This window comes from Acomys russatus, chromosome 26 (genome assembly GCF_903995435.1).
Source record: "Acomys russatus chromosome 26, mAcoRus1.1, whole genome shotgun sequence".
Taxonomy (NCBI): domain Eukaryota; kingdom Metazoa; phylum Chordata; class Mammalia; order Rodentia; family Muridae; genus Acomys; species Acomys russatus.
In genome coordinates, this window is record NC_067162.1 from 13,048,038 (window position 1) to 13,192,216 (window position 144,179).

At 46.9% G+C, this 144,179-nt stretch overlaps 1 protein-coding gene across 1 annotated transcript; it reads right to left on the bottom strand.

Moving 5' to 3' along the window:
- Nucleotides 1-40,684: 40,684 nt before the first annotated feature.
- Nucleotides 40,685-81,908, bottom strand: N4bp1 (NEDD4 binding protein 1). Its single transcript, XM_051169318.1, has 7 exons — nucleotides 81,696-81,908; nucleotides 58,035-59,719; nucleotides 48,759-48,889; nucleotides 46,952-47,048; nucleotides 43,867-43,974; nucleotides 42,206-42,313; nucleotides 40,685-41,052 (listed from the first exon to the last, which is right to left on the bottom strand). Exons 1-7 carry the CDS (start codon nucleotides 81,891-81,893, stop codon nucleotides 40,695-40,697), a joined length of 2,685 nt encoding a protein of 894 aa, XP_051025275.1. The 5' UTR covers nucleotides 81,894-81,908; the 3' UTR covers nucleotides 40,685-40,694.
- Between the last annotated feature and the right edge of the window lie 62,271 nt (nucleotides 81,909-144,179).

A 144,179-nucleotide genomic window follows, 5' to 3' on the forward strand; every position in this document is an offset into this window, starting at 1 on the left:
GTGGCTATGGGGAGAATGTGCCATTGGTTCCTCCCTCATTCCCCTCCCCCTCTGGCATGTAACCCAGGCTGACCTTGAGCTTGTTAGGAAGCTGAGGCTGACCTTGAACTCCTGAGTCTCTTGTTTCCACATCCCATGGCAGGTTTCTCTCCCTCATTCCTGCAAAGCTCTCCTTCCCTGGACTTCCAGGACACTGCCTCCCCAGAGTTTGCCCCCTTCTCCTACTCTTCCTGCTCAGTCTACTTTGCTCCGATACCTCCAGGTTCCCCAATTCCTAAGCCACGGTACATCCCAAGCCTTGGTCTTTCAGATGAGTGTTCTTCACCTGCACTCCATTAGAAATCACAATCAGATTCATAACTTTAAATAGCAACTGATTTTGTCACTTGCCCGCAGAGTCTGTCTCTAACACAGAGCAGCCCTTGACTCCCAGGCATGTAAATCAGAGTTCCTGACCTACAGCCTGACACTGGTGTTTACCACACACTTCAGAGGGATGCCCTTGATCTCATCCTCGGTTTCCCTTCTCAGTCAGCCTTTCCTAAGCCAGAGGAGTCACCGCTGATGCAGTGCTAGGCTGTACTGTGCCTCCTCTTCTTCCTCCTCCTCCTCCTTCCCCCACTTAAAAAAGAAAGAAACAGCTGGCTGCTGGTGGTGGCAGCAGTGGCAACAGTGGCAGCAGCTCACACCTTTAATCTCAGCACTTGGTAGGCAGACACAGGCAGATCTCTGAGTTCGAGGCTAACCCGGTCTGCAGAGTGAGTTCCAGGACAGCCAAGGCTACACAGAGAAACCCTGTGTCAAAAATACAAAACAGCCGAGCGTGGTGGCACACACCTTTAATCCTAGCACTTGGGAGACATAGGCAGGTGGATCACTGTGAGTTTGAGGCCAGCCTGACTCAAAGGGAGTCTAGGACAGCCAAACCCTGTCTCAAAAAAAAAAAAAAAAAAAAAAAAAAAAAAAAAAAAAAGGCAAAAAAAAAAACCCAACCAACATTCCAACACTCATTTATATTAGTAAATATTATTAGTATGTGTGTGTATGCCTGTCATATGTCCACATGCCAAGATGTCCATATGAAAGTCAAAGGGACAACTTTCTCACTCCTGCCTATGCTCAAGTCTCTAGACTCGGATGACTAGCACTTTCACCCTGAGAACCATCTCCTCAGGCCTAATCCATGCTCTTCTAAGTATTTGATGACAGCAATTTATTAAAAACTCATGACAACTCTATCATCACCATCACTGAGGTATAAAGAGGTTAAAAGTCAACACACACAGTAGATGACCCATCACTGCTTCCTGATCAGCGAGCGCACGAGTGAAGGGTTGCACGGCCTCACCTTTGCAACGATTACAACCTAGACCTTCTTGGCTGAGCTGCTCCCCAGCCGAGGCACTGGCCACATGGACTCACAGTACCTAGGAGGCAGAGGTAAGCATCAATTCAAAGTGGCCCATGACACATGAGCAGCTGGGGGACATCGTTCCTTCTCACATTTGTCCCATTTATGGGCCTCTAAGAGGAGCCTCATGGTGCCCAGGATGTTAATTATTTTTCCTTTGCTGTGTTGAGGTGAAACTTCGGGGGGTGGGGGTCGGGGACATGCCAGGCAAAGGTTTTCCCACTGAGCTCCATCCAGCTCCGCCTTGGAAGTTACTTCAACTGTAGTAGGGCTGTGTCTGCCCCACTTTGCCATCAGAATGCCCTTTTTCTTTTTACTGACATCTGCCATTTCTTCTTAAGTACTTGAGACAAACTAACCGATTGTCTCTTTAAGCCTAAACAGAAGAGCCTTTTAGTAACGTTGTTTCTTAGTTGAGGAAACTAAGAGACTTTTCAGTGGCCTACTTTATGGGATTGACTCTATGCCGACGTGGTCACTGACATGGGGAAAGAAGCTGTGTGTGGAGACCCAAGGCCACAGGAATGGAGGAGTGAGCCTGCACAGTCCCTGCTGGCCAACACACCTGCTGAGCTAGGATGCTGCTAGCTCCCATGTGCACATCCCAGGTCCTATCTGTGCTTGTGTTCTGAGCAAATGGGATTCCCAGCATGAATGGGCAGCCAGGATTGCCTTGTTGGTACTCTTGGATTGCTTGACTCCTGGGGGCTGGGGAGGGGGTTGCTTTGAAACATCTGGGGACAGAGAGATGGTGGGATTCCCAGACTGCAGATAGGCGAACTGTAAGCAGCACTTCCCCTGGTGAGGCCACACTGCCCCCTTTAGCTTCTTACTACAGTCTGCCTGCTGCCTTCAGTCAGTGTGGTGTCAGCTGTCACCAGACTGGCTGCTCAACGGGCAGCTGTCACTTTATCACCACAGCACGTTCCAGTCTGGATGGTAACCAGCCACTAAAACGCTGTCGTCTTTCAAATACCCAGTCGTTGGACGTATAGATGGAATTAAAGCCTTTTATGTTTTGCTGGCAACGCCTGTGATTCTGATGACTGGAAAGGTGCCAGCCCCAGCCCCTCCTTCCTGTTTTCCCTTTGTATGTGGCTCCCTTTCCCAAGCACCCATCGAAGCTGCCAGTTCAGTGGCAAGTGCTAATAACCTAGAGCAGCATCAACGCTGATGACATTTTTTAACCCCCTGGACAGTTTTACTACTGACTGTTTTTTGTTTTTTGTTTTTGTTTTTTAAAACAGGTAACAGGCAGGGAGGAAAGGGAATGGCAGGTCTCAGTGCCACACACCAGGCCCAGGAGCTGATTGTGACAAATGGAAATTTATTTGTTTCAGAATTGAAAATAAGCTGGTCAAAGGAAATCACATGTGAGCTTTCCCAGTAGCTAACAGGAAGAAACAACTCAACTGCCTACAGAGGAGGGAGCGGATAAGTGAACCGAGGTGCATCCACCATGCAGTGGAGGATACCTCAGCCACAAAGAGAAGTAGCATACTGACACTTGCTATCTCAAAGGCTAAACCAAAGGGGCATTTATGTGAAATGTCATCAACAGGAAAATCTAAGCAGACAAAAAGCCAAGGGATGGGCACTAGCTCCTTCCTGTGTGAGGCTTGCTTTTGATGAGGTTGCTTTAGATCTCCGTAAGTTCGAGGCCAGCCTGGTCTACAAAGCAAGGCCAGGACAGCCAAGGCTTCACAGAGAAACCCTGCTTCAAACAAACAAACAAACAATCAACCAGTCAGTCCTTGAGTTGGGGCCACAGACCCTAAAGCCTGAACAACACGATTAGTGTGGCCTCTGGACAGAGGTGTCACGAAAAGTTCCACATTCTAAAAAGGAAAGAAAAACAACCGACAGCTGTTCAAGAGAGACAGAGAGCAAAGGAAACACTCTGAATCTGTGGAAACGTGATCTTATTTGGCAGCAGGGCTGGTTGGCTGATACACAGACAGGTCCTCTGTCGCCTGTGCTCAGTTAGCTCTGAGAAGCCCACCATGGTCACTTAAACCATCACAGAGCTTCAGAGGGATGCGGACATGGAATTGACGTTGGGACAGATGTTCTGTGACACAGGTCATGGTGTGTTCCCATCACACTGCATCCATGGGTTCATGTTATCTTACTTTCCAGCTATAGGAAGCTTGAACAGAATTTCACTTAACTTTTTTTTTTTTTTTTAAACTGAGTGGAGTGGCAGAGGCAGGAGGATTGCCAGTTTGAGGTCAGCCTGGGCTCTGGAATGAGACGCTGTCTCACCCCTCTCTTCCACCCAAGTCCTTCATGATCGGCTGTTGAGCAGCCAATAATGACAAGTATCCATTGCCACTAAATGTGCTTAAAAGTGCAGAATGGAAGCGATAGAAACAATGTTACTGAGTGGACACACACCTTCATGTCTGTGCTACCACTGACACGGCAAAGCGTATGAAGCACTGTACATTTGACAAATGAAAAGCAAAGATTTTTCTATTTAAGTTAGAAGCAGCTTGCTCCAGGGGTGGGGAATAGAAGCTCCCATTAAGAATTAAAAAAAAAAAAAAAAGAATATCCCCAAACGGATGCAAACATCTAACTGTGCTGGTTGACTTAACAAAAGAGGCATAGAATGATAGTTAGTCTTAGAAATCTACTTTATATCCCTAATTTGATTTAGTTAGACTCCTCGGATATTCTACCCTGCCCCATCTAGTTGGAGTGACAAGCCTCCTAGTTCCCAGGGAGCTTTGTCTAGTTTTGGTTCCTATTACTTCCTCTCTGATTCTTTCATACCATATAGAAATGGGTCCTGTGTGAACAAAATGGCTGAAGGCCAGTGGTGAAGTGGGGGTATGGTTTGAAGATCCATGAAAAAATTATAAAAGAAAAAGAATAGAGCTGGGCGTGGTGGTGCACGCCTTTAATCCCAGCACTCGGGAGGCAGAGGCAGGTGGATCGCTGTGAGTTCGACTCCAGCCTGGTCTACAAAGCAAGTCCAGGATAGTCAAGGCTACACAGAGAGACCCTGTCTCGAAAAAAACAAACAAACAAAAATATTCTCTGCCTCTACAGTGAACCTTTCTGTTATCGGACTATGAATGCTAGTTGTTGAAGTTCCACGTTTAGAATGTGTAGTTAGGGCTAGAACTCAGTTGCACAGCACTTTACTACCATGCACAGGGCCCTGAATTTGATGCCCAGCACCACATAAAACAGGACATGGTGGTTTATGCCAGAAATCCTCGCACTTGGGAGGCAGAGGCAGGAGGATTAGAAGTTCAAGGTCATCCTCTTGCAGTGACTTGAGGCTAGCTCTGGATTCACAGGACCTTGTTTTGAAAATACCCCTCCCACCTCCAGAAAAAAAGAGAAAGAACCAAGCCTATCCCCAAGACACTAAGTAAATACATTAAAAAAAAAAAAAAAAAAAAAAAAAAAAAAAAAAGAACCCAGGGGCCGAGTCAATGGCTCAGTGGATGAGTGTGAGGACCTGAGTATGGAACCCCAGAACCCTCATACACTCAGATACGTTTGCACACATGTGTGACCTCATCACTTTACAGCAAAAACAGGAAGGAGGTGAAGACAACAGAACCCTGAAGGTCATTAGCCCGCTAACCTTGCTTACTCAGAGAAAAGCAAGAGACCCTGTCTGTGTGTGCATGTCCACCCCTCCATATGTGTGTGTGTGTACATATATACACACACACACACATATATGCATACACACATCACATGCACACACATATATAAATATACACATATATGCATATACACATGTCCACACATATGCATATACACACATGCTCGTGTACACACACAAATACATATATACACAAGCACACATACATATATACACACATATGTACACATATGCATGTCCACACAAGTGCACAAATACATATATACACATGCACACATGTATACATACATAGATACATATGCAGGTACACACAAATTTTAAAGATCTACCCAATTGTCAGATCACCCTTGACTGAGGGCCGCCATGTACAGATGCCATGTACAAGTCAGAACACTGAAAATCTCCCTAGAAGACACAGCCAGGCATGAGGCTTTGTGGTCTGAGTCCATGGTGTCAATCCCCTATTTCATATGTGTTTCTTGGCTTTCCTTGTAGCTACGGGTGGTCATTCAAGTTAAACAAGACTGAAATGGGGTTTTGCTGGGGCTGCAGTTGGCTCTGTTTCTTAACAATTAAACTTTATTATACAACCCAACTAGTTTACACAAGAGGGGAAAAAGGTTAAAGGGAAACAAGAGTGAATCTTCCGGTATCCGTTCCACAGAACGGGTCTCTAGGTGTCTCTGGCCTGTGTGCTGGTCCTGCCTGTTCGCTGATCCTTTTCCCCATCCACGTTCGCTCCAGCCTGGTCTGAACCTGCTGCTCCTCCTGTTCTCTCGCCTGCCTGTCTCTCATGTGCAAAGGCCAGTCTCCTCTTCAGGACCAGTATCCTCCCCCCCATCGAGGGTTGATTAGAAACACAATAGTCCAGGTGGAGTCACCCCCACCCCCATCCGCTTCCTGAGTTCCAGGCCCAGGATGGCTCCACCCAGTCTATCTCAAGGTTAATCTCAGGGAGTATCCGTGGGGGTGTCCAAGGGCAAAGCCTGCCAAGGCTGCTTTCACCTGTGACAAAGCTGACAATCCTTCCCACAGGGTTTTGCTGGGGGTTGGTGGGAGGAAGTCTGAAAAACTTATATTTTTTTTAAAAAGTTTTGAAGATTTGTTTATTTTATTTTATGTGATGAGTGTTTTGTCTGTATTGTCTATGTTCCACGAGAGTGCCTGGTACCCTCAGAGGTCAGAAGCTAGCATCAGATCCCATGGAGCTGGAGTTACAGGCAGTTATGAACTATTACGTGATGGAATCTGGATCCTTGGCAAGAGCAGCCAGTGGTCTTACCCAGACTCATGTCAAGGCCCCAGTTTACAAAGTGATGTGCATCCTGGTTCTTTGCCATTTCCTTCTTCCTCTTGAGTGCGCTGAAGGGGTGACTGGCGCTGCCTCAGCTTTTTTATAATAGAAAGAAGAGACCCAAGGCTGGAGAGATAGCTCAGAGGTTAAGAGCACTGGCTGTTCTTCCAAAGGTCTTGAGTTCAATTCCCAACAAGCACGTGGTGGCTCACAACCATCTATAATGAGATCTGGTGCCCTCTTCTGGTCTGCTGGCTCACATGCAGGCACAATACTGCATAAATAATTAAATCTTTTCCCCCCTTTGGTTTTTCAAGACAGGGTCTCTTTGTGTAGCCTTGGCTGCCCTGGATTCACTTTGTAGGCTAGGCTGGCTTCGAACTCACAGAGATCCACCTGCCTCTGCCTCCTAAGTGCGGGGATTAAAGGTGTGCACCACCACACCTGGCCCTAAATAAATAAATCTTAAGAAAGAAAGAAAGAAAGAAAGAAAGAAAGAAAGAAAGAATCTATGCACATAAAAACTAATCCAGTAAGTATGGCAGAAGAAAGAGAGAAAGCCTGGGTCCTTCTTGGCAATTTTTGACAGCTGAACTAACAATAAAAGGATATATTAAGTGACAAAAATAGGTCCCGTATAATCCTCTGTGGTTAGGCTGCTGTAATCTGAGAACAGTAGCAATCACAACTGCTAAAGTCACAAGCATAACAGAAGAGGAAGTTAAAATAGGTCCTATATCCAGGGCTGTGTGCTGGTTAGTGGTGTCAGCCTGTTACAACCCCACACGTTGCCCAGCAGGAGGAACCTCACTTGAGGAACTCCCTCCATCAGATTGCCAGAAGGACGTGGCTACTGCCTCATGCCCTCTGAGTTCCTCAGAAGACTGGTCCTTCCTCTTCCTATGACCTCACTTCTGCTTCCTGCTTCAGGACTCTTCACTCGGCAGGCAGCTGTGGCTAGTTCAGGGGTCTGGTACTGAACCCACAGAATGCTTGCCGGCAGCACCAGGCTTTCCATTGGAAAGGCATACAGCCTCCCAGTGCAGGTGCTGTGGCTGAGACTTGGGAGGGTCGCGGTCCCACATCTGACACTAGCCTTCAGAATGAGGGGACGAGAAGCGAGCATCGTGCGCGAGCAGCTGCCGGTAGACAGGCGCATCTGTTTGTCTGCCAGCATCTGCAACAAGCAGTTTCCCTTTTCCCACAATTGAAAGCAACAGTCTTAGAACTGAAGTTCGAGTCAAGCGCTCATCCCTGCCTTGGTTGCGGTGGCCAGCGGAGGGCTGCAGTAGGCCAGGCTTTTCACCTGCCTGAAGTTCAGGGACCGACTGTGGGGCAGGGAGCTCGGGGTTGTCTTGGTCCAAAGACGGTGTAAACTGGGTCTAGAATCCCACCTACTTCGGAGACTAGGAGAGGAAGGTCACAAGTTCAAGGGTCACATGTGAAGTTTAGCGACACCTTTTCTCAAGGTAGAAAGTAAAGAGGCTGAGACAGAAGACCACGTGCCAGCCGGGCGTGGTGGCGCACGCCTTTAATCCCAGCACTCGGGAGGCGGAGGCAGGCGGATCTCTGAGCTCGAGGCCAGCCTGGTCTACAAAGTGAGTCCAGGACAGCCAGAAGGCCAGAGCTGTTACACAGAGAAACCCTGTCTCGAAGATAAGAGAGGAGGCGGAGAAAGGGGACAAAAAGGAGGAGGAAGAGGAGGAGGAGGAGGAGGAGGAGGAGGAGGCCACACGCCAGTAGGTGGAAAAAGGAATTGCAATTGAGAAAATGCCGCCATCAGATTGGCTTGTAGACTGATTAATAATTGATGTGGGAGGGTCCAGCTCACTGTTGGTGGTGCTACTCCTGGGCAGGTGGTCCAGGGTTCTATAAGAAAGCCAACTGAGCAAGCCATGAGGATCAAACCATGAGGATAGAGTTCCTCCGCCATCTCGGCTTCAGTTCTTGCCTCCAGGTTCTATACTAGAAACTATGGGCCAAATAAATCCTTTCCTCCCCAGTTTCCTTTCTTTCTTTCGTTTTTCTCTTTCTTTCTTTTTCCCAAGACAGAATTTCTCTGTGTAACAGCCTTCTGGCTGTCCTACACTCCCTCTGTAGACCAGGCTAGGCTCAAACTCAACAGCGATCTGCCTGCCTCTGCCTCCCTGAGTGCTGGGATTAAAGACATGCGCATCACTATGCCCAGCATCCTCTCCAGTTTCTTGTTGGCGCGCGCGCGCACACACACACACACACACACACACACACACACACACATTTTATTCCAAGCCTCACGTTGGGTGCCACTTGTTGACATTTTTTTTTTAACCTAATTTTTGTTTGGTTTGCTCCCCCCCCCCCCCCCCCCATGGTTTCTCTGGGTAACCCTGGCTGTCCTGGAACTTGTTCTGTAGACCAGACTGGTCTCAAACTCACAGAGATCCACCTGCCTCTCGAGGGATGGGATTAAAGGTGTGTGCCACCACCACCCGGCTTTTATTAGGTTCTTATATCTACCACTCTTCTCCACCCCAATCCCTTCCAACACCCCACCACTAGGTAGGAGAGACAGAAGGTTAGAGGGGAAGGGGGCGTAGGTCTCTTTAGACTACTTCCTGCTGATTAGGGTTGTTGGGTTTCCTGGGGAAAGTCCAGTCTTCGCAGTCAGGCTATCTCCAACTTCTTGTCTTTTTTTCTCTCAACCACTCGACAAAACAGCAGCAGGAGCCAGTAGGAGGAACAGCTATGCCTCTTCTTTGGAGCACCCTGGTCCCTGTCTGGGCTCTGGCATTTATTCCTTCCCCCAGAGTGCCCAGAATTGAACTATCTGTAGCTGGCAAAGACCACGCCCCTGCTAGTGCACAAAACAATTATAGTTAATGGCTGTGGACAAAGCGAAGCTACCCCATATCCCACACCTGGGACTGAAACAAAAACATATTCACATAACATAACTGGGATTTTAAAGAAACCAAAACTCTCATTACTATTTCTTTTGGTCCTGATGTTTTAACACAAACTATAGAAAACTAAGACAGCTGACGAGGAGCAAGGGGTGCTCCCGTTTGCACTATTGATGCCTCACTTTGGGGGTGTAAGAGTGTTTTCTTTTTAAAAATATTTTATTTATTTATTATTATTATACCATGTTCTCCCTCCATGTACACCTGTACACCAGAAGAGGACATCAGATCACATTACAGATGGTTGTGAGCCACCATGTGGTTGCTGGGAATTGAACTCCAGACATTTGGAAGAGCAGGGGGAGCTCCTAATCTCTGAGCCATCTCTCCAGCCCTGTAAGAGTGTTTTCAAGAGCACATCTAGGGAGCAGGATGGCTCAGTAGTTTAGTGCACTTATTGGCTGCTCTTCCAGAAGACCCAGGTTTGATTTCCAGTACCCACAAGGCAGCTCAAAAGCACCTGAAACTCCAGTGTTGGGAATCTGACATCTTCTTGCCTCTATGGGTACCAGGCATACTTGCAGGAAAAAAACCACCCATACAAAATTTACACACACACACACACACACACACACACACACACACACACACACACACACACGAGTTCAGCTCAGACCTGTCCCATACACCTTCTGTACAGCACACATGTTTTAGCTTGCTGCCCACAGTCGGCTGGGCCCTCCCACGTCAACCATTAATGGTGAATACATGCCACAGACGTGTCTACCAGGCAGTCTGGTGGAGGAAATTTCTCACTTGAGGTTCCCTCTTCCCAGGTGGCTCTGGTTTGTATCAAACTGACAGTTAACTAGCACAGCCCCCGACCCCCACCTCCACACAAGCCACACTTAATTCCTCTCCTATCCTGCATGACTAGGAGTATTTTGGTGACAAGATAGCTCCTCTGGAGAAAGGAGCATCTCATGGATCAGGGTTGTTGTCTCAGGAGGATTTCCCCCAGCCGTTTGGTCAGAGTTTTCTGGGAAACTCTCTCACTGTGTAGTCTGGTCTTACTACCTCGCTCTCTGACCATGGCACTCTCGCCACCTCCTCAGGGCAGGCGGTGGGAAATCATCTCACTGCATTCCTTTCAGGGGCACAAAACTCCAAATCTCAACTCTGACTTCTAGCCTATAAGTGGAGATCAGGGCCCTCTCCAGTTAAGCATCCCACCCATCGGGACCCTGGAAAACTGCATCCTCCATCACAATTGGCCCGGTGGGAAGAGAGTTGGCTTTCAGAAATACAGGCCACTTCCTGTGACCCTCCCACCTTACTGCTGTCTTCTCATTGTCCTTCCTGGGCAGGGTGGTCCTGCAGTCAGCAGAGTGGCTGCTCCAATGAGGCCTGGTGATGCTGAGAGGTGGAGTCAGGTGCCTCAACACCTCCTTCTCTCTAGCACAAGTATTCCAAATGCTCAGCAACTTCGAGAACATTACAGGACACAAGTGTACATTTACATAGCACTTTGCTTCATGGAGTTATCAAATGCACTGTTTAAGAGCCATTTCAGGCTATGCATTTCAGGCGTGCGTGAAACATAAATTGATTCCATGTTTACACTTGAACCCTCCTTCAGGATACCTCATCATGTGTGTGCAGAATATTCCACCTATAAAACGGAAAACTTTTCTGGTCCTAAGAACTGAATAACGGACCCTCAGCCAAGCATCCTTCTTCCTTTCCCTCTGTGATATTTGTGACCAGCACACTGACTTAAGCAAATAGGATCAGCGAAGAAATGTCTCTTGAACACCTTCTATATGCCAAAGAATCCTGCTCTCAATTTTTCATCTAGATTTGGGGACAAGAGATAAAGGGAGGATGGACTTATTCTCACAGTCCTTCCTGGCCCTCCCAGCCCAGCTCCATATTACACCCAAGATGGCTTTCCAATGGGCCATAGCCTTAGCTTATTCAAAGGCCTTCAATGGCTCCCCTCTTACTCAGGCCACAGTCCAAACACTTTGCACGAGCTAGCTGCTCCTCCTGATCACGTTGACCCTTGAGAGTGTAGCTCCATCTGCGGAGCCCCCTGCCCAAATGTGGCCTGAGGTGCTCTGACTTCTCATTTTTCCCTATATGTGGGGACAGTGACGGCAAGAACGGAATCTCATAGGTGCTCCAGGGAGCCAGCCAGTCAGATTCCTTTTGGTTTATACAAAGGCATAAAAGGGTGTTGGTGGGTGATCCAGGGTGGTGGGTGAAGGAGGTCTTTTGTCCCAATCTGCAGCTCATGTCAGAGGCAGGCAGGAGAAAGCAGGTGGCACAGATAGGGCTAAGAGTTTATTAGCATCAGACACCCAGACACCAGTAAGGAATACCACTATCTCTTAATCCATGCACAGTGTGCTAGCATAAAAACAGAAGGAGAGAGAGAGATACAGAACGAGTAAGATACACTAAGAGAATAGCTATTTGGAAGAGAAAGAGAGAGAGAGAGAGGGAGGGAGGGGAATGGGGAGAAAGAATGGGAGAGGAAGAGAGAGAAAGGGAGGGGGAGGGAGGAAAAGAGAGAGGCACAGAGAGAAAGACAGACAGAGAAAGCACTGCTGTGCTCAGGGATGAGACAATGACAACATGGTTTGAGACAAGACAGGCCAAATGGGCTCCGTGAATTCGGCCTTGTTGCTGAACGGGAGATGGGGGGCGGGGCGCTTAGGAAGCTGAACAGAGCAGGGTTCTATAGGGGTGTAGGCAGCCTCACTTCCTGCCCTGATCTGCAGCCTTGGGATCCTCCCGACGCGGAGAAGAGCTCGTCGGACCTCATGTCTTCTCTGCAGTGACAGACTTTATCCCTGGATAACTCTACCCCCTTACATTGCTTTGTCAGGCATTTGATGACAGCAACAAGGAGAGACACTGACCCAGTGGACCTGTGTGGGGTCGGCAGATTCAGGACTTACGGGACCCCAGGTTTCTGCCCCGCAGAAACCGTTCCACAAGGTGGTGCCCAAGGTACCCTGCATCTACCTGATTGCCATGGCTTGCCAGGTGTGTTTCTTTCTGAGCTTTGTGGCTATTTCCTATTTCCTTTTCCCACCTCCCTCATCATCTGCCTCCTTCCTCTCTTTTATTTTATACTTTTTAATGATTCCTTTTTATTTATTTTTATGTGCATTGGTGTTTTACTTGCATGTAGCTCTGTGTGACAGTGCCAGATCCCCTGGAACTAGAGTTATAGACAGTTGTGAGCTGCGATGTGGGTGCTGGGAATTGAACCAGGGTCCTCTGGAAGAGCAGCCAGTGCTCTTAGCCACTGAGCTATCTTTATTTTTAATCATGTCTTTATGCACATGTGCAGCTGTATCCGCAGGAGCGGGACTTGTAAGTGGTGCTGGGTTATGAGAGCTTGGGGAACATTTAGGTGTGAGGGAACTGGGGACTGGACTCAAGTCCTCCCTGAGAACACACTCCTCACCACGGAGCCATCTCTCCAGCTTCCCCTGTCCCCTTCCTTTTCTTTTTGGGATTAAAGGCGAATGCCACCATGCCTGATTGTATCAGGATGCAGAAGCCAAGCTGAGCATAGGCAAACAAGCAAAGCTAGCTAGAAGCATGCACTCATGTCTCGTTGCTCTCAACTGTGGATGAGATGTAACCAGCTGCTCCAATCCCCTGCTGCCGTGACTTCTCACCACGGCAGATTATAACCAGGAGCTGGAAGCTGAAACAAATGCTTTCTCCATCGACGTTGCTTTTCGTTAGGATATATCATGTGTTTATCATAGCAACAGAAATGAAACTGAAATAGTGCCTCAGTGGGACAAGGATGGCTCTACTGGTAACTAGCTCGACCAGATAGCACTCACAGACAGGTCAGTGTGAGCAGAGCTTTCCCCCAGCCCCGAGGCCCTCTGCCACAGTCCACTGACTTCCTGCCGGGCTGGCTGTGTCCTACCAGAGAGCTCAGCAGGAATGTGGAGACCAAATGGTACCGACACTATTTTTTATTACCGATTTTAACAGGTTTTTTTGTTTTTTGTTTTTTTTTTTTTTTAACCTCTGCCTTCCTTCCACCAACCGCCCAACACTAGGTAGGAGAAAAAGATGGTTAGAAGGAGAAGGGGGCAGAGTTCTTTTTAGCTACTTCAGGCTGCTTAAAGGTTCTCTGGTTCTTTGGGGCAATACCCATCTCAGATGTAAAGATATCCTGGATCGGTCCAGGAAACCAATAGTTTTCTTCCTCTTTCAACCATCTCCTCAAAGCATCCTCTTCTCTCTGGGCTCTGGTATTTATATCTCCCCCCCCCCCCCCCCCCCCCAGAAAAAACAATAAAATAAAATAAACATGCAGAAAAGATGGGAGATTTGGACACAAAGACTTTTTTAGAGGGAGGATGCTGTAAGGCTGGTGGTGAGGACACAGGCATGAGAGACGATGGATGGCTCAGGAGAGTGACCTAGAGCAGATCCTTGCCTCACTGCCCAGGGACACCCTGAGGACTCTAGCCTCCACTGCCAAGGCCGTGGCTGGGGCCGGGGATAAAGCAGTAACAAGAGAATGGATGAGAGTCACTGCATTGATGGGGCTTGCACCTTTGGCGGGGGCAGATAATGCTACACAGTGGTGAGACCTATGACAGGAGCAAGAGGTACCCCGGCTCATGTCACCTCTGTCCCTGTCACTCCTCCTCTCTCCTGTTCCTCAGCCACCTACCGACCTTTCCCAACCTGACTTCCACAGCCTCTGTCTCAAAAGTGTTCTCAGAGGCTGGGCCTGCCATCTTTTCTCCTTCTTGACTTTTCTGTTACTTCTTTTGTCTTCTTTCTCCCCTTTTCCTTGGAAAGACTTCAAACTTAGAGCCAACTTACACTAATGAGGCAATGAGTGAGTCCATATCTCTCATCTGAAGTCACCAGCCATCAGCTTGTGGCCGTTTTCTGTGCCTCGTTGTGTCTGCACTTTGATGGGCATTGTTTGTGGAGCCAGTGGGGAGTAAGTCAAAGCCCCTGTGAGTCGTCACTCTTGGTTTCAGCTGTGTTTCCTAAAGGCAGGGTATTCTATTATTACATAGCTACAATTTCAATGTCAACAAAAGAAACCATATACTGACACACTACTCTTTTTTTTGACACACTACTCTTATAGAAAATACATTTTACATTTAAATATCACAGTTTCCCTTGTAGTGTCTCCCCCCCCCCCACTCCTCTTTTTTGACCCAGGAGCCGGCTTAAGACTATATACTGCCACAAGTCAGAATGCCCTGCTTCCTCCAGAGGATGTCATTCAGTGAGACCCTGTCCCTGTTTCAATCACCAACTGGTCCGAGGTTGTTCTTGGTCCCTCCAGCCTTATTTTGGCACCTTCTGACCTTTTTCTCCTCCTCATGTTGGCATCTCTCCAGGAAAGGAAAGAGCCTCTGGTGTACCCTTTCCTAGAGCCACGTCTGTCACAGGGTGTGTGTGTGTGTGTGTGTGTGTGTGTGTGTGTGTGTGTGTGTGTGTTTAGAAGGTTTGCCTGCAATCATCCAGTCACAGATCTCAACTGTGGCTCCTCTTCGGTGTTGCAAGCTGCCCTGAGTGGATAGGACAACGAGCTTTGCAGGTATCCAGGAGGATCTTCCTGGGTGCTGTTAGAATGCTTGGCTCAAAGTACCTCTGGGTGGATGGGGGAGTGTGTATGGTACCCAGCAGGGTTCATAAAGCAGGAGAAGCTGGGGTGCCTCTCTCCCCCAGCTCTATTCAGTCTGACCCTCTCAAGCTTGACGGAGACCAGGCCTTAGATGAAAATCACATTTAATAACACAAGGAGTCAGGCTGTCTGGGCTGCTGTACATACCTATAATGCCAGCACTCTGCCTGAGAGCCCACCTATCATCTTGTCCATCCATCCCACAAACCTGACAATCATAAGTTGTCCAGCTAACAACACCTGCCTGCCCGCTCCCTGCCCCCCCCCCCCCCCCCACCCCCCAGGGCTTGCTACACCAGAAGTGGCCCCAAACCTCTGCTGGGTTTCAGTATCTGAGGCTTCTGTCCACCCACAGTAGGAAGGACAGACTGCCTGTGGAGCACTGTTGACATCAGAGTCCTGGGTAACATCTGGGTCCCATTTAGCAGCAGAATATTGAAAGCCAGGGCTGCATGCAGCAGGAGGGGCAGGGCCACCGTTCCCTTTCCAGGGTGATAGAGTTGCCTGGGCCTCTGGAGGCCCACCCAGTGTCCACAGGCATTCTGAGGGAAGCGGGTGGGGGGAGGCGCGGGCGGCGGGGGGCGGGGGGGGGGAGCTTTTGCTGGCAGCCCAGTACTGAGTGAGTTCCCTGAAGAGTCATTGCTGCCTGCCTCTGTTTTTCAAAACAGCAAAGTGAGTGCTATGCTGACACGTTGGCAGAGAGCTAGGGGGCGCTCTTGCCCGCACCAGCTTGGGGTTGAGTGTGAAAGGCCGCAGAGGCACAAGCTTCACCACGTGGACACCAGTCCACTCCATGTCACTCTCTGCACTGGGTTCCTTCTCATCACGCTTGGATATCTGGTTCCCAGGGCAGCCAGAGCAGCCAGTTCAAGCTTCGCTACTCAGAGTGGGCAGGGGTCCAGCAAAGACCACGCAGCCACGCAGGCCTCCACCTAGCGCACTGCACTATGAATGGGCTAGTAATGCTGCCTTCACTGGGTGCGGACTTACGCCAGATCCAAGCAGCCATTTGAAATCCCCATTAAGTTATCTGCAAAATAACAGGTGCTAAAGCTAGGCAGATGGCTCAGGAGGTTAGGCCCTTTGCTATATAAGCATATGAGGACCTGAGTTTGAGTCCCCAGAACCCATGTGACAAGCCAGGTGTGGCTGCACGGGACTGAAACCATAGTGTTGTGGGATAAAGTCAGGTGGACCCCATCTCAGGGGTATAAGACAGAGAGGCAGAAAGAAGATAACTGACATCTCTTCCAGTTTCCATACGTGCGTACCGATGTGCATGCACCCCTTCACATCCGCACACATGTGCACGCGCGCGTGCACACACACACATTCACACACATAAATGGAAAAAAACAAAAACAAAAAACACTTCAAGGCTGGATTAAGCCATATGCTGAACCTAAGGAACCAACCTAGGCTATCCCGGCATCGAATGACAGGGTTCCTACATACAGTCCTGATATTGAAATCCCACCAATGTGTCCCCTAGGCTATGCTTTCAACAAGAAAGGATGGGGCAGGGCTCACCCACTGCTCAGTACATGCAGGACGCATCATCGGCAGGAAAATATCTAGTGTCCATTCACCCAGCATTACCAGCTTTGGGGAAATCTGCCTTTCAGGTCAGAGTCCAACTGAAGCATGAATCACCCTGTGCATCTCTGTCCTCAGACTCTAGAACGGCCCCTCCTCTCGGCTGGATTTGGGCCAGCAGGATCCCCACGGTCTCCAGGGAAAACGTCTGCACCTAGCACCCACACGAGCAGCTTGCACGGACAAGCAAATGGCTAGAAAGAGCATGTTGACTTTTGTTGCATAGGGATGTGTGGAAAGACACCAAAAAGCAGCCTTTGTCTGGGAAGTGGAGCCTGGTGACTGAAGCTAAGCAAGGCGCACGGGGCAGTAACTGCCTGCTGCTGATGCGGTACCTGCCAGGCTCACCCAGCAGGGGTGCTGGTGTGGTGACCACAGGCTCATGCACAAGGAATCAGAAGAGCAGGGGTGGACTAGCCCTCCAGGACCAGGCGGGCCACCCTTCTGTCTGCTGTTGGGGCAAATTGGGGCCTGAACACACTGTCAGTTATGGACACATGACAAGATAATTTCCAGAGCCACATAACCCCGGGGATTCCAGTGCACACTCTTCATTTCCAGGATGCAGAGGTCAGGTCTTTGAGCTCCTGTAAGGTCAGGGGGCATGTGAGTGACTTCTCCAGGCAGACATCCTCAAAGAGGTGTTGTCTGTGAGCAAGCACGTATTGATATGACTGTGCTCAACAGCTAGCTAAAAGGTATGACCAGCACAAAGAACCAAGTCCAGAAAGATGGGGGGAATCTAGAACCTTCTAGCACAGCACACAAAGGAGGCTAACCTGTGAGGGGCATGGGGTGAGGTGTTCTGTCTTTGATAGCCTGCACAATAAACCCTGTGACTCAGAGATACGGTCTTCTTGCGATCTCTCTGGTCTAAGCAGGAGCCTCACCAGGATACCTTTGCTGGAAAGTAGGGCAATGGGTAGGGTGTGGATGGCAAGGCTATAATATGGTAGCCTTAAATGGTCCCGGGTAGGAAAAGCCACAGCAGGAATCTATCATGGGTGTCCTTGACAAACAGATTGAATTTGGTTTAGAAAAGGCAAGAAATATGGAATAGAAGTGATAAGAAATGCAGGAACCATCTACTGTGCCTTGGAGGAGTCTGGACTTGAAAGACGCTTTTACAAACATCCTTCAACAAATCACACAGGTTTTTGGGGGCACGGGGAGGGGTGGAAACAGGCACGTAAGTTCATGCCACCTCCATCACATCCAGCTCTTCTGGGAACCTACCTCTTGCCAGTAGATGATCTCAGTCCTCTCTTATCTGTTCTCAGGTCATGTGGGATGTGTTGGTCAGGGTTCTATGTTAGAAAAAAAAAAATATCTAGTTGGCTTATATGGCATAGTCTGGGTAACCAAACAATGGCTGTCTCACCCTGAAAAGGCCAAGAATCACTCAGTGTAAAAGATGAGATGTCTCAGCAGTGACAGTCTGGTCCTGAAGGATTCTTGGAGAGCCGCTGGGACTTTGGAAGCCTGAGAAGGTTGGTTTTAATGTCAATGAAAAAACACTGCAGCAGCAGGATAGATGAATTTGCCAGAAAGACAAGCAGGCAAATAGCAGCTTCCTTCTTCCATGTCCTTTTATATAGGCTGCCACCGAAGGTGTAGGCCAGATTTGAGGTCTTTCAACCTCAAGTGTGCCCAGATGCTGGGGTTTTAGTTGATTCCAGATGCGGTCTAGCTGACAAGCAAGATTGGCCACCACAAGCCTACCCTTTGTCCACTTGGCAGTCATATCTCCTTATGCCTAGTTTCCAAATGTAAAACAATAACCAGGTACTTGCTATGCCTAACATGGCATAACTATGCCACATATAGCTGCAAAAGCAATTATTTCTTAGACTAGGTCACAATGTATCTTGCAGGACATTCTTTTAGTGCCCAATAGCTTAAGTATAATAACAACTGATACTATCTATAACTGATTCTACAAGATAAAGAGATGAAAGAAAGAAAGCAAATAAGCAAACAAACATATTCTTAACACAATATAACAAAATACTCATGTCACTTTTAATTCTCATTTCTGCAACTGGTCACATGGGCCTTGGCCGGTAAAACTACCTTCTTCTGCTCCCCATCCTGTATTTCTTCCATCCTAAACAAGTATTTAGGCAGGTCTTAGTTCTTTCCCTGAAGGAGTGACTCATCCCTTCACTCCTGAATGGTCTGTACCCTTTGCCGTTCTACCTGGATGAGCTTGTTCTGGTTTCCCCTTGACTTTAGTCACAGGACATGGGAGCACCGAGAGACGCCCTAAAGGATCTCCTGCACATCAGACATAATCGTCCTTAGCTCTGTTGTAAAGAAGCAACCCAACTTCCCCTTAGTATTATGGATCAATGATCCCTTCCAACACTGCCATTCCTTTCTTAGCCTTTTGGCTTCAGGGCATCAGAAACCCTAAGTGATGACTGGGGAGAGGGGGAATCTGAGCCTCTAGCTCAATGGAATGTTTGTGTGTCTTCTGGCATGAGCAATCCCTCACCTGGTAACAAAACTTCTAGGCTAGCAGGAACAAGAAGCAAAACTCTTCCTGGAAGCAATTTTTTTCCTGGTGGGTAACTAGGAGTGATAGTGAGTAGAATTCTTCCCTTACCACCCTCAATTCCTGGATTCCCGGATCCTGGCTGTGGGAGAAACCATATCATAGTTGACGTTGACTCAAAGCATTCAAAGCATATCCTGCCTTCTGAAGAATCCTGTTTCAGCCCTTCTAGGCTATGGCCATCTAATTAGTGCTGAACCTCTGTCTTTTGTGGGGGGTGTTTTGAGACAGGGTTTCTCTGTGTAGCCTTGGCTGTCCTGGACTCACTTTGTAGACCAGGCTGGCCTCGAACTCACATTGATCCTCCTGCCTCTGCCTCCCGAGTGTGCGCCACCCCATGGGGTCTGCTGGATCATACGGTCCAAAGGGAAGAGCAGCTTGCCGGGCAGCATGGACCTGCTGAAGCAAGCGCCTTCTTTTGTTACAGGTCCCACTCAAAGCTAGCAGCTTTCTGAGTCATCTGCTATTTGAATTGGAGCAACACACCCACACGAGGAATGTGCTGTCTCCAGAATCCAAATAAGCCCAGTAAACACTGAGCTTCTTCCTTGGTGGTGGAGCTCCAGGTGCAGTACCTTACCCTTTGTCTTAGAGGGAATATCTCTGAAAGCCCCACAGCACAGGAGTCCTAGAATTATGCTGAGGTAGAAGCCCTTGAACTTTGGTGGGATTTTGTTGCTGTTAATTTATAAGTGTGGCCTAGTTAATGTTTATTGTTAGCCTTATAATTAATATGGTGGTATTTTCTAACCTGCTGTTGATCAATAAAAACACAGACACCTGTTATATTTTAAAATAGCCTTGGTTCCCCTGGGACAAGGCAGATATTAATCCCCTAAACTACCTCCCATATCTCCCTGTCAAAATCCCATGCCATCTGCTTCTAATAACTTCTATTAAGCTAATTTCCATGCATAATCCCACATACTTGCTAATGTTCTTCATCTGGGCCAAACCTCCATCCACGCCGGCCATGCGCTTCTTCCTCCACCTAACCCATGGTGGCCTCCTTCCTTCTCCTCTTCCTCCCTCTTCTCCTTCCCAAGATCCTCTTCTGCTCTCTGACTGTTTCTTTTCCCTGGAACCTCTCTATCCCATTTGCCCTGCCCGGGTATGTTGGATTTTTATTGGTCAAACAGGAATAAGTTTTTAGGCAGACCAGAAATTCCACCGAAGTTGCTGCTGGAACCTGGAAGAGCAGCTGGAATCTGGAGCCCGGAAGCGTTTTCTGGAGTGGTCAGTCACTCTAGGTGTATATCAAAGTGGAGCTATGAACAGCCAAATAATACCAAAAAGCCTCAGCCCCCTGTTTCGGGCATATATATATGCCCTCCTCTCAGAGTCTGTACTAAAATGTGTTTCAGTTGGCAAAAACCAAGCCCCCACACGAGGTGGTTCATCATCTAGTGGATAAACATCACCTGATCTCTCACAAGTCTGTTCCCCATCTCACACTTGGAATCAAAACAAAAACATGTTTACATCCACTACAGCTGGCTTTGACATCTAAAAGCAAATTGGTACTTTCTGGATCTCTGGTACTGAGAAAAAGGCATCTGCTAGATTAATAACTGGATATCACGTACTAGGGATGTGTTAATCTGCTTGTCAGGACACCACTTCTGGTACAGCATGAGACTGCACCAATTAGGAGGCTTAAAAGAAGATGCGGTCACTGAGCGGTGGTGACACACACCTGTAATCCCAGTCCCAGCACTTGGGAGGCAGAGGCAGGTGGATCACTGTGAGTTTGAGGCCAGCCTGGTCTACAATGTGGAGTCCAGGACAGCCAAGCCTACACAGAGAAACTCTGTTTCAGGGGGGAAAAAATCCTAGCACTCTGGAGGCAGAAGCAGGTGGATCTCTGAGTTCAAGGCCAGCCTGGTCTACAGAGTGAGTTCCAGGACAGCCAGGGCTACACAGAGAAACCCTGTTTCAAAAAACAGTAACAACAACAACATTCCTACCACACATTTCCATCCTTTTCTAGCCAGCTCTCTCTTTCTTATGACCTAATAACTACTGATGACCTTAAAGTTACGTTGTAAATCAGCCACTCATTAGGTGAGAGCTTGAGTTTGGCTTTTAGGCCACCTGAGCTCCGTGGTTACTGGAGAGCTTCTCTTCCAGGACACACTGAGAAACCTTTAGAGTGTTTCCGTGCTCCTGGAGCTGGCTGATTTTTATCCCGAACTAATCATGTTCCTTTGTCACTTTAGCCAGAGACACTAGAAGCAGCCTTGACAGCACAGTTATTGTCCTTATTTTTCTACAGACGATCAGCAACTTTGCGTATGAAGTCATTAAGTTACCTGGTCCTCACATGAGGTGAATCAAGAGTAGCTAATATGTTTCCATTACATGGCTCTTTAAGTAGTTCGCATCAGAGACTTTCAGGGTTCTCTGTTCTGTCAGGAGAGAAGTTTTAGTAACTGTAGTTCACTGAGTTGGACAGCCGGCTCCAGCTATCACCAAGAGAAAGTCATCCATGCTGGGCAGCACTTGGAAGGCAGAGGCAGAGGCGAGTGGATCTCTGAAAGTTCAAGGCTAGCCTGGTCTACAAAGCCAGGTCGAGGACAGCCAGGTCTGCACAGAGAAACTCTGTATTAAAAAAAAAAAAAAAAGAAAGAAAAAGAAAGAATAAAAGTGTGAAAAAGAAATCATCAGTGCTCCCTTGAGGGAAAAAGTTTTTTTAAAAAAGAAAAAACTCACGTGTGGTGCTGCATGCCTATAATCCTAGCACTCTGGGAGGCAGAGGCAGGTAGATCTCTGTGAGTTTGAGGCCAACCTGGTCTACAAAGTGAGCCTGGGACAGCCAAGGCTACACAGAGAAACCCTGCCTTAAAAAAACAAAAACACCCAAAATAAATAAATAAGTAAAATAAAAAGACATTCATATTACGCCCCTGTTTCTCTAGAGCCAATCCTGGCACCGATGTCAGTATTAGATGGTTCTCTGTTGCTGTGTTAAAATGCCACGACCAGCGGCTGGAGAGATGGCTCAGTGTTAAGAGCACCGACTGCTCTTCCAGAGGACATGGGTTCAATTCCCAGCACCCACATGGCAGCTCACAACTGCCTGTAACTCCAAGATCTGACACCCTCACACAGACATACTGCCATGACAAAGGTGACTTACAGAAGGGTTTATTTTTGGTTTATAGTTGTGGAGGGAAAGCCCATCATGACGGGGACGCAGGCAGCAGGTGCAGGAATCTGTGACATCACATTTCCACTGCACATAGGAAGCAGCAAACAAACTGGAAGTGGGGCAGAGTTACAAACTTTTAAATATTTTTAAATGTATTTGATGCTATGTGTGTGAGTGTTTCGTCTGCATGTATGCATGTGTACTATGTGTGTGCCTTGTCAGAAGAGGGTGTCAGATCCCTCTGGAACTGGAGTTATGGATGGTTGTGAGTCACTGCGTGGGTGGTGGGAATTGCACCTGTGTCTTTAGCAACAGTGCTGTTACCATCTCCCCACCACAAGCTACAAATTCTCAAAGCCTGCCTCCAGTGATGTACATCTTCCAACAACTCTCTATGCCCTAAAAGTCCCATAGCCTCCCCAAGAAGAAGCCTCAACTGTGTACCAAGTGTTCACAAATTCACCAGCTAATGAGAGGTCATTCAGATCACCACTTGGGGGTCCTCAGGCCCAGGAGGAACTCATTCATCTGGCTTCCTCTGTGACCTTCCTTAAGCTCGAGGGAGAAATGTGTGGCTGATCCATTCCCCAGGCAGAAGTCCTCAGAGACCTGCCTCCCCTGACTGACCCATTCTCCATATAGCCCACATGCAATGTCTTAGAACATCTGTTTGGCTGGTTGGAACCACTGTCTGGTGAAAAAGTAGGTAGGTGATGGGTCTTGTGTGTCCGACTAGCCCTCCCTCTGCCTTAAAAAAAAAAAAAAAAAAAAAAAAAAGATTTAGGGGCTGGAGAGATGGCTCAAAGGTTAAGAGCACTGACTGTTTTCCAAAGGTCCTGAATTCAATTCCCAGCAACCACATGGTGGCTCACAACCATCTATAATGAGATCTGATGCCCTCTTCTGGCCTGCAGGTGTACATGTAGGCACAACACTGTATGCGTAATAAATACATCTTTAAAAAAATTTAAAAAACGATTTATTTTTACTGTGTGTGTGTGTGTGTGTGTGTGTGTGTGTTCGCTCCTAGGCCAACATACACAGCTGCCCAAGTGTCCAGAAGAAGAACCTCTGAAGCTAGAATTACAGATGGTTGTGAGCTTCCTAACATGGGTTTTGAGAACTGAATTCATGTCTTCTGAAAGAACAGCAAGTGCTCTTAACTGACACGCTGTCTCCCTAACCCGTCTCTGTCTTTTCTGCTTCCGCTTCAGCAGAACTGGAGATGGCAGTGATAAGACCCTGCGAGGCAGAGATGGAAGGTAGAAAGCTGGCTTCAGGTCGTCGTGGACCACGCTTATCTGCATCTGAGACGTAGGACAAACAGTCACAACCAGGAAGGAAGCCCTACCACCCCTCCTGAGCATCTCACCAGGGAAGACAGGAAACAAATCAAGACTTAAGGGAACACTCTGATGCCTGTCATTGCACTTTGCTGTGTGTGGGGACAAGGAACTGGGTTCTTATCTAGGTGACAGTCACTGTGGTGGGGTCACTCCCCACACATCCACAACACTCCAGCTGGGAAGAAGAGACAGAAGACCACCAGTCTCAGTTAGGGTTTCCATTGCTGTGATGAGACACCACGACCAAGGCAACTCTCATGAAAGAAAACACTGAATTGGGGCTGGCTCACAGTTTCAGAGGTTCAGTCCGTTATCATCATGGAGGGAAGCATGGCGCCATCCAGGCAGACATGGGTGATGGAGGAGCTGAGAGTTCGACATATTGATCTACAGGCACTAAAAGAACTCAAAGCTCCGCCCCCACAGTGACACACTTCTTCCAACAAGACCACACCCCCTCCAATAAGTTGTTATGGGAGTTTTGGTTTCTCAGTTATGGTATGCAAACATGTCTTTGTTTTAATCCTAGGTGTGGGATATGGGATCTTCCACAGCATCAGACTATTCGTCTCATGGTGCTCTGAGAAGGGTGTGGTCTTTGCCAGATGCAGTTAGTTTAATTCTGAGGACTCTTTTTTTTTTTTTTTTTTTTTTTGGTTTTTCGAGACAAGGTTTCTCTCTGTTAACCTTGGCTGTCCTGGACTTGCTTTGTAGACCATGCTGGCCTCAAACTCACAGCAATCCATTTGCTTCTGCCTCCTGAGTGCTGGGATTAAAGGCATGCACCATCACCGCCCGGCTAATTCTGAGGACTCTTAAGAGGGTATAAATTCCAGATCCCAGAGAGAGACAGGGAGGGGGTGGGCAGGGGTGGCTTTGAGAAAGAAGAATGCTGGTGCTTCCCCAGTTGCTCCTGGCTACTGTTGATATAAGTGTGATGAGAAGAGGTTGGAGATTTCCTGAAACAAAGATTGGTACTGGCCCCAAGGAGCTACATCCCTAAACTGCAGGAAGTACCCAAGGAGACCTTTACCCCGTCTCCCCACTAGCCTTCTTTTTTCCTACCTGGTGTTGGGGTGTTGGAAGGGATTGGGGTAGAGAAGTGAGAAAGAGGCATAAGAAACCAAAATAAAAGATAGATTCAAAAAGTAAGCCTACAATAAGACCATACCTCCTAATAGGGCCTCTCTCTCTGGGCAAGGCATCCAAACATATGAGTCTATGGGGGCCGAACCTATTCAAACCACCACACCACCTAAAGACTAAATCCATCTCTTGTCTCTAAGTGTTCCAATAGCTAGACAATATGGTGACTCCAATGGACCAGATCTCTGTAAAAACCACCATCATTTTGTCCTTTGAGATGATCTCTAAACAAGTTGAAAGTTTGCTCAGCATTCCAGGCCAGCTTCTTCTCTGTGTTTTAGTCTTAACCATATCAAATGCTGCTATGGCTTCAGGCAAGCTATTCTGAAGTTGAATGTTCTGTTGAGTTTGGCTGTATTTAGTTATTTAGGAGCAGTTATTGGCTGGGCGGTGATGGCACATGCCTTTAATCCCAGCACTCAGGAGGCAGAAGCAAATGGATTGCTATGTAGCCCAAGCTGGTCTTCAACTTGTGGTTCTCCTGACTCAGCCAGCCAAGTGTAGGGATTTAGGTATGTACCACCATACTGACTATTTTTTTATTATTATTATGTAAACTTTATTTTATTTTTAAAAGATTTATTTACAGTGCTTTGCCTGCATATACACCTGCTGGCCAGCAGAGGGCATCAGATCACATTACAGATGGTTGTGCGCCAACCATGTGGTTGCTGAGAATTGAACTCAGGACCTCTGGAAGAGAAGTCAGTGCTCTTAACCTCTGAGCCATCTTTCCAGGCCCATACTATTTTTAATAAACTGGATTTTAATTGTGATGCTGAGGTTGCAGACATATGGTTTTTGTCTACACTGATTAATAAGCTCAACGGGCTGGGTGTGTGTGCTTTGTGAAACATGTGTGAGGCTCTGGGCTCTATCCTTATCACTACAAAAGGAAGAGAGAAAAGAAGGAAGGAAGGAAAGAGGGAAGGAGGGAGGGAGGGAAGGAAACAAGAGTTAATTTAATTACAAAATACTCTTTCTTGGTACCTGGCCCACTCAAGCTCCTAACAGCTCAGTCAAGGGAGCAAATGGGCTTTCAGACAACCCCAGAACCTTGCCTTCAAATCCCTGTTGAGTCCTACATATAACAGAATCAGGTCAGTCCCACTGTGCTCTGCCTGTGTTTCTGGCCCATAGAACCCATAACAGCTAATGGTAGGGTCTGGGGATGGCTCAGTGTTAAGAGGACCTGGGTTCAATTCCCAGCACCCACATGGCTGATCACAACCATCTGTAACTCCAGTTCCAGGGGATTTCATGCCCTCTCTGCCCTCCAAGGCCAAGGTACACATGCAGTGCACAGAAAGCAGAACCCACACACACATGAAATAAAGATAAATAAATAAATACATACTTTTTTTTTTTTTTTTTTTTAAAGAAAAGAGCTAATAGTGATTTTGTTGCTTGCTACCTTTGGGGAAGTGTTTATTACATAGCACTGGGTACCCGGGTTGTCACCTTCTTCTGCCTCGATTGTGTGCCCACAGCGTCCTCTTTCTCCTCAGCCCTTATCATCACACATACTGGTTTTTCTGAGAGATGGACACTGGCTGGAGGACAGAAGAATGCTCTGTCCCCTACACATAGCTCCAGGCTATGGTCGTGTATTCAATTCATGCCTCCTCCCCCAGGAAGCCTTCCAGGATGATGCTTCTCCTGTCTCTGGTTACCCTTTATCACTTGTCACAGCTGGACGCAGGCAGTATTAGTGTCTGCTACTACCAGGCCCACCAATATTAGGTCAGTAGACAGGGTGACATTCTCAGGTCACTTCAAATGAATATAAGTTGGCAGGAATTCATGGGAAATACGCTCTCCCAACACCACACTGTGTCCTTTGAAACAGTTTTGCAATGCCCTCCCCATCTGTCCTCAGAGGTCCCCCTCAACACCCAGGTCACCCCTGGATGACTGAGCTGGCTACTTTGGCCTAATGTCTTGTTTGCATCTTCTCCCATCTCATGTGCTAGTTTTCCTCATCCTTATTTTCGAGTTTGATGAAAATGTTGACACGCACATAGGGCTCCAGAACAAAATACACTGAGATCTCCATGAGGCCAGAAGAGGGGAATCAGGTCACCCAGAGCTGAACTTATAGGCAGATGTGGGCTGGGGGCTGAACTCAGGTCCTCTGGAAGAGTACCAGTGCTCTCAGCTGCTGAGCCATCTCTCAGCGATCCAGAGGGCTCTCTTGCTGTTTCTGAACCGTCTCATGTTCCAACTTTGAAGGAGTCTTGTCCCCAGCCCACTGTGCCCCTTGCACCGAACTTGGTGGGCAAAGCATATCTTTAAAAGACCCTAGGGAGAACAGATCTGACCGTACAGGCGAACATTCAGTGGCGGGTGGGGGTGGGGTGGGACCGGGAGGGGGTTGTGTCTGATGCAGGCTCTTTGTCTGTGCAACTCCCTTTTTCCTCAGGTGCCCAACACCCTTCACTCACCCCAACTGCAGTCTTAGTAGTCCCCTTTACAACTTCCTGTTGTAATAAATAAAGCTTGCTTAATATTTATTATTAAAAGTCTCTATTGCAGCAGTCATTATTAACTGGCTACCATATCAATAAAAGACACAGGCACCTGTTGTATTTAAATAAGCCTCATAAAAATAAATAAATAAATAAATAAATAAGCCTTGTGTCACCTGGGGCTGGGCAGGTATTCCCCCTAATCTACTTTGTTACCTCTCAGCCCCCATCCCATGCCACCTGCTCTGGGCTTCTTCCCTCCCATATAAACACTTGCTCACGCTTTCCATCTGGGCCGCTCCTCTCCACGCCATTCTCAGGGTTCACGCCTCCTGGCCCACGTGACTCTTTACGTATCCCAAGGCGGCTCCCCTTCTCTCCTCTCTACCTGTCTCTTCATATCTGCCCTCTCCCCCCCCTCGATTCTTCTGTTTTGTCCTCTGAGCCCACCTACCACTTCTGCCCTGCTTTTGCCACACCTACCACTTCTGCCCTGCTCCGGTGTGCAGGCCTTCAGGCCTTTTATTTAGCCAATCAGGGATAACCCTGGAGGCAAGCTTACACAGCAACATTTGGGGTATGTGATTCTGCTCGTAAGAGACAGCAAACAGACCTGGGGAACAAAATCATTAACAATCGAATATGAAGCCTCAGACCATGCTGTCACAACTGCCTCCATACAGACTGTTCAATGCAGGCCACCATTTCGTCGGCTTCCTTAAAAGGACCATCTCTTGGTCCTGATCCCTCTCACTGCACCCCCATCCTTCCCTCCCTCCATCTCTCTCTTTCTTTCTCTCTCTAGTCCACTTAGAGGCCCATGGGCCCCGCTTATCAGCGATGACCACAAGCTGGGCTGCCTGTTTCCCTGGTGTTCTCAGAAGCCTCCCATGCCCCTCTCCTACCCCAGTACTCGCATTTACAATAAACTCCAATTTTTCTCAGATGGGCTCCTAGCTCCCTTAGTCTTGGTAGCCTGTGGAAACTTCTGGTGGGAGGCATGCAGTTAGCACAGTGTCACTAGCCTGTGACCCTCAGCTCCTGGGGCAGCACAGACAGAGAGGAATCCTATGTAGTCCAGGGTGCCTCTCATGGCCTTGGCATGTCGTGGGGCAAGGGGTTCCCGCAGGTATTGCCACTGGTGGGAAAGCAAACTGCGGATAGGAATGAAAACTCAGACAGTGGCATTTTTGCAAGCACTCGCTCAACACACCTCCAGGGACTAACCCTGTGATTTGTTTTCTAAACTTGTGACCTATGGCCTTTACGGTAAAAATGAATTCTATTGGCTGCTAAACAGAGCTCAAGGCTAGGGCCCAGAGAGAGATCTGTGACAGGCATAAGGATGGATTCTATCAGTGGAGGATACAGAGTGCACGGGGCATCTTTCTAGGGATGTGTTCTTGTCACTGCAGGGTTAGGGCCTAAAGGATGTTCAGGGTATTGGGGGACTCAGGAAGGCAGCTCCGAGAGTAGCAGACAGATCACTTTTCACTCTGGCATCCCAGGTGACAAGGCATCCGTCCATTCCTTCTGTTGAAGAAACCAGGCCCACGTGATCAACAGTCCTACTTTCTCCAGTGCTTTACTCTAAGCTGCTCCTCTCACACTCCACCACTGAGCTACACGATCAGGAAGTGGCTGGTGACTGGCCATGCACAAAGGTGGAAAGTGGCCAGATCAGGGCTGCACTGAAGTGGGGCCTGGACATGCCAAGGTGGGCCAGCCACTGTCTTAGTTAAGGTTTCCATTGCTGTGAAGAGACACCATGACCAAGGCAACTCTTATAAAGGCAAACATTGAACTGGGCCTGACTCACAATTTCAGAGGTTTTAGCCCATTATCATCACAGAGGGACGCATGGCAGCGTGCAGGCAGACGTGGTGCTGGAGGAGCCCAGAGTTCTGCATCTCGATCTACAGGCAGCAGAAGACTGTGTCACAGTGGGCGGAGTTTGAGCATACGTAGTCCCAAAGCCCCGCCCCCACAGTGACACCCTTCCTCTAACAAAGCCACACCTCCTCCAATAAGGCCACGCCTCCTAACAGTGCCTATGGCCAAGCATTCAAATCTATGGGGGCCTATGCAAACCTATTCAAACCACCACAGCCACCTAGAAAGGCGCCAGGTTTGGACTAGAATGAACATGTGAGGATTCAGCAGCTGGGAAGCAGGGGACCAGAAGGGACTGGTGCTAGGGCTGCTGCCTGCCACACAATACCACTTGAGGCTACGTCATGATGTGGCTGAGCTCCACTGCGACACTGGTGTTTTCCTTTCTCTCTCACCTTGGTGCCTATCTTGGTCTCCACCTGTTCAGCTAGGTCTGAACTTAAGAGGTCTTGTCTTTTGTAAATTTTACGTTAGGCACCTGAGCCATCCTGATCACTTTCTGACCTATCTCCTCCAAGGCAGGGTGGACGTTCATATTTTGTTTGGCCTAAGGATTGTACTAGTTTTCTGTGCCACATTGTGAATGACCACACTCGTACTCGCTTGATAAACACATACTTGTCAGCTTAGTTCTTGGGGGCCGGGAGTTTGAGTGGCTGCAGAGCCTCTCCCAGGCCACCACCAGCGTGTGACCAGATGGTGTTCACCTCTGAGGCTTGCCAGCTGTGGTGGTTTGAATAGGTTCGCCCCCATAGACTCATGTTTGAATGCTTGGCCATAAAGAGTGGCACCATTAGGAGGTATGGCCTTGTTAGAGGAAGTCTGTAGGGGCGGAATATGAGGTCTTTTTTTTTTTAAGATTTATTTATTTGTAGCTGGAGAGAAGGCTAAGTCTGCTCTTCCAGAGGTCTTAAGTTCAAGTCCCAGTAACCACAAGGCGGCTCACAACCATCTATAATGTGATCTGATGCCCTCTTCTGGCCTGCAGGTGTACATGCAGATAAAGCACTCATAAATAAAATCTTTTTAAAAAAAAAAGATTTTATTTATTTATTATTATTATTATTATTATGTATACAGTGTTCTGTTTGCATGTACACCTGCACACCAGAAGAGAGCACCAGATCTCATTATAGATGCTCATGACTCACCATGTGGTTGCTGGGAATTGAACTCAGGACCTTTGGAAGAACAGGCAGTGCTCTTAACCTCTGAGCCATCTCTCCAGCCTGGGATATGAGGTCTTATAGGCCTAGTATCACAGCCTCCTGCTGCCTGCAGATTAAACTCCTTCTCCATGGGAGTTTTTATCTTCCATATCTTCCTGCACGTTGCCGTGCTCCCCGCCATGATGATAGTGGACCAAACCTCTGAAACTTTAAGCCAGCCCCAATTAAATGTTTTCCTTTAGAAGAGTCACTGGCATGGTGTCTTGTCACAGCAATAGAACCCTAGCTAAGACACCCACAAAGAATCCACTTCCCAGTTCATCTGAGTTGCTGGCAGAAGTCATTTGCCTGCGGTTGTAAGAGCAAGGGCCCAGCTCGCCGCAGGCTAGGCTCTGCTCCTCCAGGCACCTGGCAGATCCTTGCTTCATGAGCTTCCCAAAGACACCTGCTTCTCTCCCGCCAGCAAGGGGAGTCTGCGGCAACTGCTTTGGGCATGATGTAATATGCCCTTAGGCGTGATATCCCTGCCACAGGACCCACTCACACCCAAGGTGTGAACCATCAGGCAAAGGTCACCATCCATTTAAATCTCCTGCCACGGGGACACATCACATGCTGATAAGACTATCTTTTCCCCTCTGACCAAGCTGAGTGCTTCATAAAAAACCTACTAATAAGACAAATGTGCACCCGTTTCCACTCTACCAGTCTGCATGTCTGTCTGTTAGCCAAGAACAAGGAGGGAGTGTGAGTCCTCCTTGGCTGTTTCTTTTTCTGGGGGGTGGTTGGGGTTTAAGACAGGGACTCAGGTTGGAGAGATGGCTCAGAGGTTAAGAGCACTGGCTGCTCTTCCAGAGGTCCTGAGTTTGACTCCCAGCAACCACATGGTGGCTCACAACCATCTATAATGACATCTGGTGCCTCCTTCTGGCAGGTGGGCAGACATGCAAGCAAGAGCACTGTATACATAATAAATAAATAAATAAATAAATAAATAAATAAATAAATAAATAAATCTTTAGCCAGTGCAGTGGCACATGCCTTTAATCCCAGCACTTGGGAGGCAGAGGCAGGTGGATTGCTGTGAATTCAAGGCCAGCCTGGTCTACAAAGTGAGTCCAGGACAGCCAAGGCTACACAGAGAAACCCTGTCTCGAAAAAACAAAAAGCAAAAAAACAACAACAAAAAAGACAGGGACTCAGTTGGGCGCAGTGGCGCACACCTGTAATCTCAGCACTCGGGAGGCAGAGGCAGGTGGATCGATGTGAGTTCGAGGCCAGCCTGGACCACAAAGCAAGTCCAGGACAGAAAAACTCTGTCTCAAAAACCAACCAAACAACCAAACTACCAACCAAACAAAAATACAAGGGCTCACCTTGTAGCCCAGGCTGGGCCTGAACTCACAATGATCCTCCTGCTTCTGCCTCCATTGTGTGTGACCTAGAGTTTGTTTAACCCTTTACCAACCTGCTGGGAGGAACATGTATTCTTTCTCTTAGCTGCTTTTCACTGAGAAACAACAGAATGGCAGGGTCAAGGGCAGATGTGGATGAACTGTTTTGTGCAGACTCCTGGCTTTACTCCCGCTTTTGGCCACCTCTCTTCTGTGCAAGAAGAGATTCCTCCAATCAGGCAGGGCAGAGAGTAAGCAGTTTTCAGAGATTGGCCTCTCCCCCCACATCCTGGGTTGCGATTCTTGCCCAGGGTTGGGGGCTCGTTCTCGGAGGTTCTGTGAGGCCCTGGCAGGGTAGGGCTTACCACTGGGCTCTGACATCTGGTTGGGCATCAGGAGAATAAACAGCGGCCCACTTCCTGGTGCCGGGCTTGGCTCTGTGGAGATCTGAGTACTCCTTAGAAATCTGTTCTGCCTTCAGCCGGGTTGAGATGGTGTCTGCTCCAGCAACCAGCAAACAAGTGTCTCACAGACACCTCTTGTATCCAGCAGCTGCTTGCTGCCATCAGAAAGCAGGGAGGTGCTGGCCAAAGCTACTGCCCAAGGACAGGCCTTGCACACTGCTCTCGGCATGTGCCCCTGTGCCCGTCCTGAGTGCTGCCAAAATCCACAGCTGACGCAAAGGGCAGTGACCTTGCCCTGGGGGCCCACAGCCACCCAGTCCAGCAACAGGGTGGACACTCCCCATTATGTGTCACATTATGAGGCACCAGCGCCCACAGAAGGTTAGAATGACCCACAGGAATCCGTAGCCAAGCTGGGGCCCAGGACTGAGGTGTCCTTGGTCAAAGAAGAGATGGCCTTTGGACTACAGGCAGGCACTTCTGTTGCTGGTGACCTAGTCACTCTTCAGCAAGCAGCAGGCGCCTCTGTCTCTGCAAGCAGGAAGTCCTACTCTGCACAGATGGTGGCCATTAGGCTTTGGGAGGACAGAGGAAGAGCAAGCTTGCTGGCTGGGGCCTGGAGAGGGTGCTATGAAGGAGCCTGAAATGTGTGTAGGCTTGCTGGACACAATTTTTTGTTTTGTTTTGTTTTGTTTTTCGGAGACAAGATTTCTCTTGGCTGTCCTAGAACTCACTCTGTAGATCAGGCTGGCCTCCAACTCAGAGATCTGCCTGTGTCTGCCTCCCGAGTGCTGGGATTAAAGGTGTGCGCCACCACTATCTGGCTGTACATAAATCTTTAAGGTTCCAAGTTAAATATATAAAACCTTGTATGCGTGTGTGTGTGTGTGTGTGTGTGTGTGTGTGTGTGTGTGTAGTGTTGGGGCTTGATCCCACATTTAAATCCTTATACAAGATAGTCTACCAAATGGCACATGGCTGTAAATTCTTACACGGTACCCTTTTTCTTGGGAAGCTGTGGTGTTGCCTTTCAGGAGCTCCCAACAGGGTTGGCTGGCAGTCAAGTATACTCTGCCCAATTCTTTTCCTTTTTTTTTTTTTTTTTTGGTCCTGGTCATCCCTGTGCAGAACTTTGTTATGTTGTTTTTTGAGACAAGGTTTCTCCGTGTAGCCCTGAATGTCCTGGAACTCGCTTTGTAGACCAGGCTGGCCTTGAACTTCACCTACCTCTGCCTCACAAGTGCTAGGATTAAAGGTGCACCACCATCTCCTGGCTTCAGAAAAGACTTTTAAAAGCCTGTTAGTGGTCCAGGCAATGGGTATCACGGCAGAAGTGAGGACCGAGAAGCAGAGGGGACTTTGGCGGTGACAAGGCCTTTTCTTCTGGGGGTCACTGATGTAGAATTTTTTATTTTTTATTTCTTAACAATTTGGCAAGCTGTGAGCTTACGAGCTGTATTCTTTCCTATATATTAATTATGTCTTCACAGAATTTACCAAAGAGAAAGGAACCTGTCCACATTGGTATTTGGGCTTTAGGGGGATAAACCAACAGTGTCTTTTTCCCTTCTCTTTTTTCTCTTTCACCTCTTCTTCCTCTCCTCTTCTTCTTTCCCCTCCCTCCCCCTCCTTCTCCTCCCTTTTCCTCTTCCTCCTCCTCCTCTTTCTACTCTTGTAAAGCAGGCTGACCAGGTGTACCGACGAGAAACCCAGCGCTCTGAGGGGCTCTGAGTCGACTAGGGGCCTCTTTAACAGAGGCCACATACTATGTTATGATTAGCAGTCATTTTTGTCCCTAAAAAAACAAAACCAAAGCCAGATGTGGTGGTGCACACCTTTAATCCCAGCACTCGGGGGGCAGAGGCAGGTGGAGCACCGCTGTGAGTTCTAGGCCAGCCTGGTCTACAAAGTGAGTCTAGGACAGCCAAGGTTATACAGAGAAACCCTATCTCGAAAAACGAAACGAAATGAAATGAAACCAAATCAAAACAAAACAAAAAACCCTTCTCTCTCTCTCTCTCTCCCTAGTGCCTTGATAGGCAGGGCTCTGGGAGGTACAAGGAGCTAGTTTTTAAACTCTATTTTATTTGAGGTATTTACTGCTTCTCCCTCCCTTCTCTACCTCAATCCCTTCTGACACCCCAACACTAGGTATGAGAGAAAGAAAGTCAGTGGAGAAGAGGGGGTGTAGACCTCTTTATTTCTCCTGACTGTTTAGGGTCGACTGAAGTCTCTCTCTCTGTCTCTGTCTCCCCCTCCCCTTTCTCTCTCTCTCTCAGCACAGTCCTTCAAACGTTCCTTGAAGCTTTCTCTCCTCATCTGTCTCCTCCAAGTGGCCACCTTTCTCTCTCTCTCTCTCTCTCTCTCTCTCTCTCTCTCTCTCAGCTCTCCTACTTATACCCCCTCAGAGTCCTCGGAATTAAATTAACTGCACCTGGCAAAGGCCACGCCCCACACGAGGCACTTATCAGCAGTTGGACAAACTAAAGCCCAAACTAAAAATCCCACACTTGGGATTAAAATAAAAGCATATTTACATAACATAGCTGAGTTTACAAAGAAACACAAACTTCCATTTCACTCCACTGTCCACCTAGAAGGGGCTCTGACCGGTTCTGGTCTCAGAAGTCCTGAATGCTCTAAAGGAAAGGCAACCACTATCTCCTGAGAAGACAGAACAAATATGGGGGAATAAAATTGCTTTGCCTCCCCTGATTGCTGGTGGTTGTAGCATGCACAGCCAGTCGGGTCTCCATGCACTATGAGCAAAGGCTGGGCAAGGTAACAGACTAGCATGGTGAAAAGATCTGACTGTTCCTTTCCCTTCTTTTTCTTTCTTCAGAAATGTCCTAGATGTGACTTAGCACTGACTTCTAGGATGTGAGGACACAGGCGTGGTGACAGGGATCAGGAAGGGCAGTCATGGCGGCCAGCCAAAGCAGGTACTGAAGGCTTGACACACAATCCTGACTGTAGTGTCCTCTCTCCACCCCCCCCCCCCACCTTCTTTCTGTCTTTTGAAGCAAGAGTCTCACATTACAGCCCAGCCTGGCCTCAGACTTGTAGCAATCCCCCTGCCTCAGCCACCCACGTTCCAGGATCTCAGGTATGCATAGCCATCACATCTCCCAGCAACACTCCAGTAGGGCAGACAGTGGTGTTCAGCTCTGAGGGCATGCTGGCATCTGTGGAGGCTGGCAGGATGCATGCCATCAAACCTTCCAGAGAGACTTGAGAGACTGAGGAACTTTCCCAAGGTCACACAGCGCTAGAGACCAGGGTCCCTACACTCACCCTAGGACCCATACTAACTGCCTCCTTCCTTTCCTCCAGCACTGTCTCTGTGGTTTTCGTTGGGTAGGAGGACTCAGGGAACAGGAAGAACAGAAGTATCCAGCGGGGAGGTGGTATTGGAGCTGTTTCCTGTGGGTGTCCGGCCCTTTCCAGAGGGCTCGAGTGACCTGGTAAAGCCTCTGTGGATGGGGAAGCCCTGAGCACACAGCCTTGTTTTCAGCTCCTGTGGGCCACTCAGGAAGACCCTTCTTTCTTTCTGCTGCCTGTTCAGGTGGTTGCACTCGAGCCTGCTCCAGGAGCCCAGACAGGTGGCCGGCCAGCACAGAACTCATTCTCCGTTGGGTCTATCCTCAGACCGTGTGGCTGAGCAGGGCTAGCTGGATACCTGGAGGGAGATGGCAAGCAACATCCTAGGGGCTGCAGTCTGCCAAGTAGAGTTCTAGGATTTGCAGCAAAACCCAGCAAGCAGGAGGCAGGAGTGACAGTTCCAGCCCTTGGCCACATAGGTAGCACTGGCTGTGGGACTTTGGGCTCAGCTGTTTCCCAAGAAGTCACTCATGGCCCTGACAGCACCATGTTGTCTAGAGAGCGGGAATCTGAACAGCTTTTAGTTCTTTGTTGTTGTTTTTGTTTTTTCAGACAGGGTTTCTCTGTGTTACCCTGGACTCACTTTGTAGACCAGGGTGGCCTCGAACTCACAGAGATCAACCTCTGCCTCCCGAGTGCTGGGATTAAAGGCGTGTACCAACACCACCCGGCCAAGCTTTTAGTTCTTAAAACCTGCAAATTATGGTGGCTCTCATCTGAAAACTTAGCACTCAAGAGGCTGAGGCAGGAGGATTACTATGAATTCAAGGCCAGCCTGGACTATAGAATGAGACTATCTAAAAACCAACCAACCAACTAACCAACCAACCAAGCAACCAAAACTCCATAAAACAAAACAAACATAAAAAAAACCAACCCCTGCTGTGCATAGAGGCACTCACCTGTAATCCCAGTGCTTGGGAGGCTGAGGCAGAGACAAGAGGACCATGTGTTTGGGGTCAGCCTGTGCTACAAAACCAGTTCCAGTTCAGACTAAGCTATTTAGCAAAACTTTGACAAAACCAAACCAAACCAATGAAACAATATGCTCCCGGTCTCCTCCCATAGCAATAGCGCTGGGCATATCCCGCTGCACAGGACACTGGAGGAAGCTTCCTTCCATGAGAAGATGGAAGCGGGGGGGGGGGGGGGCGTTCTCCAGATGCGGGACACACAGAAGGGCATGTTGACACACTCCCAACATGCTGCTTGCACAAGTTTTGATGTCTCCTGTGCTTTGCTATGGACAAGGTGCTTCACTCACAATAGACACCTGGTTTCAAGGGATTAATTCCACCAGGGGACACGTAGGAGACTCCTGGGCCTGGTGACATCTGAGAAAGTGCTTCCTTGACAAAGGGAGTTTAGAACTCAGGGCTGAGTCTCTGGCTCCTGCTTCTTCCCCATGGCGGAAAATGGCGTCAATGGTTGTGGGTGAATCACCCCGAGGCGGGGAAAAATCCCAGAGGAAGACTGTCCAGAGTGTCCTAAGCCAACTCTGAGCTCTAGATGGTTCATTCCATCTGGTCAGGATTCCAGGACTGTGCAACTTTGCCCAGGATGGCATATTGCTGAAACCCCCTAGGAACAGGTGACCTAGAGAATCAGGCAAGCAACCTACCCCTAAACCCAATGGAGGGTGTGTGTATGTGTCCTATCTCTGAGACACGATCACCAAAGACCCTCCAAGGACCTGCTGTCAAACCGGCAGTCAAGAAAGCACCATCCTCCAGTCCACTTGAACAGACATTTATTGAGCACCTACCAAGTGCAAGGCACTGTTAGGTGCCACAAGAGATACAGAGCGACCACATGGTCCCTGCCCGCGAGGAGCTCACAGTCTAGAGGGAGGCAACACAGTACACACAGTTGGCTGCAGCTACACCTGCCAGAAGCGAGACACCAAGTGCTGTGTGTGGGCTCACAGGATAGCATGGGGCAGCTTCTGCTCAGAGCACAGAGAGGACTCAGGCCTGCGCCTTTGAGAAAGCAGGCTGTAGGGCAGAAGGGTGTTTCTAGGAGAGGAATAAGTGTGAACAGGGCCCACGGGGAAGCTAGATCTGGGTGGCTGGAGCAAGCATCACAGCAAGGAATGGAGAGTGGACAGTTGCGTGTGGCCACCGGGGCAACCTCAGCTGTGGGCACTAGGCTCAGAGGATAGGGATCTGATGCTCTGCTCGCAGCTGTAGAAGATCACAAGAGGAAGAGGATGACACAAAATGGTCCTCTAGAAGGTGAACCTGGAGCCCTGCGGAGTCTGGAAGAGGGAAGAGCTATAGAGAAGCCTAGTGCTGAGAAGCCAATGAGGGACGCGTGTCATGGGCGGTAGCAGGCCAAGGACCAAGGAGGGTATCAAGGACATCTCAGAGTTGGGTGAGAGAAGATGACAGGATACAGGCTGAGGTTCTGGGAGCCAAGATCCCACAGGGCTAGTGATGGGATTGGTGTCACATAGTGGAGGGTGGAGTTAGGAGGATGGTGACTCCAAAGCAAGTGTAGTTCCAGACCACCTACTGCAGCCACTCCGGGTGCATAGGAGTGACAAACCTCCAGGCTTTCCTCTAGAGCACTGAGTCCACACCTCGGGGTGGTGCCTGACAGCCTGCATCTTAGCAGGGCTGCCCTTTCCCGCTGTGAGTCCTAAGGGTGGCCCAGTTTTGAGAGATACCTGTTGAGAAACTGTACTAAGGGTCTGCCTTCAAGAAGAAAGAAATTAAGACCCTCCAGAAGGAAAGTGGAGAAACTAAGCCCAACAGCCTCACTGTCTGTAGTAATGACGGCCAGTGAACAACGGAAGGGCAGACAGTGATTTCCCAGGCTGCTCCCATGTGGTGGGCAGAAGCCAAGTTTGCAAACTGGGGAGGGAAAAAGCAGGAGTTAGAGTAAAGCTTTTGCAACACCAATGCAGGGGGGTTTAACCTGAGGGATCAGAGGTACTGAGAGAGTAACAACGCAGGAGAACAGTGCAATTGATGGACCCAGCTGAGATGGCTCAGAATGCCCAGGAAGGGGCAGCATTTGGAAGAGGTGTGGGAGGCAGGCTAGGATCTGGGTGAGCCTGATGCAGAGGGCACAGGGGCTGCAGCAGTTGCCCCTACCAGGGGTAGGACTAGGTACTTGGCACTGACAAGATGGGGTGGAGTATTCTTTCATACCTTACATGTTCACAAGTCGATATAAGCACAGCTCCATCCTGACTCACAGTAAGTCCTAGTAACACAGCTAAGCCTGCCAACCGCACTGGACCAGGATAGCTATTGCAAAATGCACGCACGCACGCACGCACACCTTGTCCAAGGACTAGAAGTGTCAGCCTCAGCTGTGCTTACCACCTCACCACAAATGTCAGGATTCACAGGAGGCAGAGGCACTTCACACAGGGAAGAATTCCAAGACACTCCCAAGTTGGCTGAGGAGGCACTGAGGATGAAGACCGAGCATCTACAAGCACCTAGCAGCAACAGAGCTTGGGATGAGGCAGGGAAGCAAGCTGTGAGCTTTCTTCAGTGGCTGGATGACTAGGCTTCAAATGCTACACCTAAACATGATAGATCTCACAAAGAATCTAGAAACATATTTCACATTATATTCTACAAAGTAACTAGTGCCTCTCGGTTTCCTTCCCTTCTATATGGACCTAAGGGGAAATGGGCAGGTATGTCTCAGAAACAACACAAAGAACCCAGAGGCGCACACAACTCTAAGGTCAGGCTGCCTGTAGAGCCTTAGAAAGCCTGAGCTCCCCCCTGTCAGCATCAGGAGGAAGTGACAGTGGAGCATCCTGGCTCTACTGGTTCCCAGCAATGATGGACTAGGACTGAGTGGACCAGGAAGCCCTGGAGACAGCTCCACCTTGGCACATTTGTTGTGCTCCAAAGTAGGGGCACAAGGCGGGGGGCTGTGGCGGGTCAACTCCTGGGGCTGGCCAAGAGTCTTTGCTCTCTACTAGCACAGCCTGCAAGTTTGAAAGACCCTAGTCACAGATGACAAACAGCTCCCAACAGGCCCCATCGCAACAAATGAAGGAAAGAAAACATGACTGAAGCACAGCGGTGGCCACCCAGAAGGCTCTGTTCTCCTCTCCAGAGGGATGTAGGAATCAAACGAAACCAAGACACACGCACAGTGGCAACGCTCTGTGATCCACGCAGTCCCCGCCTCACCGATGACAAAGCAGCACCAAGTCCTTGGTTACTATTTGTGGGACCAGGAGAAACACACAATCCACAGGGCAGTGAAGTTGACCATGAGGGCCCAGAGACAGCACAGATGAAAAACGCAAAGCCCTTTGAAGGCCCAGGTGGGAGTCAGGATGCTAAGAATGACCAGGAAGTGTTTCACGGACACAAAATTCAAGCCACACTGAGAGGAGACAATACCAAGATAACTAATTCTGAAAGACTCAGGAAGAGCTGCTAAGAGACTTCTAAAAAGGCAAAAGAAGGGAAATACAAGGGCTTTGGACCCCTTCAAAAACCACTAATGCTATTTATTGGCTTGGGTCATCCTTGAGAGTAAAAACTTTTTGGCAAAGCTGTACAAACTCCACATGGGGTCTTCTCCACACCACATGCTTCAATCCTGCTGTGGATCAGGTTGGGAACATGGTGGCCCCGGCTGGTGAGTGCACTGAGGAGCTAGGCCAGTCAGGAAATATGCTGGGACTCAGTTCCCTTCTCTGTCCAGCGGAGGGGAAGGAGGGTGGGGCCATCTAGTGGTTCTGCTTCTCCACTCTTCACAGTGGCCTGCTAAGAAGACCCCATAAGCGCAGAGCAGGCCAGTTCCAGGGAGGAGGGGAGAGGAGCACACACCATGTTAGTGGACAGGACAGATCACCTCAAGAAAATAGACTTTAAGAGGTCTTGCTTTCCTTAAGGAAGCAATTCTTTTTTTTTTTTTTTTTTTAATTTTTTAAATTTTATTTAGAAAGGCTAACCATATTCATTTGTCAATTTTTCTTCAGCTTTAAGGAAAATAGTTTAAAAAACATAAAATTGTAAATACACTCAAGAGTAACTGCTATTAAACAGTTCTGAACAGGCAGAAAATGTACTTTCCTTTTACAGAAAATGTTAAATCTGTAATAGCAGCATAATTTATATATAGAAAAAAGCTGGCTTTGAAAACCCAGATTTTTTTATACACAAAACATCTCCCTCCTTTTTCCTATACAACACAGCAATGTTCACTCTGGGAAGGCTTCGTCATGTTACGGCCCTTCCCACAGTTGGCGGCTCTCTGGTGCCCCACTGTCAGCAGCGTTCAGCCCGCCTTCAGTCCAGCACGAGGGCAGAGAGGGCATTCAGGTCTTTCATGTACGGGTGCGCTCCTAGGATCTGGTCGATCTTCAGCTGCTGCTCAGAGTCAGGGAAGATCTTTAGCAGCGCCTCCCTCAGCTCGCTGGTCTCTGCAGAAGACCTCTGTGCCGGCACGGGAAGGTTCTGCTGCATACTGGGCAGGATGGCCACGGGGCTGAAGTGGGGCTGCTGCGGAAGCCAAGGGCTTGAAGAGGCTCCCTGGATGCGGGATGGAGGCTGGTGGCTGGGGTTGGCTGCCTGAGTGCTGGGGCTCCGGAAGCCAGGGTCAAACGTGCCCACACGTGGCAGAACATTGAGAAGTGGCTGCAGGTCTCTGTGGATGAGTGAGCAGTGGTGAGAGGGGCAGCAAGAAACCCTTTTAAAGCACTTCTGGCTAACACTGACGGCCCATGGTTTCTGAAAGAAGGGCCTAGGTGGCAAAGAATCCCCCGCTAGCTTGCCCTGGGCCTTGGCTCAGTATGGGGCCCACACATCGCCTTAACACAGGCTTGAGGCCTAAAATGCTTTGAGGATTTCCACTATAAGATGTGGGGTAGAGGGGTGAGGTGAATGAGTGCACAGCAGGCTCAGAGGGACATGGTCACAAGATCAGGAAGCTGAAAATGCTGGTCTCCATTACAGAAGATACTTGTTTAAAAATCAATGCACCTCGGTCTAACCTTTGAGTTCAAAATGATGGTATCCAAAGGCACAAATGACAGATTAGCACCCTTGAAGGCTGGGAGAGAGTGTATCTTCTCCTTTTAGGTACACAGACCAACCCTATGCAAAAATCTGCCAGGAGGTCCACAGAAATACAGCTTATTTGGGTTTTAAAACATTGGAAAGGTCTGCTACTGGTTAGCACAAAGGAAGCTGTGGTCAACAAGGTCACCTGAGAATTCTGAACAAAGAAATAACCCCTACTTGTCAGTCAGTGTCAGACAAATACACAAGGCAGGCTTTTCCATTCAGTGGTGGTAAGCAGTGATTTCTGAACAGGACATGAGTTCACGTCAGCACTGCACACTGAAAACAGTAACTCCAGAAAGCGCACGGAAAGGCATCCCTCACCATGAACCAGGCAGCACTGGCTGGCAAGTTATTACCAGCTTGAAAATCTGCTGCTCTGAGACCCTCAAGAATGTTTGTTCTCTTAGGATTAAAATGAGGGGAGCCCCCCACAGGGCAGGCCTGGACCCCCAGGGTTCAGGAGGCAGAAGCAGAAGCATCAGGGTTTGAGTTCAGCCTGCCAACATAGAGCAACAGTCTAAGGCAGGCCGGCAGGCAAAAGAAAACACTGAAGATTATTAGCCTTGGGATAATTGTTTGATTGGCTTCCACATCGCAACATATCACTAGTCTAACTAAGGCTTTAAAAAAAAAAATTAAATGTCATTTCCAGTTCTCAAGGACAATATCTGCTCTGAAGCACAACATTTGGTTGAAACAATAAGCCTTGACATACAAGGGAATACAAAAAGTACCTAAGAAAGGCCTCCTTTCGAAGAAATTCTTCTAGCCGAGGTCCGTTTCTTCCCAGAGGGTCATCAGGAACCATGAATATGTCCCCCACGAACGTGTACTGAAGCAGTCTACAACACAGAAGGTCACAGTGCTGACAACAGTACCCTTCATTGCTGCAGGAAACGGGGCACGTCTGGGACAGTGGTCAGTATAAGCCTTCTGACTGCCAACGACCCAAAGGGGAAGCAACTCCACATTCAAGTGAAACCATTTTCATTTCTGTGTGGACACAGTCACACAAGGAGCTTTTCTCAGCTGGTCACGCATCTCAGCAAGAGGCCAGCCAGGTATTTTCTGCCAGAGGAGCATCGCCATCAGACATTCTCCTTGGGACTTAGCAGTGTGCCACAGAGATTTAATTTCAAAATGAAACTGGAAACAAACGTGCTCAGAGGTGAAGTTCTAAAAGGATTCTTTTGTAAAAAGAAGACAAGCATTCCTCATCACGCACAGGTCGGAACCAGGGCCTGCTCAGCAGGCAAGCCTTGCCTGGCATACCCGAGGCCATGGATTCTAGCACCTAACAAAAATAAAAAGAATAGAATACGGGCTGGGTGTCTGGTACTTGTTCTTGACCCTAGCACTCCAAAGCAGAGGCAGGTGAGGTGGAGCCCACCAGAGCTACATAGTGAGATCCTGTCTCAAAGATATGAAAATAAAAGTCCTACTGTCTGTGTCTGTTGTCCACATTTTAGTTTCTGAGTTGCTTATTTGAAGTCTGAAAGCAGTGGGCTGGTTTGAGACTCATTGCAATTCAAGCCTCCTTGTGTATAGACTAGTGTCTAACACATACCAGCGTCCAAGGAGTTTAATAGCTCACCAACTGTGTCTAGCAGGTCAGAGACCAACTCTCCTCTACCCATCACCAAGAACCTTTTAGCAACACAGAGATCAAAATACATAGTAATTCATTTTCCAAGAGTCTGCGGCCAAGCTTTCTCTTTCTTTTCAAAGCTTAAAGTTACATGGCTCCCATGTTTGTGTGCATGCATGACACTGCAGACTGCTGGAGGTTAGAGAGCAACCCTGATACTTTCCCCTCGTGTGGTTCCAGGGACTGACCTTAGGTCCTCAGGCTTGGCACTTCCCATCAGCCCAAGCCAAGCTTCCTAAACAATCTTGCCATGGTCAGATCTACGCATGGGCACGCCTGCCTTATCCCTGGAAGCACAGCACAGCGCCCACAGCACAGCGCTCACAGCACAGCACAGCGCTCGCCCACAACACAGCGCTCACTCACAGCACAGCGCCCCTGCTTCTTGTGGGAAGGGGTTGCTCAAGTCTTCTGGGGCTCATGGAAGCCTTGCGTCTTTAGCTCAGCAACTAAACATATCCGCAGTATCCGCCAGAAGAACTGCATGCATGCTAACCCCATGGAAAGCACCACACACTGAAACTAAAACTAGAGAGACACCCCTGTACCCCAGTTAGGTGACCCCTTCCCTCAGCATACTGTTTTTGTCTTATGCTCTTGCTGAGGCACAGTACTCCAGAGCTGACAGGGTCTTGCAGGTACTCTTAGTCCCACCCTGACCTTTACTGGGTCCGCCACCCTGGCAAGCAGCAGTCACATAAAATGCAACCAACAGACTTCTGATCAAAGCAAAGAAGAAAAGACTACCTTTTTGTAATAATTTCTCTCCAGGACACCGACTCAGTCACAAACTCTCTGAAGTTATCATTTGTTACAATTATACCCCCAGTCTTGTCCGCCAAGTGAAGCAGGAACCTGTGGTAACAAGAGGGTTCAAAATGAGCAAACAGCATGCATGGATGGGAGCAGCTGTGCTAAGAAAAGGAACGGCTTGCCTCTTCTACAGAAATGGCCAGCTCACGAGGCCGGACACCCAGCTAGGCCCTGCCAACTGAAGATGTGCAAAGTGATGAATCTCGCTGTGGTTATTGGTGGGATTGGAGAACAACTTTCTCATGCAATCTAATTCTTAAAAAAAAAAATGATTTTAACTATGATTCCTACATTTTCTAGAAAAGTTCCACCAGTAAACTGTGGCAACCATGCATGAAGGCTTGATCAGAACAAGTTAAAGTTAACAGGCCCATGAAGTCAGCTTTCAGCTCCCCGTGTTTAAGTTCAATGTTAGTTAGTTACATGATATTTGCTTTGCTTTAAGAAGACATCATCAGAACCACCATTCAGTTTGGCCTAAATATAGATAGATTCATTCAGTTATGAAGGGAAATACAGAGATGACATGGTTTTTGCATTAAAATAAAACATTTTTACAAGACTGGGGATCAAATGAAGGGCCTGGCATGCCAGGCAAGTGTAAGCGAGGGCACATAAGAAAACCAGCAAGATGGCTGCCCCATGGCTGGGGAGAAGGTTTTTATTGTAGAAAGGAGAGAAAGAATAGCCAGAGACAGAGAAGAGAGAAAAGGCAGCAGACTGGCCACCTTTGTGGGGGGTTGGGGTGGGGCTGGGGTTGCACAGAGTGGGTAGTGGGAGAGAGGGGGTTGCTTGCTGGAATCTGGAACACCCTGGGAGCTAGCATAGAGGAAGGGAGGAGAAAACAGCCAGAAGGTTATCAGGGGGCTTTGATACTCATAACAGGTGCATGTTACCGGGGCTGCAGGAACCTGGGCTTTTGTAACCGCAGGTATAGCCAAGGGAAGTGCCCGTTTCTGGCAGGCAGGAACGCTGTACAAGTGAGCTTTCACTCTTCTACAGCAATGCTTCTATAGTTCAGACTAAGCTGAGCCAAGACTGTCATTTTGGGGTTACCCAATGCCTTCTGGAGAACCAGGGATCCCTTTGGACTTGACGGTAAGTTTTCTATCATTGAACTCCCAGTCCTGTTTTTGAGAGAGAAGGTCTTAAGTCTCCCAGCCTGGCCTTGAGCTAAGTAGCCTGAAAATGACCCTGACCTCTGACCTCAACTGCCTCTACCTTCTGGCACTGGGATTACAGGTGTGTGCCATCACACCTGGTTTATAGGGTGCTAGGGATAGAACTCAGGGGCTCATGTACATGGTGCTGAAAGAGTACAAATTAAATAATAAAGAACTGTGTCATACTGCTGAACATTATTCCTGTTTAAACCCTCTTAAAATCTTTGTGAGTAGCCAGGCATGGTGGTGCACAACTTTAAAACCAGCACTTGGGAGGCAGAGGTCGGTAGTTGTCTGTGAGGTCTGAGGGCAGCCTGGTCTACAGAGCAGTTCCAGGACAGCTAAGGCTACATAGTGAGAACAGAACCTATCTTAAAAAGCAAAACAAACAGAACGAAGACAACGAACAAAATCAGACCACTGGAGTCAAAGTACAAATGATGCTCATAGCAGTGGCTCTTAAGTAGGACCAAACCAACTCAGTACTTCCAAGATGTCAGCAACTAGTTGGCTTTGGTTCTGTTCATCCCCACTCCCCAGGGGCTCGTTTACTCAGGCTGAGAATTTACTATGTTGCTGAGTATGAACTCCTGACCCGTCTGCTCCTACCTCAAACGCTGAGGTTATGGGTTTCAGCCACCACACTTGGCTGAGCTCCTTACTTGTGGACACTTCAATTTGTTTCTAAAGGGCATGGATCAGTGCTGCCACCTGCCCACATGTCCATAAAAGCAGACGATGAGGCTTCTCTTACTATCCACCAGAACACACAGCCATGTTCTCAGAAACCCAGAGCTGCATAAGCTAGGCAAAATCCTTACCTGCAGTCTGTACCTGGGTCTGAATCCCTGCCCGGTTGTGAGAAGATAGCTGTGGTAGAGGAGTGCCTGAAGGCTTTCCTGGGCCCAGCTGCCTAACTGCCTTTTCATCTGAGCACTGCAGGCTCCACAGCCTGTTCTCGGGCTGACAAGAGCTGCCCTTTCAGGACAGATTCCTGGGACGGGCCCAGCTCCCCTCACTGCTCTTCCACAGCACCTTGGCTCTACCTCATCTACCACCATCTCCTTCCTGTCACTGAGATGCCTGTTCAGTGGGTGAGTGTCTGCTGTGCCCTGACTCACCTCTTTCCCCGTCAGCCACACACCAGCTGGGCAGCAAATGAAGCCCTGCCTTCACTGGCAGGCATGTGGGAATGGACAGAATGAAGCAGGGAAGGGAAGAGCAGCCGAGGACCCCAGTCTCCACGCCTGTTACCACTGACGTGACAGCACCAGCATAGAGTTGTAAGAACTGCACACCACTGGGCAAGCTTGGAATCAAAATTCCTTTTTTTAAAAAAGATTTATTTATTATTTATACAGTATTCTGCCAGCATGTACACCTGCCTACCACAAGAAGGCACCAGATCTCTCATTACAGATGGTTGTGAGCCATCATGTGGTTGCTGGGAACTGAACTTGGGACCTTTGAAAAAGTAGATGGTGCTCTTACCATATCTCCAGCCCCAAATTCCTCTTTTTAGGGATGTCACCATGTAACCCTGGCTGGCCTGAGACACAGATCCACTCAGATCAATGCTACATAGTGAGTTCCAGGTGAGGCCTGCATGGTGAGACCCTAGCTCCAAAAAGAAAAACTACATACACCTGCCTTTTCTCAGCTCAGACATGTTTTACTAAAAAATTAACCAACAACCCATAGTTTCTTTTGTGGCATTCCTAAACTCAGAGTGTGTAAGCCTAGTCATCTTGATCATGAGCTGCAGGACCCTGCAGAATGTGCATCCATTGGGTGGACAGGTACCTGGCTCCTCACCACCCCACTCCCACCTTAGGAAGGAAAACAGCCCTTCATACCTGTCATCATGAGAAGCGATTCTTTCTCCAAAGACCATCCGGGCAGGAGTTAAAGATAATATTCCAAGCTCCTGGAGCTGGGTTAAGAAGTGCTGTTCTGTTCATGGAAGAATTTGATAGGTATTCAGCAAAGACTGTCTTCCCAGGTGTGTAAATAAATGAATGTAAACCCAAATATTTCACTTGGGGATTTGCTGAAAACCTCTTTTTCCTACTTACTCAATTTTACTAACTCACCAAAAGGAGGAGGAGAGGAAGAGGAAGAAGAGAAGGAGGAGAGGAAGAGGAAGAGGAGGAGGAGGAGGAGGAGGAGGAGGAGGAGGAAGAAGAAGAAGAAGAAGAAGAAGAAGAAGAAGAAGAAGAAGAAGAAGAAGAAGAAGAAGAAGAAGAAGAAGAAGAAGGAGAATCATCAACATCATCAAATAAGAGTCACACTAAAGGCAAGGTCAATATGAACTGACTGGGCAGCAACAAACTAACAAAACAAACAATTTGCCTCTTAAGACTACACTATAAGCCCATAATTAATTAGTCCTGTCTCCAAGAACGTTCATATACATTACATGTAGAATAAAAAGGGAGAAATGACAAGAGTCTCAAAAGGGTGTGAGTGAAGAAGAGGAGCCCTCTGGAAGCAGAGGCAGTAGCAGGGATAAGCTGCTTTGCTCCAGTCAAGAAAGGCCACTCGCTCTGCAGCCTGGCTGTGGCCTCCTCTCCTAATTACTCTTAGTTGTCTGTATGAGTAGGGACTGATTTTCACCGGCATGGGTAGTGACAGAATGGAGGGCCAATGCCACTCTGGAGAAGCTGTCACAGGCAAGAGAAGCTAAGAACTAAAGCTTATACTTCTTACCAAAGCAGCTGCCAGTGACCCAAACTGACCTGCCCAAATGGAGGGTTCCCTGACTCAGGCTGCACTGCACGTAAGCAGTGAGACTTAGCTATAAAACATCTGTCCTGTTTCACTTTTCCTGGGCGCTCTGATGTACTGTGCCTGTCTGGCACAGCCTTTCCACCTATTTTTCTATGATGACCTAAGACAAAAACAACCTTAAGTTTCTCTGGAATATTCCACAATTTATATTCAATTCAAACCTTTTGTGTGGGGCCTGCACATTAGCCACAAAATACTCTATGGCAAACAGAAGTGATTCATAGTAAGACATCAGACTACAGAAAAGACAGTATTTGAAGGTAACAAACTTACCAAACAACTATTGTAAAAAATAGTCTTTAAATAGTCAAAAGTGCCAGGCGTGGTGGCACACGCTTTTAATCCCAGCACTCGGGAGGCAGAGGCAGGTGGATCACTGTGAGTTGGAGGCCAGCCTGGTCTACAGAGTGAGTCCAGGACAGCCAAGGATATGTAGAGAAACCCTGTCTCAAAAAAAAAAAAAAAAAAAAAAAACCAAAACCAAAAATAAAAAATAAATACTGAAAGGCCTAACCTAGCAAAGGGACATACTTTGTAACAGCTACACTAGCTTTCTGTCCTTCCCTAGTCACTCTTTTTTATACTGTAACACTTTTCAATTGGGAGGTGTGTCTACCTCAGGCCAGCCTCAAAAATGCTACTTTGTAGTCAAGGATGACTTTGATCTCCGGCTCCATCTCCTGAGTGTTAACTTCACAGATGCTCACCACCACACCGAGATTTCCACTGTTATTTTACCAGACAGAACCAATTAGAATTTTGTCATTCAAGTTGCTGCTCATATGCACAATTTGATTCTAAGTACCCTGTGTTGCAATTTGAAGCATTAAATAGCTAACTAGATATACAAAGAAGGAAATCACTAGGCCTCACCTGTGACATTAGGGTCCCGTCTTGTTCTCCATTGTGGGACAAACACAGTGATGTTTCTGTTGCCAAGCTTCCAAAAATATTCTACTGCAATTGCTATTCCACGGCAACTAAAGAACTTTTTCAGACCATGCCTGGAAGGAAGCAGGACAACTTCTGTCAGGTTAAAGCATATGTAAAGTCTAGGATTTATCACAGAAGAGAACAACACACACACAACTAAAAACAAAAACCAACATGCTTTTATGTTCGTGTTTGCTGTACCGTTTGCTACTCTGCAAAGCCAAGTTAGACCTGCTGATTGAATCCTTCCTGTATCTTAGGGTCTTAGGGCTTTTCCTTGTATTTGACAAACTGAGTCTGCTGTTTGGGTGGCAGGTGGCAGGCTGGATCTAACCCTTGTTTGTTATCATGGGGTTCTATTTGGAAAAATATGACTACTCCTAAGTTCTGGCTAATCACTACTTCTAAGACTTGTACATTTTTTTCTTTTATTTTCCTAACAGGGTTTCTCTGTGTAGCCTTGGCTGTCCTGTACTTGCTTTTTAGACCAGGCTGGCCTCCAGCTCACAGCGATCCACCTGCCCCTGCCTCCTGAGTGTTAGGATTAAAGGCGTGCACCACCACGCTGGACTTTTAGAATTTTACCTTCTTTTTCTGAGACAAGGTCTTTGTATGTCATTGAAGCTGACCAAACTTGTGATCCTCCTGCTTCACTCTCCTGAGGTCTGACATCACTCATGTCCACCTCTGCGTCTAGCCTAATGTGATCCTGAGTGACTAGTCTGGTGCTGGTGGTGTTCTGCTTTTTTACTGTATTGGGGTCAAACCCAGGTCCTCACACATGCTAAATTAGCGCTCTATGACTGGCCTTTACTGCCAGTGTACTTCTAAGAATTTCTTATGAATGTTACTACAGAATTTGTCACTTAAGCAAAGCTAGTTCAGGAGCTGTGACAATGCCTGTGTTGTGCCTGCTTGTGTTGAGACAGAATAAAGATGTGAAGCTGTCAAGTACCACAGTGCTCAATGTCACTGCTACCTCTGATGGGTGGGTGGGTGCACGACCCAAATTCCAGGGAACTGAAAAGCTTAGTGACTTATAAAAAACAATTTGAAACTAAGCAGGGCCAAGGGGCACTGTACTGAATGAAGCAGAAAGCAGAAAAAAGATGAACAAGGAGGAAACAGGCTAGAACCTGTCAGTCTGTAAAGGCCACCGTGGTCACTGTCTAGCCACTCAACTCTGCCATAGCAATGTGACAACAACCACAGACAGCTATAGATGACAAATATGGCTGAGTCCCTACTCACAAAACAGAAAGGGGCTGCACTCAGCCCAGTATGACTTCCTGCTCCTGAAGACACAAAAGAATGCATTCCCCAAGTCTGACAGTACGTTTCAAAAGACAAAAACAGAAACTGGCTACAGAGATGGCTCACTGGCTAAGAGCACTTGCTGATCATGCAAAGGGTGTGGACTCAATTCTCAGCAGCGATGCTTAGTTTACAACCATTTGTAACTCCAGTACCACGGGATCAAAAGCCCTCTTTTCACCAGGCATACACAGGGTATAACACACGCATGCAAGCATGCACGCACGCACAAGCAAAACATGCAGATACATTAATAGAAAATCAGCTGGCTATATGGCTCCATAGGTAAAAGTACGATACATGCATGTGCACTCCCCATATATAAGCACATACACAAATAAATGTAATACAGACAGACAAAAAATCCTTCATTCTTGTCTCAGGCAGTTAAATAAAGGTACAAGAGAGAAATCCATCCCCCAACCCCCACATCCTCTGCCAGGGTTGGCTCCCAGGTCACTTCAGCAGACAGGTCAGAGAGGAAGCCATACCAGCCAGCTCTTGCTCATGGGTGGTCTTATTCCTGTTCCCCTGGTTACTAAGCCTCCAGCCCTTTTGAAGGCTCAGAGCCTGTGAATGCAATCCTTGATAAGGCCCTTCCTGTCCTCTCACCTTTTGTCTATCTTCTACTGTGAGTTCAAGACATAGTGGGCTGTCTGAGGTGTGTAGCCAGACAGTGGCATACTGGCACAGACTCAAACTTCCCCACTGCTGGCCACCGCCCTTCCACTATCTCATAGTGTGCTGCCAACCCCATTTGCATCCCTGACCCTTGATACAGGAAGGCTGGATACAAATGGCTAAACTGCCAAGAGGTTGCAAATAGCTCCCAAGTGCCCTTTGCTACAGGGTAGTGCCCACTTTTTTCAAAGACCCATAAAAAAGAGGCTATTGGATCCTGCCCCAGCAAACACATACAGGCAGCAAACCCACTGCTGATATGCCAAGGATGTGACACTTGTTACTAAGGAAAAGAGGGAGTTAGCTGGGGTTGCTGTTGTTTTTAAAGAATAAGATATCACACTAGTTGTTTAACACCAAAGACAGGCCTGGAGTTAAGCCAACCACTTCTAACACAAAAATCCCAATCCAAGAACCCGCTGTATCTTAGGAAATCCTGTCTATTCCTCAAAACCTTAAAAAAGAAAAAAAAAAAAAAAAGCCTCTATATTATTCAAACCGTGCACAGGCGTGCGCAGGCAGGCATGCCCACTCTCTCGCTTGCTCGAGTTAATCTGCTAGCCCTCTGCTTAAATGCTTCCTCTAACCACAACAGCAGGTGTGCAGGGGGCCGGAGCACTATGTTTCACTTTGCCAGGTCAATGAGGAGAAGACCAATGCAGACAGAGGAATTCTGCAGCCTGGGCTCCTTACAAGCTTTGTGGGGTACAATAAACAGTTTCTAGAAGCACTACTGTTGAAACTAGTTTACATGTTCTCTATGGTAAGAGCACATTTTTCATTCTGAAGAGAGTCCAGAGTAACAAAAAGTGGTTCGAAATCTGGATAAGTGAATATATAGATTCATCTAGAAAATAAAACTACAGAAAAAAGAAAATGAGACGGAGGGCTAGGGGGCGTGGTCTGAGTTTAAGGCTCAGCCCTAAGGAAAACAAACAAACAAACAAACAAAAAACAAAAACAATCAAGTGGAGCCAAACTGCAGTTGTAACAGTAGACAGTCCAGTTAGAACTCTACTTGTACATCTAAAACGCTGGCTGGATAAGTGTGCTTAGTCCTTGCTGTTTCTGGTCCCTGCAACAGAGAGGCTGGTGGAAAGGAATGCACAGACCAGTGGTATGCCTTGACAATGCCTTCTGCGTTTGGAGCCAGTGTCTGAGGCTTCCAGCTCAACATGCTGGAAAACACCTCTGAGCCTGGGAGGGTAGGTGTGTCAGCTCTCCAGGGAGACTTGAATTTCTGTTCCATGCCTTTGGGAACACATTAAATTATCTGGCTAGTTTTCACACGATGGCATCAGTCAACATGTTAAAAGCAGAGAACTGGCCATCAAGCCAGACAGGGCAGTGTGGGAAATGATGGAAAGCCCTTTCCTAGTTAACCAGGAAGGCATGATTTCCTTCTACCTTCCACATAATAAAAGTAGTCATGGAGCCTGCTATAGAAAGACCAGCAAGAAAAGTGGACAGAACGCACAGTTCTGAAGAGTGAACGGGCAAACCCCATCTACACGGAAAATCACCAAAGCAGACAAGTCAGGTGCTCTCCTGCTGGGGTTTCAGCCACCACTGTGATGTCGAGCCAGACACCGCAAACATTTCCACTGACTCATCACTTGACTCATTCATGGTGACAAGGGGGAAAGCGAACCAAAAACATGCATAATCAGCAGCATAAGGCAGGTGTTTTGGAATTTCTCATAGTTTATATGGCTGGACCAAATAAACAGCAGTCGGGGCAGAGTGAGACAGGGCTGCTTAGGGTACCCCACACCAATAGACTGTACTCTCGGATTTGCTTCTCAACTACTCTAGAACTTAGCTGGGTCAAATGGGTGAGAGATTGTCTGAAGTGCTTTTGTGTCGAAAGATGATACGGTCTGAACATTCCAACCTCAACTTCTGTGAAGACACACATTATGGCCCCAAGTCTAGGTGTGACCCTGGACAAGGTTCTCATACCATGTTAGGTATACCCAATTCTTGCTCTAAAAACTAGTGTAAAGATTGCATTACAAAAAAATAATAAAGCACCAGACTGAGAATGAAGCTCAGAAGCAGAACATTTTTGCCTAAGTGTGTCTAAGAACCAAAGTTCAATTCTCACACAACACCACCAAAAACTTAAATAAAAAAATATTTGGTCTCAGTTAAAATAATGATCGGGATGGCAATCATGTCATGAAGTTACAAAAAACAAAATGAAACCCTAGTCTTTTATTCATCAGGAGGTCTTTATGGAGCCCACCATGTCCAGTGTCTGTAGCTCAGGGTGGGTATGCACAACAGCCTAAGTGAACTCACTCGCTGTGTGGACTGACGCCCTGTGTCAGAGCCTCCACCCTGAGGACTGTCTTTTTGAGGTGACTCCGCAGAGCACTCACTCTTGAGAGCTATGCAGAACCCAGACAGTGAACTGAGGAATCCCAACTTAGACCACAGCACTACCCCTACTGGCAATTTTCTCTCTCAAAAAACCGGTTAACTTTGATCATTAACATTCCATGGGAACCTACTATGTCTTAGGGTAACATTTTTTTTTTAATTGCTGTTTTGTTTCTTTTCTTTTCAGAACAGGGTTTCTCTGTGTAGCTAGCTCAGGAGACCACACTGGCCTCACACTCAGAGGTTCGCCTGCCTCTGCTAGGATTACAGGCATGTGCTGCCATGCCTGGCAAAATCCCTTTTAAAAGTGTTGCTCTTAAACACAAACATCGGTAACCATGAAGAAAAGTCAAATTCTCTAGAAATACTAAGTGAGTTGGAGAGCTGGCCCAGTGGTTAAAAGCACTTGCTACTCTTCAGAGAGCTACAGATCAGCTCCTAGCACTGTCAGGCTGTTCACAGCCACTGTAGCCCCAGCTCCAGGGGATCCAACACCCTCTTTTGACCTCTGCAGGCACCAGCTTGTGTGTGCACAACCTTTCTGTGCCTCTAACCATATACACAAATAATAATAATGCTTACCATAATAGGGATAATGATAATAATAAATTCCAGCAGTTAAGAGCACTTGCTGGTCCTCCAGAGCATCTGAGTTCAGCTCCTAGCACCCACATCCATTTGTTCACAACTGTCAGTTACTCCACATGGCAGACATATATAGACACAAACACACTCCACACAATCAATCAATAAAAAATTTAAAATATACTAATAAAAACTAGATCCAAGAGTGCTGGGAAATCTGTGCTGGTGTTCTGAGGTGTCACACTATGAGCAAAGCGGAAGGGATCAGATACAACACATCTTGCCATGGTCAAACAGAACCACTGCACATTCTACACAGTGACCACTGTGAGAGATGCTAGTTACTACTCCAAAAGCTGGAAGGTTCATGCTGAGCAAGCACAGGGCTTTGAGTTCAGATCCCCGGCACCCATGTAAACAGTGAATGTGGTGGCGCACGCTTGTAATCCTAGCACTGGTGAAGAGGCAGAGACAGGAAAAGCCCGAGAGTCCCCTAGACCACTTGTGAGCTCCAGGTTCAGTGAAAGACCCTGACTCACAGAGCACAAACAAACCAAACAAGGTGGAAAGCAACAGAGAAGACACCAATGCTAACCTCTGGCCACACGCATACTCGTGAGCATACACGCAGTGTGCACACACAGCATCACTGCCGTGTTCAGCCTTGGCTCGCCTGGGTTTGTTGTTTGAATATGGTTTGGAAAACCTTTCCACATATAGAAAGGTTTTTGCAAAAGAATTAACATTCCTCTAAATCATGACTTAAACTTTGTGTAGTCACTTAGCGTACGAACTTCTAACAATGAGGAATTGGAGCCAGTCTTGGACTACAGGTACCTGAATGGCTCTTACAGTTTTACTCAGATAGGTCTATGTAGCTGTGGGGCATTTGCTGGGTTTCCCCGCACAGAGCTGCCAAAAACCAAAAGACATGATAATACGCAGCGCTGTTTGGAAACAGAGGACATGGGTTCAACAGTTTTTCTCCTGCCTTTACATTTTTCAATCTCTGGTCCTTCTGCCTTGACCTTCCTAGGACTAGGATTCAGAAAGGGGCATGGGAGAAACCCAGGGCTTAAGGAATGCTAAGCAAGCATTCTACCAAGACCTGCGTGCACGCCCAGCCCAAACTGCAAAACTTCTAATGTCTAAAACGGTGGTACTTCAGCTGGGTGCGGTGGCACACACCTGTAATCCCAGCACTCGGGAGGAAGAGGCAGGCAGATCACCATGAGTTCAAGGCCAGCCTGGTCTATAAATCGAATCCAGGACAGCCAAGGCTACACAGAGAAACCATGTCTGGAGGTGGGGGTGTATGATGGCCCTTAAAAAAAACATTGACAGCAAAATGTAATCATACGATAAATAATTTATTTTTTTAAAAAAGAAAAGCAATGCTTATACTTGTAAAAATACATACCGCCAGACATACCTTTAATACATACCGCCAGGCATACCTTTAATGGCTTGCTCTTGGTAGGCACAGACAGGACGATTCTCTGTCCGTGACTTTGGGGCCTGCCTGGCTGACACAGCAGGCCAGCAAGGGCTACACAGTAAGACCCTGCCTCAAAACTAGAGGGCTGGGTATGGTGGCACATACCTATAATCCCTCCCACTTGGGAGGCAGACTGGATCTTTTCTGAATTTAAGGTCAGCCTAGCCTTCACAGTAAGTTCTAGATCAGGGCTACATGGTGAGACCATGTTTCCAAACAAAAAGCTACAGACTGAAAGTTATCATGGCAGACTTATAAGGTGGGCTGGAGGAAGGCAAGCAAGCTTAAGGTACCAGAAATGACCAAACTGGGCCTGGCTTCCACTCTTGCACCATACTGCTGTCAGTAGCCGTGGTTCTATGCTACCCTAAGGCTGTGGTAACACAGGCAAGTCAAGCATAGTTGTTGCTGGAGGCACCTCACCAAGTACACCTTGTTCATGTTGGACATGACCTAAGAGATGTGTGGCCAAAAAAAAAAAAAAAAAAAAAAGAGAGATGTGTGGCTTTGCTCCCATAGGCAGTGAGCTCTGGAGCTGATCAATGTAGCCAAGGACAGACAGGACAGACAGACATATGCACCCGCACTGAAAGAAAGGGAGAACTGAGCAAGAGTCCGCATCACCATGAGGAAGGCATCTGCCAAGATACAAAGTCTCTTCTTTCCTCCTAGTAATAAACAATTTCCAGAAAACAACGTGGATGTATCTGAGATACATTCTGAAGTACTTGCGGATGAAATGTGCATCTGAGATTTCACTACAAGCACCCAGAGGGCTAGAGAGGAAGCTCAGCAGCAGAGTACTGACTGGCCTAACACAGAATAGCCTAGCTTCCCCAACACCACAAGGAAAAATCAACAGGACAAAGAAAAATAAGTGGATTTAAAGTGTTAAGAGTGCAGGTGGAACAAGATTGGTCATGGACTAGCAACTGTTCAATAAACTCAAGGAGTGTCACCACACCTGGTTTTACATTTCTTTGTAAATGTTAATGAAAAACAAGAAAAACAAAAAAACAACAACAAAAGGAAAGAAATGAAAAGAAAAAAGAAAAGTACTAGAGAGATTGCTCAGGGGGTTAAAAGCACTGCTGCTCTTTCAGAGAGGCCTGAGTTCAGTTCCCAATTCAGCATAGGAAGGCTCACAACTGCCTGTAACTCTGGCTCCAGAGGACCCAGTGCATTTTCTGGCCTCTTTAGGCACCCTCACGCATGTGGCATGCATTAACACAAACACATATGCATATACATTAAAAAGAAGAAGAGGGGCTGGAGAGATGGCTCAGAGGTTAAGAGCACTGGCTGCTCTTCCAGAGGTCCTGAGTTCAATTCCCAGCAACCACATGATGGCTCACAACCGTCTATAATGAGATATGGCGTCCTCTTCTGACATGCCAGTATACATGCAGGTAGAGCCCTGTATTCATAATATATAAATAAATCTTAAAAAGAAGAACAAACATAGGTGGCGGGAGAGATGTCTCAGTGGCTAATTGGCTTGGTCCCCAGCACCCACAGTGGCTCACAACTGTAACCGTAGTCCCAAGGAAGCCAACACCCTCCATGGATACTAGGTATGCATTTGGTGGACATACAAACATGCAGGCAAAACTCCCATACACATAAAATAAACATGTGCAGTAATTAATGTTTCATGCCTGTGATATAAGCACTAGGAGATTAGGGCAGGAGGACGGTGAGTCTCAAAAGCCTGGTCAGCCAGCCTGGGCAACTTAGGAAGACTATCTCAAAATGAAAAATAAAAAGAGTACTGGGGAGAAAGCACACTGGTGGATGGAATGTTTGCCTTACTCATATAAGGCCCTTGGCCAAACATTAGTAACAGGAAGAAGGAAAAAAAAAAAAGTCATGAGTATTCCTAAAACTTCAAGACATGTGCTGATCTTTTAGAATTCCTAGAAGGTCATACAGACATTCAACAACAGAGAATATTATTATTTTTTGTTTGTTTGTTTGTTTTGAGACAGGGTTTCTCTGTGTAGCCCTGGCTGTCCTGGAACTTACTCTGTAGACCAGGCTGGCCTTGAACTCAGTGATCCACCTGCCTCAGCCTCCCTGAGCACTGGGATGAAAGGCATGTGCCACCACACCCGACTTGAGAATATTACTGTTATGTTCAGCGCCTGTAGGAGCTGGTTATGATGGCTCAGCAGTTAAGAAAGGCTTGAATTCAGTTTCCAGCACCCACATCAGAACTACAGCCAACAGGGGACCTGCTACACTTTTCTGGCCCCCGTGGGCACTATATTCATGTGTACAAACTGACACACATACGCATTTAATTAAAAACAAAATATTTTTTTAAAGATTTTTTTGGAAGCCGAGGCAAGAAGGGACTACAAATTGGTAGCTATCCTGGGCTCTGAAGGGACTGTCTCACAAACAAAAGGCATCAGCAGGCTCAGCTCCACTCTTGTACCGCAAACTGAATGGTAACACAGGTTTCAAAGTCTGGTTCATTTACAGCTATATCCTATGCGGCACAGAGCAATGTGTGATGGGAAAATATAGTCTCTACCATCTCTTACCCATAGGAATGGGGGGAAGTGAAAGCTCAGAACTCCGGAAGACCAAATGCAGACAGAACTTTTCAAACCAGCAGGTCCTTCCTCAGGGAAGAATATAGATCCACTAGGATACACAGGGTGATGTGTACACACACACACACACACTCACACACCTCAGACACTGCTTACAGAACTATGCGCGAATAATTTGCAGAGTGAACTTACGTGATTGCAACATTACTCCCATCTATAACAATATGCTTCAAATCTGTTCTCCCTGGCTCATTTTTTAGTTCCAGCTTGTATGGTATTTTTAGGGTGTCTCGAAATCTTTGAACTCCCGTAACTGAGGAATCAATATGATCAGAGGACCCTGCCAATCGTGTATCAGAAACTGAAGGTAACAGCTGGGGCAGCAGCATTGGTGGAGAAAGTGGAGGGTGGTTTGGCTTGGGCTGAGGAGAGCCACAACAGCCAGAACGTTTTTCACCGACAAGCCTTGTATTATTTGGAAGCAAAGGTTCTGCTTGCTGCTGAAAACCATTCTCAGGAAAAACTGTGCTTCTCTGCTGGTGACCCGCAGCTCCCCTTGAAACAAAACTGACTTCCTTCGGGCTAGAAGAGGCAGCAGAGGGTGAGAGGCCATCAGTCTCAAGGTCTACATTACAATTGTAGTTCTGGCTCGACCCCCAGACTTCATGTTTCTGTCCTACTGGCACTGTTCTGAAAGAATTGATTCTGCAGTTTGAGGTACACTGTTTAGATTCTTTGAATGGTAACTGAGAAAATCGTTCCACCATATTTTGCTCTGTGTGACTCTGTGTTTTCTTTGGAGTAGAATCGGTTGTGAGTTCATTTGTGCTGCTCCCAACACCTGCATTTCTGCTCTGACTGGCATCTGGATACACAGTGCATGGTGGAAAGTCTCGGTCTTCTTGGAGCCTTTTATTTTCTTTTTCGATTTCCTCTAAGAGCAATAATGGTTCTGTAGAAGGTCCGTACTCCCGAATGACCTTCTCAACAATCTCTTGGGAATAGCCCATGGTTTTAAAGAAGTTTACAAGGATGTTGTATTCCATCTCTTCTGTAGTGTCTTTCCCATCCGGGCTTAGATTTGTACAGTTAGAAGCAGCATCAGACAGGTCAATGACTTCATTTCCAGCTGATGCCTTACCATCTGGCAAGGGTTCCCCTTCTGGAACATTCTCTAAGGAAAATTGCTTCTTGGTATGCCTTTCTTCTGTATCAGAAGACCTCCTCTTGTGACAGACTCTGTCTTTGGAAAGAGCATCTTCATCTGGACTCAGACCGTTCACTGGAACAAAGAGCACATCTGGCGAGCTAGAGAGGACTGTGTCCATTTGTTTTGTAAGCTCAGAAACAGGGGTCCTCACATTTCTGGAATCTTCCTGTACAACAACTTCATCTCTAGCAATACTGAGGCCTGTGGCAGCACTCTGCATGAACTCTGGTGGCTGCGCACTTCCAATTTTAGTGACCTCATCATCTCCTGTTTCAAACAGATTCTCTTCACCTTGTGTGAGACTCAGTAGTTCTTTCTTCAAGGAAGTAGGCAGAATCAACAAGTCCATTGTGTAATTGTCTGCATGGGCCTCCACAAACTGCCGGAATTCCCGCTTGACTTCCGACTCTTTCTGATTACTGGGCAGGTTCTCGTTATTCTCAAAGAGCTTCACAAACTGCTGAATGTGGCTCCTGGCCATGACCACAGCCTCAGCACTTCCTCTGATGCCAAGAAGCCCAGTGTCTAAAATGCAGAGGTCAGCACAAGTATCCTGAATTAAGCTCTTCAAAAATAGGCTCTGTGCCCCGACAAAAATGCAGTGCATGGCCTTGGGGTAGCATTCTCTTTCTTCCAATTCAGGCTCACAGATCCCTTTGATATACTCCTGTGAAGAAAAGACAAAATTAGACCAATTTACCATGTTCCTTGGTGCATGGGCCTGCAATAGCCAGGTTGATTTTTATTTTTAATCATTAAGCATATTTATAATTTGGAGCAATAGGTCTTGACTTCAATAAAAGTAAAAAAAACTACAGCTCTGAACTTTCACCTGTGAGAGGGCTGTTTGTCTGTTTCACTCTAAACTGTTTAATCTTTTTTAGAGGAATTGAAACTTTGTATAATCTACAGAGTGGGAATGTATCACTGTGTCTGGCATTGTGGTCTTAGGGACTCGCCTAGCTACACAGTGGGTAATCTCAAGGCTGGATTCATTTACATCTAAAGACTATCTCTTTGATACCTAGATATGACAATCTGATCAGCGGGTCATGAGAAAACAAAGGCTTTAGTTTCCAGGGGCAAGAAAAATGATTACCCTGCCTCCAGGCTTCTTAAAGGCATTTAAAAATAGTAAGATTCAAATACAAAGAACACTAATAGGAAGCCACTGGCTGATGCTGCTACTGAAGAAGGCTTTACTAGGTTAGGAAAAGGAACTAGAGCCAATGAGATGGCTCAGCAGTGAAAGAACTTGCCACCAAGCCTGATGGTGACCCGAGGGATCCACATGGTAGAAACAGAGAATCGACTCCTGAAAATCACCCTCTGATTTCCACACACATGCCATGGCAACACACACCCACACCCACACTCAATAAATAAATGTAATTTAAAAACTTTTATGGGAACTAGTTTCTTTAGCAAGTGTGCTGCTGCTGGAGACAAAAATGAATCAATTAAGTGTATGTAACACACACACACAGAAACATATTCGTTAACATGGCTGCCAACTTTGGCTCTGGAATGTGTTGGTCTCAAATTCCAGAAATACTTCTGGTGCAGTCTTGCTCAAGTTACAAGCGAAGCTCAGATTCTTCAGTAGCAGAGATAAGAATAGCACAGTCATAGATGGCTAGGGGAACTAAACTCCTTATAATGGCACTCTGGCACATGATCAGGCTGTTACTTCAATGTTGGAAGATTATTAATATTTAATATAGATTATTGTAATCAATCAGCAGTTACTCCTTAACCAGCTTTACTCCCAAATAACTACAGAGAAACAAGGATCTATTTAATTAGTCTAGAGCACAATGCTACGAAATAATTACTCCATCTTAAACCCCTAAGCTAGTATAGTTTTCTCCCATTCAGATTTTCCACATTATACTTGCTTTTTACTCATCTCCTTAGTCCAGCCCACTCCTCCTGGTGTTTTCTCAGTCCTCTCCATGTGCACCCCACCCCCTCCTGTTCTTTCTCCTCCCCTCATGGACCAGAACATCCTACCCTATTCTCTTATATTGCTCAGCATCAGCTAGTTGGCTTTTACTGGCAATACAGAGAACAAGTGGTGACATGTTTACACAAACCTGAGACAGGAGATACTTAGACTAAACATCACAATACAATGTCCAGATTGAAACCAGATCGTCAGTTAGAAAAATCAGCATTTGAATGAACAAGGGTAAACTGTACACAGTCCACAAGAACATTATGCCAACACTTTAATGATCAGCGAAACTTCTGGATCACTTGTGAGAAATGAGATCTAACCTATACCTTCAATTAAAATTAGAACAGCATGGCCAAAGCCAGATCTATTTTTAAAGCTCTGGTGTTGGCTTATGCAGTACCAGTCAGGTTTTCGAACTTGAACTAAAATGCACTTGCTGTTGATGGCCACAGCCCTTCAGTTAGAATCCATATTCAAACACAAACACACAACCCCCACCCCCAGCCTTTTGTGCATATGTAATTTAGAACCACTAAATCCAAGTAAATCAAACAGTAGAGATGAGGAAATTCCCAATCAAATAGTATGATATACATTCAGACTGTTCCTGAGTCCTGACTGTATTGGGTTTGTAGTCTTGATGATGAAGCACAGAGGATCCTTTTCTTTTTTTTTCAAGATAGAATTTCCTTTGTGTAGCCTTGGCTGTCCTGGACTCGCTTTGTAGATGAGGCTAGCTTCGAAATCACAGCAATCTGCCTGCCTCTACCTCCCCAGTGCTGAGATTAAAGGTGTGTGCCAGCATGCCCAGCTTGTCTTTTCTTTTTAGTAAGCACAATTTTCTATTTTTGTTTAACACGGCACAATTTAATTAAACCAAATAACCGACCATGTTATCTTCCTAAATGTCCAAACAGTGTTGTATATGGATGCTAGCAGCCTTAGAGCTCCAAATGGAATCTGGGAATATGGCTCAGCTGGTAGGATGCCTGCTAAGCACGCACAGGGCCTGAGTTCAAACTTGTTATCAGGCATGGTGGCATATGTCTATAATTAGGTTGAGGCAAAAGGACCAGAAGTTAAAAAAATCAACCTCAGCTGCACAGAGTAAATAAAGGCCAGCCTTGGCTACATGAGACCCTGACACAAACCAACAGATCTCTTTCCAAAAGGGCAACATCTGACTACAACTTGTTTCAACTTATGCTGTATTTACACATGGCCTTAAAAATATTTTTTAGGGGCTGGAGAGACAGCTCAGCAGTTAAGAGCACTTTCTGCCCTTCCAGAAGACACAAGTTTGGTTCACAGCACTCATGTCAGGCAGCTCTCACAACAGCCTGTAATTCCAATTCTTGGGGCTATGACACCTCCTTCTGGCCTCTATGGACACCTGCACATACCTACCTCCATACCACATGTACATAAACTAACAACTCCTTTAAAAGGAGAAAATAGGTTTATAAAGCATTTTATCATGGGCTAATAGTTGTTTTACAAGAACTAATTTTTTTTAAGGTAGCAATATAGACTCTGTGCACTCCATCTGTTTCCCCCAGTCACTGTATCTATATGATAATACCCTGAGGACACACTGGTAGCCTGTCTTTCCATGTCTCCCTACCTTGAGACAGGTCCTCATGTAGCCTGAGTTGGTCTCTAGCACAACTGGTCTGTGGTAATCTGTGTGCTAGAGACCAAACCTGCGTTTCAGACATGCTAGGCAGGCACTCTACTAACTGAGCTCTCTCACTGAGCCTTCTGTCCAGTATCTATCAATTAACAGGGTGTTTTGTGCTGGCAAAAATCTTAAAATTTTAGGAAAGCTGTTTATTTTTTTCCTTCATTAAGCTCTAACTCCTGACATCTCCCCTACCTATGCCATTCTATACAGGTTGTATATTTAAGACCCAAGGCTTTAGCTCAGGAACAGGAGGATTGCCAGGGCAAGCACAAGGCCCTGCCTTTAGTTCTCAACACTAGATGAGAGGGGAAGAGTTTTTTTTTAAAGACCCCAAAAGGGGAGTGGTCGGACTGGAGAGCTGACTCAGCAGTTTGACAGCATAAGTTGCTCTTCCAGAGGACCCAGATTCAATTTTCCAGCACCAACAAGGCAGCTCCCAACCACCATCAAGCAGCCATGTTACTGGTATTCATAGAACCCTCAACAGGCTTCTCAATGTGCCTTTCAAGAACCCACAAAACTATCAGATATGCATCATGCTGACCATGAAACAAATCTCAGCAAATTTAAAAGAGCTGAAATTATGTAGAATGATCTGACCACAAAGCAATCAAACAAATCAGCTGCAGATAAGAAAAATCTTCCAATGATTGGAAATCAGAAACTAAGCAGCACACTTCTAGGTAACTCATAGGTCAGGGGGTTTCCTTTTTCTGTTCCTTCTTTGGAAGGGCACGGATCTTCCAGACTTTGAGTTCTTTTTCACAGTGCTGGGGATGAACCCAGGGCCTTGCCACACTAGGTAAATGCACCGCAGTCCCTCGAGGGAGATTCTTTAGGAATGCACTGAACTAAGTGACATTAACATGAAACACCTGGGCACAACTGAGAGGGGCTGCCTGATGGTTCTCACCGGCTTCTCCCGACAGTCTCCACACCGTCCTGACTGACCTAGAACCCACTATGTAGGTCGTCAGGTAAGCCTTGACTCAGCAGTCCTTTCGCCACTACCTCCCCCACGCTGCGATTGCAACGTATGATTTTAAGATACCAGGATAACTCCTGTTTTGTTTTCTTCCTGTGCTGGGAACCAAAGCGTGAGACTTTGTATGCGTTAGACAAGTACTCTACCACCTGGCTATCTTCCCGGACCTAAGTTCATTTATTCTTGGATCCTTTCTTCTCCCGCCTTTAAAAACAGCTGCCTCCCATTCCATGCACATACATTTAAGAAGCCAGCATACAATGCATACTCAGTCTATAATCCCAGCACTAAAGCTGGGACAGGAGAATTTTGAGTTTAACAGGCCACCCTACTAGGCTACATAATAACACTTTACATCAAAACCAAGACATCTCAAAAGGAGAAAGTAACCGATTACATTCACTCAGGCGTTTACTACTTCCATGTAAACCTCAGCAACTTACAACATAAGCAATTCTTTTTCTTTTTTTTCTTTTTTTTTTTTTATTAATTTATTCTTGTTACATCTCAATGGTTATTTTAGGAATGAAATGCCTAATTCACATACACAACAACTTTTATGTTGAGGATATATATGGGGAAAGAACCTTGACTTCTAAGACATTAGCTACTGCTTATTGTAGCAGCTAATGTGAAATTCTTATATTGGGTTCACTTGCTCATTTGGAAAACAGTTTTTATTTAGTTCTGGCAAGATGGCTCAGGAGGTAACTGTGTTTGCTGCGAAAGCCTGATGAGTTTGGGACCTGCATGATGGAGACAGAGAACAAACTCCTGCAAGATATGAGGCTGAGGTAGGGGCATAGCTAGCACGGTCAGCCTGGGCTAAGGGCTAGAGAGCCTGGTCCCAACAGTAATGATGATGATGAGGATCCCCAACTTCTGAGTTTTTAATTGCTCTAATCTTTGCTGATTGATTCTTTTCACACTAGTTCTTTGCTGAAACTTTCGGTTTTAATAATTACCTACTAGGGAATTTACTTATTTAGCAGGATTTCACTGCCTCAAAAATGTAGTCCTGGTTTTCCTGGAAGAGAGATTCCCTGACCCTGCCTGAGTGCTGGGATTAAAGGCATGGACCATCATGCTCTAAAATTGGGGAGTTTTTTTAATAACAGCTGCTTTAGTTTTTAGCAGATGGTTCCAACATCTGTGTGTTCTCAGCAGTAATATCTGCATCCTTTCCTGTAAGAGTTAAGATTTTCCCAATTATTCATATGCTAAGTCACTTATGCTATCCACACTAAATGCCATGGTATGCAGCACTCAACCTTGTTTAAGTTCTAAGAATGTTGACATGTTTGACAGATAACAGATCTGTCTTATGAGTTGTAGTTCCAATGCCATACAGTTTCAGAATGTCCCTGCAACAGGACAGAAGCCATGTTCAGTTCTTAAAAGCCTTTGTTTTTGTTTGAGACAGGTCTATGTAGCTCTGGCTGCCCTGGAACTTGATATGCAGACCAAGCTGGCCTCAAATGCAGAGATACATCTGCCTGTGGCTGTCCCAAGTATGGGATTAAAAGCATGTGCCACCAAGCCCAGCGTCCCTTAAAAGCATTTCTTAGGGTGCTTGGGAGCAGGTGTGCACATGGACAGATTGCAGCTGGGTCTAGAAAGTCTACAAACCATTTCTACCACCACAGGAGTGACACTGGCTGAGCACAGAAAAAGAGAAAGAATGGGGTTTGGCAAATGTCAAGTACTGAGTGTCCTTTCCTGCCCCTTAGGGTTGGAGACAAACGGGAGGGGGCAGGCAGCAAGATGGCTCAGTGGATAAAGGTTCCTTCTGCCAAAACAGACAACCTAAGTTCCATTTCCAAGTCTAAAGCAGCCTCCACCACCACCTGCACTCTGTCCAGGTATGACGGCTGTATCGGTAGTACTAACAGAGTGCTGACCCTGCCGTCCTAGGACTACGAATCATCTTCCTCTTGTCAATGTACAGGAAACTGCCTGTCCAAGTAAGGAGGTATGTGGCTCAGTCACCTGCATCATGTCGAGCACAGAGAAAATCCTACAGCTGCTTGGGTAAGGAAAAGTTGGTCAGATCTCTTCAGGAGGCTACCAGCAGCAACTAGTAAGGCAAAGGGGAGAGATCTCTTTTCTAGATAAAAGGCCTCCAAAATACTCTCTTTAAAGGGCTATTTCCTAATTTATCCACAGTAAAGCCCACTTATGAACAGATTCTGCCCAGATCTGGATCTCCAAACTGGCTTTTAAAAAGACTTTCCAAGAAACACATAAAGATGCCTGTGTATGAACAAAGGCATGGCTACAGCCAACATGCCCACCCACTCCTATTTTAAGTTTCAAATATACTTTATTTACATAAATCAAAGAATTACAAATCCACTACAAGAAGGATTTACAAACAAATTTTATACTTTCACTTGTAATACAAGTTTAAAAAAAAAACCTAGAATAGAAAGAAACATGAAGTTGTTAGGCACAATGAGGCATGTCTTTAGTCCCAGCACTCAGGAGGCAGAAGCAGAAGAAGCTCTGTGAGTTCGAGGCCAGGCTGGTCCACACAGCGAGTTCCAGGCCAGCCAGGGCTACATAGTGAAAGCCTGTTTTAACAAACAAACAAAAATGAAATAAAACAAAGATAAAGATAGGGTCTTTTATAGGTCGACTCCCCAACCATAATCAATAAATAAATTTAACATATTCCAGAAAAAATGAATTTGGAGAAAAATGCACATACAACCAGGGTGTATTAAACGTAATTTTGCTTAAAGCATAAAAAAGCCTGGTTGTTTGTTCACTTGTTCATCACTGTAGCTATTAAAGCACCTAACATATGCCAGGAACAAGCATGCAAAAGGCCAAGTGGGTTTGGAGAGGCTAGGCCTTAGCAAAAGTGGGACAAGTGGTAAGTGACACAGAGACAGGCTACTGTGAGCACTGCCCTGAGGAAGATGGAAGCGGGGTTGTGTCTGGGAATGCTTACTATATAGCAGGAAAGGCTGAGACTCTCTGAGGAGGTAGTGCCAGACTTTGCTCCTCAGACCAATTACTACATCATCTGAGAAGTTTCTTCCTGCAGCAGATGGGGACAATTGGCCAATGGGCAGAGAGTGAGATCTTGGAACACTCAGACCTAAGTGGGATGTCTTCATCAAATCCCTCCCCTAAGGGCTCAGGGAACTGTGAGGAACAGGAGACAGAAAGAATGGAAGAGCCAGTGGGGTTGGAGAGTACCAAGGAAATGAGGCCTTCCGGACACAGCAGGGCTGAAGCGCACACAGACTCAGAGACGGTGGCAGCATGCTCACGGCCTGCTCAGGCCTAGGCCGCATGGAGTCCCAGTGCGCACAAGCCCCATCCCTAACCTAGAAGCCATCTCCAATTGCTAACAGCTCACAAGGGAAAAGTTAGTTTTCTCCAATGGAGTCTCACTGGGTGTATAAACCAGACTTAAGGGCAGGTCCCATGCCCAGCGGTAGATGACCAAGACATAACGAACTCAATAGTATTCTTTGGAAGGTTTGGTTTGGTTTGGTTTGGTCTCATAATGCTTTGTCTGGACACTTTAATTTTACCCTACAGGTCTTTTGCTTATATACTATAATTTCTGATTTTGTCTTTATGATATTTCTGTGTGTGCAAATGTGTGTCTCTTAGCATCTGTATGTTTCTTGTACTGTTTCTTTGGCTCCTTTTTTTTTTTCATATTTGTTTTGACCTATTCAGGTTTATTTGTTTTTTTTTTTTTTTTTTTTTAATCTTTTTCTTCAGATGCCTCTTTGTTTTCTAATGACAGAGAACAAGAAAGGGTGTGGATTTGGGAGGATTTGAAGGAGTTAGGGGAGGGGAAATAGTAACCAGAATATATTGTATAGAAAAAAATTTTAATTAAAAAAAAAAACAAAAACAAAAAGAAAAAACCCTTCTATGGTATAAGCGCATTACACTTACGTGTCTTTGTGATCTTGGTGTCATGCAGCCAACAGGAAATGTAAAACTGACCTAGACACTGACACTCGGGAATAACCATGATTTACTCCCTCCCTCCTTCCCCTTTCTACTGTGGCACTAGGGGTAACCCCAGGTCTCATGCACTGAGCCAACATTCCCCTTGTTGAGACAGTCTCTCCAAGTTGGATGGGCTGGCCTGGAACTTGGAATGCTGGGATCACAGCAAGTGTCACCACACCCACATCCAGCTTCTCAGTTCTTCAAAAAGCATCCCACAAGCTCAGAAGTGCTCCTGGAGGCCTGTGCCACTCAGAAGCAGGTAGGGCTCAGCTGGGAAAAGCCTTTCCTACTGCACTATTCACCATTACAATCTCTTCTTGAAAGCATACAGCTAAGGGGTTTGAGGACAGACAGCATAGGAAATCGAGTGACAATTGGCAGCAACCGAAAGCAACTACTATTGCCTGTACAATTTTGCTAGCTATCAGAAGCATCACGGTTCAGACAGCAGGATGCTCAAGTGTACCAGCCATCACAGAGAAACTATGTAAGCAAGGAAGTTCTTATGCTGTCAACCTGGGCCCTGTGGCACACACCTGTCATCCTGGTACTTCAGCCTTCTTGGGCTACATAATGTCTCAAAAGCAAAACAAATAGAAAAAACTGTCCTACATTATCTCTAGGGAAACAGAAAGAAAAATAAATAAGCCTTTTACCTTTATGCACCGACATGCATCCAACATCAGTTCTACAGTGAGTTTCAGGACAGCTAGAGCTACAAAAGACCGTCTCTCAACAGCAACAACACTGCAGGCTTCTCTATAATCTCACAATAAGTGTGCAGGTGCCTACAGAGGCCAGAAAAGAGCATCAGATCCCTGCAGGGGATCCACACTGGCATTCCAGGCAGCTGTGAGCCACCTAATTTAGATGCTGGGAACCAAACTTAGGTCCTCTGCAACAGCAGCAAGTGCTCTTAACCACTGAGCCATCTCTCCATCCCACACCAAATCTTTTTACCTCTTCTGTCACTGTCTATATACACGCCTAGGGTTCCTGATCCTATGTAACTGTTCCCTTCAGCCTCACCTCCATGTGTGAATGTATAGGGTCATCCCCATCTTGGTCCTTTGTTGAAATGATTATTGATATTTAATATTGATTTAAATTTTAGTATAATCAGCAGTTACTCCTTAACCAGCTTTCCCCCTGCAGAGAGAGTATGATATACTTAATTAGCCTAGAACCCACCGCTGTGCAATAATTACTCCATCCTAAATCTCCAAGCTAGTCTACTTTCCTGCCATTCAGATTTTCCACATTATACCTACTTTTTACTCATCTCCTAGGTCCAGTTCATTTCTCCTGGTGTTTCCCATCCTCTCCACGTGCATCCCTCCTTCTTCCTCTTCTTTCTCCTCCCCTCACTCACCAGATGTCTCACCCTATTCTCTGTTATTGCTCAGCATTGGCTAGTTAGGTTTTTTTTTTTTTTTTTTTTGGTTTTTTCGAGACAGGGTTTTTCTATGTTATCTTGGCTGTCCTGGACTTGCTTTGTAGACCAGGCTGGCCTTGAACTTACAGCGATCCGCCTGCCTCTGCCTCCCAAGTGCTGGGATTAAAGGCGTGCGCCACCACGCCCAGCTTGGCTAGTTAGTTTTTATTGGCAACAGAGAGAACAAATGGTGACATGTTTACACAAACTTGAGACAGAAGATACTTAGAATAAACATCACAATGCAGTGTCTGAATTGAAACCAGGTAGTGGGGTAGAAAAATCAGCATTTAAATGAACAAGGGTAAACTGTACACAGTCCACAAGAACATTATGCCACCAGTCCTTTTTCTACCTTCATAGTCTATGAAAATAGTAGATTGTACCCCATTTTACAGTGAACCCCTTGAAAGCTGTGCTGTGTTCCTATTTAAAGAGAACCACTTGAATGCTGACAATGACAACTACACCAGGGCTTTCCAACTTGGGTTACAGAGCATGACACTTTCAAGCAATCTAAGTACTTCCTTCTTCACAGATGTATATACATGCTAGGTATGGATACAGCCTGACATGCGTGCAGCCATCCTGAGTCATAACTGTCACAAAGGCTCCCCAGTAACCCTACTTGGGTTTTCCTTCACTTTCCCAACAACCAATAAATGAACAAATCACCAGTCAGTCACACATTGGGCTTTACGGTCAGACCCTGGCTCCGGGGATGTGCCCACTGCTTAGATGTTATTTTCAGATAAACCAGGTACATTCCAGCACAGATGAACTTACTTTGTCTCAACCCGTAGATACTCCTCTTTCTGACCCAGTCTTTGGAAATACCACTGGTCTTGGTACCACGCCCAACTGGACCTCCCCTCTGTCAGCGAGCCCTCCAGCAAACTGAACCCTGAGCAATGAGACCTGTCTGCCTCTCTGGCCTCACACAGGACCTGAAGGCTGCTCCTCATACACAAAAACTGGGTTTGTCCAAGGGCACTACAAAGTGTCTCTTCCTTTCCTGGCCATGCCCAAATCCTTTGCTATTGTTTTCTCAGAGGTATATAGTTCTCATAATCATCTCCAGGCAGTAGCCTCTCCAAGATCCAATCCTAACTCTCCTAACTCTAAGCCTGGTGATAACCTCACATTTCTGCCTCTAGCCTCAACATCATAAGGTACAAGATTACCATCCAGTCATGCTGTTCCAAAAGTGTCTCAAATTCTGGTCTCACTTGGAGATGACAGCTCTCTCCAAGCCAGCTTTGGTTGGACTTCTCTTTTATTGAGCAGTGGCTTATAGTCAGCATCAACAATGCAATCAACTACACATACAAACTTCTTCCTACCCACCCATTTCATTATGCACTTGCTACAGCAACTTGTCTACCCTGTCACCACATTAAGAGGTGCTTCTGAAAGCACGCTCTGGAAAGCTTCCTGCTGGTGGGGCTAATGTTCAAGATCCGCAGGGTCTTCATCAAGGTCTCTGGTTTGGATTAACACGTCCACTTATGTTTGCTATAACATACTATAACATTTCCTTCCTCTGCCCTTGCTCAAAAATACCATCTGAGAAAACAGGGAGCATGGATATTGATATCTGCTTTTTATATACAAAAGTATCTTATTAAATTGTAATGTTTATCACAAGTTCAGTAGACTGCACATTGCTAGGGGGTGAATACTGCCTTCAGCCATCCAATTCAGCTATTAAGTGGACATAATTCTCCAGGCATCTGGCAACATCAGGAGACATACCTGGTTTTTACAGCTTGAGGAGATGTTCCTGGCATCTCCAGCATCTAGAGGGTGAAGACAGACGGTGCTAATCATCATACAGCTATTGTAGACTCCTCCCCACAAATTATCTGACCCAAAATGCCAATTGCATCATTGATGCAAAACCCGAACAAATAATTAACGTCTAACTAATACCTATAGGTAGTTTGGAAATATGGGCCAACATCTTGCAACAAGATTAGTTAAGAAAGAGTGGCCAACCGAGGTGCTGGTGGAGCACATCTTTACTCCCAGCACTCGGGAGGCAGAGGCAGGTGGATCTCTATGAGTTCAAGGCCAGCCTGGTCTACACAGTGAGTTCCAGGACAGCCAGGGTTACACAGAGAAATCCTGTCTCAAAAAACCAATACCTCCCCCCAAAAATTCCAGGTTATTATTAGCTACATAGAATTCTAGGTTAGCCTTGGAAACATGGAACCCTGTTTCAAAAACTTAAGCAATTAATTAACTGAACTTTAGAGTTTTGCCAATCGAGATAATAAATCTTGGAGTTGGTAGACGAGACAGCCCTAAAGAGCAAGGCTTCTTTGCTCTCTCTATAAGAGACTTACTCTCTAACTCAGTGGCTTTTGTTTTGCTTTGTTTTGTTTGAGACAGGGTCTCACTATGTAGCTCTGGGTGGTATCAAATACCACTATGTAGACCAAGCTTGGCCTTGAACTCTGAGATCAGTTTCTATTTCCTGAGTGCTGGGTTAAACTGAGATTCTAACAGTGGTTCTCAACCTTCCTATCGCTGTGACCCTTTAATACAGTTCCTCATCTTTTGGTGACCCGACCCCCAACCATTAAATTATTTTCACTGCTACTTCATAACTGTAATCTTGCTACCATTATAAATCTTAATGTAAGTATCTGTGTTTTCAAAGGTCTTAGGCAACCCTTGTGAAAGGGTTGGTCAACCCCCAGGCCCTCAGATCCTCAAAAATTCTTTGAGCTACTCTTATGCCCTTGCTAGCTAGTTCTGGTTCATAAATGATCTGCCCGTCTGAAAGTTTGCTTGTAACTTTAAAAGGTGTTTTACACTTTGGGAGTTTGTAGGACCCACTACTATGCCCACTTGTTAGAGGTACTAGCCTAAGTGACCCTCCAAAAGACCCTCATTTTAGGTCCCAGAAAGAGTCCTCAGCAGCAGGAAGCCTTCACTTTTGCCTCTCTGTTGCTTTCTTCTCTTCTGCTGCTGTTTGTGTCTCATCACTCCTGGCCCTTTCCTTCAGACGGCTCAGTGGTCTCAAGGGATCCTCCTACTGCCGCTTCCTGAGTGCTGGCAGATACAGGAGCACTCCACTGTGCCCACCTCCACCTGTCCCCTTGCCAGTCTCAAGTGCCTCTATAAGCATGAACCTGTTCTCAGCACCTCTGCCAGCAACCTGACCTTTATGGTGCGATCGCATGGTTATCTGTCTAACTGATAACTAGGATCTACTTTTAGATTAGACTAAGAAACTCTGGTTTGTGGCTGGAATGCAGCTCAATATCACAGTGCTTGCTGTTATGAACCAAACCATTTGCTCCATCCCCAACAGCACAAAAAGAAAAAGAGAAACAAGTGTGGTGGCGCACACTGGAATCCCAGCACTAAGGGTGAAGGTAGGAGGGTTAGGAGTTCAAGGGTCCTGAAGGTACATCATTGGCTACATGAAGTTCTAGGTCAGTTTGGGCTACAGAAGACCCTTGAAAAAGAAAGAAAAAGAAAGTAAGAAAGGAGGGAGGAATGGGAAGATACAAGGGATGGGATAACAACTGAGATGTAATATGAATAAATTAATAAAATATATTTTAAAAAAAGAAAATAAGAAAGGAAGGAAGGGAGAGAGAGAGAAAAGAAGGAAAAAAGTGTTTAGAAGAAAAGTTCTTTTTGGCATGTTATCTATATTAAGGGACAGAAACTCACTGCCCTGTGGGACCTGAACCAGCCAGCCTTCAACACATAGCCTTACTCGCTCAATACCTGTACTCTTTTCCTGGATACTTCAGAGACACCTTTCCTACCCAGATGGTTCCCTGATGAGCTAAAACAAAACAACTGGGCTCCTGGTAAAAAAGCAGGTAATAAGATGTGACAGTCAAGCTAATGTCTACCAATATTCATTTTGTTTCCTTAAATACAAAATTCACATTTTGTTCAGGGTAGCAATATACCTGGGTATATAATGAAAATTTTCTAGTTTGATACTAGCAGGGGTTGGTTGCCTGACAAAGTTCTAGCCAATTAGAAGCAAGCAAAGAATGTATTAGGTTTTTCTGCGAAGCTGTTACTTCTGTATTTCTTTTTTTTTCAAGGCTGTTTCTCTGTGTAGCTCTGGCTGTCCTCAAACTCTGTAGACCAGGGTGGCCTCAAATTCAGAGGTCCACCTGGCTCTCTCCCCCAAGTGCTGGGACTGAAGTGGTGCACCACGACCACCACCACCACTACCTCCTCCTCCACCTCTGCCACCATCACCACCACCACTGCCATCACCACCACCTCCTCCACCATCACTTCCTCTACCACACCACCACCACCACCTCTACCACCACCAGCACCCCATCTACATTTCTTAAGACAAAGACCTGATAGCTGGAAAGGTAAGTCACTCTGTGATCACGAGGAACCAGCTCCTAACCACTGAGACTTGCTTATCTTTAGACTTTTCTTTTCCCCTTTGTGGTGCTCAGGATTAAACACAAGGTCTTCCTATACATGTAGGCAAGCCCTCTACCAACTCCTTTACAATGTTCCTGCCTCAGCCTCCTGACTAGCTGGTATTACAGGTGTACATCACCATTGCTTGGCCATCTTTAAACTTAAGTGGAAAAAATACTAAGTCCCTATTTGTATAGGCATCTATACTGCAGGAATTTTATTAACGACAGAGATACATTACCACGCATCAATCTACCTATAGTAACAAAATAATAACTTTATTCTCTTAATTTAAAATCACCAGGGTATTGGTTATGACACTACATCCCTTTAATCCCAGTACTAAGGAGACAGGCAGGCAGAGCTCTGTGAGGTTCCAGGTTAATATCCCCCATGAGGGGGTGTGTGTGTGTGTGTGTGTGTGTGTGTGTGTGTGTGTGTGTGTGTGTGTGTGTGTGTGTGTGTGTGTGTGTGTGTGTGTGTGTGTGTGTGTGTGTGTTGAACAGAGCAGGCAAATCTCAGCCAGCCTGGTCTACATAGTAACACTCTGTATAAAAATAACAACAGGGCTAGGGAGATGGCTTAGTGTGTAGTGTGAAATATTTTATGCAGTATGTATGTAGTATGAAATACTTTATGGACCTTTAAATGACCCTATGCCCTTCAGTGTCAGTTGGCTCACATTAGTGTCCCTGGTATAAGCATAATGACCTAAATGCAATCCCCAGAATTCAGGTAAAGAAGAGAAGCTACTTCACAAGGTTGTCCTCTGACCTCCATATGCACACCAGCACGTGTGTCCACATGCACAAAGTACCACACACACACTACTATAATTGTTCTGGAACAACAAAGCAGCTCCTTAATCACTACAAAGATCTCCCCCTACAATTTCATTTGAAATTTAAGGATGCCAACTTTAACAATTATATTAATTTAATAAAATGTTAGGAAAAAAAAACCCCAAGACAATGAACCTTGATTTAATTAAAACCCTACTAAAGGGAGGCAGAGAGATGGTTCAGTAGTCAAGAGCACTTGCTCTTACAGAAGGCCTGGGTTTGGCTCCCATCACCCACGGGACAGCTTGCAACCCCAGTTCCTGGGCATCTATCGCCCTCTTCTGACCTACACCGGTGCTAGAGACATATGTGGTGTACAGGCAGACACTGTGGCAAAGCATCACCTACCAATTCCTACATATAAAATCTTTGAAAGATAAATACATCTTTTAAAAGATACTACAGTAGGTCAGCAAAACACTTCAGCAAGCACAGTCACCTGCTGCAGAGCCTGAGGGCTTGCATTCAATCCCTGGGACCTACAGGGTGGAAGAGGAGAACCAACTTTAACAAGTTGGTCCCTGACCCCCATGCAGGATACAACATAAACAGCTACGACAAAATGAGTCAATGTAACTTAAAACAAATCCTCCAGTAGAGGCTGGGAAAGAACAGGGAAGGGGAAGCTAAGACGCTAGCAGTGAGTACCCCGGTTTCAACATTCTGGAACAACCCCAAAGCATTAGCCATAACAGACACTGAGCCAACCACTGTTTCTTAAGATGATTTTCACAACTATAGGGGAAAAAAAAAAAAGCACTATTCTAGGAAATGCAGAAAAGCTACACATTCCTTTCTGGTAAAATCAACACTAAGCTCCATGATACTTCCCAGTGGGACATTTCTGCATTATTCCCTCCACAAACACGCCTACTGTTCACTCATGAGCCAGGAATCACTCTTCTGAGCAGAAGGATCTGAAATGCCTGTAGCTCAGAACCTCCAGAGCCCCTGAGGATGCAGCAGGAGCCCAGCTGGACAGTCGCCTCCAGACTCACCTACGCTGCCCCCTTCTGCTCTCAGCCTTTCTACCGCCTTGTCCTCACTCAAAGAGTCTTCAGACACAACTCCTGAGCCCCATTCTGCCTTGCCCAACTGCACTTAGATTCCTGACCAGGGAGATGTCACCCACCAGTTCCAAGGTTCAGTGATACTGTACGTTCACTGTCTTGACTCCCTCTGGTCCCTGCTTCTGTCCTACAGGAGTCCCTTCTGGGTTCTTCTTTACCACCTGTCATTTCACTGAGACAGTGTTCTGGGCCACCAGGTCTTCTGATGCCCTCTTCTCCAAGAGAAGGAAGTGTGTTAACTTACTAATTCTGTCTTCCACTCTCCAAAGTAGAGGTCGAAGGGCAGTTCAAATCTCCACCCACACCACTGACATGTTTTCTTCAATGTATGACTGGATTTTATCACCATACATTTTTGTAAACAGAAGCTGTTGTTCCATGACCCCCCCTCAGGCGTGAGGGGTGGAGTATGCTGAAGATTTGAAATGGCTGGTTAATTCAAGCTTGATTTTAGAGAGCTGACACTATAGATCCAGGGCAAATTATCTTGGGCTATCTTTAGTCCCTCTAGTAACCATTCGCTGTCCATCCTTTTGAGGAGAGGTAAAGCTTTGGGGATATACTAATTTAGCAGGACGCTAGCTCCCAGCAAACCAAAAGCTAAGACCACCATACAGACAGTGTCTGAGACCTACAGACTTCCCCACCTGCCACAGCCTAGCCACCTCAGGTTCCCAGCAACGTGTCTGCAAACTTCCTTGGCTCTTGACATTTTCTTTTCTTTTCTTTTTTAAAGATAGTCTTGCTAGATAGCTCTGGCTGGGTTGGAACTCACCGTGCACTCCCTGTGCAGCTGTTAGGAGTCTGTGGTGGTCCTCCCTGCCTCTGCCTCAGAGTGCTGGCACTGTGGGTGTGTGCTACAGATCCAGATGATTTATTCCTGTCTTTTCTTCTGACTATGCAACTGCTTCCATGTTAAGACATGTTATTCAGTTGGGTGGTGGTGGCGGCACACCTTTGACCCCAGAACTTGGGAGGCAGAGGCAGGTGAATCACTGAATTCAAGGCCAGCCTGGTCCAGGATGGGGAGGGCTAAACAGAGCAACCCTTTCTCAAAAACACAAAAACAACAAAGAAAACAGATGTTACTGAGGGCAACCAGAATGTGTGCTTCTAGGCCCAGTCATTCCTTTTTTGTTGTTTTGGTTTTTTGAGACAAGGTTTCTCTGTGTAGCCTTGGCTGTCCTAGACTCACTTTGTAAACCAGGCTGGCCTCGAGCTCACAGTGATCCGCCTGTCTCTGCCTCCCGAGTGCTGGGATTAAAGGCATGTGCCACCACGCCTGGCTGGCCCAGTCATTCCTATGTGGCACAGAGCAAATGACCTCTTGCTCCTTTGACAGCTGCTGTGTGGGGATGACGGTACAAAGATTATCAGTGCAACCAGATGTGGCCTTTAATTCCAGGCCAAGGCGGGACAACTGAGGGAGCCAAGCTGTTTGGACTACATGATTTTCTTAAGACCAAAAAAGGGGAAAACATTATTAATACAAAATTCTTGTGGAAGCTGGGTGTGGTGGTGCACACCTTTAACCCAGCACTTGGGAGGCAGAGGCAGGCAGATCGCTGTGAGTTCGAGGCCAGCCTGGTCTACAAAGCAACTCCAGGACAGCCAAGGCTACACAGAGAAACCCTGTCTCGAAGAACTAAAAAAAAAAAAAAAAAAAAAAATCTTATCAATACACTACACAGAATGTCCTTGAAATTAAAAATATAAATGTGCTCCCCAATCCATTCAATGGGTAAGTCCTCCCCAGGTTCCCTATCCTCCCACACCGTCTTGGTTAATATTGCTATGATAAAACACCATGGCCAAAAGAAGCATGGGGAGAAATGTGTTTATTTGGCTTACATACACAGAACCACAGTCCACTCAGGGAAGCTAAAGCAGGAATTCAAACCAGGTGGGAACCTGGAGGCAGGAGCTGATGCAGAAGCTATGGAGGGTACTGTTTACTGGACTGCTGCTCAGCCTGCCTTCTTATAGAACCCAGGACCACCACCCCAGGGGTGGCACCACCCACAATGGGCTGGGCCTCCCCATCGACTGGCTTGCCTACAGCTCAGTTGAGGGTCCCTCCTCTCAGATGACTTCAGCTTGTGTCAAGTTGACGTAAAGCCAGCAGGACATATGTCATCTCATAAGCCCACAGAGTACTGTCACATTAGTATGGGCGTTGCTAGACATCATGCACAATAACTGTACTTGCATCCTCGCAAACCAGCTCGGAGCATCAAGTCCAAAGGGATCCATCTACTCTGTGCTTCTTCAGCAGGCCCAGACACCCGCTCCACCTCTGAACATTTTCTCCACGCTCTCTTCACTCAAGGAACTGCGTGAGCTGCATGTTTCCAACACCTGCGGTCTTGCCCATGCTCTCCCCTCCTTCAGAGATGCCCTTTCTCATCCTCAGAATTGTGACTCTTTGAACACATGTCAACTAATACACGAGTCATGCTGTCCTGTTTCCACATCTCTGTACTAGGCTACAGGATCCTTGAGGTTATGGGACAACCACAAACCTGACTCCTTCACAGGTGAGCTTTGCCTCAAGTGCTGACCTTCAGCTAGTCATGATAGCCCATGCCCATACTCCCAGCACTGACGACCAGAGGCAGCTGGAAACCAGCCAGAGCTGCACAGCAAGACTTTGCCCTTAAAAATAAGTAAATAATCCCAGGCATTAATCCCAGCACTCAGGAGGCAGAGGCAGATGGATCGCTGTGAGTTCGAGTCCAGGACAGCTGAAGCTAGAGAAACCCTGTCTCACCAAAAAATAAAAAATTAAAGTTGACTACCTGGCACCCTACCACCCACTGGTCAAATAATATGAACTACTCTTTCCAGCTACCAGGGTTTAAACTACCTTAAAACTTTATTTCCACTCAGGTTGTCCCAAGTCCACCCCACCCATGTCCAGCTCAACCTTGAAACAGTATTCCTTTCACTACTGGCTCTCTGGTCTTCAAATTGCCCATTCAGGCAATGTTTTTCCCCTGTCGAAACTCTCAGTGACTCCCTCCTAAATATCCAAGGTCTTGAGTAGAACCAGGTGTTTCCCGGCCATGTCTCATAAGGGACCTTGATATGTTCTGGTCATGACTTTCCACCTCATATGTTCTTTTCTGGTTTCTATGCCTTTGTTAATAATGAAGTACCTGGTCATCTTCTGGGCTTTTCAGAGTCTACCTAAAGTCCTGCCTCCCCCCAGCACATAAACTGGGCAGTCCATGCCTTCCTTCTGCCTCTGTGGACATTATCGCTCTCAAACAGGAGCTCCCACAGGCCTCCCTCTGACTACTGGCTAATTCATGGGCCATTCTCATATAGCTGTAACAGAAAGCTCAATTTTGAGAGCTGGAGAAGTTGGCCTCCCTGCACCACCACCCCCCCCACATAAAACACACACACACACACACACATACACACACACTCTCACACACACTCTCTCCCATTTTCTTCTCTGGCACTAGGGACTGAAGCTTCAAAGCACACTACTCCTGAGCTGTAGCCCTTGACCCCTTATTTTATCAGAGGCTACAGAGGTAAGTTTGAAACTCCTCTTGGGCTGGGGGTATAGCTCAATGGCAGAGTGCTTATCTAGTGTGTACCAGGCCCTGGGCTTGATTCCCCCAGCACGACCAAAAAGAAAAACTTTTGTTTGTGAGGCTGGGTTCCTCTGTGTAGGCCAGGCTCGCTTCAAAGCACCACCTCCAGAGTTCTGGGACGACAGTATGTTCCATGTTCCATGACCACCTGGCCAAAGTTTTCTTTGCTGGATGTCAAGGCCATACATATTTCCTTATACCAAATTCATGGTTTCCTTTTCCTCCAAAAATGTTAGAAAATTGCTGTTGAGTGTTGTAGTCAACTCTCGCCATGATGACTCTCAAGGAAGAGGAAAGAGGGTTTCTTGTAAGTGGGAAGGTTGGATTATGAGTAATACATGTTGAAAAGATTACCTGGCAGGTGACATTACTATAACCAAAATACCACATGCCACACCTTTCCCATTAGCTGTGCTAAAAACTGCGTGGTACTAGCAGACAGACCAGAGAACCGGGGATGGGAAGGATTGGTGGGAAAGGCGAGGCCTTTCTGTAAAGAAGCATCTTCTACCTCTGGGGTGTCCTCAGAAAAAGGCGGCAGCAGGAGCAGCCCAACACACAGCCAGGGCAGAAGAGACCAGCCTGCTGTGCAAGTCTAAGAGAGCGGCTACCACTTCTACTAGAAAGCAAGACAGAGCAAGACTTGCCGGTGGTCTCAGTGCCCCGAGACAGGGGGTAGGACTGCTGCTTCAAGGCCAGCCAGTCACCACAGCAAGGCTTGTCTCATGGTGATCTCAAAGAGGAGAGTTCAGACTGATGGGAAGCCCCACCAAGTTCTGGCATGCAGGAAGGACTTTCTGAAGGAGGATGACAGGCCAATGTACAGTGAACTAGGAGCCGGGGAGCAAAGCAGTTAAAAGCAGTGAAGCCAGAGGGGACACCAGAAACAAAGGTCTTAATCAAAATATGGGGCAGGGAAAGGAGAGGAACACTACCTGGTGGACCAGTTAGAAGTGACAAGCCCCAGGCACTGTTTTTAGCCCTGGGTAGTAAAAGAATGGATGGTGAGGAGAAAAGAAGCGAACAAAAAGGGGTCGTGCCATTTGTTCAGAATCAGACAACCCACTTAAGGAGGTAAGCCCAGGAATGCCAACTTGATCAGAACCCAGTGATTTCAGCCCGCGCTGTGCAGAATCACACAATGAAGTGCCTTATACCCTACCCATACCAAATGCAAGCATCTTTTTTTTTTTTTTTAAGTTAAATGTAACTATATCAGGAGCTACAGGCATTCAAGGGTAATGTTAAATTTGTGATATAAGGTATTAAAAAGGTCTCCCCAGCAGGGCACGGTGGTACGTGCCTATAATCCCAGCACTCGGGAGGCAGAGGTGGCCGGATTGCTGTGAATTCGAGTCCAGGACAGCCAAGGCTACACAGAGAAACCCTGTTTCGGAAAACCAAAAATTGAAAAGTTAAAAAGCTCTCCCCAGAGCTGAGTTTTCTGAGAAGTATTGCCCATGCGGGTCCTAGAAACAAATACCTTACTGATGAATTCTAGTGCCTTACAGGTGGGAAAGTTCGGAGAAACATGGGTACCAGAAAGTGTTCAGGAAGCTCAAAACACAAACGAGGCTTTGAGAAGCTGGTGACTTCAAATCGAGAGGAGCAGCGAGGGGCTTTTTCCTAAGTTCCCAGATCTGACCCTCCAAATACCGCGGGAGAGGAAACACCACTTCATCCCTCAACTTCTTACTCCTTCCTCCCCTGTAGCTTAAGATGCTATTCAACGCAGCTTCAGCCTCCTCCAGCCCTTCTCCTACGCGTGGCTTGTAGGAAATTATGCACAGAAATCATGCACAGAAACATAATTAAAATGCCCGTTCTCCAGGCAACCTGCCGACTACCTGGTTATTTCACTGGTTCAATGAGACTTCGGAAGCACAGAGGGCTTCCTGGTCAATCTTTGCTACTGTTTGCTGGCGGGGGGGGGGGGGGGGCAAAAAAAGGGGGGGGGGGGGGGGATGAGAGGGGGGGCGAGGGGCCACGGGACACAACTGATGGCGGTGTAGCGTATGTATAAGGTCTGAAATTCTGGTTAGACACAAGGTGAGTCACCGCTTAGTTTCAGTTTCTCCAGCTGTTCATTTAATAGAAGGAAATAATCCTATCAAAGCGTCCTCGCTGGATTTTTTTTTTTTTTTTTTTTTTTTTTTTTTTTTTTTTAAGGCTGCGTTATAGCTTTTCTGGTACTCGGCGGAACGTCAGATGTGCTACAAGCACCACACAGTCGTAGAACATCAACAATACAGAAACAATGTTATTTCGAACGCGGCTACTAAATATCCTTTCTCTAAAGTGTCTGGACACTGGGCCTAAGATCTCCACAGGGTTCAGAAGCCCCGTAAAGTGGCGGCCTGGAGGGTGAAAACCAACCAGGAGCGTCGAGCCTTGCGCACATCCAAGGGGACCAACCGGGGGAGTGGGGGACGGGCGGGGGACCCCCACAGCGCGACCGCGCAGCGCGCGTGCTCCCGGCCTGACGGCTCTGTGTTCTACGCACCTCGCCTACTTCCATCTCCGCGAGAGACCGGCGAGGGAGCCGCTTTCGCGGAGCCCTTTTACAAACGGGGACACCGAGGTCCCCGGGAGGAGACCGCTAAGCCCCCCGACACCCGCCCCCCGGTGCCCGCCCGAGCCAGGCCAGACTCACCTTGGCGCTGTGCACCGCCTCCTGCGCGCCGCGGAGCTGCAGCCAGATGCGCGCGGGCAGCGGCTCCTCCGCCCCGAGCGCGCCGAGCACCGCCAGGCGCACGCCGAACAGGGACTCGATGCGGCCGCGGCTCCGCTCCAGCAGCGCCGCCTTCTCGGCGGGCGCCGTGAACTCGTCCAGCACCACCCGGGCCGCCATGGCGGGCGCGGCCTCCCGTGGCGCCGGGAGCCAGCGGCGGCGACGCCCCCTCAGCGTGCCGCCGCCGCCACCGCCGCGGCTGCACCGAGCCGCTCCAGGAGGCGTGAGGCGTGGGCCGTGCCGGCCGCCTCGCCCGCCCGCCCGCAGGCCCCGCTACACCATCACGTCACGGTCGCCGCAGCTTAGCAACTGCGGGCAGTCGTCAGTCACTCCCCGCCGCCCGGCCGCCCCCCGCCGCCGCCGCCACAGCCGCCACGCATGCGCTCAACCCGCCGCCCCGTCGCGAAGGGTGTGTTGGTAGGCTGAGGGCGACGGAAGTCGACGCCACCCGCGGTCACCATATTGGCTGAGGGCAAGCGTCGGCAGGCGAGGCCTGGGTGGCCATATTTGACGAGGGTCTGTGCCTTTGGTCATCCAGTTGATGCAAGTTTCTGGTTTTACGTTGGCAGACACATGGCACTTATTTTCCTCTCCTCTTTTCGTTCTTTTTAATTCCTTTCCCTCCTTTGTTTACTTATTTTAGAAAAAAAAATTGTTACAGGAAAAGAAAAGGAGATTGCAAATAGAGAATTGAAAGGCTAAATAAATTGCTGGCATGGTGTCAATTACCTGTAATCCCAGCGGGACTGGAGAATGAGGTAAGCAGACAGTTAGTCGTCTGCTGAAGGCAAGCCTGAGGTACATAGTTCCAGACTGGCTTGAGCTACCAAGTGAAGCCTTGTTTCAAAAACCAAACGAAAGATGCCTGGGTGGTTAAGAGCACTTGTTGGGGGCGCTGGAGAGATGGCTCAGTGGTTAAGAGCACTGACTGCTCTTCCAGAGGTCCTGAGTTCAACTCCCAGCAACCACATGGTGGCTCACAACCATCTATAATGTGATCTGATGCATACTGTATACATAATAAATAAATCTTTAAAAAAAAAAAAGAGTACTTGTTGGGTACAGACAAGGACTAGGAGTGTGTTTGGCTATTATCACTCACATATCAAGCCAGGCAAGAGAACAGATCTTTAATGCCAGCTCCGAGAGAGGTAAGAAGACAGGAGGGCTTGCTGGCTTCCAATTTAGCTGAGAAAAAGGCTCTAAAAAAGAGGATGTGCAGATTTAGGGAAAAACTCAGGAGATCACCCCTTCTGACTTCTGCTTGGAGAGAGACATGCTTACCATCACACACTTGTGCCCATACACTCACATGAAAATAGATACATAAAATAACTCTAAAATAAGTCCATTCAAAATAAACAAACAAGCCAGGCATAGCGTCATAAGCCTGTAATTGGGGCAGCACTTAGGAAGTTGAGACTATAGTATTCAGTCTTCACGATTAGTTTTGGCAAGAGCCAACCAGACCCAGCCACAGAAAGGTCTCAAGCTCTCTCCCTATGCTCTGTCCCTTGCTAGCTCCACTATTCTCTTCCACTCTCGTGTGGGAAGGATTGTAAGCTTTGTCATAGGTGAAAACAGCCTTGGCGGGCTTTGCCCTTGGACACACCATGGATACTCCGTGAGATTAACCTTGAGATAGACTGGGAGGAGCCATCCTGGGCCTGGAATCGACCCTCAATGGGAGAGGGAGACCACCCCTTGCACGTGAAGAGAGACAGGCAGGCAGAGAGGAGAGAGGAGCAGCAGGTTCAGACCTGGCTTGAGCGCACATGGATCAGGAAGAGGATCAGCGAACAGGCTGGACCAGCGCACAGGCCAGAGACACCTAGGGACCCGTCCAGTGGAACGGATACTAGAAGGTTCACTCTTTTTTCCCTTTAACCTTTTTTTCCCTCTTGTGTAAGCTAGCTGGGTTGTATAATAAAGTTTAACTGTTAAAAAACAGAGCCAACACCTTCCTGCTGTGCCAGGCGGGCAGTTTCTTTACTGTACCATCACACACAAGAAAGACAAAAGGCAATTTCACAAGGGTTATTTGTGTTGTGTGAGAGGCACAAATATTAGGGATTGGTAGGCTCACTCATCGTACTGTGGGGCTGTGGCAAATAAGCCCAAATCCTTCTACAGGTATGTTTTCCCATCTGTAAAGTCAAAGGCATCACTCACTTGACTCTATTTTTTTTTTAATTTATCTTTATTACCTGTAGGCCTGGCTAGCAATCAATTAAGACACAGACACTTGTTATAGCTTTAGTTAACCTGGGGCAGGGCAGATATCAATCCTCTAAACTACTTTCTATAGTAGGGCCTCAGGCATGGGATCCCTGTTTCAATCCCATGCCATCTGCTTCCAATAACTTCTATCAAGCTAGCCCCCATCCATAATCCCAAATATTTGCTAATGTTCTTGATCTGGGCTGGGTTCTCCATCCACGCTGGCCATGTGCTTCTCCATCTAACCCATGGCAGCCTTCCTTTCTTCCTTTCAGGTCTCTCTCCTTTTCCCTCCTGGCGGTCTTTCTTCTTCTTTTTTTTTTTTTTCCTTGTGACAGTCTTTTTTCTTTTCAGAATTCCTTCCTCTCTCAGCCCCACCTATCTCCTCCCCTGCCCAGGTGGGATAGCTTTTTATTAAACAAAAGGTAAATCATAGAGACAGTAAACAGTAATTAGTATCAAAATACTTCAGACCATCCCCCAACATGACTCCGATGCCTTTTCCCAGACAATAAGTTTCCTTGAATCCTGGAAAACAAATTGTGAAAGATAAAGTGTTGGCTTCCTTCTTTTGAGCAAGTATTTGAATATAGTAAATAGGACTAATGGGGATATTCCTTAGCATGTTCGTGCTGTGCTTCTTCACTGGTAAAATGGTGGAGGATGTTTTTGTGCACTGTGTATTCACATGCTGATTTCTATGCTCCGAGATCTGGTTGCAGTGCAGACAATGGCGCTGTCGTGATCACTGACGCATTTCCTATGTTGGTGTTGTGTAAACATTGCTCCCCAAGTCTCTCTGAGTGATTAATAAAGAGGCTTCTGAGTCAATGACCCAGCAGAGGAGAGAGCAGGTGGGACTCAGTCTGGGAGTCTCAGGTGGAGAGAGGGAGGGAAGGAATTGGAAGAGAGAAGAAGTCGCCTTGAAGAGGACAGAGAGTTAGAGTAGAAGGCAAGACTGAGACGGCAATCAAAAGGACATGTGGCTGGGAGGTAGCCAGACCAGCTTAGAACAGATGACTCTGCCCAGTTATAGCACTTGAAGCTTGTTGAATAAATCTAATAGGTCTCTGTGTCATTTATTTGGAAACTAGGGGAGGTACCAGAAAATGCCCTACCAATAACATATTCATACCGTACCATGTGGTAAACGGTAGTCATCTCGTGACAGTATATAATCCTAATACAGCAAATGCACATTAAATACTACCTATTATGTAAGGATCTTATTCATTATCAAAATTAACCAGAACAACAGCTCTGCGGACTAAGACCAGTCATGAATCCCAACCCATGTAATGGTGAGTGGCAGATGGGAGCTACTGGTCTACCAATCCTGCCTGAGATTTCTGAGTTGAACTGAATTAAGCTACAAGTTCCAGCTTGGTGGTGGCCCAGTCAGTTTCCTAACGTGTTAGCTTTTCATCCACACTCCCTGATTTGCCCACCCCTGAAGACTTTGGCTTCCTAGAATCTGCCTCGTACCCCATGGGAATAACACAGTATCAAACAGTCGGTAACCTTTATGGTGGACTAAAACAATATCTGATCCTCTTCAAGCCTCTGGCTTCCGTTCTTTTGGGTTTTGTTGTTGTCGTTATTTGTTTGTTTGTTTTACTACATAGACCTGGCTGTTCTGGAACTCCTCAGGATGGCCTCAAACTCATAGAGATCTGCCTGGCTCTGCCTCCTGAGTGCTGAGATTAAAGGTATGTGCCGCCACACGAGACTCAGTTTCCCTTCTTGTCTAATAAAAACATCCTTGGTGGCGAAGGAAATGCAAAGTAGCTCTTGGTGCCAAATTAGGAACGTTTGTTTGTTTGTTTCTTGAGACAGGGTTTCTCTGTATAGCCTTGGCTGTCCTACAACTCTCTCTGTAGACGAGGCTGGCCTCAAACCCACAGAGATCCTTCTGCCTCTGCCTGCGGAATGCTGGGACTAAAGGTGTTCACTTCCACCAGCTGTCGAATTAGGGGACTTATGAAGCCTCAGTTACCGTGATGACCCCATGTAGGTTTATTATAGCCGCGCTGAACTGTGGGCCTGGGAACTTGTACTCCTGCTGCAGCAGGAGAAAGGAAAGGTGTTAGAAATGGCAATGGTGAGCCAGGTGTCGTGGTGCACCCCTTTAATCCCAGCAGGGGCAGGGGCAGGGGCAGGGGCAGAGGTAGAGGTAGAGACAGAGGCAGGCGGATTGATGTGTGTTCAAGGCCAGCCTGATCTACAAAGCAAGTCCAGGACAGCCAAGGCTACACAGAGAAACCCTGTCTTGAAAAAACAAAACAAAACAAAACAAAACAAAAACAAAAAAGAAAGAAAAAAAGAAATGGCACTGGTGGCGGTGGGGAGTTAGTGAGAGGGGTTACCCCGTAAGATCTATCAGGGGTCCAGGCTGCTGGGGTTTTCCATGTTTCAGAAATGCAGGCAGGTGTTCTCCGGGTGCCTTACCAAAAGATGAGTCAGTGCAGGGAAAAGAAACACTGGGCTCACAGAGCGGCAGCTTCCTCTTCCTCCTGGGCTTTCCCCAGGGTGGTGTCCACCCAACCTGCACTCTTGCCCCATCCCGTCAGTTATCCGGGATTGGCTGAGGCAGAGCAGGTGGCAAGTGTGACCTTGCTGGTAGATGGCACCCAGAGCTTAGTATTATCAACACAACCTGCTCTTTCCTTTGTTGCCCTCAGTGGAATCACTACTGTTCATCAGTTGACAGTTGGGCAGGGCTTTCCCCAGCGCTGTTCCTGTGTGTTTCCAGTAACTTCCCTGCTGGAGATTCTTTAGGTGCTTAGTCTTAGGGGTGAGGAGAGAGGCTGTCTTTAGAAGCACAAGACAGTACCCTCCTTTCTGGCCTCTAAAACAATAGGAGTGAAGGCTTGAGGATCAAAGGTCAAGGCAAAGTCACACAGTACTGAACTGTATTCAGAGTCACCGAGTGGGTACATCATATCACTGAATATATACAACTTTTGGGTATTTTTCTCCTAATTGGAATCTCTTGCAGTTTGTATTTGTTCGACATCCCGCTTTGAGGACTTCTCTTGCTTTTGTAAAGAACAAAGAGGGAGGGGGGGAGAGAGAAAGAGGGGAGGGAGGGAGGGAAGGTGGGAAGGAAAGAGAGAGAGAGAGAGAGAGAGAGAGAGAGAGAGAGAGAGAGAGAGAGAGAGAGAGAGAGAGAGAGAGCGAGCACTAAGGCAACTCCCATGCTTCATTGCTTCATGGAGCCGCTAAACCACAACTTCCTCAGTTGACTGGCCTTGCCTGCCCAACTGGCCTTCCCAGCCCAGGACACTGATGGTAGCAATGGGATCTTTTCGGAGTCTGCATTCCAGACTCCACCGTGTTTTCTCTACCCTCTATAACAACCACAGGCAATGGTGCTGAAGAAGACCTCGCTTACTCATCTTCTCTGTCCAGAGGGCAGGTGGTTCCCCCTCTCTGTTCCTCAGACAGGTAGCATCTAGGGAACATAACTCTCTTGGTTTCCTCCACTTGTTGGTCCTCCTTCTCCTAGATGGTGACTTTCTGGGAAGCTCGGTGCTGTGTCAGGTACTGGACCCCCTAGGAGAGAATAGGTACAAGTAGTAGCTGCTATTGGTTGCCCACTGTGCCAGAGACTGGTGAGGTGTTTCTACCTCAGCCATACCCTCTGCTATCACCTTTATCAAAAATAAATATGAAATCTTCAAACAAACAAACAAACAAACAAACACACAAAACCCAAACTGTTTTAGGGGCTGGAGAGATGGCTCAGAGGTTAATAACAGCACTCGTTCTTGCAAAGGACCCAGTTCGATTCCTAGCATCTACATGGCCGCTCACAAGTATTAATCATGATTCCAGTTTCAGGGGATCTGATGCCTTCCTTGGGCACTAGTCACATACCTGGGGCTTAGACATATATTCAGGCAAAACACCCATACACATAAGAATATCTAAATATCTCACCCTTATTTTAAACGGTATGTATGTGTGTGGTTGTGTCCATGTGAGTACAGGTACTCATGGAGGCCAGAGATGCCAGATCCCCCGGAGCTGGAATTAATAGGCAGTTAGGGAAATTTGGACATGGATGTTGGAAACCAAACCCAGGTGCCAAACTGTACACACTCCTAACTATTGAGCCATTTCTCCAGCCCCCCAAATAACAACTTGGTCTCTAACAAACCACCTAGCACTGCTGCTGCTACTGGCAGTAGTGTGGCTAAGTGTAGCTAGCGACTCAACCCAAAGTCTCACTATACTAGGTAAGTCTTTTCCCATTAAGCTCCATCCCTAGCTTCTGCCCATTTGCTTGTATTTCTTAGCATGTAAGTCAATAGACTCGGAACGAATGTTCACTGATCTCCTGAACGTCCCTTAGAGATAAGAATGGAGAAGAGCTACAATGCCTTTTTACCCTTGAGCTAGCACAGCGCAAGCAGGAAGAGATAATGTACGCTGGAGAGATGGCTCAGCAGTTAAGTGCAGCGTGCTGCTCTTCCAGAGGACCTGAGTTCAGCACCCAGCACCTGTGTCAGGTAGCTCATTTGCCTGTAACTCCAGGTTGGGCAGGTAGCCAAGGCTTCTGGGCTCTGTGGGCACGGGCATCATGTGTGGGCTCACACCCATACACATAATTAAAACGAACAAAAATAAATCTTACATATAAAAGAGGAAAGATAATGTGCTGTCATGGACAAATCCTTCATTCTTGGACCGTATTTGTCTTGGATGTTTAAAAAAAAAAAAAAAAAAGGGCTGCACTTGGAATGTTGCTCCCCTGCCAATCAATCTGACTTACAATGCTAAAGAGACTGAGCGTCAACGTGTGTTCCTGGGCTCCAGATTGCTTCCATAATTCACAGGTGTCAAGACTACAGTTGTGCTTCAACTACACACTGTGTTAACCAGCTTATTTGATGCCCAGAAATGTGTCTCCCGAGCTACAGCAGATGGCATGCTGGAGTCTTTAAATCAGCGGTTCTCAGCCTCATATATCAGATATCCTGCCTGTCAGATATCTACATTACAATCCATACTAGTACCAAAATTACAGTTATGAAGTAGCAATGAGAATAATTTTATGGTGTGGGGGGGGGGCGGTCACCACAACATTAGGCGCTGTATTAAAGGGTCTCAGCATCAGGAAGGTTGAGAGCCACTACTGTAGCTCAAGGCCTCTCTGCTCCTTCTCCTCCCTTCTCAGAGAAGCACTTTCTGTGAAGTTTGTCTGCCTAAAGATAAACTTCAAACCAGGCCCTCAGTTGTCATGTGCCCTGCCCCCAGGGAAACTCATCAGCTAGGGGAGATGAAGTCACTGGAAAGGTCAAAGGTGACAGTTTCTCTCAAACTGCTGATGGGCTGCTAGTTTGTTACCCAAGAACCTGACTGCTTAACAAGACAATCTGGCCCCAGGCATAGATCTCACTTTAGAAACTGTTTGCCCAGCTTACTCCAGCCCTGTTACAGGTAATTGAGGAACTTGATTTAGGTCCCTTTCTGGTCAGCTTCTGTAATGCTTTGATAGACATTTTCATTTCAGAGACGCCTTGGGCCTCAAAACACTTTAAAGGGCTGTAGCTTAGAGGGGTGTGCTTGCCTATAACATTCAGGCCTTGGGCTCAATCCCCAGCACTACCACAAAAGTGAAAAAGAAATTGTGGTTTGGCTGACATTCTGGTAAGCCAGGTCCCCCTGTCATAGGTCCTGACAGAGCCACTGTGATGCTGGACTTGTGAGGGTCAGAGCCTAGGGCCTGGTCAGCCTTGACAAGCGAGGCTCAGCCGCCCACATCAGGAGACTAAATAGGAAACAAGTAGTCGCCAAAAGAGTTATGAAATGAGACCACACTGGGACAGGAACAAAGAAGCACAGTGACTTCCCTACCCATAATGCGTGGTCACACACACACATACACACACACACATACACACACACACACACACACTACAAGTCTTCTGGGGCTTGGGTAGGTTGGTTGGTTGGCTGGTTGGTTTGTATGATACAGGCCTGTGGAGACTGGGAAAGTCAAAAGTGAATGTGTATTATTGACAGGGATATAGCCATGTCAAGCCTCCCAGTGCCTCAGCCCCCATAGGAGTGGCAAAGAATTCCCCAGGGTGAGTGAGGCTGAGAGGGATGGTGGCAAAGCCTTCCTCTGGTCCGAGTGAGAATGTTGACAGTGTATGCAGAAGTGATGAACAACAGCCGTCTCCTTTGGGATGACTGTAGCCCAGACTGTTTTCCTACAGAGCCCTCCTGCTGAGATTAGCTAACCTTCCAGCTTGTTCAGCTGTATACCAGAAACCCATCTCCTTTTTCAGCCGCGTTCAACAAACCGGCGTCCTCCATTCAGTTTCTGTTGTGGAGTCTCCGTCAAAGAGCACAGGCCATGTGATCCCAGCTTTTTCATACTTGTGTCCTCATGCATGTCTGTCCTTTCTTCATTGCCTCATTGGCTCACTACAGTCAATCCCAGAAGCTGTGCAGCTCACAGCAGAGGGCTGAGGAGGGCTTAGTTCCTTTGAGGTGGGGTTCTCTCACTGAGTAGGAAACCCAGCAATATCCTCCTGTCTGTCCCCTCTCCCGCAGCGCTGGGTGACCTGGTGTCACAGGCCTCCACCCAGTCATCCTGATGGCCGAGCAAAGGCTCTTAACCACCAACATTTCTCCAGCCCGAGCCCTTGGGTTTAGATTTAAATAAAAAGTAAGGGCCTGGAAAGATGGCGCCGTGATTGAGAACTCTTCTTCCAGGGGACCCGAGTTTAATTGCTAGCAACCACAACTGGCTGCTCCCAACTGTAACTCCAGTTCCAGGAGATCTGATAATTTAGCGGAGCCTCCCAGTACTTGGCACACAAAGGGTGCGCAAACACGTGCTGGCAAAACACCCATTCCAGAAAATTAAAAAAAAAAAAAAAAAAAAAAAAAAAAAAAAGAATAAATTTTTAAAAAGTCAAGATACAAGTAAATAAGCAGGCCCAGTTAAGGTGTGGCCCCACATAGGCATTGTTTCAGCTCCAGTCTCTCTTGTAAGGCTTGACAATTTCCTGGGGAAATTCCAGTGTCTTGGTGCCCATTGTCCCAGTGGCCCGGTAGTCAAAGGGGGCAGACGCAAGAGTCTGTTAAAACACAAAAGGCTTCCCCCCCGCCCCCCCTGCCCTTTAGCTCAAGATCGGGGATAGAAACCAGTTAGGAGGGCCTGGGAAAGGGCTTCCGAGAGCGCCTGGGGGGGGGGGGGGAATAGGACCCGATTAGGCAGACAGGCTTTGGGAAGGGACCCTGACGGTTCCTGAAGTGGCTTCTTCAGCCATGAATGCCTGGGAGCGCTGGCTCTTCTTCAGTGAGCAGCTCCGCCTGGGTGACCTCGGGACTGACGCTCCAGTCCTGACTCTACCAATTCTTTCTGGAGAAGAACCTTAAAACAGAGCTCTGGATTTTCACTGTGAAATGGGTTCTAGCCGCTGCCTAGTTCCAGCCCGCTCCTGAAATGAGTTTAGCGCTGACTCTTCAGAGGGAGAATGTTGCAGTAGCATTTGGGGTTCTTTAACGATATTTCCTTCTGAGCAAGAGACGGGCGTCTGTCTGTCCCGGGTGGAGTCCTAACATTACAAGAAACCCAAAACGTAAGAGTCCAGCTAGACCAGGCAATTGCCTGGCTAAGGGACCCTCTTAGGAAGACAAATTCATCAATACCATGCTAAAGAGAAAGAGGGAATAACGATTTCTTTATTGAGATAATGAGCCTTTCAATGAGATAACGCAATTTTTTTCCAGAAGTTCCCTGCACTGTCACTTCTGGAGCAGAAAACTATGGGACTCTGTTAAGCCCACCTACAGTCCTGAATTACTCAGTAATAAAGTGTAACTTTTCCTTTTTGTCTTCTTTTTCCTTCTTTTGACTATTTGCCGCAGCTTGGTCATAGTCTTCCCAACACTCTGGCCTACTCTTTTTCTGTGAAGTTATTCCCGTCACCTCGTGCCTTGTGGCTCTTACAAATAGCCAAGCTTCTCTCTTCCTCTTTTCCATCTCTTTCTGCTGGTAAACTGCCAAGATTTACAGCTCACTGCCCTGCAGGGATTTGGTTTTGGTTTTAGCTTTAAAAAAAAAAAAAAATCCGGGCATGGTGGCGCACGCCTTTAATCCCAGCACTCGGGAGGCAGAGGCAGGCGGATCGCTGTGAGTTCGAGGCCAGCCTGGTCTACAAAGTGAGTCCAAGATGGCCAAGGCTACACAGAGAAACCCTGTCTCGAAAACAAAACAAAACAAAAAAACTCTGGTAAAATCATCCCTGGTGCTTCCTTCTAAGTCTGTTCTCAAACTCTTTTATTAACAAGACTAAGAACCCCCAAAGAGACCCTGATTATCCCCAGTAACATGTGGCACCCCAGGCGAGACTCTTCCCCCATTTCTGGGCCTTGCATATGCTGGGTAGGCACTTTATCACTGTTCTACACCTCTGGCCCTCTTTGGTATTTTTTTTTCTTTTTGAGACAGGGCTTCTCTGTGTAGCCTTGGCTGTCCTGGACTCACTTTGTAGACCAGGCTGGCCTTGAACTCACAGTGATCCACCTGCCTCTGCCTCCCGAGTGCTGGGATTAAAGGCGTGCACCACCATGCCTGGCCCTCTTTGGCATTTTTATTAACTCTATTGAAGTTACAGCTGCTCATAATTGACAGGAGGTATTTAGAAAACCAACATAGGTGGAGAAACATACTGGGACCAGCATTCCACAGAGATCGCCTACCAGTTCCTAGACACCTCTAATTTGCAGCAGTTTTCTGGCATTGTCTCCAGTTATTTCTCAGCTGTAGCACTGTTGATGATTAGGGCCTGCTAATTCTCGCTCTCTCTCCCTCCCTGCCCCCCCCCATCTCTGTCTCTGTCTCTGTCTCTCTGTGTCTCTGTCTCTGTCTCTCTCTCTCTCTCTCTGTCTCTGTGTGTGTATGTAACCTGTGAATTGCAGGTTTTTTTGCTGTAGTCTTGCTCTTCTCTGCCAGATGTAAACAGCAACCTGCCCCCCCTCCCCCAGTATGACAACAATACAAAAGGTCCCCAGACAACGTCTGGTAGATGGACTGTCCTCCAAGCCAAAACACTGCCATCTTCAGGAGTCTAACTAAGAACGTTTACCAAAGATCATCACTGCCTGGCTTCTTGATGGTTTGACCTCCCTTTTTATAAGGAGGGACAGGGGTGTTGGTGGGACTCTTACCTGGGAGGAGCTAGAATATATAGATACTGAAGGATGATGAGAGGGGACTCCCTCTATATAGTAAGGGGAAGGCATTGTTCCTGCTGGCTTCAGACCTTCCAGTATGGTGGTGTTGAGGCCACCTATTCTCCTGCCTGTAATCCTCCATCCACTGCTCTTGTAAATAATCCTAATAAACTCATTGGTTGCCCTGAGTGAACTTTGGCGGTATTGTTCTTTGGTTTGTTGTGGGACCTTAGGAGGAAGGATCGATGTGTTAATATCTACCCCAGGAAGGAGTTTTAGCAACATTTCCTGATGTCAGAATTTTTTCAGCACACACACACACACACACACACACACACACACACACACACACACACAATGCATGGTGCATCAACTCTGCTGACATTGTAACCATCCTGGCAGAAGTGAATATATTCTGTGTCTATTAGAACATACTGTGTTTCTCTCATCTGACTGTCAGACTCTTAAAAAAATGGGCCCCAAGGGTCTGGACTTGTGTGGCGGTTTGAATAAGAATGCTCTCCAATCTTTGACTGCTTAGTCACTGGAGAGTGACACTATTTGAAAGGATAAGAAGGATTAGGAGATCGGCCTGGTTGGAGGAAGTGTGTCATTGGGGGTGGACTTTGAGGGTTCAAAAGCCCATGCCAGGCTTAGGTTCTCTCTGTCTTCCTATGAACCAGGATGCAGCTCTTAGCCACTGTTTCAGTAAGTACCTGTGTGCCACCGTGCTCCCTCTGTGCCACCATGCTCCCTCCGTGCCACCGTTCTCCCTCTGTGCCACCGTGCTCCCTCCGTGCCACCGTGCTCCCTCTGTGCCACCGTGTTCTCTCCGTGCCACCGTGCTCCCTCCATGATGGTAAGGGACTACACCTCTGGAACTGTAAGCAAGTCTCCAATTAAATGCTTTCTTTCATCAGAGTTGCCTTGGTCATGGTGTCTCTTGTTTTTGTTTTTCGAGACAGGGTTTCTCTGTGTAGCCTTAGCTGTCCTAGACTCACTTTGTAGACCAGGCTGGCCTCAAACTCACAGAGATCCACCTGCCTCTGTCCCCCCCCGAGTGCTGGGATTACAGGTGTGTGCCACTGTGTCCGGCTCCCCATCTCAGTTGTAAAGAGCTATGTTTTCAAAGATGAAACTCTGATCTTTTTTTTTGAGACAGGGTTTCTCTGTGTAGCTTTGGTTAGCCTGGACTCACTTTGTAAACCAGGCTGGCCACAAACTCACAGAGATCCACCTGCCTCTGTCTCCCGAGTGCTGGGATTAAAGGTATGTGCCACCATACCCGGCTGTTATATTTTTAAAATAGCCCTAGTTAGGCTGGTCGTGGTGGCACAGCCCTTTAATCCCAGCACTCATGAGGGAGAGGCAGGTGGATCTCTGTGAGTTTGAGGCCAGCCTGGTCTACAAAGTGAGTCCAGGACAGCCAAGGCTACACAAAGAAACCCTGTCTCAAAAAACAAAAACAAACAAACAAACAAAAATATCTTTTGCTTGAAAATGACACACACACACACACACACACACACACACACACACACACACACACACACACCCCTTAACCCAAACATATAACACACTGAAAGATCCATACAGAGCCCATACAGGTACTAAGCATCTACTATAAAGGAGAGGGTGTGGCTAGTTAAAGTGGCTTTGTGAATCAGAGAAACGGCAGGCATATCTGGATACTCTCCGCCTACTTTTCCCCCATCGTCGTCTCGTCGTCCTGGGTAAATGGGAAGTCCCTTCCGTGAGCAGAGTTCAGAGGAAGGCGCTTTGTGCAGGTAGGCTGGTTTCCCAGAGGGAGGAGGCTGAATCTGCCATCCTAAATGACTTAGTAGCTTATTTTGGAGCCCAGCCATAAATTTTTCAGTCTTCCCAGGAGAAGAAGGTGTGTCAGGAGAGAAGAGGGGCCACTAGAATAGTGCTAGCTGCTTTTCGGCAGGGCACACACGAACTGTGGGAGACTGGAAGGAAAGGCTACTCCTCACAGCAGTAAAGGCTTAGACAGACAGTAGTGCTGGGATCAGGCTGTGCCCTTCGCCCAGAACCCTATGTACTCACTCTTTATTGTGTTCCAGCAGTGAGTTTTCAGTCTGGGCCTTGCCCATGTTCCAAGTAACTTGTGACTCCCTTTTGAGGGTGGACCCAAAGACAACATTTGTCCGGCACTGCTCGTCCAGCAGAGACTGGTGCCACCTCTACAGTTATCAGGGCGAACTAAGATTGCAGGGGCACCCGGGCACAAATCAAATCACGTCAGGGAAACCAAGCCCAAGAACTTATCAGACCCCAGCTGGAGGATAGGGTGTAACTCTTACCTGAGCCTCATATAATATCTAGCCCTGGGATGACAACAGCCCCACAAACCTGTCACCCGACAACAGTGCACATCAAGGACTAATGGGCAGAGAACTGTCACTGGGGCCTCACCTCAGCTTGTCCCATGTTATTGTTGAGGTCTGCTCAACTACTACCTGCTCAACATCTGCTTGAACATTTGGACACAGACCTGGGGGTTCCTTCTGCGGCTCAGGTGTGCCCTTTTGTCTCCACAGCTAAGGACAGCTTTACTGTCAAGTCTGCCTTTCCTGCAGCTTGAACCCACAGCAACAGTGTCTTCCTTCTGGCGTGTTTGGGTTGGTTGTCCTGTCAAGTCAATATAGACTGTGTATTTCTATCAGCATACTTTGGAAACTTCCTGAACTCTGCAGTCCACACTGTCATTGCCCTCAGGGCAATTGCTGCTTTGCTGTTACTCTATATGTGTGTGTGTGTGTGTGTGTGTGTGTGTGTGTGTGTGTGTGTGTCTGTGTGTCTGTGTGTTGATCCTCAACTGTAGGGATCCTGTGTGTGTGTGTGTGTGTGTGTGTGTTTCATTGTACAAACCATATATACACAAAGAAAGACAAATAGAGGTATTTACTGTGTGCAGAGAACGTTAATGTTAGGAATTAAGCATTTACTTCACCAGATTACCAAAGTAGGTGGTAGGTGGTGTTAGCATATTGCCCCAGTCTGCCTAGCAACTTATGATGTCATTACCTGCCTGCCACTAGGTGTGCCCATGCCCAGGATTATAAAAAGGGCAAACCCATCTTGCCCCTCTCTCTTGTTCTCTATTCTCTTGTCCTCTTACCTCTCTTCCTCGCTTGTTCCTCTCTCTTATCTCTCTTTCTCTCTCTTCTGTCTGTCTCTGTCTCTGTGTCTCTCTCTCTGGGGTGCCCCCGCCCCGCTTTCCTGCTCTTCCATGATCATATAATAAACTTCTCCATACCATATCTGTTGTGCTGTTCATATTTCATATTTAAAAAGGTGGAATCACCTGCCAAATTGCTGTTAAAACCACCACATCTTATAAATGTATTGCTACCCACTACATTTTGACTTTATGGGAAGACACAGACGCGCTCACCTGTTTCTGATCTGTCTTGTTCAGGAAAGGATCTTCATGGTGCTGCTGGTGGACAGGCTGGACGCCTGCAGGGGAGTTGTGAGGCAGAGGAGGCAAGGGTGTGATGGCCCTAGTATGCCTGAAGAGAAGCCTGCCCCTGCAGCCCGGTGAGGGAGGAAGGAGAGGTGGGCAGAGACCAGAGCTGTGTACCCTGGATGCCATCCTGGGATAGACACAGGTTCTGATAAAGGGTTCCCCAACTCATGGGTCTGAAAGGGCCAATGTCCTTATAGACAACCTTCTTGTTTGGAGGTGCGAGCTGTGAGAAATGTTTCTTTTCTTTTCCTTTGTATTTATTTTTAAAATTTGTATTATTTTACCTTTTTAATCAAAGGTAGTTTAACCTCTTCCTTCTCCCTCTGCACCACTTAACAGTCACACCAGATCATGGTGGCAGGGATTAAAAGTTAGTGGTTTCAGTGACAGAGTTCAGTAGCCCAGCTAAAGTTCTAGTGCACTCTTTTTGCAAAAAGAGAAACTGCCTTGTTAAAACTGCGGTCCCTTCGCTCTGTCGTTCTTTCCTGTGGCACCAAGATGATTGATTTTAAACACAGCTGACCCAGTAATAACAGTGTAGTCTAAACATTTGTGTTTTGGTGTTTTTAGTTTGCTTGTTTTACTTTAGTGTTTGGGGTTTTTGTTTGTTTGTTTGTTTTTAAGACAGGATTTCTTTGTGTAGCCTTGGCTATCCTGGACTCACTTTGTAGACCAGGCTGGCCTCGAACTCACAGTGATCCATCTGCTCCTGCCTCCCAAGTGCTGGGATTAAAGGCATGTGCCACCACGCCTGGCTTGTTTTTAATTTTTTGACAGGGTCTCACTGTGTAGCTCTAGCTGGCTTGGAACATGCTTTGTAGATCAAGCTGACCTTGGACTCACAGAAATCCACCTGTCTCTGACCCTTGAGTGGGTGAATTAAAGGTGTGCACCACCATGCCTGGTTTAAAGATTTGTTTTTGAGACAGAGTTTCACTCTGTAATCCAGGCTAGACTGGAACTCACTACATAGCTCAGGCTAGCATTAAACTCGTGACAATCCTCCTGCCTTAGTTTCTTAAGTACTGGTATTACATGTTATCAAGCCCACTTGATACATTTTACCCAGCAGAAAAAGGCGTATCTGAGCTGAGGGCAAAGGGCTGCTGTCACCTGGAGGCCACTCTGATGCACTGTGACCTGTACTTACCCAGGTCCAACACCTGGCTGGTCATAGAAGCTTTTAGGACTCAGTAGTCAACCAGGAAATATCTGCATGTGTGACTTTGGTCTAGGCTACCGTATTAGTTAGGTTTCTCTGGAGGAACAGAAGTGATAGAACAAATCTCTCTATAAAGAAAAAGGGGATTTATTCGAATGGCTTATGGGCTGTGGTCCAGCTAATCCAACAATGGCCATGCACCAAGAGAAAGTCTAAGAATCCAGTCGTCCAGGAGCCTGATGTCTCCCAGTGGTCTTCAGCGTTCACTGGAATTCTGAGGAAGTGGGCTCTGTTTCCAGGGAAGGAATGGACTTACTAGCAAGGCAAGAACAAGCAGACAAAGAGCAAAAGCTTTCTTCTTCCATGTTCTTTATCTAGGCTGCCAGCAGAAGGGGTGGCCCAGAGGTAAAGTGGATCCTCCCACCTCAAAAAAAAAAAATAATAAATCTGGATTTAGGGTGGGTCTTCCCACTGCAATTGATTTAATTAAGGAAAAAAAAAAAAATCCCTCACAGGTGTGCCCAGTCATTTGGGTTTTAGTTAATTCCAGATGTGGCCAAGCTGATAATCAAGACTAGCTGGCACCGTCACCTTAGAATCTCAAATGGCAAACTTTATCTGTAGCCTGTGATGTGTATTGACACTGGTTGGGCTTGTCTTCCTGAGAGAGGAGCAGAAAGAAAACAATGTCTGTAATACAGAAGGTTAAACACTCCATCCGCAGCTGGAAGATGCAGTGAGCTCCTCTGATGTTGTGTGACTGCAGGCCTGGCTGTCAACTCACCTCAGACAGGGAGACCACAATTGATTACCTTTGCTTGTTTGCTTGCTTTTGTTTTTTGTTTTCACGACCTGACTCAGGCTAGTGAGAAGAGGGAACTTCAGCTGGGAAAATGCCTCCATCAGATTGGCCTATAGGCCAATCTATGGGTTATTTTCTTGATTTGTGCTTGACATGGGAGGGCAGTGCCAGCACTGGGCAGGTGGTCCTGGATAAGAAAGCAGACTGAACAGACCGCGGGGAGCACGATATTAAGCAACATTCCTCTATGGTCTCTGCTTCAGTTCCTGCCTTCAGGTTCCTGCTTTGAGTTCCTGCCCTGACTTTTCTCAGTAATGGAGTGTAACGTGGGAGTTTTAAGATGAAATAAATTATTTCCTTCCCAACTTGCTTTTAGTCAGCGTTTATCACAGCAATAGAAAGCAAATAGAAAGCAAGCTAGAGCAGAAGGTGTATACAATACACTCTGCTCTCTGAGCACAGACATAAATTTAGTCGTGTGTCCCGTCCCCGTGTCGTCCCCCCCCCAACCCCCCGCCAAACACTTCTGCATAGAAGGAACTACCTAGGGGAGGAGGGGCTGGAGTATATGCCAGTACTTAAAATGTTGCTGTGCAGCCATCTGGTGAGCTCCTCTGGCCCCACCAACTCTCTTTTTTTTTTTTTTTTTTTTTTTTTTTTTTTTTTTCAAGACAGGGTTTCTCTGTGTAGCCTTGGCTTGGCTGTCCCAGACTCATTCTGTAGACCAGCTGGCCTCGAATTCACAGTGATCCGCCTGCCTCTGCCTCCCAAGTGCTGGGATTAAAGGCCTGCGCCACCAACTCTTAGAATGTGGGACAAACAGAGCCTTAAAGAGATCAAGTTCTTCACCTGGAACCCTCACCAGCAAGTAGGAAGAGACAGCGTCAGAACAGGCGCAGCATGTTGCCACACTCAGGACTTCCCTGCAGAAGCGGAGAGGCAGAGGTCCCTTGGTTCCCTAGGACTCTCTGAGATCTGTGACCTGTAGGATAAGGGGCTACCCAGTCAATCTACATCCTTGGGTCACAGGACGCACACAGACAACACACGCCAGTGCTCTTAGAAGAAGGCTGTAGGTGCTGATACAACTAAGCCTCTGAAGCCTCTCCCTACAGCAGCCCTGAGTCTGGGGCTGTGGGGGAGCCTGCATCAGGACTACAGAATCTTATCCGACCCCTCCGCTGAGAAGCCGGGACCAGCGTGAAGTGCGTTTCTCACACACCAATAGTCCTTTCTCTATACCTAACCATGCCTGGTCAGGGCTCCCCAAGCCCGCAGTCTCCCGAGGTTGTTTAATGACGGGTCACTAGCACCTCCTTGTCCCTTCCCAAGACACTTGTGTCTTTCCTCTCGTCCTGGTCCCGCTCCAGCCCTGGGCCACTACAGCAAGGGAAGACGTGGAAGGATGGCAGAAGAGGTAATCAGCCATCTGGCGTGGGGTGGTTGTCGTAAGGGACACGCCCCTTGCAGATGCTAGAACACTTGGCATAAGTCTCCAGGGTCAGGCAGTCTCACAGGAAGCCGGGTCTCCGCCCTTCCCCTCCAGCTTCCTAGTAAAAATAACCGAAGCTTCCCGCAGCATTTCAAACGCAGCAGGAAGGACAAGGTAGGAGCTGCCAGGATACCATCAAGATTTCTTCTGTTTTGCAATGGATAGGATAGTGTTCCCGCCTCTCTCTCTGTCTCGCCTCCTCTCCCTCTTCAGCACATCTGGCCTCTTTTTATTTGGAATTCCCAAGAGAAGGCCTCTTAAGCCGGTCATTGCCCTACAGTGTGGAAAACACATCACTGATAGTATGTCCGATAACTCAATGGCAAACAGCTTGGAAAAAAAGCATAACTACTGTGAACTTAGTTTCCTTTTCTGTTTTGAGAAGAGTTATTACGGTAAAAAAGATTTTTTTTTTTTTTTTTGCTTTTTTTTTTTTTAAAGTTCAAGTTTAAGAACACCATTATAAAGCTGGGCGTGGGGGCGCATGCCTGTAATCCAGCACTTGGGAGGCAGAGGCAGGTGGATATCTGTGAGTTGGAGGCCAGCCTGGTCTATAAGACGGAGTCTAGTACAGCTAAGGCTGCACAGAGAAACACAGTCTCAATAAATAAATAAATAAATAAATAAATAAATCCACCGTTAACTGTCTAGGGGGCCATGTGGATGTATGTCCAGAATCATGAGGGACGTAAATGACTTAAATGTGGAAACAAGCATCCTAGCTGGTGGTTCTGGACCTTGTACCCTATGAGCACCTGGGCTAATGGTCCAATCTTTGAAAAAGCCACACGTAGATTTATGGGCTGGTCCAAGCACCCTGCACTGGCCAAAGCCTTGGCATGGTAAGAGGCTTGGCTCTGCCTGTTCTGTGTTGTGCTGTGCTGTGCTGTGGATGTTCTGGCCAGACTAAGCCAAACCCCTCACTTCTGATGTGTGTGTGTGTGTGTGTGTGTGTGTGTGTGTGTGTGTGTGTGTTGGTGGTGGTGGTGGTGTTTCCTTCTGTAGTTCACGCCTGGAACTCACTAGGTAGCTCAGGCTTGTATTGAGTTTACAGAAATCCTCCTGCCTCAGAGTTTCGAGTGGTGGAATTACAGGCATGAGCTACTACGTTTGTCTAACAATTTCTTCAAGGAGGCTAATTTAGGCCCCTTACTCTTTATCCCTCCTGCCAATGTAGTGCTCAGAATCGGAGCTAGAGGATAAAGAGACTCTCCCACAGGTTTTTTGGTGTTTTTTTTTTTTGTTTGTTTGTTTTGCACTCGATGGCTCACTTGTCAGTTACTGCATAGCCACTGAATCGCCTATGCCCTTGGCGCCACCTGCTGCTTTCATCGCTGCAATGCAGCTCTGATCAGGCAAGAATCCATGTTAGCTTCTGAGCCAAAACAAGAGAAATACAGTGAGCTTCTATGGCCTGTGGGCTGCACCTTCTTTACTCCAGCATCTCCACACCCAAGCTACCAGAGAGCTGGCCCCCTCTCTTCCCTTGGGTATGAGGAGAGCTGCTGGCCCAGGTAGGGGGCTGGAGAGATGGCTCAGCGGCTAAGGACCCTTGCTCTCCTTGCAGAGGAACCCAGTTGGATAAGCAGTTTACAATCAATCACCTGTAACTCCAGATCCAGGCCATTCGACACCTTTGGCCTGCACGGGCACCCTCTCTGCTACCATAAATCTACTCAGAGGTGGCACTCTGCTGCCTCAAGTGAACAGGCCATCAGGAGTCAGTGGGGCGGGGGGGGGGGGGGGGGGGGGGGGAGGGGTGGTGGTGGTGAGGGAGGGACCACAGCGGTTTCCCCTCATCCCGTAGGGCCACCTTTGAGGAACTTCCTGTGTGCCCATAATCTCAAACTTGGTGGAACTGTGAGGCAGGATATCAGAGGCAATTTCTGCTTTGAGGCAGCCTCAGAACACGGGGTGTCTATGCTCCAGCTAAGCACAGGTCTCACTGAATAGATTCTGGTTTAAAGTGGGGCCTGGGCCGCGATTTTAACCTCCTGTAAAGGCAAGAATCCCCGTGCTTAAAAGCACCCCCTCCTCCAGCTTACTTGACTTTCCTAAGGATAAGCGGGCAGGATTTGACCCGCATCAGTCTGATTTCAAAACTGCGCCTTCTCATCCTCCTTCTCGCCCTCCCCCATACTTCCCCCCTTTCCCCTCCCTCTCCATCCTTTCCCCCTTCCCCTGTATTCCCCCTCCCCAAACCTCAACCCCCACCCTTCCCTCTCCCACCATCCTTCCCAGCACCACCTTTTCCACCCAGCTAAGACAGAAATCAACGGTGTATTTATTATTTAGGCAGAATACATTTAATATCATTCCTATTTAAAATGTTTTATTTATCAGTAATGTGCATTAAATGGGTGTGTGTGTGGGTGTGCCACAGCTAGAGGTCAGAGGTAGAGGTCAGGGGACAGCTTTCTGGAGTCTATCCTCTCTTCCACTGTGGCTTCTGGGTCTTGAACTCAGGCTATCAGGCTTGCTCAGCAAGTGTTTTCCCGATGAGCCATTTCACCAGCCCAAACTCAAAATTTGTTCTGAAAATAGGTAATGCAATGCCGGTGAGATGGCTCACTGGAAAAAGAAGCTTGCTGCTCGAGCAAGGCAGCCATCCGAGTTCAATCCCGGACACCTACATGAAGGTGGAAGGAGAGAGATGTTCTTGGATCCCTGCGTGGTTGGTTACCTCTCTCTGGCTCACTCCTTCCACCTGGTCCTTCCCACACCACTCTGGCAAATCGCCGCGTCTGATTCTTCTCCCGGGGACCCTTTCTCAACCTGGAAGTACCGCCTTTCCTCTCTTTCCTAGTTACTGGCTGTCAGATCTTTTACTAGGGCTATCAAAAGGTGAGAGAGAAAGAATGTTTACGAAATCCAAGACAGAAACTGGGCGGTAGTGTACACCTTTAATCCCAACACTCGGGAGGCAGAAGTAGGAGGATCACTGTGAGTTCGAGGCCAGCCCGGTCTACAGTTAGTCCAGGACAGCCAAGGCTAACACAGAGAGACCCTGTTTTGAAAACAAAACAAAACAAAATTCAGTAGCAGGGCTCTCTCCTCCTCTTGTCTTCCATGATTTTTAGTGGACTGTTGGGGTAATTATTTCTCTTAGTTCTCTCTCTCTCTCTCTCTCTCTCTCTCTCTCTCTCTCTCTCTCTCTCTCTCTCTCTCTCTCTCTCTCTCTCTCTCTCTCTCTCTGTGTGTGTGTGTGTGTGTAGCCCTGGCTGTCCTGGACACACTTTGTAGAGCAGGGTGGCCTTGAACTCACAGCAATGTGCCTGCCTCTGCCTCCCGAGTGCTGGGATTAAAGGCGTGCACTACCATGCCTGGCCTCCAGCCCCCTCTTTTTACTATCTTTTTTTTTTTTTTGAGACAGGGTTTCTCTGCGTAGCCTTGACTGTGCTGGACTCACTTTGTAGACCAGGCTGGCCTCGAACTCACAGTGATCCATCTGCCTCTGCCTCCCGAGTGCTGGGATTAAAGGTGTGCACCACCACGCCCGGCCCTCTTTTTACTATCATAAAGCACACAGAATTTCACATATTATCCATCTTTTTTCTCTTTTTCACACAGAGTAAAACAAACAAACAATAAAATCATCCTGCTGTCTTCCTTTAGGGCTGTGTCTTGGAGCTCTTTGTGCACTAGTCACCAGGCCCTGGACGGTCTCTCCTTGGCTGATACCATAGCTCTCTGTGTTTGAACCACTATAAGGGTTGCGGAGTTCAATCCCCGGAACCAGGTGACGGAAGGAGACAACAGACTCATCAAGGTTGCCCTCTGACCTCCACAGGTATATCTTGGCTCCTGTACACTGCCCCACCCCAAACCAACAGTGTGATCCCCTCCTGATGCACCTTACAGCCACTTCTGTCCATGGGAGACATGGTGTTCACAGTGAGAAGGGGCAGGCCCAGCAGCTCAGGGGTTAAAATGCACCCACTCAGCAAAGGCATATTACATATTCATCCTTGAGACTGGACGAGCCCCACAGCCTAGCCTGGCCACCCTGTCTGTCTCAGGAACTCATACTGTTTCTTCTGAGGCTGGATGCCTGCCGAGGCAGTAGCAGGCATGTTTATATAGGCCTTGCGGTACAAAATCAAGAGCTGGTAGCCATGGTAGTAGTCAGGTGTGGTCAGCTCATGCTACTGGTGTCAGACAGAGTTCCAGCCCTCATCCTTGGGTAGGGGTACAGGTATTGACAGGTGGATTTAACAAAGTGGTGAGTGGGGAAAGTGGCTATGTGTGTGTGTGTGTGTGTCTGCTTCTTGCTATGCTGCAGGTAGGGATCTCCTCCATGGGTCTGCTAGTGGCCTGTCCATTAACCCTTTCTCTTTCCCGACTCGTTGGATTTGGAGATTCCTAAAGCGGAGATCATTTGTCTTAGAGCTTCACACAGCCTCGGGCTCAACACAGGCAGTGCCTGAACACTTACCATGTGCCAGTGCCTGAACACTTATCATGTGCCAGATGCCTTCCTAAGTGCATTAGTGTGTTTCATGCCCCCAATGCCAAGAAGTGGATGCTGTTGGGATCCTCGGGGCTTAATTTTAGTTACTTCGAGTGGTTTTTGTCTTGTTATTTGAGATGTGGGGGCGGGTCTTACTCTGTAGTCGTGGTTGGCTTTGACCTCACAACCCTCTTGCTTCATCTTTCTGCATGAAGTGACTGGTGTGTGCCTGTGCCTGGCTTCTTCTCAGTTTTGAGATGAGGAGCGTGATTAGACAACTCACCTGTGTCACGCGGCAGCTATGTGGCAGATCGTTGATATGGGTGGGTTGACTCTAGAACCTTCCCTCTGCCCCTCCCCCAGGCGGCCTCAGTGGCCTTTCTTCTTTGGCTTAGAAAAGTGGGAGGAAAAAGCTCTATCAGGTTTACTTCAATTCGATGTAAAGAATAACCTGCAGGTCAATAAAACTGTGTTGTGCTTGGGACCTGGGTTTGCAAATAAGTACGGCCTTTAGACAGTTATTCAATATTTGTTTCTCACCAAAACCAGGGGTGATTTCCTGCAGTTATTGTGAAGGCAAAATGATGGGTTCATACAGTAAACACTGGGAACATGGGTACTAGCACTTGCTAGGCAATGAATGGATCTGTCTGTCTGTGTGTCTGTCTGTCTGTCTGTCTATGCACTGCATGCATGCTTGGTGCCAATGGAGTACAGAAGTGAACATCAGAACCCCTGGAACTGCAGTTGTGAGCAGCCATGTGGGTGCTAGGAAGCTTTTCTGAGTCTTCTACAGGAGCAGCAAGTGTTCTTAACTACGGGGGAGGGGAGGGCAATCTCTCCAGCCCCCGCAGTAGTTAGTTATTGTTGAGATGGGGGTCCCTGCATCACCTAGGCTGGCCTCTAACTCACAATCCTCCTGCCTTATCCTCCCTCGTGCTGGGGTCATAAGCATGCACCACCTGGCCCCCGTCTTGGCATTTCATTTCATTTATTTATTTATTTATTTATTTTTGGTTTTTCGAGACAGGGTTTCTCTGTGTAGCTTTGGCTGTCTTGGTCTCCCTTTTGTAGACCAGGTTGGCCTGGAGCTCACAGAGATCCACCTACCTCAGCCTCCCTGAGTGCTGGGATTACAGGCATATACCACCATGCCTGGTCATTTTGGCATTTTAAATCTTTATTTGATGATGATGATGATGATGTCAACATATGATGTGTGTGTGTGTGTGTGTGTGTGTGTGTGTGTGTGTGTGTGTGTGTAAGTAGAGGACTGTTCTGTGCGTGGTTCTCTCTTACCTTTATAATGGCTCCAGAGGCTAAATTCAGGTTGTCAGCTTATGAGAAGTGTTTTAAGAGCTGGGACATCTAGCTCGTCTAAGCTTTAGTACTTTTGAGGTTGTGAAGAGGGTCTTATTTGGGGCTGGAGTACTCAGACTGTCTTAAAAGAAAAAAAATTTGAGTCTTCCTGTTGTTGCCTAACTTGGAATTTCGTGAAAAGTAGCTTTAGCGAATCAGAAAGGTGGATAGAAGTAACAGTGCCACCTTGTGGCAAGAGCTTAGCATTACATCTTGAAAGGCAGACCACTGGACAGTTCTAACTAATTCTTTTATGCCAGAGGCTTGCTGATCCTCATGTGTGGACTAGTTTACTGAAGTCTCTGAGTACAAAGTAAGCACTGACATATCTCCATTTTAGAGCTCTTGAGAGAGTCTAGGCTGAGAGATTAAACAATTTCCTCACAGTCAAGGAATAAAGACCGGACTCAGAACTGAACCTCCAAAGTTCACAACTGTAATCATTTTTTAATGTCACCTCTGTTGCAAGTAGGGTGCAACTCCCACTTTTAGGTTCTTCTTAGACTTACATAATTTTATTTTTTAGTAGGCAATGTGCCCCAGGTGAGAGGCACAGAGCTGAGTTCAGGGGTCAGGCCCTCTTACTGATCCAGGGGGCCCTCAGCAATTCACGTCACTTTTCTGAGTTTACAGGTGACAGGATAGTAATGCTGACCTCTTTGCCTCACAGAATCTTACCATATCTTTATCGGGTCCCAGGAAGAGCTCGGAAACCCCAAGCTTGGTTTAAATAAAATACTTCATTTCTGAGGCTATAACTGAATCTACAGCCTGGATATTTGATGCTGAATGGGGCCCCCTTATGGAGAAGTCCCCAAAAGTGGTGCTGACATCTCATCACATGGCAGAGGATGCAGCCTGGGAGACAAAGTGAGTCTGTTAGCTCCAGTCTTTCTTCTTCTTCTTCTTCTTCTTCTTCTTCTTCTTCTTCTTCTTCTTCTTCTTCTTCTTCTTCTTCTTCTTCTTCTTTCTTCTTCTTCTTCTTCTTCTTCTTCTTTTCCTCCTCCTCCTCCTTCTCCTCACTAATGGGATCACCATGTCCCATCCTCAAAACGTTGAGGCCCCCACCTTTGATTATTAACATGCATTTGGGATCTAAGTTTCAAAAACAAAAGTCTGAGAAGAATATGGAGACATGAGAATGTGAGGTGTTTCGTCAGTCAGTCCAGCCACAGTCAGGAAGCAGAGAGACCTCTGCGGGGCTCTGCCAACTTTCTCCTGTTTGCCATCAGTTGGCTTTTTCCTCTTTCTTCTCTCATCCAGATGTGGGATGGTCCTGCCCATAGTCAAGAGTGGGTCTTCCCTCCTCATCAAACCTCTCTAGAAACACCCTCACAGGTAGGTGAGGGTGCACTTCCTGTGTGATCTTAAATCCTGTTGTGTTGACAGTGCAAGACGAAGCCTCAGAGGATCAACCATTAACAACAAGCCTGTTCAACAGGAGGCAGGCAGGCACAGCAGCAAACATAAGCCCGCAAACAGAGTCCGCTGGCTGGACTCTGATCTCTGACAGGCAGCTGGCCCAGCTTTGCAGGAGAGACAGGGAGGTGGATTGTCCCCAGGATGGGCATCAGGCAAGGCCTTCTGGTTACAGCAGGTACTCATGGGACTTGGTAAGTTGTTTTCCCTGTTTCCTATGGTAGGTTGGTGCCTGAGATGCACACGTGTTCTTTTGCCTAGTTTCAATGAGTCGCCATGCAGAGTCTCTTTGAACAGGACCATTTTACTCTGTCGCTCGTGGCTTCCTAGTGCACTCACAACCAGACAACTCTTTTTTTTTTTTTTAATTAAACTTTGGTTTTTGAGAAGGGTCTTAATATATAGCCCAGGCTATATATTACAGCCTCTACATTATGGTTCTCCTGTCTCAGCATCCCAAGAGCTGGGAATACAGGTGTCACTGAGACCTCACACACCTGGGGTTGAAGTTCCTCAGGAGACATCATTCATTTAGGCACTAGCACTTCCTGGCTATAAGGATGTCCTCAGATGTTTGGACCTGTTGCTTGCTTGTCGTCTTCTTTAAAATTAATTTAATTTTCAAGGGTTAACTTTCTTCTGTAACTGCTGAAAAATGGCTCACCTCATACCCTTCCTCTCCATCATCTCTCTCTCTCTCTCTCTCTCTCTCTCTCTGTCTCTCTCTCTCTCTCTCTCTCTCTCACACACACACACACACACACACACACACACACACACACTCTGCATTTAAGCCTCGCTAAAGGCTGCAATATGCTCCCCCAGACTCACATGTTGAAGTCCTAATCCCCACTAATTTAGAATTTGGCTGTATTTGGAGATAGGGCTTTTAATGTGGTTGCTGGGAATTGAACTCAGGATCTCTGGAAGAACAGCCGGTGCTCTTAACCTCTGAGCCATCTCTCCAGCCCAACCACTACCCTATGGAAACCCATTCACTTCTTCCAACATAGCCACACCTCCTAATCCTTCCCAAATAGTTCTACCAATTGGGCACCAAGTGTCAGACATATGAGCCTGTGGGGGCCACTCTCATTTAAATCACTGCACCTGGATACTTATTCTTTCTCATACATTCACTTGAAAACTTAAATAGGGATAATGAAGAGTCACCCCCTTCCCCCCAGAGAACACCACTCCACGTTGCAAGGTGGCTCACAGGGACCTTGCCTCCCCCTGGGCACATATTTCCTTCCCATATCTAACATAGCTAAACTACAATCCAAATTAGGATGAGTTGGTCAGAATATTTCCAGTCCTTAAATGTCCTTCAAGGAGCTCATTGTGGCTTTTGACCTAACCTAGAAAGAAGTCTACATCATCCTCGCTGTTAGGTTTGAATACAGTGGGTGGTTCAGGTGGACACTGAGGTGAATTACCAGGTACTAAGATGTTTCTAAGAAGAGCTGTTAATGCCATGGACAGACAGAGAGGCAACAGCATGACGGAGTTCCGAGAGAGTTCAGGCCCAAGTACCAAAGTTAGACAGGAGAGTAAGATATCTGAAGAGAACTGGAGCCCACATCACAGAAGACAGAACCTCACCTTATACATATTGAAGGCAGGGAAGGATCACAGGAGTATTCAGCCAGGCTCTCTGGTTGCCAGGCCAGAAGCAGGAGTCAGGGAAATGAGTGAAGGAAACAGGGCGTGGCATTCTGTTGGTGTAGACTCGTTTCCCATGTGAGTAACGTACAACATGGGCAATGCCTCTGGAGACCAGAAAAGGGTGTTAGATCCCTTGGAAAATGGAGTTGTAAGCTGCTGTGTGGGTGCAAGAGCTAACCTAGGTCCTCTCTCTTTTATGACAGTGTCTTTCTGTGTAGTTCCGGCTGTCCTGGCACTCACTCTGTAGACCAGGCTGTCCCAAACACAAATCTGTAGACCAGGCTGTCCCAAACTCAGATCTGTAGACCAGGCTGTCCCAAACTCAGATCTGTCTGCCTCTGCCTCCCAAGTGCTGGGATTAGGGGGTGTGCTGTATCACTACCTGGCTTAGCAGCAAGTTTTTTGTTTGTTTGTTTGTTTGTTTTGTTTTTGTTTTTGTTTTCGAGATGGGGTTTCTCTGTGTAGCCTTGGCTGTTCTGGACTTTGTAGACCAGGCTGGCCTGGAATTCGCAGCGATCTACCTGCCTCTGCCTCCCCAGTGCTGGGATTAAAGGCATGTGCCACCACACTCAGCTCAGCAAGTACTCTTTTTTTTTTTTTTTTCGAGACAGGGTTTCTCTGTATAGCCTTGGCCTCCTGGACTCACTTTGTAGACCAGGCTGGCCTCGAACTCACAGCGATCCGCCTGCCTCTGCCTCCCCAGTGCTGGGATTAAAGGCATGTGCCACCACACTCAGCTCAGCAAGTACTCTTAACTCGTAGATGATTTGTTTATTTGTTTTGTTTTTAGAGAGAGGATCTCACTTTGTGGCCTTTTTTTTTTCTTTTCTTTTTCTTTTTCTTTTTTTTTTTTTGGTTTTTTGAGACAGGGTTTCTCTGTGTAGCCTTGGCCATCATGGACTCACTTTGTAGACCAGGCTGGCCTCGAACTCACGCGATCCACCTGCCTCTGCCTCCCCAGGCGTGCGCCACCACGCCCGGCTTCTTTTCTTTTTCTTTCTTTCTTTTTTCTTTCTTTCTTTCTTTCTTTCTTTTTTTTTTTGATGGCCTTTTTATTTAGACAGAAAAGGGGAATTGTTGGTCTGATGTATTTTGATGCTAATTACTGCTTGCTGTGTCTCTGTCCCACCTGTATTTTGCTTGAGAACTTAACCTGTTTGATCAATAAAGGCCATCACCCTGGGCAGGGCAAATGGGATAGGCATGCCTAGGTTTCCCGGGCTGGGGGACACAGAGAGGGAATGTTGGGAAGAAGAGAGACCAGAGAAGGGTGAAGAAGGTTGCACCATCATGGGTTAGTTGGAGGAGAATCATGTGGCTGGTGTGGACGGAAGATTTGGCCCAGATGAAGAACATTAGCAAGTATATGGGATTATGGATGGGAGGTAGCTTGATAGAAATTATTAGAAGCAGATGGCGGGGATTGGGACAGGTATCCCATATCTACCCCACTATGGGAAGTAGTTTAGGAGATTAATATCTGCCCTGCCCCAGGTTAACTAAGGCTATTTTAAAATATAACAGTGTTTGTATCTTGATTGATTGCTAGCGGGTTAGAAAGTACTGCTGTAATAATAATTATAGGCCTGATGAACATTATTGGGCCTTACTGGTGATTTAACAACAACATTGGCTAGCCTGGAACTTGCCTCAAACTCATAGAGATCCATCAGCTTCTCCCTCTTGAGTGCTGGGACTAAAGGTGTGTACCACCATGCATGGCCCATAGATAATTTATTAACCTGTAACCTACACACCTGTAGCTCAGTTCAGATCCGAATACTGTTCTAACTCTTCGGAACGGAGCTTTTGATGCTAGAGAGATGGCTTAGTGATTAGAACGATTGGTTGAGGACCTAAAAGCCTCAGGTGAGCTGAGAAAGTCATGCCAGGGAAGCTGACTTGACCGATGGCACCTGGGTGACTAGGACATTTTGATGAGTACCAACCTCTGCTGGGACCCTACTGTGGGAGACCTGACCTCCAGGTGGGATCTCACAACCCAATCTTTCCCCGCCATATAAAACTCCGAATGCCTTGCACCATGTGCTCACAGTCTCCACGCCCACGAGAGACTGCAGCCTCCGAGTGTTCTGATGGAAGAAGAGTTCTGCTTCTGAGGATGCCCGCTGGCTTTATTTCACACTGCCCCATCAATTTCCATCTAACATTCCTCACATGGACAAAGCCCTGGGTCTGATCCCCAGTGCCACGTATAACTAACTGAACCTGGTGCCATGTGCCTGTGTTCCTGGCACTGGGGCGGTGGAGACAGGAGGATCACGGTTCATGATCACTCCTGGACATCCTTAGCAATATAGCAAGTTTGAGGCCGCCTTGGCCTACTAAAGAGCTTGTCGGAACAGTGTAAGATCTCTTTCCAGGAGACAAGCACCCGCTCTGGCTGCCATCAGGGTTCCTACTTTTTTCCTTCTCCAGCAGGACACTCCTAGAGAAATCCCAGTTTTGAGAGGTCTGCTGTTTCAATAATCTGAGACTTAGAGGAAGAGCGAAGATAGCTCTTTAGCTATTTTCATTCTTGTCAGCATGGTTGCCTTGCGGGGGGGTGGGCGTGGGGGGACCAGAGGAAGGGCTCTTAGATCAGACGGTGATACTACAGGCTCAGGCCTAAAACAAGCATGCTCCTCTGCCCCAGCAATCCTTCTCCCTGATGGTACCGAGCCCTTTCTGTGTACGCAAATGAGCCAAAGTGAGTCCAAACTTTGGGGCCATTTCAGCAACCAGTCCTTCATCCTTCCAAGCCGTTAGAGATGGCACCGTGGGCCTGGCTCTTTTGCCTCATGTCACTGGTGGCTTTGGCCTTCTGAGTTAGGGAGGCCTCTAAACTAATTCTGCAACAGATTATATGCCTTACATGCCCTAGCAGGTCCTTGAAAGTCTAAACCTGAGGGCCTCGCACGGTAGCATAACCAATGAGTAACTGGCTTTTCTTTGACCAACTCCAGAGCTTATTATGAAACCTTGCCAGGCGCCAACCCACCTGCCTTGTTGCCAGATGCTAACTGAGTAGCTCCTTACAAAGCTTCTGCATAGAAACACTCAGTTTCACCTGCAATGCTAGACCAGACATTCTGACCCCGAGGTCCCTTAGTTCGCTTTTAGAAAGGGGACCCCACCCTCAACTCTATCTAATAGGTCTGTACTCTCCTCAGAGCTCCTACCATGCCTTCTTTTCATGGCAGTAATAAAACTCTTCTAGCAAAATCTCTTAACAAAGGGAAAAGTCTACCTCAGTGTTCTTTTCAACTCCAGGTACCTTCCTGTGCCTTTGCTGAGTTAAGACATTTCCTGTTTAAGCAGAGAGGGCCTCAGGGGTAATTCCTGTCTTCACAGAACAAATTCCTCTTTCCTTGGCTCTTCTGGTCCCTACAGGCTGATAATGGTCCACTTTCATTTCTAAGATCACCCAGGGGAGCAAGCAAAACGCTCAAAGCATATCCCCACACTGTTTGGGGGATATACATCCATCTTCTGAAAAGGTTGAAAGGGTTAATGTAACTTAAAAGATTGCTCCCGTTCAAGACTCAAGAGCCTTGGCTCACTCTCCTTACTGCAGTGTAAAGATCCTGTATCCACTCCAAGTTAGCACTAACTTAGCCCTTCCTCCAGGATGAGCTTGTAGAAAGTCAGTGCATGCGGAGCTTTTGGGGAACATTTATTTATTTATTGTGAGAACCAGTGAAAGGTGAGAGGACACACTTTTAGGAGTTCTTTCAACATGGGGGTGCTGAGGATGAGAGTCAGGCTTAGCAACAAGAGCCTTAGTCTGCTGAGCCATCTCACCATCCCAGGCTGACCTTCTGTTAGGTACTGCTCTTATCCATTTTATCATTGAGGTGGCTTAGACGATCAGGCCATCATTATCATGATAAGTATATTTTCTTTTCTTTCTTTTTTGGTTTTTCAAGACAGGGTTTCTCTGTGTAGCCTTGGCTGTCCTGGACTCACAGTGATCCTCCTGCTTTTGCCTCCTGAGTGCTGGAATTAAAGGCATGTGCCACCACATCCAGCCTGTAAGTATATTTTCAACCTGAACAAACCATCTAAAGATTTTATATTATACTTATTGTGTATATGTGCTTGAGCATGCACTCATAGGTGTGTGTGTGTGTGTGTGTGTGTGTGTGTGTGTGTGTGTGTTATGTGCTGGTACCCACAGAGACAGGAAGAGGGCACTATACTCCTTGGAGCTGGAGCTACAGATAGCTGTGGTAGGTACTGGGAACCAAACTCAGGTCACTCTTCACCCAGCCCCTCCCACCCCCATTCCACATGGGTTCTAGGGATTATAATTGAGGTAATCAGGTTGTGATATAAGCCATGGAGCCATCTTTCTGTCCCCAGAATACTTTCTTGCAGGAGTGGAGTGTTCACAGCTTACCTGAGGGGATAAAGAGTCCACCTTTGGGACACGCTTAGTCATACCCAAAACTACAGTGTTCCATTTATTTTGTTGGCACAGCTATGGCTAAATTTATCTCTGTTCTATGACAGAGATGGAACATTCATGTTTTATAGTCAGAGGAGGAAAAGTCTATACTGAGCATCAGAGAATGGCTGAGACGTGGAAACTGATGGCTTTCCTCAGCAGATATGTACATGCCCAAATTCGGCTCGGCTCTTGGGCCTTCCCCAGCAGTGTTGTCCTCCGTCTCAGGGGTCTGAAGAACTTCCATCTTATTTTTCCTATAGCCTCTTGGATGTGTTTATAGTTTTTAGATTCCAGATAGTTGCTCTCAGTTTCCTCTGTGGAGCCAGCTTAGTGGTCGTGTAACTTTTCCAAAACTGCTTTTGTTATGGAATGTTTCTCTTTCCCCATCAGTTCTGACAGTGTTGTCAGGAATAGTGATGACAGTGTTGCCAGGTATAGTGGTGACAGTGTTGCCAGGTGTAGTGGTTGACAGTGTTGCCAGGTATAGTGGTGACAGTGTTGCCAGGTATAGTGGGTGACAGTATTGCCAGGTATAGAGTTGACAGTGTTGCCAGGTATAGTGGTTTGCATTTGCAGCTGTGCTCTTAAGGACTTGAGATACACCAGTCCACACCCTTCTGTCTCTACATGTGACTTGGTGTTTCTTTCTTGCAGCTTTTGTTCTGTATGTAGTGTTTTAGTCTTGGATGTGGGGAGTATCAAGTCCTATTTGATGTTGTGCGTGCTTCTTACATCTGCATGGGATCTCTTTCCCTAGATTTGAGTAATTTTCTATGGTTGTATTAAAAATATTTCCTACGTCTTTGGACAAAATTCATAGTTTTGGCCTTTGCAGGATGTCTCAAGGAACTTGTGTATTCTTTTCATATGTTTATATTAATGTCTCATTGTCCTTGATTGCATGTTGTACCCTGATATTCTATCCTCTCTTTACTGCATTCTTTTTTAAAAGTATAATTTATTTATAATGTGTTTGCTGGGAATTGAACTCAGGACCTTTGGAAGAACAGTCAGTGCTGTTATCTTCTGAGCCATTTCTCCAACCCCTCTTTATTGAACTTTATTCATGAAACTTTCCAATGAGATTTTAATTTGATTTATTGAAATTTCATTTCCAGTATTTCAGTTTGATTTTTCTTTTCTTTTTAAAAAATAATTTATTTATGTTTTTTAAATGTATATTGATGTTTTGATTGTATATATGTCTGTATGAGGGTGTCGGATTCCCTGAAACAGGAATTGTAGAAGGTTGTGAGCTGCCATGTGGGTGCTGGGAATTGAACTAGGGTCCTCTGAAAGAGCAGCCAGTACTCTTAACCCCCAAGCCATCTCTATAGCTCAGTTTGATTTTTCTTAAGTATATCTATCTCATTATTAAGTTTCACTTTTATACCCTGTATTGACTTCTCATTCCACTTGGCTGTTTGTGTTCTTCTGTGAGTCTTTCAGGAGTTTGTGTCTTCTTCGTTCATACTTATAACCATTCTTTTGAGTGTTTTGCTGGCATTTCCTCTAAGTTTCTCTCATTGGTGGGAGACATTACTTGTAGATTGGTAGTTTTTGGAAGGAAACACTTATTTGATTTCTTGTGGTTTTGTGTTAGATCAGTTATTTACTTTAAAAACATTAAATCACCTTTCTTCTCTCAGTGGAGGTTTTCGTGATGCTCAAGAGGGGACCAGATTGTAGGAGGATTGGGGAGTCACCTCCCCGTCACACTAGTGATCGGGACACTGAGCTTTATCGCCAGTACTCCTCCGAGAGAAGGGGACTGTCTACACCAACAATTACTCTCCACAGGTAGGACTATCATGAGAATATAGTAATAATAAAATACAAAACAATCACCCCTTAGGTGCTAGCCATTGTAGGGAACAAAGAGACACCGAGAGAATTGTGTGTAGTAATATATCAGCTGTGAGTGGAAAGAAAAAAATTTAAAAAGGAGAAAGGTATGGTAAGGCTCGTGATCAATCCTGGGGAGGAAAGATTTATTTTAGCTCACAGATTACAGCCAACCATCAGGGGATGCCAAGGCAAGCAAGGCTCAAGGTGGAACTTGAAGTAGAGACCACAGAGAATGATTTTACTCAGCTAGCTTTCTTTCTTTCTTTTTTTTTTAAAATATTTTTTAATTTAATTTTAATTTATGTGTGTTGGTGTGAGAATGTCAGATCTTGGAGTTACAGACAGGGGTGAGCTGCCATGTGGTTGCTGAGAATTGAACCCGGGTCCTTTGGAAGAGCAGGCAGTGCTCTTAACCACTGAGTCATCTCTCCAGCCCTCAGCTAGCTTTCTTATCCAACCAAGACCACCTGCCCGGGGATGGCACCACTCTCAGTGGGTTGGGCCGACACATGTCAACCGTTCATCAAGAAAACACTTCATAAACGTGCTCTTAGACTAAGCTGATGGAGGCAATTCTTCAAGTGTGGTTTCTTCTTTGGTGACTCTAGTTTGGGTTAAGTTGTGACAAAACCCAACCAGCACAGTCAGGTATTAACATAATGATTCGAGCTTGTCCCTGGGTCCCTCTGCTTGAAAGCCTTTGGCCATCCTTTTGCCCTGTGGTGGTGTCTACCTTTAGTGGTAATGTGTGTTTCTTGGGAGCAGCATGAAAGTGGGATCCTGTTTTAGGATCTAATCGGTTGTCTTTTGATATTCAGAATTATTATAAAAATGTGCATTAATTCCTGTAATTTTGTTGATTTTGTGGTGTTTGGCATTTTCTTAGTTTTCATTCGCTTAACAAATATGTTATTGTATTTTTCCCTGCAGCCTCTTGGATCTTTTTATCCTTCCTTTCCATTCCAAGTATTCTTTCCAGTATTCTCTATAGAGCTGGCTTCATGTACAATAAATTGCTTTAGCCTGTTTTCATCATGAAAGGCTTTTCTTCTTTCTCTTTTATTTTTTTCTTCATTATGAGAGATACCTATGCTGGATATAGTAGTCTGAGTTGGAAATTGTGATCTTTTAGACTTTGAAATACATCCTGTCATGTCTTTCTGTAATGTAAAGTTTCCATTGAAAAGCCAGCTGTTGATCTGAGGGGCATGCCTTTATATGTAACTTGGCCCCTCTTGTTGCTTTCAATACACTCCCTTTTTCTGAATGATCAGTGTTTTGACTATAGAATCACATGGGACATTTCTTTTCTAGTCTTGTGTTTCTGCTGTTCTGCAAGTCTCTTCTACCTGGAAGGGAATCTCTTTCCTTACATTTAGGATATTTTATATGATTGTATTGAAAATATTTTATATTACTTCAGCATATAGAAAGAAGTAGAATTCACAAATTTGTCTTTTTTTTCATAGTGTCACATCTCTCATTTTCCTTTTATGTTTTTTTTTTTTTTTTTAAATGTATCAGTGACTTTGACTGAATGGCTCAATCCCCGCGCCTTATATTTAACTCCTAAAAATGTTCTGTGTTTCCAATGGTCCCTTCCTTTAGTGAGGCTTTCTGCTGAGGTTTTATTTGACTTGCTGAAATTTTCATTTCCATTGCTGTAACAGTTTTGTTTTTTTTTTCTCCTATCTTTTTGTTGAATTCTATTTTCATATCCTGAATTAACCTCCTTATTTTATTCAGCTGTTCGTGTTCTCTTCACTCAGCAGCTCATGTTTTGAACTCATTCACGTAGTTATTTATGTCTTCTTTGAGGTCTTTGAATATACTTATAGTGATTCTTTTTTTGAATTCTTTGTCTGGTATCTCATCTAAGTCATTGTCATTGGTGATTATTACTACTGGGGTGGCAGATTTAAAGGAGGCATGGCCTTGTTGTCTCATGTGATTTAAATTGAGACTTGCCTGCCTAGGGTGCACACATGAGTGTAGGTGTTCGTGGAGGCCAAAGGCATTGTATCCTCTGGAGCTGGAGTTATAGATGGTTATGAGGTGCCTGATGTGGGTGCTGAGAACTGAACTCAGGTCTCTGGAAGAGCAGCAAGTATTCTTAACTGCTAAAGCCATCTATCCAGCCCCCATGAAACTACGTCTTAGCTCCATATTCATTTGCCACCTGTTGCTGTTAGTTTAATGGTATGGCCTAAGTAATGTCTATTAAGGTTATAATTATTTTTCCTCTTTTTTTGTTTTCTTTTTTGTTTTTTTTCCAAGACAGGGTTTCTCTGTGTAGCCTTGGCTGTCCTGGACTCATTTTGTAGACCAGGCTGTCCTGGAACTCACAGAGATCCTTCTGCCTCTGCCTCTTAAGTGCTGGGATTAAAGGCGTGTGCCACCCCCACCTGGCTAGGCTTATAATTATTACAGTGATATTATTTACCAACCTTCACAATCAATAAAGACACAAACACCTACTATATTTTAGAAGAGCCTTAATTCACCTGAGGCATGGCAGAAATTACTTAAGCTACCTTCCATTGTCTCCCAGCTTCCATCTCATGCCATCTGCTTCCAGTCATTTCTATCTGGGCTTCCTCCCATCCATAGTCCCCAAATACTCGTTAAGGTTGTTCATCCGGGCAATTTATTTCCATGTGGAACTTCAGAGTTCCTCTCTGGGCCCCCGTGACTCTTTCCTGTCTCATGGCGACCCTGCTCCTTCCCCCTCCAGTCCCGTCTGCTTCTTTCTCCCAAGATCCTTCTCTTCCCATGAACCTTTGCCATGACTATCTTCTTCCAGATCTTCCCAGGTGCCAGCTTTCTTTATGAGTCAAACAGGGGGGCAAGGTTAAACAGTAATACTTGGGGTATGTGACAATCTCCAGTTAGAATCTCAGGGGGCAAGCAATTAACAAACCCACAGCACCAGACCATACTCCAACAGGCACCCTTCAAAATGGCTAAGAAGTGAAAACAACACAAATAAATGTTCACCAGCAGATGTGGGTCAAGAAGTGTGGCACATGCACCATGTCCTGTCATTTGTGGCAGCATGAATTGAGCTGGAGGTCATCATGTTAAGTGAACTAAGCTGTTTTAGTCAGGGCCACTGTTCCTGTGGAGAAACACCCTGACCAGAGCAACTTGGAGAGGAAAGGGTGTCGTTGCCTACTCTTCCATATCATAGTTCGTCATTGAAGGAAGTCAGGACAGGAACTCAAGTAGAGAAGGAAGAAACCTGGAAGGAAGCAAGAGCTGACGCAGAGGCCATGCAGGGGTGCTGTTTACTGCTTACTGGCTTGCTCCTCATGGCTTGCTCAGCCTGCTTTCTTATAGAACCCAGGACCACCAGGCGGGGGGTGGCCCCACCCAGAGTGGGCTGGGCCCTCTCACACCAATCACTAACTAAGAAAACATCCTGCAAGCTTATCTACAGCCAGATCTTATGTAGACATTTTCTTTTTTTTTTTTAAATTTTATTAATTTATTCATGTTACATCTCAATGGTTATCCCCTCCCTTGTATCCTCCCACTCCTCCCTGTAGACATTTTAATTGAGGTTCCCTCCTTTCAGATAACTTTAGCTTGTGTCAGGTTGACATAAAACTAGTGTCATCACAGTAAGAGGGTTGCCCCGTCGTCTCACTTTTTTTTTTTTTGCTTTTTCGAGACAGGGTTTCTCTGTGTAGTCTTGGTTGTCCTGGACTCACTTTGTAGACCAGGCTGGCCTCGAACTCACAGCAATCCACCTGCCTCTACCTTCTGAGTGCTGGGACTAAAGGCATGCACCACCACACCCGGCTATGTGGTCTCACTCTTATGAGGACCCTAAAGATTGCACAGAAGATGACAGTAGAACACTGGGTATCATATCTGGAGATGGAAAAGGGTGGAGCGGGGACCAGGAATGGCTGATCGTGTGTTCAAAGCTGCAGTTAGACAGAAGCAGGAGGCTCAGGGGCACATGGCGGGGTAAAGATCAACAATGACGATGTTGGTGCTGTGAAGCTACACCAATGAGAGTGCGAGTGTGAGCTCTAAGATACAGTGTGCGTTCTATCCCAATAATGAAACACCTGGGGCAAAGTTACTTTATTTGTTTGAGACAGGGTCTCACTATGTAGCTCCGATTGTCCTCGAATTCGCTATATAGACCAAGCTGTCCTCGAACTCACAGAGATTCATCATCTACCTTAGCCTGACAAGTGCTGGGTGAAAGGTGTGCACAGTCTCATGGTTACTTTATAAAGAAAAGGAGCTTATTTAGGCCACAGCTCTAGAGAGTCAGAGGACTATTGTGCCACCATTAGCGTAGCTTTGGTGAGGACTTTGTGGTGGAGGAAAAGAGGAAATCACATCCTGAGAAACAGGAAGAGGCTCCAGCTTCAGAGCCTCACAATCTTTGGAAGGTACCTAGAAAATGACCTTGTAAAAAGCTCTACCTCTTAAAAGCGCCCCCCCCCCCCCATTGCCACAGGCTGAGGTCAAGTCGCCTCTCCATTCTTCAGTTTCCAGGCTCCTCTATGCCTTGTCAGCAGCAAGAAACCATCTGGCAAAGGAAAAGTCAATTTGTAGAGGCTCAGCCTTGCATCCGAGGGAGGAGTGCTGAAGGGTAGATTTTTGAAAGAAATAATACCTTACAGGATCAGTTAAGCATGACCAAGACACCAGGGTAACCCACCATAAAGGAGCCGTATCTAACCTAGGGGGGCTCCTCATCAACCTTTGCCTGGAACTCAAAGAAGAGGGTGTTGGAGATTGCCAGGCAATTTGTTTCAGTTCTCCCTCCCCCATCTCACCTTTTCTCCCATCTTTCTACTCTCAGCACTGGTTCTGCAGATCCCGAACCTCTGTTAAGGGCCAGCAGAGCATACTCAGCCGCTGCCTAGCTCTTTGTCTGCTTGGACCAGTGTGCTCCCCCATTAGAGTCCTGGAATGTTCTGCATGGGTCTATCTTTGTGTCTTTAGCAACAGTAACAGGCACTTTCCTTTTTTCCAACACTTAAACTTCCTTTTCTTATTAGCAGTGCTCTGGAGAGAGAGACAGAGAGAGAGAGAGAGAGAGAGAGAGAGAGAGAGAGAGACAGAGAGAGAGACAGAGAGAGAGAGAGACAGAGAGAGAGAGAGCGCAGGGAAGAGGCAGAGGGGCTAATTAAGGAGCCTGGATGACTTTGCTCCGAATCTCCAACCTTTCCCAAACATTTGCCCCACTGGCCATAGGCAGCCAGAGCCTGCTGCTAGTCTCTGCTCTTTTTGAGAAACCATCAGAAAGCATCTGCAAACCACCGTGGTTGCCTTAAAATGGAGAGAAGCACATTTTCCAATTACAGTCTGGGTGATTGCTCTGGCTTTTAATTAATGGAGTATGCATCTGTTTGCGGAGACCCTTTTGAGTGTGCTTTTTTGGAGTTCCTTAATTAGTTACAAGAAGCTGCAGGTGTTCTGGCAGGAGCACAGTGGACCTGGGACAGCTTCCAGAAGAGACTCTTCTTTAAATGTAAATATTTAGTCATCTGATGATGAGGCTTGTTTTAGAGTTCTCGTTCCTGTTTGGTGTGCAAGCAGTGGTGTCGGAAGACACATCCAGGCTTCATTTGGATTGTTGACAAAATAAATTGAAACGGAAGAGACCAATTTTCATTATGACAGACACTTATCTGCCGTTAGACCATTACCAGAACGACAAATTATTCTCATGCTGTCACTGTGAGCCTGGTGCCTGGGATTATTTATTTATTTTCGGTGGTGGTGGTGGGGGGTGTGGAAATGCGGGTGAAGGTGATGGGATTCTAATGCTGCGTGCTGATTCTGTAGCTGGGATTGTATTTGATACCTGTTATTCAGAAGGATGCTGCAGAAAACGAGTGAGGTTTTATCTTTCTGGGGAGTGGAGCTTGTCCTGACAGCGTGGATGAGCCATGAAGGCTTACCTTTCTGCATCAGGTTATGGAAAATTGGCGACGTCGCTTCTTCCTGAGGTCATTACCACCTCTGGATTTGCGTGCGGATGTTACCGTGTGGAAGATGTTCCAGGCCAATGTGAAAGTGTCTGTGATAATTGGATGTGTGGGCGTCAGAGGGTGAGGACAGAGGGGTGGGTACACTACGCTCTGTGGGTCAAGTGCTCCGCAGCGCAGCCTGTGATGAAGGTGAGGTGTCACCTCGGAGCCCTCTCTCCCATGTATTTACATGCCACCTTTGGCTGCCTTTGTCACAAAGGCAGCTACGATTGTAGTTAGCATCTGGTTCTATGGACAGTGTTTGCCTACCCTTGATTTGCTGTGTTGTATTGGACAGAGCTCTGAGAACTGCTATGGCGTCTGCTGCCTTCTTTCTAGGCCTCTTTCCAGTTCCATGGGTCAAAGCAAAAGTCCCACCCCCATGTGTTTAGATGAGACATTGTGGCAGAAAAATTTAATAATACATTTTGTGTTACTACTTGAAGCATATACTGTGCAAGAGGAAAACGGATAGTCTGTCCTTGATGTTTTCTCTGCTAAGAGCAAAGATGGAGTCACGGAAACAGAAGACAGCTTGGATGATACACTTCTGTTTCCCATAACTACTCCACACCAGCATGCTTGTCATCTGCCTGTGGGACCAAGAGGAGGAGAAGAGGTTAGTTTTGATTATCCGGTCTCCACTTTTTGAATGCTGGGATTTACTGGCATGAACCACTATGCCCCAAATGTCCCATAACATTAGTGTAAGGTTTCACATGTCAGTGTTACGCTTCTGGGCTAAGATTAAGGTTTGAATACGATTGGTCTCCATAGGGTCATATGTTTGAATCCTTAGTTATCAGGGGTGACACTACTTTAGAAGGATTAGAAGGTGTGACCTTGTTGGACAAAGTGTGTCACTATGGGTGGACTTTGACATTTCAATAGCCTAAGCCTGGCTCAGTGGTTCTTTCTTCCTGCTGCCTATGGGTCAGGATGTAGAACTCTCAGTTACTGTTCCAGCACGACGTCGGCGTGTACCAGTGTACCACCATGCTCCCCACTATCATGATGATAATGGACTAAACCTCTGAAACTGTAAGCCAGCCCCAATTAAGTGCTTTCTCTTTTAAGAGTTGCTTTGGTCATGGCGTCTCTCCACAGCAACAGAAGAGCATTGCAGGCTCCTGCCTCATCATGGTACCCGCATAAGTAATGCAACTGAGGAGATGTGGATCGAATTAACTCTCTGACAGAAACAATCCTAAGGGAAGAAGCAGGGAATATTTCTGTTGAGGGTTTCAGAAGGTTGAGTCCACAACCATGGGACTTGGGCAGAGAGTCTTGGCAGTAGAAAATCTGTTATTTTTTTTGCCCCCCTGCCCCCCCCCCCCCCCAGAGCTGAGGACCAAACCCAGGGCCTTGTGCTTGCTAGGCAAGCGCTCTACCACTGAGCTAAATCCCCAAACCCAGGCTTGGGGAAATCTGCACCTCACCACCATTCAGGAAGCAAAGAAGGGCATCCAGCTGATTTTCTCCTCTCTTCCCTTCTATTCAGTGTAGGCTCTGGTGGATGGGATGGTGCCATCCACATGCAGGGCGGCTCCACCTGCCCCAGTGACTTCTCTTTGCAAGTTCTCTCCGAAGGTGATTCGGAATCCAGCCATGTTGGCAATGACTATTAACCATAATAGTGGGCTTGGAGGAGCTGTGCCGAATAGCTAGGTGGCCTCCAACAGCTCAGTTGCCTCCTCTTTGTCTTATCACCAAATGAGGACGCTGCTGCCTGCATTTGAATACTTGGTCCTAGCTGTCAGTGCTGCTTGGAAGGGTGGGCCCTCTGGGAGGTGGAAACCTGCTGAAGGAAGTGGGTCATTGGGAGGGGTCGGGGTGGGCTTTGGGGCTTTATAGTCTAGTCCCATTTCCTTTTCTCTGCTCCCTGCCTCCTGTACCACAATGGACTGTATCTCTTATAGAACTGTGAGACAAAATAAACCCTTTCCCCCTCATATTGCTTTTATCAGGATGTTTTTTGTTTGTTTGTTGTTTTTTGAGACAGGGTTTCCCTGTGTAGCCTTGGCTGTCCTGAATTCACTTTGTAGACCAGGCTGGATTCAAACTCACAGTGATCCACCTGCCTCTGCTTCCCAGAGTGCTAGGATCACAGGAATGCACCACAGTGCCTGCCTTTGCTGGGGGTCTTTAGGTGGCAAAGCAAGGTGGGGTAGCTGGAAAAGGGGCTCTGTAGGGTAGCTTTGCATACAGACAAGGGGCCTCTGGAAACTACAGATTGACATGTTAGCAGTACAATGTGAGCTCACAGACCTTGACAGGAATGCTGGAGATTTGAGACCTACAGCCTCCGTGGCCAAGGACAGGGTCAGCATTCTGATTCTGAAATGGATATTTAATGGCTGCTGCAAAGCCGTACCTGAGCCCCAGGCCAGACCACTGCCATTTGTTGTATGTATTACAAGGGCATCCATTTTGCCTCTGTACTTGGGGTATAATTGTGACTGGCAGTGTGGACTGGATTCTGCCCCTCTCTATTGAGGTACCCCAGAACAGCGGCAAACAGTGGCCATGCTCCACCTGGCCACTGATGACTTATCAACTCCATGACCACTGCCTTTGAGTCTCACCTGGTGAGGGCCTTAAGTCAGGAAGGCCAAGAAGAGGCCTGAGGAGTGGGGAAGAGTGACCATAAATCCTCTTTTTCTTCTGTGATGGGAGTTAGTTTCTTGACTTTCTTTGGTTTTTGGTTCTCGTCAAACTAAACAGCTATCTCCTTGCTGTACACAGCTCAACAAAAGACAGCACAATACAAGTATACCAAAAGAGGTGTGCAGGCTGCTCACTGAAGGGCTCTAGGGGGCGGTATTCACACTGTGGTTCAGGGCGGTAGTCACACTGTGGTCCAAACAAAGGGATCTTCAGGGGTTGTGCTAGGGCCCAGCAGCACTTCTGGGGTAATGAACCTCTTCCGTGCATCTGCTCTTTCTCTTCAGCCCCCAGTAACCCCCTCATGCATCCTCAGAGGCTGCTGGACCACGTTTAGAATCACACCAGCATTCTGGACACATCAAAGTATTTAGCTGGTGCCTTCTTGATGTGACTTCAATGGAGAGGATGCCAATTTTCATCTGAGTGTTTCCACAAATGCAACGTGGCGAATTGATCATCTGCTCATTTTAGAGTTTGTGTCCCTCGGGTGCTCATGTTTCTCTCATCTTTAAACCTTCGCAAACCTCACTTTTCTCTGCTCAAAAACCACTGTGTGGATCTTATGCAAGAAGTTAATACTAGCCCTGTAGTAGACATGCTTTTATTTAATGTTTAGTGTTCAGTGCCAAAGGAGAGAGATTACTAGCGATTTTTAATCAACAAAAGTGCCTCCAACAGTTGTTAAGGGCTTGAAAATAGAGTTTAAAAGGCGATCCTTTTCCTTCCAATCACCTCACGAAATCCTATACTTGGCTCTGCCAGGTTGAACTGTTTATGTTCATTTCCCCAGGTTTAATAACAGGAAATTCTCTCTCCATTATTTTATCTAGGATCCTGTATTTTGACATAAAACCAAGAAGCGTTTCCACTTTTTTACATTTTAGTTTCCTCGCTTCTCAAGGCAAAAGTAGTTCAATTAAATATCATTTGAGGGCTCCTTGGAGGCAGAGACCTTTGGAAATTGCTCTAACCCTTTAACATTTAGAAAGGCATATTTATAGAAGCATGGTGTCTTGGCAGCGTGTGCTTGCTGCTCTGAGAGGGAAAGGCTCCCTGCGCTTCCCTCTGAAGACGGAAGACCCCCGTTTCAAGGCTGGCTACCAGGTGTAATGGAGAAGCTGCCTAGATGGAGTTGGGGGAGGGGAGTGGGAGGGTGGGAGGGGAGTGGGAGGGTGGGAGAGCAGTGCCACAAGCCCGTCAGGCTGGAGCCATGTGCAGGCTGTAAATGAACTTCCCTGTTCACTGGATTAGGGAAACATCAGGGTAGACATTTGGGAGTGATCAAGAAATCACAAGGAAACATTTCCTCCCTGTAAAGGAAGATATGCCACATTCATCTGTCCATCTGTCTGTCTGTCTGTCTGCCTGCCTGTCCATCTGTCCATTTGTCCACCCATCCATCCCAGAATTCATTGCCTAAGATATATTATGCCCTTATACTATTAGCTAGCTTTTAAAAAAATTTATGTATTTATTATTATGTATACAGGGTTCTGCCTGCATGTGTGCCTGCAGGCCAGAAGAGGGCACCAGATCTCATTATAGATGGTTGTGAGCCACCATGTGGTTGCTGGGAATTGAATGCAGGGCCTTTGGAGGAGCAGCCGGTGCTCTTACTCTCCGAGCCATCGCTTCAGCCCTTAGCTAGGTTTCCTATCATCTTGACACAATGCTGGAGAGAAAGAGAGGAAGGATTTACTAGGACTGTGATTTCAGATCTGTTAGTCTATCATGGGTTCTCTGTGTAGTAAATCAGAGCAGGTCAAAGCATGGTGCCATGGTTAACAAGGAGAAGAGAAAGGGACATATCAGCACTGTGCTGGCTTTCTTCCGCCTGCCTCTTAGTCTATCTGGGGTCCTCACATGGGTGATACAACCTCACCTCCAGGGTGAGTCTCTCCCCTTCAGCTAATTAATTCTTTCTGAAAATACCTTCACAGACAAGCCCAGAGGGATTGTGTCACCAGCTTCCTTAAATCTACCTATGTTAATAATGAGGAGCAATAGCCCAGTGGTGGTGGTGCACCCGTTTAAGTCCCAGCACTCGGGAGGCACAGGCAAGCAGGCCAGGGACTGTGGCAGGCATCAGGTATACAGTGCAAACAAGCAAAACAAGACACGCAGTCTGGCTCCGTGGAGTCTGTAGTCCTGCGGGGCAAATGCACATAGGCGAGTACTTATGACTGTGATATAAGCCATGGTTATGACTTACGGAGCGCTGACGACCAGCCTCCCGCATAGTCCTGACTGTGTTAGCGCAGAGGAGGAAACCTGAAACCTGACACAAAGCAGTACCTGCAGGGACCCTTTCAGACTGGCCTGTTCAGGGTATCCTGAGGATGGTGAGCATGGAGTCCAGTACTTAGGTGAAAACCAAGCAGATGCAGGTTCTAGGCAGAGGTGATGAGTAATGCGCGAAAGTCCTCGGGTGGGAAAGAGCTACAGAGAAAGTTGGAGTTGTTAGCTGGGGCCTGGAGAGGGATGAGTGATAGGGTTAGGGCAGGAGAAGGTCTTGTAGGCTCCAGTGAGAGAGCAAGACTTCACTCTCGGAAGAGAGTGATGTCAGTAAGGGTATCTGTGAAGGCGCAGATCTCGGTGGGAACCCTAAGTACCATAGGTGTTGACAGGATTTCTCTGTGTAGCCTTGGCTGTCCTGGACTCACTTTGTAGACCAGGCTGGCCTCGAACTCACGGTGATCCACCTGCCTCTGCCTCCCGAGTGCTGGGATTAAAGGCGTGCGCCACCACGACGCCCGGCTAACATCAATGGTTTTTTGTTTTTTGTTTTTGTTTTTGGTTTTTTTTTTTTTTTTGGTTTTTCAAGTCAGGATCTGTGTTAGCCTTGGCTGTCCTGGACTCACTTTGTAGACCAGGCTAGCCTCGAACTTACAGCGATCCTCCTGCCTCTGCATCCCGAGTGCTGGGATTAAAGGCGTGTGCCAACATGCCCAGCTCCATTTTGGATATCTTTATTTGTGTGCAATGAACTCTTTCATGGTGTCCCAGCTGGTCACAAGGTAACCCTCAACTTCCTGGGTTTTTACAAATTAGAGTTTCACCATTACCTGCAATTCTTAATATGAGAAAATGTATATTTAGTTTAAAATGATATTTCTACAATTTTAAGTAATTTTAACAAACAGACATTAGGTCTTCTTGTCCTGTTTTAGTGTCTTGCTATACAGCCCAGGCTAGCTTTCAAGTCACAATCTTACCTTCCTGGGGACAGGTGTGTGCTACGACACTCAGATTTAATAATTAAGTTTTACTGCCTGTGGCCTCTCTTCTTCTCCCTGGTGCTGGAATAGATAGGGCTGGGGACTTTCACATGGGTTCTCTAGAGGGACAGAAACAATGGCATGAATTATGTACGAATTAATCAAGTCAGATTATGTTAAAATAGCAGATGGCTTTTACCCTAGGGGCTGAGAACCCATTAATTTGGTGCCTCAGTGGTTGGAACTGTTCCACAGTGGCTGTCTCTCACTGAGACAGCTTGACAACCAGTAGGTGCTCAGGCTACAAGGCTGGGTGCCTCAGCAGTCTCAACCCGGTGTCGCAAACCTGGACGGTTCCTGGAGAGCCGCTGGTCCCTAGTCCACGACGGAAGCCTGGAGATGCTGGCTGTGAAAGCTCGGAAGAAATCACCACCATCATCGTTGTCACTATCATCATCATCATCACCAACAGAGCAAAAGTCAGCTCGGGAGCAAGAGGTGGGTGGGGGCAAGCAAGCGAAGGGCCAGCATACTTCCTTCTGCCTCACCCTTTTATCTGGACTGTTTCTAGGAGGAGCTATTCCCAACCCAATTGGGTCTTCCCAAATCAGTTAAAGGCACCAGGACAGGTCTTCAGGTGGGGTCTATCCTCAGGGGATTCTAATTTGCAGCAAGCTGATACTAAAAACCAATCATAACGCTGGGCAGCCTGCTGCTAAGCTGCTTCTCTAGATCTTTAGATTAATTTCAATGATTTTGGGACTGGAGTAAAAGTATTAAAAAATTTTTCATCACTACCTGTGTATACAAGTATTTTGTTTTGTTGTTTTTTGTTTTTTCCTGAGGATGGTAACCAGGTCTGACTCTGAAGAGGTCATTGTGGCTATTTCAAGTGTATCACATGAAAAATTGTATTTGCCAAAGCCAAGTTCACATTATCCAGTTTGAAAATCAAGAAGTGAGACTGAAGAGATGTTTCAGAGATTGAGAGCACTTGCTGCTTTTGCAGAAGACTTGGGTCAGGTTCCCAGCACCTACGTGGTGGCTCACAGGCACTAGCAACTCCAGTTCTCAGGGATCCAATGTCCTCTTCTGCTCTTCTGGCCTCTGGTGGGCAAACATTCATGGTGCACATACAGACAGACACGCAGGCACACACACAAAATTAAAAAAAAAAAAAAAAGAGCCCAAATGAAGTGCTACCCTGGGAATTGGGTTTGTCCTCTGAAGCCCTCGTTGAAATGTGGTATCATGACAGCGGAGTTGGAGGTGGTTACTTCCTTAAAAGGAATCAATGTCAGTATGACGAAGGATTCAGACATGACGTCACAGGCCCACCAGCACGCCAGAGGCCAAGGCAGGGAGATAGGGCGTTCTAGGCCAGCTTGGGCTGTATAGCAGCGTTAAGTTCTGTCTTACCTGGTGAAGTCTCACGAGGCCTCTTTGGGTTTCACAACTCTCTTACGTACACGGTTCTGAGCCTTGTGCCTTTGAATGGAGAGTCATTCACAAAGGACTAGGTTACATCGCGTCGCGACATCCGCCGAGTCTCAAGTTTTATCGTTCGTGATGTCCCATGGCGCCGTCAGTCTGGGATTTGAGACTGCTTGTTGGGGGAGGTCTCTCACTACGATTCAAGGCTCTGCTTCCTGCTCAGTAAGTAGAGGTTGGAGCTACTTATGAGCTCCTACCTAACCACAGGCATGGGAGACAGAACACACAACCCCAGGGTGAGTGTCTAGGCAGCAGACAGCTGGAGTTACTTGGTAAACAAGTGCCCTTCACTCCCGCAGATGATCACTGTGGTGATGGATGATGCTCTCGGCTTTGTCTGCTCTGGTCCAGGTGCCCACATCAACAGTTGCCCAGAGGTTGAGTCCTTGGGCCGCAGATATTTTTTTTTAAAGGATCTTCGCTATGTACCCCGGGCTGGCCTCACTAACTACCTTCCTGCCTAAGTGTTTCCTCATGTGTCTACTTCCTGAGTGCTTGGGATCCTGAGGGTGGCAGAATATTCCTTCTGCCCCTGTCTGAGTGGATCTTGTAGAAGCTGTGGCTAGGAGAGACCAGTCTGTGCCCCAGGATTCTGCCACGGGCGAGAAACCTTCCCTTACCCTTCATTCCCTATGTGTTTTGCAAGGAAAACCCAGCTCCAACTCCGTACAGAGGTCTTCACTGCTCAGAGGCGGTTGGGAGAGAAGCCAGGCAGTGTTGCTCAGCTTGTCTGAAGTCTGACCAGAGGCTGGCTGTGTGTCTGGGCTCCTGACGGTAGAGGGCGTCATTTCTCTTTTGTAATTCTTTGGAGACTAAAGCCAGGCCCTCCACACACCCCACTATACTCCCCCCCCTTTTTTTTTTGTTTATGGCGATCATCCTGAGGTTAGAGTTGGCCTGTGGCGCGCAATAATACATTTAACCTCTGACCTCCTGCACCGACACGTAATGGATCACTTCCGAAGGCCGCGGAGCCTCCATCAGTACGAGACAAATAGAGATGAGCTGACCCCTTGCTTCTGGTGATCTGTTGAGGGCAAAGCACAGACCGGACTGGTATGTTTTATGAACTCCACTGTCTTTCTCATCTTTATTTAAAAGCAAAACAGAAAAAAAAAATTTTTTTTTCTACAAAGTGATTTATTACTGAACGTTTTCCAACCAGATCCGATCCTGGTGAGGATAATTTCCCTTAGACTGCGCATTACTGTCGAGTTGGTAAATATACTTGAGGCATTTTTGCATTGAGCATAAAATAAAGATGAAAACGTTGAATTTGAAACCAAATGGTAGCGTAGAATCAGGGGCTCTTCTCGGTGCCTGCTGTGTTGTTCCTTTGCCTTCAATATAGGCGGCTGATTAGCCAGCGTGTCTTAGTGCAAACATATACCAGCTGTTCTTTGTGTGAAAGCGACACTGGCTAACACGTCTACGGACATCCTACTATGTGTCACATCTGCTATCCAGTGACACCTTCGGTTCTGTCATCTTTATTGTCTTTCTATGAGCACCGACTAGAACGGTAGGCAAAAGAGGTCAGATTAGGGAAGACAAGAGAAGAGAGCTGAGCGAAGGGTGGAACCAAAGCCAGGTTCTGAGACACAAAAGGCCTCTTTGAACTTTGAGCGCTCCAGGGTATCTTCCCCTGCTTTTGTGTGCATTTGAGCGTGTGTGTGTGTGTGTGTGTGTGTGTGTGTGTGTGTGTGTGTGTGCATGTAAAGGCCTGAAGTTGACACAGGGTCTCCTCAATCACTCTCCACTTTCTTTATTGGGTCTGCTGCTGAACCCAGAGCATAGCAATCCTTGCTTGTCTGCCTAACTAGCTTGCTCCAACGATTCGCTGTTTCTGCCTCCTGAGTTCTAGGATTGGGGAGAGCCCCCACGTTTGCCCAGCTTTTCTGTGGGTCCTGGGATCCAAACTCTGCCCCTCATGCTGTGGAGCACGGACGTTATCTGTTGAGCCATCTCTAGCCCAAGCTGTCTTGCTGTTCGTTGTTCTGTTTTTGTTTTTTTTTTCTCTTTCCCTTTTCCAGTTTGAGACTAGATATATGAACTTTCTGATTCCCCAGTGTGAGTTTGGACTTTAATATGGCCTGAGACTCACAGAGCGGCCCTGAGAGGTCTACTTAGCAGTGTGCTCCTTATAAGAGGGACAGAATATGTGCAGTGTATATTTGTAATCTTCTAAACGGATGTAGCAGCCATTTGAATTCTTCAGGGATTTAGTTTCTTCTGTCCACGGGGCATTCTTCCTTATCTGTAAACAATAAAGCTGCCCATTGAAAGCAAGGCCTGGGGTTGGTGAAGAGCCCTGGGTAAGGGGCTTAGGCCCAGGGTGAGTGGCATGCCTTAGTTACTGGCTTTGGCTGGACCACTCTGGTTTTCAGAAGACTGCATCTGGACCTACACATCTAATGGTAGTATGCGCCTTGCTGCAGGGCCACCCAGCTGTGTGCATTGTCCTGGTATTTGCTCGGGCTGGTGCCTTCTGTCTACTAACCCTTGCTTCTCTGTATAGCATGAAAAGGGGCCAGAGGACTCCCCAGTGCCCCAGGCCAGTGCTTTCCTACTCCCCAGGGATCTCTCTGAGGTCTGTGCTCCAGGCTTTGAATCCAGCTGTGCCTTTGGGAGAACATAAGATGCTATTTCTCTCCTTTAAAAAAAAGATTTATTTATTATTTATACAGTGTTCAGCCTGCATGTACACCTGCAGGCCGTAAAGGGGCACCAGATCTCATTATACATGCTTGTGAGCCACCATGTGCTTGCTGGGAATTGAACTCTGGACCTTTGGAAGAGCAGACGGTGCTCTTAACCTCTGAGCCATCCCTCCAGCCCAAGATGACATCTCTTTAAGGAACTCCAGGATATACAAGTTTATAATTTTTACAGTTCCGGTTGATTACTTAAAAATGATTTACTTAATTTTATTTTATCGGCATTGGTGTTTTGCCTCCTTGTATGTGGGAGGGTTTCAGAGCCCTTGGAACTGGAGTAACAGACAATTGTGAACTTCCATGTGGTTGCTGGGAATTGAACCTGGCTCCTCTGGAAGAGCAGCCAGTGTTCTTAACCATTGAGCCATCTCTCCAGCCCCAGTTGATTACTAAAAATTGTTCCATGTTTGTCTTTATTTATAGCAGTTTAAAGAGTGTGTGCTGTAAATGAGGTTTCTCCCATTCCTTCCGTGGATAGAGCTCTGGAGGGAGCAACCCACGGTCCCTAGGGCACAAGTCTCAGAACCATTTGGATAGCAGCAGAGAATTGTAAGGCCTCTAGTAGTGATCTGAATGATAATGACAGCCCCTCATACCCCCCCAGCCCCCCCAGCTCTCCCCCTACCCCACCCCCACCCCCTACCCCTACTCCCCCATCTCCTCACTCCCCAACCCCCCACCTGCTTTTGAACAGTTGGTCTCTACTTGGTAGCACTGTGTGGGGAGGTTTAGGAGGTAGAGCCCTGGTGTAGGAAGTATGCCACTGGGGAAAGGCTTTGAGATTAGAAGTATTTTGCCATTTCCGGTTTGGCTTTTCTACTTTGTGCTTATGACTCAAGATGTGAGCGCTTAGCTTCCTGTTCCTGCCGCCATGCCTGCTGCTTGTCACCTGCTCTCTTTTGCTATTATTGACTCTGCCTGGGACCACAAGGCAAGACAAAGCCTCTCTACCTTCAGTTGTTCTTGTCACGGTGTTTTATCACAGCAATAGAAAAGCAACTGATGGACGCAAGGACCAAGTGCCTTCAGGGGCACCTTGAAGTAGCTTTCAGCCCGAAATGAGATGAGGCTCAGGGAAGCTAAGGGATGTGTTTCAGTCACATGGCCGAATGTCCAAATACCACTCAGAATGGCTAGGCGAAGAATCTTCCAGAGAGAGCCAGAACAAAACCCATACAAGTATTAAGAAGAAGAGCGCATGTGATCTTGCTACTCACGTTTGAGAGATCTCTCATGTCTTTCTTCACACTCTCTCCCATGTTCTCAGACACTAGGTCCATAAGGACCATACTGAAGGATCGAACCCATTCTGGTGTTACTGTTCCTACAATAACTGGGGTTCCACGGACAGACATAGCCATGATTTCAGGGAAAATGGCTTCTGTGACTACGGAGGCTGAGTTCAAGATTTTGGAGACACAGGCAAGACAGTGCTGGTTGAGTCCAAACATCATCTACCCACCGGGTTCTTCCTCTGGCTTATGGAGGTTATTCTGTGTCCTAGCTAGATCTTCAATTAATTGGATGAGGCCCACCCACTTTAGGGAGGGCCTTCAGCTTTATACAACTTCTGCTGATGTAAATGCTAATCTCAAAAGTAAAGAAAACCAACCCCACCCAAGCCAAACCCCTCCTTCACAGGGCTATTCAGAATAACATCTCAGCAAATACAACAGCACCACCCTGTAGCCAAATCAACACAAAATTAGCTGTGTCCTTCCCATCCCTGGGTCCAGCTTGCCGTGACACTGTGGACCCTCAAAGCAGGAGCAGTGTTTTGTTTCTCACCGAGTCGTTACACCAGTTCTTAGTAAATGCAAGTGGTCTGCAAATAAAGCCCAGAGTGCTTTCAAAGCGGTATCCGATCTCACTCCTACTCTTTGTCCCCAGGGTTGGCATCTCTTTTCTTTACACCATACAGAGATGTAAGGGAACACACCCTCAATGGAGAACTTAGGCAGGGGAAGAGCCCAGCCAACTCCATCCAGGTCCTAAGTGTGTGTCTTTGCACTTGTTTTGTTTGTTTGGTTTGGGTCTTGCTTCTTTGAGACAGAGTTTCTCTGTGTAGCCTTGGCTGGCCTGGATTTGTTCTGTAGACCAGGCTGGCTTCAAACTCACAGAGATCGGCCTGCCTCTGCCTCCCCAGTGCTGGGACTAAAGGTGTGCAGTACTATGCCCAGCTTTGTCTTTCCACTTGTGTAGGTCAGTTTTCTATCCTGTTACAGAAGGCCTGAGGGAAGTCAGCTTAAAGGATTTCAGTTGCTGGTTGGTTGGTTTTGCTGTCTCTGAGATTGTGGGAAGGCAGAGAGCATCGTGATGGGAGCAAGTCTGCTTAGCTTACTTTAACTTGGTGGTAGGAGAGACGGAGAGACAGACACACAGAGAGATACCCAGAGAGAGACAGATCAACCAGGGTCCTTTTTTTTCCTTTAAGTGCACAGATCCATCAATCTCATTTCTGCCCACCAGTCCCCACATCCTAATGGGTCTACCATTTCCCAAAGCACGAAATGCTGGTAAGGGAGCCTGTGTTACATGAGCTTTGGGGGATGTTTAAGACTCAAACCAAAACAGCACAATGCCTTTTTATTTGATGAAAGTGTCATTGGAAGGTGTTTTAAAGCTAATTTTTTTTTAAATAACGAAGCATTTTTATGTGTATGTATGTTTGCCCAAATCTATGTCTGTGTATCATGTGCATGCATGTGCCTGTGAAGTCCAGGATAGGCTACCAGGTCCCTGGAACCAGTTACAGGAGATTGTGGGTTACTACGTGGGTTCTGGGAATGGAACTCTGGTCCTCTGCAAGAGCACCAAGTGCTTTTAACTGTTGAGCCGTCTCTCCAGCCCTGTTCTAAGGTATTCTCTTTTTTTTTTTAATATTAATTTTATTTTTATATGTATGACTAGGCATATGAGTACAGGTATCCACAGAGTTTAGAGGCATCAGATGCCCTTGGAGCTGGAATTACAGACAGTTGTCCCCAAATCATCTCCCCGAAGACATTCTCCCACTAAGGTATTCCTCTTTTTAGAAATAATTAGTGCTTATTTGCTCCTTTTTAGTCTTTTTTTTGGGGGGGTTATTTTAGTTTATGAGTATATGTGTTTTTTTCTTCTACATATGTCTGTGCACCATAGGCATGCGTGGCGCCTGAGGAGGTCAGATGAAGGCATTGGATGGCCTGGAACTTGAACTATGACAGTTATAAGGCATCGTGTGTGTTGGGCCTCAAACCAGGCTCCTCTGCAAGAACAAAAAGTGCTTTTGCCACTGAACCATCTCTCTAGCTACTACAGCCTCACAATATATTTATTTATTTATTTATTTTCGTTTTTTGAGACAGGGTTTCTCTACGTTATCTTGGCCATCCTGGACTTGCTTTGTAGACCAGGCTGGCCTTGAACCCCACAATAATTTTCTTACAGAAATTGTCATCAGTCTATCCTTTTGCCATTAGCAAGAATGTGTGTATATTTTCCTGGAACCTACAATTACTTTCAGAATCAATCCAATGTCACCGAGCAGCTGTGAAGTACCTAGCCCTAACTGGAGATAGGTATTGGGTGTTATTTGTCTGTCCATCTGTCTATCACTCCATCACTATCTCAACAGCAGATATTTGCTGAACATCCACCATGTACCAGCCAAGGGAGGTACTAGGACCAAAGTGATGGCCAAGACCCGGTCCTCTCTCAAGCTGCTCATGGTTGAGGGTAGAGCCAGGCACGTTATCTACTAGGACCCAGTAGCAGCATCTGTTTCCATAGACTGGAAGCCTATGAGTTTCACTGTGTCTGGTATCCTACAGCAACCCTGTGGGAAGTGATGTGGATGCCTGGAATTCTCAGTCATATCAACCAGGAGAGAGTGAAGCTGTGCCCTCTCCTGTGTCTTCTGAGGAAGATAAAGTCCAAGTACACTGGCCAAGGCAGTGCTGCCCCTGGCAGCCTGGACTCTAGTGCTTTGATCACCAGCATCAGCCACCATCAACTGTAGCATCAGCTACCCAGACTTATCCAGGTACAGGGTCATCTGGAGATTCCTTGGCTTCTTGTCCATTTTTTTTCCTTCTCCTCTCTCTCTCTCTCTCTCTCTCTCTCTCTCTCTCTCTCTCTCTTAAAGATTTATTTATTTATTATTATGTATACAGTGCTCTGGCTGCACATACACCTGCAGGCCAGAAGAGGGCACCAGATCACATTGCAGATGGTTAGGAGCCACCATGTGGTTGCTGGGAGTTGAACTCAGGACCTCTGGAGGAGCAGTCAGTGCCCTTAACCTCTGAGCCATCTCTCCAATCCCCTTCTTCTCAACTCTTAACACCAAAGCACACAGGAGACAATTGTCTAATAACTTTCCGGTTTTATTTATTTAGTGGGTTCTCTTTTCAGTGTTTCTTCCTCCTAGACACCTCTGTCTGTCAATCTACCAGGTAGAAGGTGGCTTCCCTTTGCATCAGCGTTGGGGGTTGGGGTGTCTTCAGAGGCTACACACACTGTTCCAATAGACCATCTTTTTACGTCACTTCTCATTCTTTTACAGCCTAAGTCTTTCCTGTCTCTCTTCTCACAGTCTGAAGTAGCATCTCCTCCTCTTCTAGTTTGCTTTTCTGTTGCTGTGATAAACATCGTGACCAAAAGTCACTTGGTGAGGAAAGGGCTTATTTTATCCTACAGGTTACAACTCATTAAAGGAAGCCAGGACAGGTGCCCAAGGACGAAGCTTGAAGCAGAAACCACAGACAAACACTGTTCATTGACGTGTTCCCCCTGGCTTGCTCAACTAGCTTTCTCAGATAGCCTAGACCACTTGCTTAAGCGTGGTATACTGCCCACAGTGGGCTGGGCTTTCCTACGTCAATTGGCAATTAAGAAAATGCCTCAAAGACACGCTACAATCTGATTGGGCAGTTCTTCAACTGATGTTCCCTCTTTCTGGATGACTGTGGATTATATCAACTTGATATTAAAAACTAACCAGCTCAGGTTCTGTCTTCCCAGACAACTCTGGGTTGTGCCAAGTTGACATTAAATATAAACCTGCTTACCATCCCACCACAAGCACAGGGACCCTTATTTGGACTGGTCAGTGTGTCTATCAACATCACACATAACTGAATTTTTCACCCATGTACTTTTTTGGGGAGTTTTCGAGACAAGGTTTCTCTTGTAGTCCTGGCTGTCTTGGACTGCTTTGTAGACCAGGCTGGCCTCAAACTCACAGAGATCCACTTGCCTCTGCCTCCCAGAGTGCTGGGATTAAAGGCCTGCATCACAATGCCCAGCTACCACCCATGCAATTAAGGGATCTTAGAAATGATTGAAGTTAGTTACATATCCTGCCTCCCAAAGGTACCTCCAACCCTGACCCTGCCACAATAGCTTTACTGAAAGGCACTTTACTGACTGCCCAAGCAGGGTTCTGGTTTGGGTCTGACATCACACCTCTACTGGTAAGCAGTAGATGATGAGGGTGTTCAGCAAGCTGAGGCTTGGATTCTGAACCTTCCAGGTTCTTCCTTAAGGGATGACTAGTAATGCCTCCTCACTGTCTCTTCCTCTTGTCTACATCTAGACTGTAAGTGCCTCCAGGCCAAGATCTTTCACATCATCCCCTCAGCCCTACGGGCAGCGAATGCCCGTGGTTTATCCTGCTGCGACTCATTTAAAAGTCTTAACACTTGGATTTAGAGACTCAGCCAGGTCTCCCACGGTCTACACCCACAAGTATCAGCATCTGCATGGCAGGATAGTGGAATAGATGAGAGAGCTGGTGTGAGATTGAGTTCTATAGCTGTTCCTGTGACTCTGGGAGGCTGGGACTCAGCTTCCTCATCTGTGAAATGGGCGCACAGCAACACTTCCCAGAGAGAGGATGAATATGGATGAAGGCGCCTGGGCAGGTCTGGTAAGCCAGCATCTCTTCAAGCTGTTGCACTATTATGTTTGCCCTTTAGACACAGGGAACAGGCAGAACCTCGATGTTTGTGGGTGGCAGAGGGTGGCGACAGACAAAGAAACACTATGACGATAACAAATGTCATAGTCGGGTTGTGGAGGCCGCTGTGTCTTATGCTGCATTTGGAACCTTGGGCTCCAGGGATAAAAAGGACTGCTAAATTTCCTGAGTGGTTTAGGGAACACTTGTAATAAGTGTAGAGAGGATTCCGTTAAAGGCCAAGTGAAAATACATATGCAAACTCTCCATCACACAAATCAGCTTGTAAACGATGGGCTGTCCAAATTTATTTGGCTGTTTAAAATTGAGGGCAAATGCCGGGCGTGGTGGTGCACGCCTTTAATCCCAGCACTCGGGAGGCAGAGGCAGGCGGATCTCTGTGAGTTCGAGGCCAGCCTGGTCTACAGAGTGAGTCCAGGACAGCCAAGGTTACACAGAGAAACCCTGTCTCGAAAACAAAAAACCAAAAACCAAAATAAAAATAAAATCGAGAGCAAAACTGATGGTGGTTTACCTGGCCTCCTGTGAGCCTGCGAGGCTCCAGCTCCGGCCAAAGGCCACACTACTTGGCTGAGTGGATGCACCTGCAACCCGACACTGGAGAAGCATGTCTTCTCTGTCTTCTTTGTGGCCACTGCTGGGGCCACCAATGATGGGACACAGCTGGGGCCACCAGGGAGGCAGCTGGTGCCAGAGCAGGCTGGGATTTGAGAGCCTTGTTCTTGGCCAAGCACAGCATGTGAGGGAGAAGCAGGGTGGCTGGGGAGAAGCTACGGAGAACCTGGACCGAGGGGAACCTGCTGAGGTGGGAGTTTCCAGCTTTTCTTCTGAGCACACAGGAAATGAACACAGCCAGGATCTTCCGCAATCGTCTCCAAGGGCAGGAAACCATCTCTTCCTCTTTCCTTCTGGGACACACACACACACACACACACACACACACACACACACACACACACGACACATGGACGCACATATTTGTGGTGTTTGGAATGGCACCCAGAGCTTGAGCATGCTAGACAAATAGTCTGTCCCTGACCCGAGTTTGCAGGCTTTTCTACCCTTTCCTTTGAGAGCAACGTTTCCATGGTAACTCACACGCCTGACCCCTTGCTTTGTTAGGAGTCCATGCTTCACTCTTTGGACTCCTGGGATATGTAGGGAAGCACTCAGCATCCTCAGAGACATCACTGACCTCGCTGCGGGCTTTTGTTTGTTTGTTCTGGGGACGGGCCCATTCTCCAGCCAAAGCTGGCCTTATAACTCTGGGATGCTCCTGCCTCAGCCTCCCTAGTGCTGGGATTATAGACACATACCGCCATGGCTGGTTTGAGGTGCTTGTTTTTAAAACTGCTTCATTGAGAGCCTGATGCAAAGCCTGAAGAAGGGAAGAAGCTTCAGCTATAAACACAAGTGCATATGTGCATGCAGGCATGTATGCATAAGTATGCATATATGTGTGCATGTATGTACACATTTGTGTGTGTGTTTTGGGGGACAGGATCTTGCCACATAGTCCAGGATGGCTTCTCACTCCATGAGCTTCCAGGACTCGCTGTTTCCGGCTCTTATCTCCCTAGAGAAGCCCTGGTACTGTAGACATAAGCTACTACTGCCAGTTCTGTGTGGGTTGAACTTCATGGTTGTGAGGGAAACACTTTACCAGCGCAGCTACCTCTCTCTCCGGCCCTGTGAGTTGGTATAGGACACCAGTGAAGCTTCAGTGCCTTGGAATATATGTCCCACGGTATTGGGACTTTTTATAAAGAACAGAACTTACTTTTTCTTTTTTTTTTTTAATGAAAATTTAAGAATAATTAATTTAATCATTATTAAAAAATTAATATTTTCCTTTGAGACAGGGTCACACTATGTAGCCCTGGTTGGACTGGGACTTACAAGCAGACATGGCTAGCCTTCGACTCATAGAGATCCTCCTGTCAGCCTTCTGAGTCCTGGGAATTAAAGGTAAGTTCTATGGTGCCAGGCTATGTGTAATGTATTTACATAATTTCTCCTCTTCCTCTGCTCCTTTCAACCCCACCTTCTGCTCTCTTTCAAATTCATGGACCCCCTTCCTTTTGTTTTTGTTTTTGTTTTATTTATTTATTTATTTGTTTGTTTATTTATTTATTTTTGAGGCAAGGTTTCTCTGAGCCCTGGCAGTCCTGGAACTCACTCTGCAGCCTGGCCTCGAACTTATGGAGATCCACCTGCTTCTTCCTCCTGAGTGCTGGGAGTAAAGGCATGTGCCACCACGCCCAGCCTGTGACCTCCCCACACCAACCTTTAAAAAATTATTTTCTTATACTGTGGCCATTTGAGTGAGATGTCCCCCACAGTCCCAGGCAGTTGAATATTTGGTTCCCAGCTGGTGGCACATCTGGGGAGGCTTAGCAGATGTGATCTTTTGGGAGGAGGCTTATCACTGGAGGTGGGCTTTGAGAGACCCACACTGTTCTGCATCCTCTTTCTGCTCCATGCGTGAGGTTTAAGATGTCTAAGATGTCAGTGCTCAGCTTTCTGCTCCTGCCCCCATGCTTTTGTTCTGCCACAGTAGGCCCATAAATCTAAATACCTTTTTTTCTAGAAATTGCCTGGTCACTGTGTTTCATAACTAACACACACATACATATATGTGTAAATGAACACTAATGTAGATACCGCCTACTGAGTCCATTTGGTGTTTGTATGAATTAACAGGCATTGAAATCTCAAAAATACAGTTGCCTAAACAAGACCTGAACAATGACCGCACCACTCTCCAGGGATAGCCCCCTTGGCTCTCCAGTGCCAAGTGGTCAGTCCCAAGAACACACAAAAACTTGATTTCTTATAATCTAGAGGCTGAGCAATCTGAGATCAAGGAGTCAGGAGGATCATGACTGTCAAGGGTCTGTGCTTCCAAGCTGGCGTTTTGAATGCTATGGGCTGGGCTGGAGAGATGGCTTAGAGGTTAAGAGCACTGGCTGTTCTTCCAAAAGTCCTCCTGAGTTCAATTCCCAGCAACCACATGGTGGCTCACAACCATCTATAATGTGATCTTGTGCCCTCTTCTGGTGTGCAGGTGTACATGCAGGCAAAACATTGTATACTTAATAAATCTTAAAAAAAAAAAAAAAAAGGAATGCTTTGGGCTATAGAGTGGGGGCTCTATGTCCAGAGACAGCGGGTAGAAGGACAAAAAGGAGGAGATTCCCTCGATCAAGTGCCATATTTGGTTTTATTAATTTTTAGGCCCTGTTTCCCTCTGTGGCCCTGGCTGGCCTTGAACTTGCTATCCTTCATTTTCAGCTGGGATGACAAGCACGAGCCGGCGGGCACAGCAAAGAGAGCTTGTGATTAACTAAGAGGTGGAAAGCATCCTTCTCATCCTTTGCCTGCACCGCTTAACATTCTTGAGAGTGTATAAGCTGGTCACCATCATGTTATTTTTGTACATAAAGGCACCAGCGCACACCATGTTTCAGAGCTTGTTGGGCTCTGTGTTAAAGGCTCTTACAACTAGTGGTTTATATCTGTCGTCCTAGCAATTGGAAGGCTGAGGCAGGAGGATCAAGAGTTTGAGGGCAGCCTGGGCTATATGATGGAGCCCTGTCTCAAAAAAAAAAAAAAAAAAGTTGTTAGGATGAGAAAGATTAGAAGTGCTCTATTTTGACAGACCCGCCCTCCCCCCATATAAGCTACGTGGCCGGATCCCAGATCCCACTGGCCGTGGTGAACGTGAACGGCTTGTGGGAGAGCAGCTTCTCTTGAGAAAAGATGAAAACACCTGTCATAGCTGCAAGGAGAGTGTTCTATTTACATCACCAAGCGGAGGGACATTAAACTTAACAGGCTAAAAAATGAAGTGTGAGACCAGCCCAGCCACCTAGACAGCTGCTGACAACTTCACACCACAGAGGTCACAGGGGAGGCTGCAGCTTTACTTTTTAATGTACTTGGGGAGGTTTTTTTTTCCTGGCAAGGACATGGAGGATTTCCTCATTTCCTCCCACTGTTAGACAGCAGCTCTCTAATAACTGTACCGTGATTGATTCAACAACCTCACTATTTGCTTTGCTTTGCTTGCTTGAGGTAAGATGTGGGCTAGCTTGGTATACACTGTGTGCCCAGGCTGGTCTTGAATTCACAGCAGTCTCGACTCAGATGCAAATAAGCATGGTTTGTTTAATCAGTTTGCTGTTGACTGGCATTTGACTATTTTCTTATAGACTTTTTTCTTTTGAATAATGCTGCGATGAGTAAAGGCATAGATGAGCCATTTTGGCCATTTTGCACTTCTGAGGGTGGGATAGAGGCAGGGTTTTACTCTGTGGCCTGGACTGTTCTGGAATGCATAATCTGCACCCCCCCTCCCCCACCACCTCTGCTTCCTGAGTGCTAGGATGACAGGCATGTGCTGGTGTGATAGATCTGTTTTGCACTTCTGGGAGACTGTTGAGAGAATATATTGTGGATGGGTCGGTCAGAGCTTCCTTCCTTCCTACCTTTCTTCTTCTTCTTCTTCTTCTTCTTCTTCTTCTTCTTCTTCTTCTTCTTCTTCTTCTCCTCCTCCTCCTCCTCCTCCTCCTCCTCCTCCTTCCTTTTCTCCTCCTCCTTCCTTCTACCTTATAGGTCCTTTGTATATATGTTATGGCTTCTGGTTTTGTGTTTTTATGGTATTCCTGTCAGTGAGTGCAAACATGTACGTCTCTGATTTTACATGTGTTTTTTATTTTATTTTTTTTACTTATTCTTCCTTCATATATTACACCCCGACAGCAGTCTTCCCTCCCTCATCTCTTCCCAGTCCCCAGCCCCGCCTCCTCCCTCCATCCACTCCCCCTCTGTTTCTCTTCAGAAAAGGGCAGGCCTCCCATGGGTATCAGCCCATCGTGGCATTTCAAGTTGCAGCAGGACTAGGCTTCTCCCTTCTAGTAAGGCTGGATAAGCCCAATAGGAGGAAAAGGGTCCCAAACGCAGGCAAAAGAGTCTGAGACAGTCTCTCCTCCCGCTGCTGGGAGCCCCACAAGAAGACCAAGCTATACAATTATAATATATGCGGGCGGGCCTGGGCCAGTCCCATGCAGGCTCCCTGGTTGTCAGGTCAGTCTCTAGGAGCCCCTATGACTGCAGCTTAGTTGATTCTGTGAGTTTTCTTGTGGTGTCGTTGACCCCTCTGGCTCCTACAATTCTTCCCTGCCTCTTCTGCAGGATTCTGTGGAGCTTTGCCGAATGTTTAGCCAGGGATGTCTACATCTTTTTCCACCAGTTGCTAGATGAAGCCTCTCAAGTGACAAGTGGGTTGGGTTTCTTGTGTTTTTTTTTTTTTTTTCCTGATATATTATACAAACATATTTGCCTATTAACTCTGGTCTCACCCTCCTCTTTCCCTTTCTTTCTAGTGTTTGGGATGGAATCTAGAGCCTTGGACATACCAAATAAGCATTCTGATGCTGAGCCACACCCATAATCCTGCCTGTAGTCACCATGTAATTTTAACTTTTTGAAACAGGGACTTACTATGCACCCTGGCCTGGCCTTGAACTGATTGTGTAGACTAGTCTAGCCTGAAATTCGTAGAAATCTACCATCTTTTGCATCCTTTTTTACTTTCTTGAGATGAGGTCTTGTTATATAGCCCAGACTGACCTCATACTTACTGTGTAATCCAGGCTGTCCACATGAGCTCAATCTGGGTCTGAATCTTAGGCCTTCTGACTCACTGCCTTGGCAGTATACCTCAGTGGTTAGAGACACGGCCTCTATATTCAAGCTGCCTGTACGAATGCTCTTGCATCCTTGGTAGCTGTATGCGTGAGTGCATATGAAACCCTGAAACCCAGATTTCTTATCTGTGTCCCATGTGGCTGCAAGGAACAAAGAAGACAGTCTGGTGTGATTCAGCCACGTACAGTTCTATTAGCCTCTTATTAGAGGCATCTATCATTATTGATAGCATCAACTTCTCTGGTCTCTGAGTTGATTGAAATGAAAATGAGCCCTGCAGGAGAAAATTTTTAGTCCAGTCAGACTTTGATGGCTGACAGGACCTGACGTTTCTGAGGATCCAAACACTCATTCTGTTGTAGGTGTCTTCTGTAAGCCCTGAGATTCTGAGCAGAGATTCCTTAAAAAGCAGGAGAAGAGAAACGACTCACTCATCCCTTATTTATTTGTCTCCTAGGAGCGTGAGCCATACTCACTGACCAGAGGCTATGGCGCCTGGTGAGGTCCACTCATCTCTGGCAGTACAGGGTTTGCTTCCTGCTGGGAAAGCCCACTTCCCTCACCTTTCTTTGTGGATGGATAACTAGGAAGGGTGCAATAAGCTGTGGGTGGTAAGGACTGTGTGTGTGAACAGCTGACACTTGCTTTCACAAGGCTGGAGTGGAAGTGTACCGTTCAGCCAGTGCAATGTCACACACTGCTGCTCCACCTCAGCGGCATGCGGCAAGTATTTTGCTTACGTATCTGAGACTTTGGCCGAGGACTAGCTGAACTAGCTGGGTTCTTTGGGGGGTGGTTTGAAGTGCTAGATTGATTTTTAGGTCTGGTCTCTGTGAAATGGACCAGAAAGAATGAAAGCATTCTTTTTTGACTCAGGGATCAGCTAGCCACGTTCTCACGGTGATGGCAGAAACACAAAGTGCCTAAGTCCTAGATTCAGAACAGGCATACTGCCACTTCTATCCATATTACAACGGCCTAAATAAGTCATGGCCTCAGCTCAAAGCCAGGAGAAGACCTTGGCATCACACAGCCAAGGGAGTGGACACAGAAGTGTAAGGAATTGGGGC

Coding starts and splice junctions, on each gene's coding strand:
- N4bp1 (XM_051169318.1), bottom strand. CDS start 81,893: ATGGCGGCCCGGGTGGTGCTGGACGAGTTCACGGCGCCCGCCGAGAAG. Junction 59,720..81,695: donor AGGCGGTGCACAGCGCCAAG/GTGAGTCTGGCC, acceptor TTTTCTTCACAG/GAGTATATCAAAGGGATCTG. Junction 43,975..46,951: donor ATCGCTTCTCATGATGACAG/GTATGAAGGGCT, acceptor TTGTTACCACAG/GTTCCTGCTTCACTTGGCGG.